The 144179-nt window shown below is 43.6% G+C and overlaps 1 protein-coding gene across 1 annotated transcript; it reads right to left on the reverse strand.

The window, feature by feature from the left end:
* Positions 1-26048: 26048 nt before the first annotated feature.
* LOC147606581 (flavodoxin family protein / radical SAM domain-containing protein) lies at positions 26049-83068 on the reverse strand. Its single transcript, XM_086791863.1, has 8 exons — positions 81784-83068; positions 81539-81654; positions 54258-54433; positions 53994-54184; positions 53745-53831; positions 27401-27558; positions 27107-27317; positions 26049-26939 (listed from the first exon to the last, which is right to left on the reverse strand). The coding sequence occupies exons 1-8, from the start codon at positions 82990-82992 to the stop codon at positions 26778-26780; spliced, it is 2310 nt and encodes a 769-aa protein (XP_086647989.1). The 5' UTR covers positions 82993-83068; the 3' UTR covers positions 26049-26777.
* Between the last annotated feature and the right edge of the window lie 61111 nt (positions 83069-144179).

The raw sequence follows: 144179 nt of genomic DNA on the forward strand, positions 1-144179 counted from the left end.
TCTAGGTGAGTTATTTTTCTACCCTAACTTTATTGTGTTTTGGGTAGTTATAATTAGAAAGGCGCCAATAATTCAATTTCTTTTCTAATGATGTACTCAGAAGGATTTATTTCTTAATGTAGTCTCAAGTATATAGAGACAGGTTTAGTATGTGAAAGTTTGGATAAGGCCATCTTATTCCTTTTATACAGGATTTTATTCATATTTTCCTAGACGGCATACTAGGGAGTTTCAAATTGTTAAGGTATGTATGGGTGGTATCATGGTGGTATGGGTCGCTAGTGATCCCTCACATATCATGGTGGTATGGGACGCTAGTGATCCCTCACATATATTATCTTATGGGATAATTTGGGCTCAAGATTGTTGCTTTGCTTACATCACTTAGCATGTTGACCTCAACATTCAAAGACAATCTTATTTTCTAAATTCACTAGAAGTTATACTATGGGCATTCTCTAGATAAATTTCTTTTATCTATAGCCTACATATTTTGATGAGGGTAATCTCGTCGGCATTTTCACTTGTTGAAATCTCTTTCTTTAGAGTTCAAACAAGTTTATCTTGTTGTGTTCGGATAAGGAAATTTGGATTCTTCCTTTGTTGGCATTTCCTTCTTTAGTTCCGTGCTTTAGGTGATTTACACAATCAACCTGATAGGTTTACGGATGGACATATGTGTCTCATCGAGACGTTGATGACTCTCTATGTTGATATGGGTAACTCGAGACGTCGATTATTCCATATGCAGATGTGGGTATGTCGTGGCACCGATGAATCCCTGGTTTCTGCTGTTATAATGCCATGCTTTCCTACTTTATTCCGAATGGTTTACAACGAGGAAGTTACTTTGAATGTGAATTGCTCTGATCATGCGCAGTAGTCTGATGGGCAAACAGAGTGTATGAATCAGATTATAGTATATATGCTTCGTGCATGTCTCTAGAAAATCATCATATTGGGAAATATCTTCCAATGATGGAATTTGCCTATAACAGTTCTAAATTTACGGCTATTATTTTTTAGTCCGTGCATACTTATGTATGGGTATTAACCTAGGGCACCTATTGATGTCAGTCTTAAAGGACATCGAGCTTGATGCATCGAGGGATTTCTTGCGAGATATGCAGGAAATTCTGACCGAAGCTCAGGATTCTATCAGGAGTGCTCATGATAGGGCACAATTTTATGCTGATAGGGGACGCTCATCTCGGTCTTTTAAACCAGGAGCGTTGGTTTATTTTAATGTTCCTAAAGATTCACAGACTTTGTCAATGGAAAAATGCTCGAATTTATCTCCTAGATATTGTGGTCCATTTCGAGTTATATATCGGATTGGCACGGTTGCGTATGAACTAAAACTACCTCCAATTGTTAGAGTTCATCCAGTCTTTCATATCGATAGATTGAAAGGGAAATTGGGAGGTGAGGATGACACAGTTATTCCTCAAGAACTCGTTGAAGTCGATGAATTATCCTATGTTCCACATGAACCTGATAAGGTACTTGAATTCAGGGAAAGGAAACTTTGTAGTTGACTAATCCCTCAGGTTAAAATAAGGTGGAAAGATAGGGAAATTGAGAATTCGACTTGGGAGTTGGTTGAGATTGTTCAGCGCAGTTCTCCTACTTTTCATTTGCAAGAGTGCAATGTTTTGAGAGAGGGGAAGTATGCTATATGTACATTATGTGTGCTATGTTATATACACATTATGTTTGCATATACTAGGAGGCTAACCCACATTAGGCTTGTGAGCATGGGAGCATGGGAACAAGCTCTAGTGGAGCATGGGTTAGGACTAACCTTAAGGTTTACGGTTAGGGTCAGGCATCCAAGGGTCACACATGAGGAATGGAAAGTCAAGAGTCACTTGAGGGCCCTCCTATATAATAGGGGCATGGGGCACACTCAAGGGGGCTTGGAAGCTTTGGGAGATTGGGCTTATGCTATGGTCTCTTGTGTAGAGGTCCATATCCACTCATCTACCATTTCACACTTTAGCTACATGCTATTCGATTGTAGTTATACCTCTTGATGGTATGGGACATCAAGGTAGAGGTATGATGTATTTCATTTATGATTCATGTGTGCATCCATTGGGCTCGGGGGTGGTTGGGTGGTTGAGTTTATGCCTGATTTATGCATGTTTATGCATAACAATTATCTAGAGAGATCTTAGGATTTTAACACAGTATGCCAACCTTTGTGCCATGTATGAATATCGTCACCAACCACAACAAGTTACAACTCTTACATGAAGTATCAACATGCCATCCTTTGTGCCATCTGTGAATACCATCGCACCTTAACTTAAATTCATTATGTGAGTTCTTATGGGACATTCAGTAATATTATTTTAGGCTAACCAATTACGAGGAGCATTTTTGCTCATTCATGCCATGTGCACCTTGGCTCAATCTCAATAGTGTGAATTCATATGGGATCTTACCAAGGACAAGGTGCATATTTTGATTAACCAACTATAGCAAGCATTTATGTTGCACAACATCCTTCAAGCATATTTTGATGAACCAATTATAGCAAGCATCCTTCAAGCCATGTTTAGATGGCAATCAAAGGCTTTGGTGTTACATTCTAATGGCATGATATTTGGTGCATTGTCGTCTCACACTTAAGTGTGTGGATGATTGATTTTCCAACCAAAATGTAGCATTTACTAATATAAGTAAGGAAAGTAGTAGCATCATGTATTTGACAACCACCTTATAGGTGAAGAAATTGCAATAATGGTTTCTAACAGTGGGCTACACTTGCACACCTAATTTTCACCTTCAACTTGGATGCCTTGCATTTCATCCACAATTAAGTGCAAGATGAACCTATAATTTATGTCTTGCACCCCCTCACGCCCTCCCTTAAACATTTACATGTGATGCATGCATGGTTGCACACATGGCTGATACTATTTAGCTTCTATAAACAAGTAAATTGTCAAATAATTATCTTAGTAGTTTAGCCTATGATCCTAGTTCTAAAATATGGAGATGATATAATGTGCTAGTTTTCATCCAATGAGCTCACAGTTTTGAGGTGTTTATTGCTAAAGTGCAGGAAGCCATGTGTTGCATTTAATTTTTGAAGTGGGCTTTCTTACATAGCTACCATATGTGATCCTTTGAAGTGGCCAATGTCGTAAGAAAATTTTCTTTTCAAGAGGGGATAATTACAAGCGAAATTCTAGATGTGTGTACTAGGTGGTTCTCAATGCTTAAAAATCTCATGAGTGACAACCAAATTGACAAGTTTTTATAATAGTTTACATCCAACAATAAATTCATTTGCTTGCTTTGGGGAGCATACTTTATTTTCAAGATAAGGAATTTTAAATTAAAGAAGTAAAGGTTAGGGTTCCTTGAAGGATGCATTGCACTACATTAGTGCGCGATGTTTTGCAAAGCATCCTTCAAGGCACCCTTGTTAAACTCCACGTTTATTAGTATGTGCCACAAAATCCTTAGCATAACACTCATAAAAATCATTAATAATACAATGGGCATGGTTTTGACAATGTGTGTTGTGCATGAATATTATAAAAAATGTGCATGTACTTGATAGAAGGTCATCATTTTTGAAAATTATGTGTGGACATTTTTTATAAAGTTGCATGCATTGGATAGAAGGTATATCGATATGCCAAGAATTTGAAGGACGACCAAAGTTTCATTTAAAGGGCTAGTACAAACTCTTTATTTCTACATGAAGATTTTGAAAGGGCATAATATTGATTTTTACCTAACATTGCCTTTTTGTTGAAGGGTATAAAAATTCCTAATATTCTCGTGAAGAGTAATCCCCCCATTAAAGGGTATGGAACCCTTCAAATTCTAGCCCTATAATGATGGGCTTTAGATTCTTAATTGGTTTACTTGCAAGAGATCTTATCCATGCGTAAGGTAATATGTCCCATTGTACCTTATAACAAACTTCAACTTTACTTGTGTTCTATCCTACCTTAGAAAGTATACCAAATTTCAACTTGCTATATTCATGTGTACTAAGTCACACATCCTAGCTTAGTAAATACACCAAATACTTCACATTCATATTATTTTAGCTTAGTAAATACACCAAATACTTCACATTCATATGATTTTAAGACAACTTGCCATACCACCATGTGTGTATTTATAAACCAAACATATTATTTTTAGACAACTTGCCACACCATGTGTGTATTTATTGTAAAGTTGTCAAATCCTTGATATTCTTGTCCACCATCCACGTAAAAGAAAAGAAAGTGTACAAAATTCTACTATAAAGAGAACAAAAAGAAGCCACATGGCATGATTCATGTCATTGCTTGGCCTAATTCTTTTTTTAATTCTATTGGATCATCCTTAGGGGTGGTTAAGTGTGTAAGAGTGGATTAAGAAGGAAGAGACCTTAGAAAATAGTATTCTTGAAGTGTTGATATTGTGTAGATGGAGTAACGTAGCTATGAAAGAGTGACTTGGAGGGAAATGTAGGTCAAATGTATTTGTGTTAAATGTATGCTTAGAAAATAGTATGCTTTAAGCATTGATATTGTGTAGTTGGAGTAATGTCAATGTGAAAGAGTGACTTGGAGGGAAATGTGGGTCAAATGTATTTGTATTAAAGATCTTTTAGCATTACTTAACCTTGTGAATCTATATAGTCTTAAGGAAATAGAGAGAAGACACCTGGCATTGATTGGCCTCTCTTCGTGTCCATTCTATTAGTTGTTTTGTTGAGTTGTACAAGGTGCCACGAGGTGAGACCATTTGTTGGATGTCTTGAAATGATTTGAGTAAGGCGTCAAGTGAGATGATTAAGAGTTTTCAATAATGAGAATATTATCTTTGGTTAATGAGGAATCTTAAATTATTAGTGTCATAAATATATTCAAATACTTTGTGTGGGTGAGGAACCTTTGGTTAAGGATGTATAGAGTATAGATGAGTGTGGACATTAACTTCCCCACATTTTTGTTTACCCAAAAGGGATCAAGCCATACTTCTTCCATTTTGTGGGAATCCCCACCTACCCAAAAGAGCTCAAGCCATACTCTTTCCGTTTTGTAGGAACCCCCACCTATGTCATGAGTAGAACATTATCTTTCTTATATTATACCCCCTCCCAAGGGTTGAATTTTTACACTATACTTTTTGCCATGAAGCTTTACACTGTACTTTTTGCCATGGATCCCTAGCTACCATGGAAAATAAAATATACTATCCCCCATGTGTTAAATGTTTACACTATATATTTTTACCTCCACTTGGTCCTTACATACTATGGAGAAGAAAATATGCCATGCTTCAAGCGAATGTGGGGGGGGGAGAGAGAGAGAGAGCTTGAGTTCCTTGCAAGCCAACATACACACACGCACAAGAGAGTGCAAGACACTTGGTCCTTACATACTATGGAGAAGAAAATATGCCATGCTTCAAGCGAATGTGGGGGGGGGAGAGAGAGAGAGAGCTTGAGTTCCTTGCAAGCCAACATACACACACGCACAAGAGAGTGCAAGACACAAGAGAGATGGATTGCTGAATTTTCTTCTATCTTCTTCTCTTCTCTATAACTGTATAACTAAAAGATACAAGTACATACATAAAGGGAAAGTACTCTCCTACAACAACATACAAAATAGTCAGTCTATAGTGTGAACCCGACTATATGAGCTGATGCTATAACTATGCCATAACTCTAGTACTCCAAAGTGGCTATCACACATCCTGTCATCCACTGGTAGCATATCGACTATAATCTCACCAACCATGCCAGTCGCATAATTGCAAAAGTTATCACCCAAGCGGGTCATTAATGTCCACCTTAGCACTAGTTGAGCTGAATATCTCAACACTCCCCCTCGAGCTCAACTCCACACACTGCACTCCAAGTAAGCTCCTAAACTTGTGGAGCTTCTCTGTGCCCAATGCCTTTGTGAAGATGTCAGCCACTTGATCCTCTATGCTGATATATACCAGATCTACATCACCTGCCTAGAACGTTCTCCCTCACAAAGTGATAGTGCACCTTAATGTGCTTCGTTCTAGCATGGCATAATGGGTTACTAGCCAACTATATGCTACTTATGCTGTCACAATAAATGACAATGTGCTATCCACGGCTCACCCATATCACCAAGTACCTTCTAAAACCAAGCTACCTCACAAGCTGCCATAGCAGCACCCCTGTACTCTAACTGTGTACTCGACAAGGCAATTGTTGGCTGCTTCTTACTGCTCCAACTCACAGTAGCACTCCCAAATGAGAACATAAATCCACCTAGTAGATCTCCTATCTGCAACACTACCAGCCCAATCAGCATATGTGTACCCATGTAGATGTATCTCTATACCAACCTCATAGAAAAGTCTATAATCAAGTGTGAAATTTATATACTTGAGAATCCATTTAGCTGCATCCAAGTGTGGCTTCCTTGGGGCATGCATAAACTGACTCACAAGAATCAAGTCATCCACATAGATGACTAATAGCATGATCCCTCTATCTGTCTTTTTCATATAAAGTGAAAAATCTGCATTGGATATTTGAAATCCAATGGTAACAAGATACTCCCGATCTTGTTTGACCATGCTCCGGGTGCCTGCTTTAAGCCATACAAGGATTTACGTAACCTGCACACAAAATCTGGGTGTGCGTCACTCTCATAACCTGGGGGCCGCATCATGTAAACTTCTTAAAAATCACCATGCAAGAAGGCATTCTTTACATCCATCCAATGTAAAGACCAACCCTTTACTGTAGCCATAGCAATGACAGCTCTCACCATTGCCATTCTTTACATCCATCTAATGTAAAGACTAACCCTTTACTGTAGCCATAGCAATGACAGCTCTCACCATTGCCATTCTTGTAACCAGGCTGAATGTCTTATCATAGTCAATGCCATAAGTCTATGCATAGCCTTTGGCCACCAATCTTGCCTTATACCTGCTCACTGAACCCTTAGTGTTATGCTTGACTTTATACACCCACTTACATCCAATTGCCTTTGTTTCCTTAAGCAAAGGCACTAACTCCCATGTTGCATTTGTATCCAATGCTACCATCTCCTCATTCATGGCATCTTTCCATTTCTTATTTCCAAGTGTCTGCTCAAAACAAGTGGGCTCTAATTCCTGTATTGCTTTAACCATTTGCTTTAACCATGTAAGCATAACAATGGGTTGTATATCCATCATATCTCAACCTCTCAACATGGTACCTAACCCTCGTAGACTTGCGTACACTTGGATCACTGCCATCAGGTGTCCTCAACACAACGCTCATTCTTCTTACACTGGGAGTAACCACACATGGAATGCCAAGCTTCTCATCAAGAGTCACCATCCACATATAAGTGACATGCTGTTGTGACAGATCAGGCACAAAAGGTTGATCTACCTTTTCCTTCCCTCTACATGATACATGTGTACCTACATCTGTCCTCAACCTGCCTGACCATGGGCTAACATTGGATCCACTGTTAGAGGACTCTCCAGGTCCACTAAGCATATGTGATTGCTGCTCTACATGTGGTGTAGCATCAACACTTCTTACATCTGCATCTTTGTTGCCTTCACTGGTGGTGCATACCAGCTACTCATCTCGTTATAGACAACATCTGTTCCATATGCAAACATGCCTGCCTTTACTTCAGGCATGTTCACATCCAAAGTAAACATCCTGCCATTTCTGTTACCCTTTGTAACCAAGCAACACTGATTTTTGAAGTCTTCCACAAAACATCCTTGAGGATTAAACCTCACTTGCAGACCTTGCTCAACCATCTATCCAATAGAAACCAGGTTCTTTGTAATATTTGGAACAGTACATCTGCCAAGTACTTCATTTTGCCATCCTACATAGACAATGGCACTTTACCAACATGTGCAATGGGAATCACCTGTTTCTACATAACCTGGTCTTTCCATTTTTTGCATGTCTCTAAACCACTCCGTATAATTGGTCATATGGTTAGAGGCACTAAAATCCACATACCATGTATCTTGAGATCTTGACACATCTCCTGTTATGAAACTGAGCATGTGCTGCATCATAAACAGCTGCTCACTTCTGTCATCATCCCCCTGTTTACTAGATGATGCATAGTTGCATTGCTGCAACTTTCCACTTTTAATGTCATTCTTCTTTTTATAATAGTATTTTGCCATGTGCCCTGGTTTGCCACAATAATAGCACTCTATGCTATTTGCATTCAGATTTCTTTGCCAACCACCTTGGCCTCTTTGGCTCCCCTACCTTTAGATTGGTCTCTTCCACCTATGTATGATTGCTGCTTTGCAAATCATTGGACTGTTGTTGTTCATAATTTTGATTTCCTTGTTGGCCACCTTGGCCTTGACCACGATCTCTACCTCTACCTTTGCCTCTACCTGAAGTAGAGTAAAAGGCATGTTCCGATGTGTTCTTGCTTTGTGAAGAAGAGTCCTCACCTAGTGACTTTTCTTCTATTATCAGCATAGACACCAAGTCTCGAAAGTTGAGAATATTCTCCCCGACTGCAATGGAGATCTTGAATGGCTTGTACTCTTTGCCAAGCCCATTCGAATAAACACTCACCAAATCATCATCTTCCACCGATACATTGATAAATCCATGGGATTCAACAATTTCCTTGATCTTTAAAGCATACTCATTGATAGACACGTTTTTCTTTTCCGTAGTATGCAGCTCTTGCTTTAGCTATAGTTTCCTTGCCTTTATGTTGGTCTGGAACATCTGCACCAGATTCTGCCACACGCAACTACTGGAGTGTTGGCATCTTGTATGTGGACCATCCTATCATCGTGTCTGTGACACTAATTGAAAGCCAATACATGACTTTTCTTGCACCCTGGTTCCAATCCTTGAATGCCTTTATGTCTGCTGGAGTGGCATTCTCTTCAGACAACTCAAGAGGCTTCTCATTATCTCCTTCAACATAGTCCCAAAATCCTTTACCCATAAGGAATTTGGTTATTTTGAACTTCCTAGCATGGAAGTTATTCTTGTCCATCTTCTCACTGATAATCCGATTGATTCTGTCAAACATGTTTTCATAAAAAAATTTAAAAATTACAACAGACAATTGCTGTATGCAACCTGTAACACATCAGTATCTTTTGTCATAACCCGTAGGTCACCGGATCTGACTAAAGTACACATACACCCAATGTCAACAATACATGTGCAAACACTGTCTGAACTCCCAAAATGCACTGCTACAAAGTACTGAGTACCACACAGGCACCTCCAAGCCTGCGAAGACAACTCCTCAATTGGAGATGTGTAGCTCTCGGAGCTATCGAGGGGTGTTGTACCTAAACCAAGAAGGGAAAGAGATGATGATGCTCTTACCCGTGTACCGCTTCCTTGGTTGCTTTTTTTTGCCTCTTGCTTGCCTCCTTAGCTCTCACACGAATCGGAGCTCTGATACCATAAAGAGAATGTAGGGGAGAGAGAGAGAGCTTGAGTTCCTTGTAAGCAAACACACACAAGAGAGTGCAAGACACAAGAGAGAGATGGATGGCTGAATTTTCCTCTATCTTCTTCTCTACAACCATATAACTAAAAGATAAGAGTACATACACAAAGGGAAAGTACTCTCCTACAACAACATACCAAATGGCCAGTCTATAGTGTTAACCCGACTATATGAGCTGGCGCTATAACTATGCCTTAACTCTAGTACTCCAAAGTGGTTGTCACACAGCCTGTCATCACGGCATATCGACCATAATCTCACCAACCATGCCAGTGGCATAAGTGCAGAAGCTGTCACCCAGGCGGGTCATCAATGTCCACCGTACCACTAGTTGAGCTCGATAATGCTTCATGTCCAAAACACCATCACCACACATGTTTAGTAAAATAAAATAATACTCACCACCACAAATGCCTAATTGAGGATAACATGTAGGTGCCTAATTTGACGATAACACATAGCACATAGCCTAATTTTAGGATAGCATATAGCTTAATTGAGGATAGCACATAGCTTAATTTTAGGATAGCATATAGCTTAATTGAGGATAGCACATAGCCTAATTTGAGGATAGCACATAGCTTAATTGAGGATAGCACGTAGCTTCTCTCTCTCTCTCTCTCTCTCTCTCTCTCTCTCCTCTCTCTCTCTCTCTCTGCCGTTGCAAAGAGACATGTGCATAAAGATAGGGGATAGGTAGTTTTTTGGAGGACCACCTTGGATCAAAATTTTACATTGAGAACCATCATTGAGGATTGTTAGTATCAGTGGTAGTATTGTTCATAGTGAAGAGAAATTTTCTTTGAAATACTGTACTTTCTTTGACATTTTTCTTTTGAATAGATAAGGACTACCTCTAACATACTACTTTCCTTGACAGTTCTCCAACTCGGTGTACTTCCTTTGACATTTTTCATGTAATGAAGATTGGTTTCATGGATACCTGCCTCTTAACCATGTAACAAGGTTTTGGGTTACTACCATCATCTCCAGGTTGTGATAGTAGATGGTGTGCACTGTGGTGGATCCAACTCCCATGGAGGTGTTAGGCTATTAGAGATGATTAAATCTATAATACTCCTTAGATCATGTACGTGTGTATTGAAGAATTCTTTAAGCGATTCCTTGCCAACTTGGAAGGTGATAGGCACACTTGGCTTAATGTAGAAACTTTTTCCTCTTGTTGTGTTAGCGTTGAAGTTTATTGATTTTTCCTTATTGTTTGCTTCCCTTTAGTGATCCAAGCTGTGTAGACTTCACTTACTTCACTAAGTCTTGTTCTTCTCACTATGACCCTTCTTGCAAGATAATCTCTTGATTGTGTTGATATTCTTTGTTGCTTTCCTTGGGAACCCAAATTTTGGTGTTGCCTTGATAAAACCCATGGGCTTCTAACAGCCATCGTGGACATAGTCCTACTCTTTGTGGTGTGTACCACTTTGGCTAGCTTTTTTTGCATCATAAATGGAAAACTTTAGTTTTTCATGGTTGTGAAAAACTATTTTTTTGAGATCTACACCGACACTAGCATGAAAAACTAGAGAAAGTCACCATGGAAAAAAGTCATGAAAATCACTTAGTGATTGGAGGGATTGCCTTACCAAGACTAAAAAGTCATCCTTAAAAAGTGAAAATTTTTTGGCATGAAAAAACAAAGTTTTTCACGGTCGTGACTATCTCAAGATATTCACATCATGAAAAACAAGTCTGATTTTTCACATCATAGAGAACTCTTTCAGATTGTTACACAGGCCTAAAGATTACTTGAATGCGTCTACATTTAAAAGAAGGAGACGAGAGAGAGAGAGAGAGAGAGAGAGAGAGAGAGAGTATCATGCTTCATCTCTGATGATATGAAGCATGATACTCTGTTTGTGTAATGTTGTTTTATGCTTCATTATACGTGGTTGGAGAAACAGGGGGTACTATTATGAGAGCACTATGTTTGGTCAGACGGCGCAACATCCCAATTCAAGGCAAAGAGACCATTTTTATTTGTCGGCAGATATCCTAGTTTGATTGGCTTGAAGATGACGTGGAATTTTTTTTGGCTTGGTACATGGTAAGGGTGAGCATGATAGAGCAGGGGCTATTGTGAAGAGAGCCCTCACACATGAACAATTGAAAGCGGATGCTGTGCGACTAGAGTGTGTTACTGACGTGGTCAACTTTCTTTGGTCGTCGAATTTGTCAAATGTAGCTCAAGCTTCCTACCCATCAAAGGAAATAGCTGTGGCTAGATTGTTTTGGGAGGCGAAGGCTACAGAGGTTGACCGATTAGTTTTGTGGGACTGCCAGCCTGTTAATAAAACACGTTCTATACATTGTGTTAATGGGTTTTCAATGACTAACAACACAAGCATTAGAGCACATAATTTATCATGTTTTTGTAGTGATTGCATGCATGGTGTATGGAAAAGATGTTGCAACAAAGCATATGTGCAACAATGGGAATATCATATCATCGAGCTCGTAGCACCAAGTGTGCACACGAATGATGACATCTTTGATGATGCCACCTATGAAGGACACCATGAGATTCTCAGTGACGCTGTGAGCATTGGGGACAATTTTGCTGTTAATGCAGAGGTTGGAAATTCTGAGGGTTTGGAGTTTTACATCATAAAGTGTACTACTGTAAAGTTTAAGGTAGTTAGTACATTACATAAAGTGTCCTACTGTAAAGTTTAAGGCAGTTAGTACATTACATAATGGATGGAAAAGAAGGACTGTTATGCAATCAAGGGTATATACTACAAGCCACTTGATGTTCATACTTATTGCCTTCTTGATGACCGACCTGAAGTTTTGACTTACTCGCACCTTATCAGGGCCATCAAGTTTCCAATGGTTCAGATGGAATCAATCAACGATGAAAGGAAGGTTTTTTCAATTTCACATGAAGTGTACAAATCAATATACAATAACATGCCACTTGACATGTAACAAACCTACATTTTGATTGAGTTTAAGAAACATTCAAGATTCCAATTCTGATTATTATTCTCTCTTCTTGTTTGGCTTCTCTTCTCTACTGTCTCGTATGCAACTACGGGTCTTTTCACCACACACACGTACACTCATGAAGAGTCCATGAGTGTACTCGAATATTACTGTCGTCTAATAAAAATCACTTTACTAGTGTAATTGTCTAATTTATTTACTTATCGTATTCTATTAGACCCTTATAATAGTGTATTAGTAGTATATGTCTATTCTACCCTAATACTGACCTTATGTAATAGACTAGTAGTATCCTACTAGTACCCTATTAGTAGTAGGTCTCTCAATAGTAATCTGTTAGTATCCTATCAATAGTCTAGCAGTAGTATTACCCTAATACTCACCTATTATTACCTTAAGAATAGAATATTAGTAGTCTAATAGTAAAATACCTATTTTTACTAGGTTTTGTCAATTAGTACTCTGTTAGTACCTAGTACTCTATTAGTACCCAATGAATACTAGCCTGTTAGTACCCTATTAGTACTATGTTAGTACTCTGCTAGTACCTAATGAGTGAAGCACACTAGTAATAGCATATTAGTATCCTATTAGTAGTCTGTTAGTATCTTATGAGTAGTCTAATAGTAAAATGCCTATTTTTACTAGGTTTGGTCTATTAGTGCTCTGTTAGTACACTATTAGTACCCAATGAGTACTAGCCTGTTAGTACCCAATGAGTACTAGCCTGTTTAGTACTAGCTGACCAAAAGAAATCTGATTTGCAACTTGACCAATAATACAACTCCAAAGTATATGTTATCATTCACCAAAGCAAACCCAGTGTACAAGCTAAGTAGTGGTCGAATACAAGTCCATTGTACATATTTCCAACTAGCCATATAACTAAGACAAGAGGTGGCTAGCCTCATACTCATGCTACAAGCATCCAAAAAAGTATATTTTATCATTCACCAAAGCAAACCTAGTGTACAAGCTGAGTGGTCTAATACAAGTCCATTGTACATATTTCCAACTAGCCGTACAACTAAGACAAGAGGTGGCCAGCCTCATGCTCATGCTACAAGTATCTGAAAAAAAAGCCATGTTGATAATCATGCATTCCTTTCCCTTTGTCTTTGGTTGCCCATCTCATTGTACTCAATGATCTTCTCCATGACCGCTACCGACTCTTTGTTGCAATACAATGCATGCTATGTACTCTCAACAGTCCTCTGATTGAAGCCATAGAAACAACCAGGGCCGCACAAATTATAATGAGAAACACAACAAATCAAAAAAACAAACACCTTTCTCATATTTTCTTTCTTTCATTTTTGCCATTTTTGAAAAAAAGAAAAGAAAACAGAAACATAACTGAATTTAACCACACACATGCATTCAAAATGTATAGTGGCTATGCTATGGTTCTATTCCTCAGTATAGCGACACCACTTATGGAGGGTCCTTACATCATGAGAAAGGCACAGGGAATAACCAAACTCATGGGACTTTGCCCAATCGCACTTGAGAGCACAAACAACTTAATCGAGAAGCCAATTTACCATGGCCTAACGCACAAAATGCAAACGGTGGTGTGTCACTCATCTCGTTGAATGCTGGTTACTAGGATTCTCGTGGATGCCATCGTCGCAACAAGAGCACCCGAGAGCTCCACTCCACCATCGCACTCCAATGGAAGCTCGACCCTCCTCTCACTCAATCTCTCTCTCACACATACATAATAAGCATATAACAACTCTAATTAGATTAGGTAAGAGATTAGGCAAGAAACACGAGAATGGAGAAGTAGAGCACTCTATTAGTTGCATAAGAGAATGAGTTGTGAGAGTTACATTTTTCCTCTTATGTGTGGCTACTAGGGTTTACACTCTTGGGTGACCAAAGTTAAAATTAGGTTCCAGGGCTCATTCAGCCACTCTAGCTTGTGTAACACCTAATCCACAAATAGTACTCTCTACCTAAAATCATGTGGTGCACCTTTAATAGACAGGTGGCGAGCGAGCACACATGTAAAATATATAATTTATGATTTTCAAGTGAATTCCAAGCATTGTGGTCCAAAGGTGGTGAAAATGATACGGTGGCAGACATCGACGCCATAGAGGGTTAATAGTCTCTTTACTTATGATGACATTACCATGGACACTTTTGGGATATGCACACTCTTGGTAGCCCATACATAGACCAAGAGCTCTTGTGTGTTGATGAGGATATTTGGGAGGATATATTGGCCATGCATGCATTATGTATATATGAAGCTCGAGGTGAAAAAGTGGTTCAAGATACGTTGTTTGAGTGGCTTGTGTTGCAAAGTGAGTTATCGGACGATCCATTGGTTGATAGAAACACACTCATAACACAATGCCTGGGTGATGCTTTTACGTACATGAGAGGGTGGATTTAGCCATGATCTTTATGCCCTCACAATGTGATCAATGCCATAAATAATACAAAGAGGAGCTAGTGGTTGTGGGTTGGTTGGTGTAGCTACAATGGCCTTCTTAATGGTACATTCTGCCACCCGATGATGTCCCTTATAGTCCCTCTATTAGATTGCAGTTTAGCTTTCTATTAGATTGTAGTGTGGCTATGTAGACTGGGTAGACACTATCACCATCTTGAATGCCTTAGGATTTGACTTAGGGGACTTTGAGCCTCTAGCGGTTCTAGGTATATAGTGTTTCCCCCTATTCCCTCTTCCTCCCCTTGATGTATTTTTGTCAGGATTAATTGGTTCATGGGGGTCACCCAAGTAATGGGTGGTTGTTGTGGCAACACTAGAGGTGGTAGAAGTAACTCTGGAGCTTAGTACTCCTTTTTAAGGCACATACTACCCCAATTAAGGTGCATTAGCAATCATGGGCCTTGCCAATGGTGTAAGAAAATCCAGGTGATGAAGGGGTGGAGCTGGTGTGACTAGCACGATTGCTACCTTCCTTTAGGGTTGATTCTTATAGAAATGGTGGGCAATATCGTGGTTTCTTGCCCTCATGAAGTATGTGCACCAAATTCCTCTGTGTTTGGGTCTTAGGTGGGGGTATTCCATGCTTATATGGTAAGTATGGTATATTGAACACTAGACCAACTCACATCTAGGGTATAGATGTGGTTGTCCTATGTTATCTTTTCTTAACCCAACTTTCCATTGCTCAATCATTTGTTACATGAGTGCAGCCACTAGGTCTTCTACAATGCAACCTATGGTTCTTTCCCTTTATGTTGCTGATCTTTGAAGGCACGATACCAAATGATGCTTCTAATGGGGTCCCTTTAGTGGGATTCCTTGAAGTAGTTCCCATGAAGTTATCATCAAAATCTATGGAACTCCTACAACATGGCTCAAATTTCTTATGTTTTTCAGAGTACAAGGCATTGTCTAAGGTTGAGTGAAGGATTCCTTCTAGGAACCTTCTAGTTAGCTGTTCATAAGAGAGAATTTGTTAGTTTCAGCACATCGAGAGTGGAGGTATCTCATTCTATTGATATAAGCTTTGATTGCTTCTTTCTCTAGGTACTTAACATAGTAGAGGTAGTCGACTAGGTTGCACGGGTTTCTTAATAGGAACACCCTATTGCGGATGCGATATTTAAGGTGTCAAAATCAGCCTTGTCTTCTGTTTCAGTGAGATTGGAACCACAATACCACTTTCCCTTCCATGGTGAGGGGGGTTGGTTGGGCCTCACCTCACCCTTCAAGATCCTCAAGTAAAGATGGATGCCGCACACCCGGGTTATTTATTATACCCTGGTGGCCTGGGTTGTTTACTGCAGTCCTGATGGTAAAATTGAACCTGAACCCCCCTCCACTGCTTGTACCAAAGTCTAATGCTGCAAGGCCTGGACATGCAGTGGGTCTCCAAGCTATTCTGAACAATCCAGGATTTGTATTTTGAGAGCTAGCTAAGCTAAAAGTTGTCGATGTAATCGTTATCACTATAGCCAAACTAGTTATGGTGGTTTTAAAGGATTACTCCTCCCCTACAAGGTTGGTGCTAGCTAAGCTAAAAGTTGTCGATGTAATCGTTATCACTACAGCCAAACTAGTTATGGTGGTTTTAAAGGATTACTCCTTCCCTACAAGGTTGGTGCTTCTAGTTCTTGAACTAGACTGGTTAGGGTCCATATCATCGAGAATGGATGGCTTCATGGTTGGTATTTTTAGCCACTGGCTTCTTACTTGCTCGGTGGTTTGGTTATTCTCTAACTCCTACTCGTTAGTTGGACCTCCCATGATAATGTCTCTGATTACATCCACAAAACTCCCTCTTGAGTGGTTTTAGGGGAGTTGGCTACTCTGACTTCTATGAGGCCCTGTAGTAATAGCCCCCAATAATAGGCCTCACTCAAGCTAACGTCTTCACTATTTCTCAAATACTCCATCACTACTAGGGTTGTTTGAGGCCCCATGGACTACAAAGCATGAAATGGTACCTCTTGTGATGGTACTCTCAATTTTGCATCGTTTAAGGAACTCTCCTCTAGTGGGGGATTAAGTTTGAAAATCGTTCTTGATCTTGTATACATGTAAGGGTGATCATCTTTTTGGTCATACAGAAGTCATGTGGTGGCCCTAGAAATTTTGGATTTGGCTAAATTTTTTAAGTTTTTAAGTCTTTTGTGTGACTTGCAAACATGCGTTCATAAGATGAGAACGTGTGTTTCCATTTGGGTACGTGCATGTCCAAATGAGATGGGAATGTGCATGGCGGATCCCCCTATTTGACTTGAGAACATGTGTTCACAAGTCCAAGAATGTGCATGGGGATGTATAAGCATGCCTGGCTAGGAAGATAGGAACTTCTTATGAATGTACATTCTCACTTGGGTATGTGCATACGTTAGGCTGACAGCTCTGCCAACTATAGTGGTGGAATTTTGGGCCACATGATGGTTCAAATTTTAGTAGTTTTTATCATAATTGCCATTTATGGAGGGAATATTTTTTTTACCTTTCCTTATAAATGAGAATACTTTTTTGTTAGAAATAGGAACGTGTATTCCTACTTTCATACATGCGTTCACAAGATTTGTCAAGCATATACGCAGGTAAACTTGAGAGTAGTTTTCACAGTTTTGGCCAAAAAATCTAGAGTTTTCTCCTCTAATTCTTGCTAAATGATGCTTTTTGGGTTTTTGATTTGATAGGATGAGCAATGCACTCCTAATCTACCTAATGGCATGCTCAATATAGCCTAATGATGCATTTTTATTTGATTTGAGGATGATTAACGCACTCCTGATCTACCTAATGATGCTTTTTTAGGTTTTTTGATTTGATAGGATGATTAATGCACTCCTAATCTACCTAATGACATGCTCAATGCAGTAAACTAATGGTATTTCTACAAGGTTTCTTGGTAAGATTAGTACCAAATGAGTAAAAACGTAAAAACTTAACAAATACAAGAAGAAAGAGATTGAATCAAAGGAAATGAATGAGAATACTTACTCGTCCACATGCAACTTGAGCTTGAAAGGTTGCTCCATACTCCATTGCACCAAGGTAATCAATTAAACAACAAACATGAGTTAAACAATACCAATAAGTGGATTCGCATTCCAACCGAGGTATGTGAATACTTTAATTACAAAGTATAACAAGGGAGTCCTAAGCTAGGGTGCTTCCCCAATAGCGGGGGTGACAAAGATGTTCATTAATTCGAGAAAACTTGAGCCTTGCATGATAGAGAGAAGAAGATGAAGAATGCAAGGGTCTTACCAGCTTGCACCTCTAGCCACTCTTAGTAAAGCAACCCTCTCTTGTGGTGAGCTAGGGTTCTCAACCTTATCTTCCCCATTTTCACATGGAAGCCTTATAATGGGTGGAAAGTAAAGAGGGAGAGAGATATGGAAAGCTTAACTTCTACCTCAATGCCTTGGTGACTAATAGCATGGGGGAGAAGGGAAGAGAAAGAGAGAGGGAGAAGAGAACTAGCATCAACACACCATCACTCACCCACACAATCCTCAAGCAAGCATGTAGCAAAGAGAAGAAAGCATACAAGCAAGCAAGAGAGATTCAAACTCAATTGTGAGAATGGAATTATGTCTTTTCTCATTAGTCAAAATGTCATATATAAGACTCATATTTACGATTCTCAAATCTCCCAATTGATGTCCGAGGGCCTAAAAGCTAGTCTAGTCTAGGCTAATTTCCTAGTCTAAGTAAATACTATCGGCATTACATATCATAAGCTCAATTTTGACTAAGCTTAGAGATTTTCATAATCATTTACATGAAGCGCTTTGCATGGTGCAAACAATATAGCTCGAAAATGTTGTCGCACGTTCGGAGTAATGTTTGTAGCCAATGTGAAGACATGTTTGAAATTGCCTTCTAGACATCCTACAAAAAATTCCACCACGCCACCTAGTACATGAAGTCCCACTTTAACTTTTACTGGAAATACAATGGCTTCTACTGTTGACTCCCATTATGCTTCACTGCTAATTCTAAGGACAAAATCGTGATTAGGGAGGGAGCTATGTTAACCATATTGGCCTAACATTACTCCGAATGAGCGGCAACATTTTCGAGCCACACGTTTTTATACTACACAATGTGCTTCATGTAAATTATTATGGAAAATCTCCAAGCGTACAATTTGTGTAATGCTAGAAGATAGTCAAAATCGAGCTTACTTGTGTAATGTAAATAGAATATAATTAGCCTAGGAAATTAGCCTAGAATAGGTTTTGGGCCCCAAGACATTACTTGGGCGATTGAGCATTATAAATATGAGTCTTGTATATAAGACATTTTGACTAATGAGAAAAGATAATCCCATCCTCACAATTGAGTTTGAGTCTTTCTTGCTCTTGTGATTGATGCTTGCTTGTATGCTTTCTTCTTTCGATGCACACTTGCTTGAGGATTGTGTGGGTGAGTGATGGTGTGCTAATGCTAGTTCTCTTCTCCCTCTCTCTTTCTCTTCCTTCCTCCCCCATGCTTTCACTCACCAAGGCACTAAGGTAGAGGTTGAGCTTTTCATAGCTCTCTCCCTCTTTGCTCCCCATTTACTTGCAAGGATTCCTTATAGTGACAACGAGAAAGGTAAGGTTGAGGACCCTAGATCTCCACAAGAGAGGATTACTCTACTAAGAGTGGCTAGATTTGCAAGCCAATAAGACCCTTGCATTCTTTATCTTCTTATCTCTATCATGCAAGGCTCAAGTGTTATAAAATTAGTGAACACCATGTCTAGAAAACCATCCACCATTCGCGGTCTACCAATGTACTGGCCCGATTGGGTGTCCTAAAATTCTTCCACTCTCATGGATAACCCAATCTCATTCACATCTGCCTTATCAGCTTGCCTTGTTACACATCAACCTTCAATTCCCTATCTCAAACTGTGTCTAAGAGTCAGAAAGCAAACAAATAAGAGTCGAGGAAAGTAGAATGTTGGAGTTTCACTAGAAGAAGCTTCTACATGAGCCCACCTTTTGCCCACTACCCATGCATGCCACCTACAATATATACACGGGCTCTGCAAATAATAGACACATAATCCCTCTTCGAGGAGAACCTTGAGATCCTACAATCAAACCTATCTAAGAAAGCATCACCATCAAGAAAGCAAGATTCAATAGAGCGCAAGCAAGGGGATAGGGGGAATAGGGAAGAGGAAGAGGTCACAAGTTTTCTATTGCAAGGAAAAGAATTTAATGTCAAAATGACTAGCCTTCACTCTAGGCTAGAAAAAACTTAAAAATAATCTCGGACCCACTAGTTCTAGCTTAAGCAAGTATATACACAAATTTGGTTACATCCCTATTTGGCATTAAGCTCAGGGTAGGATCGCTTTATCACGTCCAGTGTCGTCTTACAAAATACGGACTTTGGTTATGTGGGTAAGATGGCAAAACGCCTTACGGTGGCGCCACCCCCTGAAAGGGGCCCCGTGAGGGAAAGACACTAGGGTAGGTGAAACCATGTTAACTTGCAAAGTGGTTAAATCATCCTTCTAAATATCAAGTATAGAAAGCAATAAGACAAATAAACTAGCACCAATAAGAGCAAAGGATATTATAGCATCTCACTTGTTGAAAGAAGAGGGATTTTTGGATGAAATCAAGGAATTTAGTTAAGTGCTCTTATGACTGCATGTCGTACTAAAGCATGGTGGAAATCACCAAAACAACTTGCATCATAACCATGCCACTTGGCACACATATGAATAGAAGTTGTTTCAACATGCCCAACTAAACTCCTCCCAACTTGTCACACACTCCTCAATCCACCTTAGCCACCCTCTTGACTACATCCAAAATTAGTATGGCCATGTAAAAACTATGGCCTAGCAGAGCTAAGGACTATGAGGACTCACAAGCTAAGCATATTATTTGTGCTTGTGATACTCTAGCCCTCTTGCTAGTTGATAAGTAGGTTCTGCCATTTTGTTATAATAACACCATTGTTCCAATCCACCACATGACAAGCCCATTAGTATTAGAGTCAAGGAATATGAGTCTATCACTACAAGGAGAGTTAAAGGACTAGGTTGTGAAACTACGGATATCACCACCGTGATTGTGGGAAAATAGTGATGTCTTCTCTCTCCACACCTCTTTGGCCTAGACAGAGATAATATCTCTAACTTTATTGATAGACTTGGCACTAACCTCCCCACTAGCTGACACATTGGTTCACATCATGCCATAGTTAGATACTATCGATATTTAAATTCAATAGAGGAACTACAAATACACCTAATTTCACTCTAGGAATTTTATGAGTGGTAAGACCAAGGCCATGATCTTCAATACCTCACACCAGGTGACATCCGAGTAAAATTTTACAAATAGAAAGGGATCATGTATAGATTGTTACTCCTATGTGTATCTTGGAGTTACTTTCACTTGATCGATCTAAACCATAGGCCCAACAGCCTAAGATCAGTTTTAGCAAGGGGACATGCAATTCCAAGCACATTGTCAAGAGCCTAGAACTAAGGGATGGCTTTTGTCTACACTATTCCGAGCTCAACCATGCACTCGGTAGCCTAGGCTCAGTTGGCAAACGAACATGCTCCTTTAGTTTTCTTGGAGAGGAAATCTTTCTGAGCATATGTCCAGGAGCCTACCACTAAGAGGTGGCTTTCTAATGTGCAAGTGATATCTACAATGATATATGGCCCTCCTAGTTGAGGATGCGACCTAGAGAGAGATGGATGGAGAGATTATAGGTGAATACATTTTCACACGACTTAGAGTTAGTTGCTAGGACCTTATCTCCACCATTCTTGCAAAATTTAGAACCATACCCTTGGTGGCTGATGCATTTTTTCAAATAATGACATACCTGAATTACATTTACAATTTAGGCTTGCATTGGAATTGTTCACATGACTAGCTCGACAAGATTATAATGTACACTTGAATATTTTGGAATCACAAAAAATCTTTTCTAAAAAAAATCAAATGAAGGTTGCACCAATGAGAGGCAATATTATATTTACATCAGAATTGTGGAGAAAAAACCTAAGTTTTTTTTGTTTTGTATCAAAATTATAAAACATTGGCACTAAGCTTTCAAAGAACATGAATAACACAAGTAAGAAATAAATTGATGAACTAGCAACAGAATGCTAACTACAAAGAAAGAACTTAATAAAGATACTCATCACTCTGATCAAGCTTAAAAGAAGACTTATGAAATAATGGAAACAAACCTTACACAAATGCGACACAAAACTTCTCACTAAGTTTTTTCCATTGAAAAATGTTAGAAATTCTATGAAGTTACTATTTGAAGTGACGTTATATTTTGATATTGATGGTTTAAGAGAAAGAGTACATGTATTTTTTTCTCCTGGCTTCGATGTACTAACTCCGTTTCCATACTTGTGAAGCTGGGCGGCGTTTTTAGAAATGCCCGGGATCGACCCATGGTATCCCTCATACCATTGGGAGAATGAGGTTTGCCGATTGAGGCAAGTGATTGTGATGGTGTCTAGTTTTGAGGGCCTAGGCTAGTGCGGTGAATAAGCCTACCCTAGCGCGTAGACATCCCTCTAAGGAGCGAGAGGATCGAGTTGCCATCGAGCCATTCTAGAACTATCCTAGTTCCTCAAAGATTAATTGCCACTTTCCTTTTGGGAATTAACCTTAGACTTCACGTCTCTATATGAACAAACACTAAAGGCAAATACCACAAGCATCACAAAAGTAAATGAATTCTTGATCACCCATTTTTTAACACTTTCTTTTGATCAAGCATTCAACCATGGATTTACACAACTATAATGCCCACTACCTATAAAGAGTCTTATTCTATTGAATCACAAAAAAATTGCAAAACAAGAAAGATTTCACAAAGTAGATGATGAGGCCCCACTGAAATCTCTGTATCGATACACTTGATGCAAGTGTAGACATGATACCACATACACTTGATGCAAGTGTAGACATGATACCAATGAAGATGAGAGACTCACACCCATCTACACACTCTCAAAACAAACCTCACAAAGATGATATATATGGTGTGTGGCCATGTATATTCCTCCTCCCCCATTGCAATTTTCACTAAGGTATTAACTTAGGATATAACCTAAAAAAATACCCACAAAGGTTTTTAACTTTACATTACAAAGGTTTTTGTTAAACCTTATTCCACAAGTGACCCCTTTCTTTTAGCGCACTAGGAGTCTAGGACAGTTTGCTGTCACGATTAACCCATTACAGATAGAAGGGCCACACGCATGTGGCCTACCTGACACAAGCACTGTTTCTGTTTTGGATTGACAGGGAAGGGTGCTGCTGCTTACTGCTACAAATCAAACCTGGCCACTGGTAGATCCCCCACATAGAAGTCGCAATTGCCTTCTTCTCTAAAGACTGTTGTTGTTGTAGTGTTGCTCACAGCTCATTAGATCACATAGAGAACTCTCTCTCTCTCTCTCTCTCTCTCTCTCTCTCTCTCTCACACACACACACACACACACACACACACAAACAACTATCTCACCTTTACACAGAAACGCTCTTCCTTTCCCTCGCTTTCAACTTACATTCAGGTGGCAGCCTTTCTATTTTTCACGACACAAAAACCCCCCTCTTCATTGTGCCACTAAAAAATGAGATGAACTGAAAATCTAAATTCTACAAAGATTGAAAGCTCGCAAAGAAGTATAACTCAATGCAGAAATTCACTCATGCATCTGAAAGAAGATTTATAAGCTATGGTACAATGTTAAAAAAATGGCACTAATCTCTCAAAGAGCATGAATTGAACAGAAGATAAAGTTCTAAGTTTTAATACCACGTTAAAAAATGACACTAAGCTCTCAAAGAGCACAAATCAAACACAAGATAAAAGCACACTCAATGAGCTAGCAACAAAATCGTAATCGCAAGGATAAAAGTTAATCAAGATACTAATCACTCTAATCATGCTAAGAAGACTCAAAGATAAAGCATGGAGACAAGCATGACACAAGTATAAGCTTTCCACTAAGGCCCCTTAATCAAAAAAGTAGAAAGTACATGTATATGTACACTCACAAAGAGCTCTCACGTTACCTAAGCAATAAAGTCTTAAGGCCATTGACACAGAGATCTTGTAGATCTATACTAGGTAGATTCCCTAAAAGCAATTGCCACTTCACTAAGCATCTAATATTAGACTTCATGTCTCTATCAAACACTAAGACCAAATACCACAAGCATCACAAGGATAAATGGATGCTTGATCTTCCATTCTGCAAGAAAACCCCCTTCAAAGATGTTTAAGAGTGAAATCTAAATTAACCATCCAGTACAAGTTTGAAGTTACCTCTGATGGTATAATAAATCATTTAAAATTCTAAAATATGTGAACTTCTTAACTTTCTACCTTGTTTCTTAGAGGGCATTGCTTTGAGTGCATATTTTTCTTGATGGTGGTATGCCAAAATTACACAATGGTTCCTCTCACATGGATTTCAAACGAACCAACCGTCTACCACCCTTCCATCACAACATGGTTTTTACTCCTTGCTAGGCAAGACAATAATCATTTCATGTACAGACTCACATTATCCTCTTTGAAATTTTCCAAAACATTTTTTAGGGATTACAAATGATAGCTTTATCCAAAGTTAGTTCATCTTTACACACGCCCCATACCATTGAAATAGTGATTGAACAAATTTGAGGCTCTTTCAATCGCCTAAGAATAGAGACTAGGAGAGAGAAGGGTGGTGTTGTGTCATTTGATCGTGTGAGAGTAAAGGGCATTGCCAAGGAGGACATGATTTGTAGACTCTGCTCCACTCCAGAGGTCAAGCAGCAGGAGCACTACTCTTTCAAATGCCATGTGTATTATGAGATACGAGGGAGGTTCCATTCGCTCTTCAAAGATGGCTTTGGTCCAATGTTCCAAGTCATTGATTTTCTTGAACAAGGCTGCCTATGACTTTTTGGTGGAGTTGTGATGACATAAACAACACCTATGTAGAGAAGTCCAAACAAGTCCCCGATCACTTCGTGTATGGAAACACTTTTGTTCACATCAACCCTTTGTTGTTTTGCAGACATTGATATCACTCTCTCTCTCTCTCTCTCTCTCTCTCTCTCTCTCTCACACACACACACACACACACAGGTTAGGCAGACACCATATTCATCAGCTTTCATTTTTTAGTCTAATTGGCCATGTACCTTCTTACCCTCAAAGAATTAAGGGACTGAATGCATAAAGCTTGAAAACAATAAATGCATGAGTTGGCATATGGATATCCTTACAGAAAGCAGTCCATATCAAGCTACAAGGTTTACGCCAGCAGTAGTCCATGTCAAGCTACAAGGCTTGCACCAATCATCTTCTTGGGCGACAAATAGTGAGCCACATCCCTTGACTTAGGACAAGGCCCATCAGTTCTAGTCCATGTGAACCTTTAAAGCCTTGCATGAGTGAGCATTCCTCCCTAGCCCTTGATACAGGTCAAGGCCCATATGTTTTGTTCTACTGGTTAAGGCCGATATGTTCTGTTCTATTGGTTTGCTTTGACAAAAATAGCCTAGCCTATCATGAGCTGGTAACTTACCCAAAAAATATAGGTTACTAACATGGATAACCACCCTAGCTTGTTGATGTCAGCTCTAGGTGGGGATGAGCCCTTCGAGTGCACCCTAGTTGTTATTTCAAGACACACTGCAATGCTTGAGGCCAGCGGTTTAAACGCATGATTTTGCACAATTAAAAACTACTTTCAAGGATTATTATTGCATCAAGAATCACCATTTACTGGTGCTGTTAAGATCAATACATAAGCACAATAACACAATGCAAAGCCAATAAACAAGCATAATTATAAGATTTTTTTCTGTGCAACAAAAGGATAACCAGAGTATTAAGGCATCATACAAAGTGTGGAACATAAAGCATTGTAAGACAGAAATATAATAGAGAACGTGCCTTCGCCAAAATCTGCTTTATGCTAAATTGACTTTCCTTAAACTAGTTGCCGTTCATCACATCATGGAACAAGCTGAAAGGGTCACTCCTTACTCATAAATGGACAATCAAAAATTGAAGCATGACTCCACGTAAGCAATTCATTTAATCATGACAACCCAATGCTAAGTAGTAGTGCTTTTGAATGACTGGGCATTTCCTCTGACAAGAAAGACTTCATTAAGGCTATCTAAAATCAAAGGCACACCCAACAATATCAGTCTCTGAAGACCTAGATCTATCACTGAAAATAAGAAACACCTGGAAACAGGACCCAAAAAGGAGCAGAACATAGCACCTGGTAATATATGTAACAAGGAAGAGGGGTTCCTCTCGACAAAAAAGGTTCTCTAACTTCAAATCTCTTCCCTTGGATGAATCCTCACGCGATTCTCCCTTTTGATTGCTTTATTTGCTGGTTTTCACTCATGAGTGCGTTTGCTCCATATTGTGAGAACCTTTACTGAGTGCAGGTATTTTAGCAATCGTGCATATGAATTTGTGCTTTCGATTGCCTCTCTGAGCATGAAAAGGAAGACTTACCACAGTAGCTTTTGTGCAGATGTGAACTGGTAATCCAGGTAACATCTGCATGCTCAGGAAAAAGCTGGAAACAGCTCCTAAAGAAATCCCATCATATCTCCATCCTACTTACTAGTAACCTAAATGCTAGATCTAGATGCTTCATACACTCTTCACCCACAGACCTTACTTTAGCACCAAAAGAGTGATTCCTGAATCCTAAAAAACATCGAGGCCACCTTTATACATCATTCTAGAGAGCTTACTCGATTCATTTGGGATATGCTCTTCAAGAAGGTGCTGCATGAAGCTTTTTCTTACCATCTGTGGAGAAACATCTGTGTGATTGATCCAGTTGATCACATTCTTCAAGTACAGCCCCCAGAATCAGGCTTTGAAACGCCATGCCTGCGCTCCTTCCTCACGCGCACTTCTTTAGGATCAAACCCACCTTCAGTAGACCCATACACAGCCCACTCAGGAGTAGGAGCCATATAATCTTCACTGCTAAAGGGAGTGCCAGCAGCAACCTGCCAAGAATCAAGATAGACAGTATTGTGCATCATTAAATGTAAGATAACAATTATAAGGATCTTAACATAACAATGGCATGTTATTCAAGTTAAACAATAGGTCATTTGGGTGGAGAGACAGAGAGAGAGAGAAGAAAACATTAGAGGTTTAAGGACTACTATACCAAATCATGGAATTTTTCATAGTCTATCCATGTATACCAGAAGCCTCCCAACTTGAACTTTCCTACATTCGCCAAAAGCACACAACAAGAATGTGCATGTTCACAAGCAAGCTCGTATTTTCCATTGCTCCTTGTAGCAAGGGCCTCCGCAAAGGCCTTCACATCTTCATGCCATGGAATATTTTCCATTGTTAAGGTGGACGTATTTGACCTGTGAATCAAGAGCCATACTTTCAAAATTTTATGAAAACACCCATGTTGATATACACACACACAGAGAGGAGAAGCACTTACGAGCCACAATAGGTTACTCCCTTGATCTCCAAAAAGTCCGGTTCACCCACTTTTAAAAGATCTGCATATCCTTCAAGCTCTTCTGTGTTCCATCCTTTCACCAAAGTTAGTCTATATACCGTCCGCTGATGCTTCTTTTGAAGAGCCTTCAGAGAATCCTGTACACATTACCATTAAAAAAGCTCAGAATTTCTTCAATTCTCTCTGCTTTCTACCTCTCTGTCCCCCCCCGCCCCCCAACAACCAACGGGGAGAAAAGCCCCACCGAACCGACAAGGAAAAAACCCCTTTGCTCAGGCCTGAATACTTCCGTTTCTATTTTTTTCTGGGAGAAAAGATCCTTCTATTAGTTACAATCAAACAGCCATAATCTACATGTACTAGATCAGAACCCTCAAATGAGGTGAAGGTGGATAGTCCCCCCATGGCTGACCGCGAGTACCTAATACAACGGTTTGTGGGGGGGGGGGGGGGGGGGGGGGGGGGGGGGGGGGGGGGGGACGGACAAACAGGCGGCCTGTAGTGCTAAATGATCCTACCATCCCGATCAGAAAGAAGGGTCCCTGGTGCCATGTGTGTAAGAAAAACCTCTTGCTGCCTATGCATGCGCTCTGAACCTCCCTGGAGCTTCCCCCATTGGCCGGAGAGGGTGTGAATGACATCAGCCCAAATAGCACTGCTGGACTCAGCTGTTGGGGTGCGGGGGGGGGGGGGGGGTAGGGGGGGATGGCCTTGCTGCAACAGGCCCGCCATATATGCCATGCAGCAATGCTGCTGATGATCTCCCACCTCTTAACATGTGCCTCTGGAGACCAGGCCTTAGACAACAAGTTGGGAGTTGGAACTATGTCAATCCTGCAGCACGATAGTCAGAGAGCCTGCCCTCCTACTGCCTCCTCATAGTGGAGGGCAGGACGGATCACTATCACCCCATGTGATGATACCTGGTCAGGATCTCCCGATCATGTACAGACAAAGAATCCTCTGCCATACCTGTTGTGCTTTGGAGCAATCCCAAAAGCAGTGCCGCTCGACTTGGCTGCACTGCACACAATGTGCCGGCCTACCACCAATAGGTGTCGACGGCGAGACGGTGGTGGGCTAACTGCCATATGAAGAGTGTGATCTGCCTTGGCTACCACAGTTGCTTCCAAAAATTGGGGTGAAATGCCCTGTGAGGCGCAATGGTCGTTGCCACCGGGGTGCCGTCTATTTCATGCATCTCAAGCGTGCGACCCATCCTCACTGTTAAGTGGAAGAAAGGGGTGGTCAGGATCTCCAGGCTGATGGGGTCCTGCCACTCCCATCCGCCTAGGTCCCACTGAACACGCGTAAGCAAATGGTTAGTTTTCCCAAAGACAAAACCGCCAAGAATTATGACGGGCCACCTTGGCCGGATTCATCCTCACCCACTGAAGTGAGCCACCGCTGAAATCCTCTGCCAAGGGGCCCTGAGGACCTATTGGAAATATAACCCTTCGTCCCTCATCTAAGCCAAGGACTGCTAGGGGGATATCATGGCGAGTGAAGGCTCTGAGCCACAAGGGGTAGGATCGTCAAGGGAGGTGTCCCAGTCAGGAGGGATGGCTAAATAGATGTTGAGGGTAATGAGGTCTCTGCCCCTGATCACCGTGAGGCACCTGTCATGTGTCTCTGGCAGGAGCCTCCGAAAACTAGCCCACTCTCCCAAAGACTGAGCTAGACCCGTCCAGAGGGGGCCCCAAGCAATGTGAGATTGAGTACCTAGGGGGTGGCCACTGAGCAACCTGAAGAGGGGGTTCCTTATCATCAAGGAGGAGTGGCAGTGTCTCTCCTCAGCTGTAGGTGGGGCCAACTCACAGAGGGCAGGCTTGAGGTGGCCCCAAGCTCTCATCAAACTCGCTGCAAAACGGTCCTCGAAAAAGGAACTGAGACTACCGAACGGGCCTCCATGAAGATCAATCACACACTAGGGGTTCAAGGGTCACCAATAGAGGGGGTGCAGGCCGAAATCCATGAAAGAAGAAAAGCCTTCCAAGGCTCCCCACTTGGCTGAAGACCTCTCACAACCAGCTTGCCCAACAGGACTCTGCTTTGAATAGCTGGATCAATGATGCCAAGACCGCCCTAATGACGATGCTGGATAATCACCCTCCATTCCACTTTGGCCTGAAGCAGGTCAGCCATCTGTCCCTGCCCATAGAAAGTTTCTGCTTAGACAATGCATCTGTCCAAGGGATGCCCCGGAGAATGACCAACAAGAAGTAATCTACCACATGGTATCCATGAGCACCAGGTTGGATAATCACCCTCCATTCCACTTTGGCCTGAAGCAGGTCAGCAATCTGTCCCTGCCCATAGAAAGTTCCGGCTCATACAATGCACCTGTCCAAGGGATGCCTGTGAAGTCTAGTTGGATTACTTCTCCAAGAGGAACAAACAAGGAAGAACAGATCCAGGGGTGATGCAAGCAAATGAGACCTAGCTTGCTTCTCCAAGGACAAAGGCAAAGTGGACTCCTTCACAGGGTGACACGAAGACAAAGAAAGGAAAGTGACACTATTGCCACAAGCCACGGCACTACATCGAAGAGTGTCGGAAGAGGCTTGCAAAGCTGAAAGCTGATGAAGACTATGCAAACTCTACTTCCTCTACCTCCGACGACAAGACGCAACAGCCAAAAGATACAGTAAACCTAGTCCAAGATGACTGGGCTTTCTAGCCACATTATCACTATGGGATGGAATGTTAAATATTAATAGTGATTAATGTGGGAATAAACAATTGCTAGGTGGTTGAGTAAACTAGCACTGAATGTAAGACTTAAATAAAGCGGTTCCAATGTGTGTGAACAACCGCTAGTATGTACAAGTCTCTTGTGTAGGAATAGTCTCTTAAAAGGCATATGTGGTGGCATCATACTTAGAATATGTTGTGGACTTGTATGTAGCATATGTGGTGGCATCACATCTAGCATATGCTTAGAATATGTAATGAGGTCTCTCCTATAAAAAGGACCTAGCTCTATATTGAATTCATGCTTTCCACTACATCTTGTACTCCCACAATCACCTTAATCTTGTGATGATTATCTTGTCTCTCTCTCTTCTCCCCGCTATTGTGTGGCTGCACTCTAGGCATTAGCTAGCATCCTATAACAATCAGCTTGCCCAACACATCACGGCTCTGAATAGCAGGGTCGATGATGCCAACCCCCCTCTATGTCGTGGCTGAATAATCACCGGATGGAGCTTGGAGGTTCAGCCCATCGAGGCTAGGACGGGGAGATGGTTTTTTCCAGTTTGGAGGTACTGCTTCTTATGCATACTTCTGTTGCGGTACCTCTTCCCTCCCCCCCCTCTTACAGATACCTCTACTATGATCGATGGAGTTCAAATCATACATATGTGTGCGCTCATACCGAGTGGCGTCACATGGAGGACAGGATTAGTGCCCACCTAGCGCCTTTGCCCCCACAGGGATTGTGATTATTCCTTGTCTAAACCCTCGCCCAAGACACTTCGAGTGGAGGGTAGTTCCACTCGTGCCGCATCACACCGAGATTGATATGCGGAATGTTTCATGGAACATTCAGGGTTTAGGGGGACCTCAGTGCTTTCATAGACGAGAAGCCCTACCTGGTGAGCTTCCGAGGGCCGTAGTGGGGGCACCCATAGACATTCTTTTTCTCCAGAAGCATCATCTCTCAGAGGAGCGCACCCGCATCTTCTTCTAGGTAGAAGTCACACTGTCTGGTCCCCATCTTTCGGCCCCTCAGGGACGTAGGGAGGGGTGTGTATATTTGTCAACGAGCAGCTGCTGCCGGCAATGACTGGCTCAGGGGTCATTGTCCTGGGGCGTGCATAGCGGATTACCATTACTATTGGAGAGGATAGCATTGCCTTCCTCAACATTTACGCTCCGAACGCTGCTGCAAGTAGAGCCCTCTTTTGGAGCTCAGTACGACAGCCCCTCCCTCAGGCTAACTTTTGGTGCTTGGGCGGTGACTTTAACATGATAGAGGCAACAGAGGACAGACTTGGAGGTGGCACGGCCACAGTCTCAGGAGCAGAGTACTTAGCTTGGGAGGAGATGATTCTTGCAGTCGGGGGACAGGACCCTTCGCATCTTACAAAGTTTGGGCGTAGCCCTTGGAGCCTTTGCTTCACGAGATCCGACAGGAGGAGCACCGGCCCCAATCTCTCTAGACTTGACAGATTTTATGTTGATGAGTGGGCTTTTAGCCGAGGAGGTATGATTGGTATTTTGGCAAGCACTTCATTTTTTGTCACGTGCACACCAGTCAGGTGTACAGTGACATGGCATCATTATGGTATCATATTAGCATCTCAGATTCATCAGGTATTTTTACCAGCATTTATCAGGCATTTTTAGGCATTTTATGAGGCAGCCGACTGGTATATTGGTATATTGGTATTTTATGGGAGTTATGCACTGGCCGACTGCAGTCCACCTGGCCGACCAGCAGCATGCACCCATATAAATACAGGCGCCTCTCCATTCAGTAGTTGATCAGCCACTCAGTCATCAGGGGCTCATCAGTGAAGCGCATCCTCCTCAGGATCATCTGGCGTTTCAGCATAACATCATCAGCATCAGGTACATCTAACGCATCATCCTCAGCATCATCCACAGTTAACGCATCATCTTCAGCATCATCTACAGTTAACGCATCAGTTCAGCCATCATCTTCAGCAAAACGCAGCAGCATACAGTCCATATTCAGCAGTCAGGTCTGCGTTTTCATTATCCCCTCAGCATTCAGCTTCTGTTCCAAAGTCTCCCTTCAGTGTTTCCTTTCCAGGAGATAAGGGAAAGAGTGGACAGCAGTTCAGCCCGCATTCCCAGCACATAGTCAGCATATTCAGCAGCATAGATCCATTTGGATCTTCATTGTAACCGCATTCATTCATTTAATATAGCTGCACTGCATTGACACATACTTGTCTATCTGTTTGTCTCTTAAACATCATTAAGTGCAGTTAAGTGTAGACTAAGGTTGTGATTACTACGGTCCTCATCCCTCACATGTCACATTGGTATCAGAGCGTCACAGGGTAGCCAGCCTTAGAGCATGTTCATTCCATCAGTCATGCAGTCAGTCATCATTTTTATCGCTTCCGCACAGTTAAACCCAGTTCTGAAAATTTTGCAAGCCACCCTTAGGGATTTTCCCTTAGGTCTGCATCAGTAACCCATTCATCTGCATTCTTGCACAGCATATAGGGTTGCACATGGTTTGCATAGCAGTCATCCTAGCAGTCATCTTAGCAGTCAGTCTTGCATACATGTTACCCATGAACTCTCAGGGAAGAAGGACATCCATCATCAAAGGAGCACATAAGTTTTGGCTTCAACTGGCAGCAGGGAGTTTCTCTTCCACAGAAGACGGAAGTTTGCTCCAACATTCGCCTCAGGAGGTTCAGAGCTTCAGGTACGACGGAGATGGTAGGTGAAAGGTTTCCAGGAACAGGTCAGGGGTGACTCAGGTAGTTGCCATTCAAGTTCCCACAGTACATAGCGTCTTGGCTCAAGGATTTTTACTCCTGCAGACGGCCTCAGTCCCATCAGAAGACAGAAGGGGGCAGTGGTTCGGAGGAGAAGGATCGCAGTAGAGTCGAAGGTTGCCAGGATTATCACCCAGCAACAGTTTAGCAGCGGGGAATGTCACGTGCACACCAGTCAGGTGTACAGTGACATGCCATCATTATGGTATCATATTAGCATCTCAGATTCATCAGGTATTTTTACCAGCATTTATCAGGCATTTTTAGGCATTTTATGAGGCAGCCGACTGGTATATTGGTATATTGGTATTTTATGGGAGTTATGCACTGGCCGACTGCAGTCCACCTGGCCGACCAGCAGCATGCACCCATATAAATACAGGCGCCTCTCCATTCAGTAGTTGATCAGCCACTCAGTCATCAGGGGCTCATCAGTGAAGCGCATCCTCCTCAGGATCATCTGGCGTTTCAGCATAACATCATCAGCATCAGGTACATCTAACGCATCATCCTCAGCATCATCCACAGTTAACGCATCATCTTCAGCATCATCTACAGTTAACGCATCAGTTCAGCCATCATCTTCAGCAAAACGCAGCAGCATACAGTCCATATTCAGCAGTCAGGTCTGCGTTTTCATTATCCCCTCAGCATTCAGCTTCTGTTCCAAAGTCTCCCTTCAGTGTTTCCTTTCCAGGAGATAAGGGAAAGAGTGGACAGCAGTTCAGCCCGCATTCCCAGCACATAGTCAGCATATTCAGCAGCATAGATCCATTTGGATCTTCATTGTAACCGCATTCATTCATTTAATATAGCTGCACTGCATTGACACATACTTGTCTATCTGTTTGTCTCTTAAACATCATTAAGTGCAGTTAAGTGTAGACTAAGGTTGTGATTACTACGGTCCTCATCCCTCACATGTCACATTTTTTTACCATGTCGACACCATTTACTACTGAGGAGTTGGCAGAGGCATTGATGGCACTTCCCAGGGGCAAATGCTCGGGGGCGGACGGGCTCCCAGTCTCCTTTCTTCACCATTGGGACCTCGTGGAAGGTGGCTTTTGTGCTGCCTTCAATGAGATTATGATCACAGGTGCCATGCCAAAGAGGGTCTCAGAGGGCTTGATTCACTTGATTCCCAAGGAGGGTGGTGACAAATTGGAGATCCGACAGTGGAGACCCATCACTCTTTTAGGGACAGCCTATAAGATCTTGGCCAAGGCCATTAGCAAGAGACTTCAGCATTTTCTCCCAGACTTGATCCACAACACTAAGACCGGCTTTGTTCAAGATTGGAGCATTCTGGACAACATCTTTACCTTCTGGGAGGCGACAACTTCGGCCAGGATGCAGCAGCAGGACCTCATTGTGCTACTCCTAGACTTTGAGAAAGCTCATGATAGGGTGGATTGGAGCTTTCTGGAGGGCACTATGAGCCGGATGGGATTCCCCATGGAGTGGATTCGTGGAGTCTCAAGACTTTACTCAGCCTCACACAGCCAAGTTCTCATTCAGGGAGCGCATGGCGACAAATTCCCCCTCTCCCACTCGGTTAGACAAGGCTGTCCTTTAGCACCTTACCTCTTCCTATTCGTCATCGAGGCCATGAGTAGTTTTCTCTCCGCCCAGGAGACCGGGCTTCAGGGATTGCGTCTTCCCCTCTGCATGCAGGAGGAGCTGCTGGACTCAGAGTTTGCAGACGACACAACAACTTTCCTTGCAGCCTGCAGGAGATGTGGGGAGTCTACAGAGATTTGCGGAGGTGATCGAGGTTTTCTACCGCGCATCAAGAGCACAAATCAACTGGCACAAGTTGTGGTTTTTGGGTAGGATCAGCACCCACCCCGACTTGGCGACCAGTTGAGGATTTCCAGTGGATTCTGAGAGGCACTCCAGTTCGATATCTCGGTTGCCAGGTTGGCATTGATATCTCTCCTAAGCAGCAGCTCGCCCTGCTTCTTTTGAGTATTCGGAAGAAGGTTCTATATTGGAGCTCGGTGAGGCTCTCCCTAGCAGGTAGACCACGTATTTCTTTCCACCATGTGGTGCATCGCTTCGTGTTGGGCCTTTTCTCGGGCATGTATTGGCCAGGTACAGCGATTGATCCGGAATTTCTTATGGGCCGGAAGTGATGGGGGGCCAGCCAGAGCCAAGGTGGCATGGAGAGTGATTATTCAGCCTTGTCGCAGAGGGGGGCTAGGCCTCATTGACCCGGCTATTCAAACCCGCACCTGCTGGGCAAGTTGATTGTTAGAGACCTCCTTCTCAGTGGTGAGCCCTGGAAGAATTTCCTGTTGGCCCGGATTTTAGCCCGCATTCCGAGTCTTGGGGGTCCTTGGCTGCAGAGTACTAGATGGATCTTCACAGAGATGCGAGCCCGTGGTTTTAGCCTGGCTTTTGAGGATAGATTTGCAACCAGCTTACTTCGTGCTTGGGAGCACCTTAGGCCCACCCTCAGACAAATAGCTCCAGTTGCATTAGAGGAGCGGCTTCGACAGCCTTTGGTTTGGAACCCCCCTGATCCGTTTACCCAGTGGCCACATGCTAGGGGCCCGACTGCACGTTTCTTGGGGCACCTTGAGCATGGGACCAGCCAGGTCTCTTCGAGATCGGATCGACCACAAGCAGTTACCCCCAAAGGTGCAAGAGAGAGGCATGACAGGGATCCCGGGTAGAGATAGTCTCAGCATCGACATCGACTCAGCTATCCCTGAGGAGTGGCTGACTCCCCCAGACCCGACTCCCCCCAGTGTGGCTAGGCATGTTTACCAAACACGATATCCTAGTGGCGGTTCACAGAGCAGATGAGGACAGTGGTCTGCTCACTTTCTCTATTGGATCCCATGGGAGACTGGAGAGATCTGAGCTTCCCTTGGAGGGTTTTAGTGGTTGCACCTTGTAGAGGGTGAGGATGATTGGACTTCGGGCACGAGAATGGCCCGTAATGAAGCACGAGTCATGTACCTAATGCGGGAGCTAGACAACTTGACCATGAACGAAGGTGATTCCATTTCAAATCATCTTACCAAGGTAGCAGACCTTAAAGAATAGCTGTTGAATATAGATGAGGTAGTTGATAACAGGAAATTGATCACCACCGTTCTTAAACTCCTTACTAGAGTCCTATCAGAGTTTCCATACTTCTCTGAATCTCTCTATGAGAGGAGAAGGCAATCCTATATCCTTGGAAGTGTTGGTTGGATTACTTCTCCAAGAGGAGCAGACAAGGAAGAACAGATCCAGGGGTGATGCAAGCAAAGGAGACCTAGCCTACTTCTCCAAGGACAAAGGCAAAGTGGACTCGTTCGCACAAGATGACACCAAGAAGAAGAAAGGAAAGTGTCACTACTGCCACAAGCCAGGGCAGTACATCGAAGAGTGTTGGAAGAGGCTTGCAAAGCTGAAAGTTGATGAAGACTATGCAAACTCTCTTTCCTCTACCTCCGACGACAAGAAGCAGCAGCCAGAAGATAAAGTAAATCTAGTCCAAGATGACTGGCCTTTCTAACCACATTATCACTATGGGGTGGAATGTTAAATATTAATAGTGATTAATGTGGGAATAAACAATTGCTAGGTTGTTGAGTAAACTAGCACTGAATATAAGCCTTAAATAAAGCGGTTCCAATGTGTGTGAAAACCACTAGTATATACGAGTCTCTTGTGTAGGAATAGTCTCTTAAAAGGCATATGTGGTGACATCATACTTAGAATATGTGGTGAAATCGTATGTAGCATATGTGGTGGCATCACATCTAGCATATGCTTAGAATATGTAAAGAGGTCTCTCCTATAAAAAGGACCTAGTTCTATAATGAATTCATGCTTTCCACTACATCTTGTACTCCCACAATCCCCTTAATCTTGTGCTGATTGTTGATTATCATCTCTCTCTCTTCTCCCCACTATTGTGTGGCTACACTCTAGGCATTAGCTAACATCCTCTAACAATCAGCTTGGGCATAGCTCTGAATCTCCTCTGAATAGCAAGGTCGATGATGCCAAGCCGCCCTATACGAGGTGGCTAAATAATCACCATCCATGCCACCTTAGCCTTGGCAAGCCTCCCGTCACTGTGCTAGGCCATAAGAAGTTCCCGATCAACTACTATACCTGGCCAATACATGCTCGAGAGAAGTCCCAACATTAAGTGATATACCACATGGTGGCAAGAAGAACCTAGTTCACCACCACCACTCTACCTGCTAAGGAGAGCCTCGCGGAACTTCAGTATAAAAGATTCTTTCGAATACTCAGAGGAAGAGGAGCGAGCTGCTGCTCAAGAGAGAGATCAATGTCCGCCTGGAATCCAAGATAACGAACAAGAGTGCCCCTTGGGATCCACTAGAAAGCCTCAACTAGGTGCCTAGTCAGGGCGGGTGCAGAGCCTACCCAAAAACCACATGACTTGTGCCAATTGATCTGTGCTCCTGATGCGCGACAAAAGATCTCGATCGCCTCCATGAATCTCTGGAGATTATTTCCCACATCCCCTAAGAGGTAGGCTGCAGTGTCATCTGCAAACTCTGAATCAAGCAGCTCCTCTTGAGTACGGAGGGGGAGACGCAATCCCTAAAGCCCTATCTCTTGGGCTGAGAGAAAACAACTCATGGCCTGGACGACAAATAGGAAGAGGTAAGGTGCCAGAGGACAGCTCTATCGTACTGAGCAAGAAAGGGGGAATTTGTCGCCACCACAGGCTCCCTAAATGAGAACCTCGCTGTGCGAGGCTAAGTAAAGTCTTGACACCCCACGAATCCGGCTCATCGTGAAAGCTCCAATCCACCCTATCATAGGCTTTCTCAAAGTCTTATTGCCGCATCCTGGCCAAAGAGGTCGCCGCCCAAAAAAGTGAAGATGTTGTCCAGAATGCTCCGATCCTGAACAAAGCCTATCTGAGTGTCATGAATAAAGTCGGGGAGGAACGGCTAAAGTCACCTGCTGATGGCCTTGGCCGAGATCTTATAGGCGGTTCCTAGAAGAGTGATGGGTCTCCACTGTCGGATCTCCAATCTGTCACCACCCTCCTTGGGATTCAAGTGTATCAAGCCCTCTGAGAGCCCCTTTGGCATGGCACCTGTGAGCATAATCTCATTGAAGGCAGCTCGAAGACTGCCTTCCATGAGGTCCCAATGACGAAGAAAGAAAAGGCTGGAAGCCTGTCTGCCCTGGGAAGTGCCGTCATTGCCTTTGCCACCTCCTCAGCAGTAAATAGAGTCAATAAGAAGGACTGAGGAGAGGGGGGCACCACCTCTCTCATGTGCCGCCAAACCTTCTCGCGCACGTCCATCACCTGTGGGGATAATGGGGCACTAATGCGAAGAGATCGGAAAGAATCCGTGGCGATGGCTAAGATGGGGGATCAGAAACAACACCTCCATCCTGGCCACGCATCCTGGAGAAGAGATCGGAAAGAATCCGTGGCGATGGCTCAGATGGGGGGGATCAAAAACAACAGCTCCATCCTGGCCACGCATCCTCCGAATGCCGTCTCTCCTCCTATGGGGGCTGGCTATCTTAAAGAAATCCCCTATGACTCTGTTGCCAGCCTGGGTCCAGAAGAAAGCTCTGGCATGATACCTAAACTCTACCCTCCTCTCCTTTATGGATCTAATCTCCGTGCCGGCGGCGGCTATCTGACTCTCAATCTTGAAGCCGCTGTAAAGAAGCCATACCCCTTCTCAGACTCCTCTCCTGCTCCCGAAATCCCTCCAATTTGCTCCAGGCTGCCTCCTGTAAGAAATTGCTAATTTCCCCAAGCCCACATCCACAGTGCACATAGCAGAACCTTAAACTGTAAAGCTTTTATAGCTTAATTAACATGATTAAAGACTTGATTAATGAACATAAGACAAACGCTGCAAGAAAAGACTGAATGATTGCATTGAGATAGGGGTCTTTCTTAAATAGAGACTGAAAAAGTACAATTGAAGAGGCAAATCCCTGTGAAGGGGTGTTTCTTTAATGAACAAGCATGTCCTTTGATAGTGACTCGTGTGCAAGGGTGTGACCCTTCACAGATGTCTTTACACTTAATGAGGAATTAAGGAGTAATTAGGAAGAGATTAAGAGAGTTAGTCACATTCATGACATTCCCTCCCACTTAAAATAAGACTCCGGCTAAGAAGAGATGGTTGTCGTTGAAAGAATTCCCGAAGAAGTTCTGGATATTCCTGTAAGTCTTCATCACTTTACCAAGTAGAGTCAGAATCATCAAGATCTCTCCATTTAACCAAAAATTCTGTAGTGAGCTTATGTCGTGTTTCTTTCTGTCTGACATCAAGAATTGTCTCTGGAATTAGGAGTATGTGTTCATCTTCGACTTTTGGAACATAATCCAAAACATCTAAAACTGGAAAATCACTGTCCACAAACTTCTTGAGCCAAGAAATATGGAAAGTTGGATGAATTCTACCCCAAGGAGGCGGCAATTCCAAGTTATAACTGAGAGATGAGTTCTTCTTGATAATATGAAAGGGTCCATAATATCTTGGGCAAAGCTTTGGAAAGACTGATTTCATTGTCTTGTATCGATGAGAGGCAATATATAATAATACCAAGTCTCCTCCTTGAAATTCAATGTGACGACGATGCTTATTAGCTGTGCGCTGATATTGCTCTTGTACGCTAACCATCTTATCCTTAATCTGTAACAGAATATCGTGCATCTCTTGAATGAGTTGGTCTGCTAAAGACACTTTATGTTGAAGAACAAAGTTAGCAGGAACAAGGGGAGTATGGCCATAAGCTGCTTGAAAAGGTGTCATTCCAATAGCTGAACGATAAGAATTATTGTAAGCTTATTATAAGCAAATTCCACCAAAGGTAAATATTCTTCCCATGAAGCTAATCGAGACTGAACATAATGACGCAGCATTTCATCCAGAATCTGATTAGCTCGTTCCGTTTGTCCATCTGTCTGTGGTGGATGATAAGCAAAGCTAAAGAGTAAATTCGTACCAAGAGAATTGAATATCGAAGTCCAAAAATGCCCTGTAAACTTTGGATCGCGATCAGAAACTATAGATTTTAGCAACCCATGAAGTTTGAAGATATACTGTATGAACAGTATTGCAATATCCAAAGCTTGGGATGCTTTCTTGCACGGAATGAAATGTGCCGTCTTAGAAGCAGCTATTTCTGAAAATCGATGAACCTTTGTGTGATAGAAGTTGGCAAGTCCCAAGAAAGAACGAACATCATGGATGTTTGTGGGAGTTCGCAAATTGACAATAACCTGTATTTTCTTCGGATCCACAAAAATACCGTCTGCTGAAACATGTCCAAGGTACTCCAAGGATGTCTTAAAGAATTCACTTTTGCCTGGATTAATGTAAAGAGCATTGTCACGAAGCACCTAGAAAACGATCTTAAGATGTGCCTTGTGTTCTTCCATATTACGACTGAACACCACGATGTTGTCAAGATAGATAATAACGAACTTGTCCAAAAAAGGACGAAAAAGATCAGTCATCGGACTCATAAATGTTGCAGGGTTTGTGTTTGGCAACGGTGTTACACAAGGATGTGGAACCATCGACAAGCTCTACTTCATAAATAACAGCACTTTGAGAAGTCCGAATCTTCAATCTCTGGGTTAGGTGGTTCCCACAAAATTATGAGAACACCCACTGTCTATGAGCACATGAATGGGGTGATTGGAAATAGAACCTTAAAGAACCAAAACCTGAGTAGACTGCTGGGGTAACGATGAAGAGGCAAATTGAGCTGTGGCGGTAGAGGTGATCACCTAAGCATGTGCAATAGCATGGTGATTAACCGCAAGCTTTCCTTTATCAACAACTGGAGGTTTCTCCTCGGAAGTGGAGGGTTCAGCATTAGAATTCTGTCGATGGGTTGGTCTTTTGGGGCACTCAAACCAACGATGGGGTCCATTGCAAATTGTGCACAATCATGTCTTTTGTTGATCTCGTACAGAAGGAGTGGTGGAAGGACGAGGATTGCGAGATTGGTCACGTCCTTGGTCCTGTCCACGATACGAATTGCGTGATTGGAAGGACTGTGGACATCGTGATTGAAAAGAGGACGATCCTTTTGGTCGGCGAGGTTGTTGAGAATTATTCCATTGGAGATTAGGCTAGGAGGTAGAAGTGCCAGAAGATTCTCTTCAACTATCTCGGTTCATACAAGACCCATTGGCTTTTTGAAAGGCATTAGCTCGACCGGAAGAGGCCGAATTTCAAGAATTAATGTCTGCAACGCGCTCGGCGTAACGTATGGCATCGACAAGATTATATTTCTGAACATCGGACGCAGTGTGGGTTAAGACCTTTAACGAAGGCATGGAGTTCGTCCGCTGGGGACAAGGAGTCAATCTCCAATATCAAGTTGGTGAACTGGGAGATATAAGAGGCCAAGGAACCATTTTGGTCCAAATGGCATAAGCGAGTACAGGCTTGGAAAGCCGCATTGGCAGGTATGAGCTGCTTATGGAGGACCCGCTTGAATTTTTCCCACGTTGTAACCGATTTTCCGGCGTGCTATCGCCGTTGCCACCACAATAAAGCAGTCTTTGAGGAGGGATACCGCAAACGTCACCTTTTGGGAATCAGAAAGGATTATGGTTTCAAAGTATAGCCGCAGTTTGTAGAGCCATTGGTCTAAGATGGCGCTTATTGCGCTGACTGCCATAAGATTCAAGGGGTTTAATTTCCAATTTCTTTGTTTTACTAGCTTGTAAAAGATGATACAGAGTTTTACGGTCGTCGCCTTTTACCTCCGAAGGAATGACGTCTTCGTTTGCTGGTACTATTGCGGAAGCATCTGTTGCTAGTACTGAACTCGTGTGGGAGTGGCGGTCCATGTGGAGCTGCTAGATCTATGAAGCCAAGGATGCCATGGACTCCTCGAGTTCCTGTTGGAACTGCTGCTGAAGTTGCTACAAAGCTTGCTGCCATTCTAGAGGAGCCGATGTGTCAACAAGTTCTGCCATGAGAGAAGATGTTGATGTAGAGGCTGTAGGGTGACGAGGCTCTGGGGTTTTTGCTGTTGATGACGCCGCTGGGCTCTAGTAAAAACCATCGACTGGAGGGTGCGGCATCTGTAAATCCAGTGAGGAGAGGCTACTGCTGGTGAAGCGGCTATGGACCATCCGGTATAATGAGGGCGATCCTTTGGGACTGGGCTCGCACGAGAGTCTGCTACTAGAGAAGAAGGTATAGAGGTAGGGGCAGCTGCTGGTATCAAAGGTGTATAATCTGGTGTAGAAAGGCGCACCGTGAACGAAGATAAATGAATGTTCTCAGAATAGGTGCAATATTCATGAAAAATGATGCTGCACTCGGGAAGGATAGCGCCTAGATAAGGATGACGCCTGAGTATAAAATAGTATGTGCATGATGCCTCTTTGTGAGCCCTAATCTAGGGACATGTCAAGCTAGTTGCCATTAGGGTAGGCTTGGGTAGGTCTAGGCATTCTTCAGTGCATGAACCCCATAGCATAGTTTTGTAACCCCCTTGGAGTTGAGGCGTGTACAGCTAGCCGTCTTGGAACTTGGAAGTTGGTAGCTTGTTAGGCCAAGTGCTATGCACTGGACAAAGATAGTTACTATTATGCATCCTTGGAATGCTCCACACCCTTCTACAAGGCTGGGGTTCTTAAAGCAGCTGCCATAAGATCTCTCCCATGGAGGTGACCAGAGAAGAATGTCACTGCCTGAGTGGGTGTATGCTACATACAGTCCTGGAAGATTGATGCCAAAGGGAGCTTCTTAGGATCTTTCTTCTTCAAAGCAAACTTGGAAGAGAAGCTCTACATGGTTTGTAGCGAGACTGAGAGCTGGAGCTCCCCTCCACAGCTTGCCTGTCTCCCCCCATGCCTTCACGTTTCCCCAGCCTAAGCCACCCTCCACCTAAGCTCTCAGCTGCACAACACCCCCCCCCCCCCACGCGAGGAGAAATGTGGTGCCATTGAGCAAAGGAGTTGGTAGGCAGTGAGTATGAGTTGTCTAAATGAAGTACAAGTCTAGCAAGTAGCTACATGAGCAAAGGTGGAATTATCCCACATGAGCTAGCAAGGCCAATGTTATACCCACCTATATAAAAAGGGGTTGTTTCAAGCAATGAAACATGAAGCGAGCTCCCAAGCCTCTTTATGAGTGCAAGTCTCAATCTTGTAGCCTAATTGTGCTCGAGTCTAAGCTTAATTAGTTTATTAATCATCATGTTTATGCTTAGGCGTCACCTACCGTAGATTAGCTTAATCACCAGATTAATGTAGATTAGTACTAATCACCATAGCCATGCACATGTCCGGGATACCCATGTTTCTCAACATGGTATCAGAGCCTTCCCTCTCCCCTTAAGCCTCACCATTGTAAGCCTACCTCATATCTCTTAGCTCACATTGCATTAATCTCAGCTCATTAGTCGTCAATAGCTCACTTAACCCTAACCTTATCTGCCACCCAAGAGAGAGGCTGAAATTCAAAGAGTTGGTTCTTTCAACATCCTCAACCATTGCTAAAATAGGGAAGATTCCTTAGCTTATTGCTAAGTACTTCACTAGAATTCGATGGATATGGTCTCCAACCCGCGATTTCTGCCTTGCAACTAGTGTCCACTAGTTATTTCAACGATTTTGTCTCTTTGCTTACAAATAACCAAAACCCTTTTAGGTGTGGGTTAGCAATGCCATGAGCTACTCATAAACCGAATTCGAGCGCATTTCGTCTATCGGTGTGAGCACAGAAAGAAAAAACAAGGGAAAATCGCTTCTCTATGCTGATTTTAGCATAGTTTGAGCTAGTTTCTTGGGTGCATCCAAAGCTATCTATCAAGCTCTTCAAGAGCATGGTAAAAGCCACATCAAAACTCTCACCATTGAGCTCAATTGAAGCCTCCAATATTCAATCTTGTTAATCATTGTGATTAACACCTAATCACTATCATTAAGGATAGATTTACACAAGTTGGGCCAACTCAATGTCAAAATTAGAATATTAGGGTATAATTAGAGTTCTACATCCACTATTGGGCATTGATGATGTTAGTGGGGATGTCGTAGTATCTAGTCCATGCTATGCATAATGGAGTTGATAGTTATATAGTCTTGAGGGTTGACTACCTCGAGTATATAACACACGTTCCTAAAAGGTGAATTTGGGCATGTTATTGGATTCATCTAGGTATATAATTCAGCCGTATTAGCGGACATGCAGATTTCACATTGTGAAGTTTTCGTCCGAGTTGCGGCCAGTTGATATTGTGCTAATTCTTTCTATCTTTAGCGGTGCATTTGTCCTATCAACTACTTATTTGCTGTACTAATTCTTTTTATTTGCTACTTCCCTTAGTGCTAGGCTTCATTATGGTTGAGTCTGCTCTGCATCTCCAGAGGTTTGACAGAAACTCAGTACGAAGGCCTTTGTGTAAATATATGCTCTTATGTGTGTGTGTGTGTGTGTGTGTGTGTGTGTGGAGTGCGTGTGTGAGAGCATATCTTGATACAGAGTTCTACACCCACTATTAGGCACTGATGACGTTAGTGGGGATGTCGTAGTATCTAGTCCATGCTATGCATAATGGAGTTGATAGTTATATAGTCTTGAGGGTTGACTACCTCGAGTATATAACATGCAGTGCCTAAAAGGTGATTTTGGGCATGTTCCTGGATTCATCTAGGTATATAAATCTACTTTTAAGAAGCCCTCTCTTCCATCCAAATCCATCTCATCCATTTGCATTCCTCAATTTAAGTGAGTTTTTCACTGCATTTAGTTCACTTTTAGCACATAGTTTGCATTTTAATCACTTGGATTAGCTTGAAATCATCATTGCAAAAATCTAGAGCACATTACCAATCTTGTATGAGAGAAGACATTGCTAGTGAAGCAAAACACAAGCTCATTGGTAAGACCTTCTCAAATGGCAAGCATTTTGCACCTCAAAGCATCATTTGGGGAAGGGTTAAATCCTTGGGAAACCAAACATGGGAAAGCACATGTGCATTAGCATCAAAAGTAAAGAAAAGGTAATACTATCCTAAGCATATGAAAAGCATACACGCATGAGGTGACCACGTGCATGGCACTCACACATGAAAGTATATGCAATGAAGCAAAAATGACACTTAAGGAAGAAGAATCAAAGCACCAAGCACAAGCATCAAGTGGCAACAAGAAGAACGAGGTCCACATCGAGTTGTGTTCAGCCAAGAGTAAAGCCAAAGAGCAAAGACCAAGAGCCAAGAATCATCCAACAATGCGAAGACGAAGAACAAGGACAAGACATCGACATGAAGCATGAAGTCAGTAACAAGGAATCCTTACCAATAAAGAGCAAGAAGATCTCAAGCAAGCAACACCACTAAGCAACAAAGGAGCCATTGACCACTATCCTAACCTAAGCAATTCATATGTTGTAAGACACTAAATAAGTAGGCAAATCTATGTGTTTGTAAGCATGCTTCACCACCTAAGAGTAGCCAAAGAGCACCTAGGGGAAGTGATGCAAATGTAAATACTCCTGACCACCTGAGTAGCTAAACAAGTACCTGTTAGATTAGGGTTAGACATGGATAGGGATTATGGGGCAACAAGAGAAGATCTACACATACGCAAGATTAAAATAAACCCTAAGCTAAACACGAGATCCACAAGGGCTATATCTTGCTCAATGTTATGTTCATATACACATAGGGGTGGCTATTATATAGCCCAAAGTACATGATAAGTTAAGGATGCCAAGTCACACTCAATGACATCCTTGCTTACATAATCCATACAAGGGGTGGTTCACATGCCCCTACTCACATACACTCTTTCACATTGAATTTTCCCAACAAACCCTGCCTCAATGGAAAGGAGTCATGAGTTACAAAAATGGCCTGCATGGGTCCACCAGAAACTCATGCTTGATGACGGAAATGATGGCAGCTTCAGGATGTCATGCCACACGCACAAACACCAACAGGATGGTCTTCTTCAAAGCCGAGTTGAGGATGAATGAACGGAACCCTCCCATGAACTGAAACTCGAAGCCGAGAGGTGAGGGATGGAAACCCAAAATGTGTGTCTAAATCCAAGTGTGAATGACTGATTGCTCCATCACAGACATGTAAATGGGAAACACCAACTAGAAGTGTAGATAGCACCCCACTGGATGTAGCATAAACACAAAAACATAAAAGCCCCAAATACAAAACAGAAATCCGTGATTGGACATAAGAACCCCACAGAAAACAGAAAACCCCCAAATTTGATGAAAACCCTAATTGCTAGAAGTCCCCAATTAATGAAGAGCTTCAATTGGCTGACTCTGTTCATAGGATGCCAAAAATCTGATTATAAAGCCCCAAAAGATGAGAAAAGCCCCAAAATTCTGTTAACTGGCTTTAATTCCCCAACATTAGGATGCCCAATTAACACCCAATGGAATAAAGAAAGCCCCAATTTGACAAAAATATCCCCAATTTCGAAAAGCCCCGAATTTGGATGGAAACCTCTAAATTTGCCCTAAAATTCAGCTGACAGGAAAAGCCCCAAATTTCACAGAAAGGCTTCTAAATGGCTGAATATGCAGACAATGGCAAAAGCTCCAAAATTGATCACCTAGTTGGCTACCAATTTTGCAAAAAATGAGAAAAGCCCCAAAATGTTTTGACTGAATGGCTTTAACTCTCACTAATGCCATTGACAGAATGTCCATTCGACACAGAATACACAGAATGCCCTAATTTCAGAAAAGCCCCAAAATTTTGCTCACAGAAAATTCAAATTCCTGAAACACAGTAAGAAAAGCCCCAAATTGAAGTGTTTGAATGGCTTTGACTCTTATCAGTAGGTGGGAAATTGTGATTGGTCTTTATTTTGTAGGATTGCAGCCGAACGAACGAGGCACGCCACGAAAAGGCAGGGAGTCCAAACGAAGCGGCGCCAAGGGCTGGATCCGGCCAAACGGGCAACACCTCCTCGACTCTTGCCCCCCTCGAGTGGCCGGGTGGAGCTGGCCTTGTGGCGCGTCGGCAGAGACGGGCAGGGTGAGTGCTGAGGCAAAAGCTCAGCTGCGTAAGAAGCCGACGCCCGGCAAGGCCTGATGGAGTTTGAGCATCGTACGTTGCCCGCGAGAGCGGCTACGGGGACATGGGGCCCGAAGGGACTTGTGCCGAGATGTGGAGCTGAAGGCAAAGGCGTTACAGATCTTGGAGGCACAGAAGAAGTCAGCACGCAGACAGTTGTAGGATGACGTGCGCCCGAGACCAATGCTCTGACAGACATGTGATGCCCTCTGACGGACGTGGACATGATGCGACAGCAAACAGAGATGGCGTAGGATAGGACTCTGATCGAAAGGCACGCTAGGAGGGTGCGCACAAGAGGGCCTCCTAGCTCTGATACCACTGTTGGATTAGGGTTAGACAAGGATAGGGGTTATGGGACAACAAGAGAAGATCAACACATACGCGAGATTCAAATAAACCCTAAGCTACACACAAGATCCACAAGGGCTACATCTTGCTCAATGTTATGTCCATATACACATAGAGGTGGCTATTATAACTTTCATAGAATCCACAACACGGGAGCGACTGAAGTAGCGCCCCCCCCCCTCCCCCCCTTCTCTGCAATTTCTGCCTGTCTACGCCCCAACCCCCCTCTGCCCTTTGCACTGCCCGCCCATTTTGCCCCGCCTTCGCGTGTCCCCCCTAGCTCCCCTTCTCCACCGTCTGTGCCCCTCTCTCTTCGCGAGCCCCTCTGCCTGTCCCCCTCCCGCCTCTCTGCCTGAACCTCTCCCCCCCTCTCCTCGCTCTGCCCCTTTGCTGCCTTTTTTTTCTCCTCCGCCTCCCCGTCGCGTTTTCTTCCCCCCTCCCCCCTTCTCTCCGTTGCCATCCCCCCCCCCAGCTCCCCTTCTCCACCGTTTGTGCACCTCTCGCGAGCCCCTCCGCCCTCCTGCCTCTCCGCCTGAACCTCCCCCCCCCCCCTCTCCTCACTCCGCCCCTTTGCCGCCTTTTTCTTCTCCTCCGCCTGCGTTTCCCCCCTCCCCCTCCTTGTCACGTTTTCTTCCCCCCTCCCCCCTTCTCTCCGCCATTGCGCCCCCCCCCCCCCCGCCCCCCCCCCCCCGTACCGTTCCGTTGCTCTCCCCCGCCTTCCGCTCTCCCTTCCCCTTGTAGCCTCTCCTCCATCCCCTCATCCCCTCCTTCACCTACAGGCAATTCTCTCAGCCTCTTCTTCGGCAAGTCTTGGCTTCATTCTGGTCTTCACCCTTAGGAGGACTCCATGGCAGCCGCTCCGTCATCGCCAACCGGGGCCGCCGTTACTTGCTTATCTTTTTCAGAAGTGGATCTCTAGCTTCTCGCTACGATAGTTGCATCATTGGAGGCATCCATTATGTTATGCAAGATTGTTGCTAGCCGCCCAACATGCGGACAGCTCAGGGATCTTTTGTAGACCAGCCTCATCAGTGGGCTTGCAAAGATTACAGATGTTCATCCTTTGGGACGTGACTACTATCAGGTTGAGTTCGACTCGACAACAGCGCTAGACCGAGTCATGCAGCTGAGCCTCGTTGCACTGCGTACGGCCCAAGCTTTCTTTGCACGGTGGCAGCACGGCTTCGACCCTGCATCTGCATCTGATCCACTTGCTGGCGTGTCGGGCTTCCCAGTGATAGTTTGCTCCCCAGGCCTAAGGAAGGAATACCTTCCTCTTCTCCCGGTGATCGGTGGTGCCATCAGGAGAGTGATGGGATCCCCCCCCCCCCCCAATTGCTGCCTCGACTCTTGCACGGGCAGCCGGGATTCCATCTCTTTGCATCTGTCTTGCCTCACCGGATCGTGCCTCATGTTATATCTATTCCATGCCTACGGGGTGAACCTATCCTTCAGTGAGTGGAGTACTCTGGCCTTCCAGGCCATGTTTCATTTGTAGATAGATGGGACATCTAGCCCGAGCTTGCCCTCGGCGTCAGTCCAGGAGACCGCCTGCCGTGGTCCCCCCCCCCACCCCGCTTCCCGATTAGATCCACACCAAGGGGTAGAGAGAGAGGCACGTTCTCAGGCAGCGGGCAACAGGTCTCGACGGCCGATGACCCAACGCCCGGAGAGTGGCGGACTGTCAGCCAGCGCTCGGGCCGTCAGCTGACCACCAGAGCTTAGCACCGCCACTGCGCTCGCCAGTCTAACACATTATAGGAAGATTCGGTTCTGTCAGGAAACTGTTTTGAGCATTTATTAGAGCCTCCACCCGACGCCCCCCCCCGCGGTTGGCGGCCGATTTCTCACCGTGATTCCTCCCCGACTCTCAGTGCCTAGAGCCGCCGGTAGACCCTTCTGAGCCGCCGGCAAGCCTCTCCCAGCAGCAGCCTTCTCCGGTGGATCACTCCCAGCCGCACCCCTCCCTTGCCCCTCCACCCCCCTCCCCCTTCATCCTTGCCTACAACTCTTCCCACACTAGGTTCTTCGGCCTCGTCATCCTTATTAGAGCTCGCCCTCTACCCTCCCTCTGCCTCTCCAGAGCATTCCCATCGACCCCCGGCCCCCGACCCGGAGCAGAGACTGCCGGCGAGTTTCCTTTGCTGCTTGGTTCACCGTTTTTCTAAGCCGGTTGAGATGACCATTGCCGCTTCCCCGATGAGGGCTCTCCTGCCAAAGTCCCCAAGATCTTGGGACAGCCTGTGGATTATAGTTTCTTCCGATGTCTTCTAGCGGAAGGGACATATATGTTTGAGGAGATAGTAGCCCCTATCCGGATATGTGTGGTTTTCCACCACTCCAGACCCTCTACACTAGAAAATGCCACGATGATCTTCTCTTTTCCCTTGAGTGCAGCAACGGAGTGGGACTCGGAGTCGATGACTCCCGCCATCCAAGGACATGTAGTTGAGCTCTCTCACCATCTTCATGACCTTCGCATCACTGACGTACTCACCCACCTATGGCGACTGCCTAGGATGGGGCTTGGAGGGTTAGGCCACAGAGACAAGGATGTGGAGATGGTGGCCTCTAGCCTAGAGGGGCTGCTTTTTGTGTTCGTGCATATTTCAGTCGAAGTACCTCTCCCCCCTTCTTACAAGTACCTCCATTGTGATAGATGGAGTTCGGAGTATGCATATTCTCAAGCTCGAACAGATTAGCGACACATGGAGGACAGGATCCGCGTCCACTTGGCGCGCCTTCATCCCAAGACGAATTGCGACTATTCCCCGTCTAAACCCTTGCCCTTTGAGTGGAGGGCAGGTCCACTAGCTCTGCCTCCCACAGAGATTGATATGCAGATAGTCTCATGGAACATTCAGGGTTTAGGGGGGCTTCAATGTTTTCAGAGACGAGGCATCCTCAGAGGAGAGCTTCAGAGAGCTATAGCTGGGGGACCTATCGACATTCTTTTCCTCCAGGAGCATCACCTTTCCGAGCTGCAGAAGATTTTACTAGGCAGGAGTTACACTTTTTGGTCTCCATCCTTCGGCCCGTTAGGGATGCAGGGACGAGTATGTATTTCTATCAGTGAGCAGTTTTTGCCTGTAGTGATAGTCTTAGGAGTCATAGTTTCGAGGCAACCACAATGGGTTACTATTTTGATTGGTGAGGATTGTGTTGGCTTCCTCAATGTTTATGCCCTGAATGTCGCTACAAGTAGAGCCCTCTTTTGGAGCACAGTCCAGCAAGCCCTTCCCTAGGCAAACATTTGGTGCATGTGTGGAGACTTTAACAGCAGAGGACAGACCTTGAGGAGGCATGGCCACAGTCTCAGGAGCAGAGTACTCTACCTGGGAGGAGTCGATACTGGCACTTAGGGGACAAGACCCTTGGCATCTTTGAGAGTTCGGGCGCAGCCCTAGGAGTCTTAGGTTCTCGCGATCGGATAGGAGGAGCACCAGCCCCAACCTTCCTAGACTAGACAAGTTTTATGTTGATGAGTGGGCTTGTGGCCGTGGAGGCATGATCGATATCTTGGCAGACACCACTTTTTGAGATCACGTATTTTGTCCTTGGAGGATCCTTGGAGGCAAGACATGCATGCGAGCTCTAGGACTCCGGATAACCTCATTTAGGACCTTGAGATTTGCAGCAAGGTAGAGTAGATATGGGTGGGACTGGACTTTGTTTATGTCACGATTGTGACTAACTCTCTTAATCTCTCCCTAATTACTCCTTAATTCCTCATTAACTGTAAAGACACATGTGAAGGGTCACACCCTTGCACACGGGTCACTATCAAAGGACATGCCTATTCATTAAAGACACACCCCTTCACAGGGATGTGCCTCTTCAATTGTACCTTTTTGGCCTCTATTTAAGAAAGGTCCTTGTCTCAATGCAATCATTCAGTCTTTTCTTGCAGCGTTTGTCTTATGTTCATTAATCAAGTTAATTAAGCTATAAAAGCTTTACAATGGTATCAGAGCGAACTTTTTTTTTTGCCTTGTGACATGCCCAAACCCTAACCCTAACCCTAAAATCAGTCAGCCCAAACCCTAAAATTGGGTGTAGCAGGTATTGAATGGAAGAGCAGGAGAGAATGCCCCATCAAATTCAGCCTCAAACTCCCAATTTTTACTGATTAATGCCGGGCTAGCCATATGCAGAAAATTCTTGAACAGAGGCAAGACAACATGCAACCTACCAATAAGGGAGCTTACCTCTTCATCCGGTACCCCTTCGTGGAAAGGCATCCCTCCTACCTCTCCATCGAGTAGACACACCCCTTCGTGGGTTCGCTCCAGCCGGCAACCCGTTTGAGAGTCGCACGACGAGTAGATGTTTTTTTTATTTAAAAAAAACACAACACAAACAAAAAACGCTAAGGGCCTAAGGTGTAAACTACCACGCATACAAAAAAAAAACCATCTGTGAGCCACAACAAATGGGCGCCACCTGTTCATGCATCTTTCTGCGTGCGCCAGCCTGCAGCCGCCTCCTCCTTGACAGATCCACCCTGCCTCAGCCCTTCGCCTCGAGTGTGCTTCTTGTTGTCCACTGTCTCTACTTGGACAAGCCGCTCCCCTTTGAAGACTTTCGTATGTTGGACGACAACCTTCTCCCTCGTGCTTCTCCGACAGGAATAGCATCATTTATGGCGACATTTTCCAGGTGTGATTTTTCCATCTTTTTGGGCATTAAAATCTCACATAATGTGGCGCATTAGAGTATCGAAAACCCGTCACTTCATTCTTTTGCGTGCTCTCCACTCATCAAGGGCCAATATCACTTTTTACGGGTTTAAGAGCACCTCCCAGATCACGTGGACTCACATTACCCTCTTCTCTGACGGCTTATGGCAGAGGAAACCTATGAATTCAGTTATTTACAGGATACACCCTCATAGTCCATAGTGCCCTCTCCTACCCGTGTTTCTCCACCAGTCTCTACCCCTGTTCCAGTGAGTGTGCCCCCCTCTTTACAGCCCACCCATTACTGTGTTCAGATAGCCACACCGACTTCTCACCTCCGAGAGTTCGATGTGTGGGTGATCCGTGTTCGTACTTTCGCACAAGATCTAGATCATACATTCACACAAAACTTGCCCAAATTGGTGATTAGTATACCACATGGCATCCAAGTGCGGGGTGCACGTAACAGTTGCACCTTCAAAGTGGCATTTTTGGATCTACTGGATGTTATTCTAGGCCATCCTTGGTTGTTTGATCGTCAGGGGGTCTAACACAATGAACACCGGCTACATCCTAGAATGCTTCCAGCCGCTGTGTTTATGGTTAGCTTAGTATTCTGGTAGCATCCAAAGTCTCAAATCAACTATCTTCAGTCCGAACACTTGTATCTACAGAAGATACGGTGTCACCAACCTACATGAGGGAGTGCACACACTGCACATGAAGACTTACCACAAGAGGATGAGTTTTTGGAACTATAAGAAATAAATCAAATTGTATCCATTCCATTGGCTGGGACGTAACATAGACCTTCATCCAGACGCACACCAAACAGTTTTTATGGACCATATTTTGGCAAGTCAAGAAACGAGTTCTCTAGAAATAGAACCAAAACCCAAGTCCAATCACAATAGCAATTGCAATTCAGTATCCCATTCGATACCCTCTAGTTGTTGCGATAGCAATGATTCCAATTGATTCAGGTTCAGATCGAGGTGGAGCACTGTGATTGATCACCCTTGGATGTCAGATGTGTCATCCTAACTCATTGAATCCATGTGTCATGCTAGGCTACTAATTAGGGCTAGCGTTAGGATTAGGGTACAAAATAAGTGTTGGGTTTCACACAAGAATCAAGCCATGTTGTAGACCTTAATCTATAGAGGGACAAAAGAGGCTATTTGAATGCAATTTATGCAAAACACAATTACACAACTAACACTAATAAACTCAAAGTTAGCCGAGTAGTTGGCCTACTTCTATAAAATGGACCCCTCTCTCCCCATTCTACACATATTCTACTAGTATTTTGGAGCAATCAAACGAAGGAGAAAAAATCAAGTCATGAAGAGAAGAAGATTCAGCCCAAATAGCAGCCATTAACGCACATCAGTCCAAAGCTTCCTATTGCTGCAGATTTCAGCAATTCGAAGAGAACATAAGGGTTTCTTGCTTTGTTCATAGTTAGCTTATTTTCCCAGCACATCTAGCAAGATTCCTTGAAATTTGAGTAGTATACAATAGCTTAGGTTACGCTTCCAAATCGTTTTGTTTCCTCTCTTCTCTGAATATTTGAGTTTTGCATTTCAAAGTAGTACAAAGAATCACGCTTCCCTTGGTGCAACCCTAAGACAGATGAAGGTGCAAGAGATGCCTAAAGAAGGCAGCCCAAAAAATTGGCAACCTTTGTGACGCTTCAAAACTTATCCCTGAAAACTTTGGAACTTGCGACCCTCAAAAAGAAATCAGCCTAAAGTTCTTACAATGAAACGCTCCCAAAAATCTGCAAAAAGTGGTCGATCTATCGCCTTTAGTCGCTCCTTGGTGGCTGCATCAACACTCACGTACAGCTGAAAGTGGCATTTGTAAGTTGCATTACTGATTTGAATATAATATAACAAAAGTAAACCCAATTGACATAGACAAACGTGGTATCCCCCACTCGCTCGTAATCAGCTACAAGAATGTATCTCTCAGTAGATGCTGTGGTGGACAAATTTGGACTTCCATACCTGTGTAACTGGGTCCAGATTTTCAATCCGGTCTGGAAACTGCGCATTCGTGACAAGAAACGTCGAAATTATACGTTTATGCAGCTCTGCTACCAATTTATTGATCTCAGGATACATGATAGGCTCCCCTACTAGTGACAGAGCACAATGTCTAGGATTCATCCCTTCAATTAAGCGCTCTTGCTTAACTCCTGCCAAAAAAAGCAGAGAGTGAGTCTTACAAGTATTCCACCAAACCCAGAAAAATCCACTAAGGCAACCTACCCGGAACGCCTTTCATTTGCTTGATCATCTTGGTGTGCTGGTCTAATGCAGCCTCCACAATCTCGATTGGGTCATCCATTTTCCACTTCCAAGTCTTTCCAACAGGATTAGTGTGATGTCTCCAACAGAAAACACATTTGTTGGCACATGCCAAGCTTGGCGTTGTCTCCATACACCTACATTTACAACCATTTAGATGCCAAGTTCCAAATAAAGAGGAATGGAAGGGAATACAGCTGCAGCATGTGTCGTGGCTCTATCAAAGTCACTTCTTACACTCCCCCTCATTCACTAGTCTGATCTCTCTCTCTCTCTCTCTCTCTCTGTCTCAGCACGCTGCGGACCTCCGAGCCAGACGGAGACCGAGAGCACCAGGCTACCAGACTCCCAGACTACATCAGAGGGAGATCACAGAGATACGGGCTCGACATCAGCCCCATATCTAGGAGCGGCTAGCTCACTTACACTCACACCCGGAGATCACGCTCCGAGGTATTTTTGCCTCGCCATCGCCTATGTATCACATATTACACCCCCATTATGGTACTGGTTGGAGCTAGACAGATCTGCATTGCATTCTTGTATACCCTACGCATATAGGTTGCATATTGAGCCTCTAGCAGTAGTGCTCCATCCATCACACCCCCCCACTAGCTCAGTACTTTCATACTTTATTTCATGTTCATTTTGTCCTTTTTTGTTCTGGACATCCAGAAGACATTGACAGTTGTACACTGATTTGTCTCATAGGTCGAGTTCGGCCTCTAGTAGACATTAATACAGCTTTCTTTCTTTCTTTCTCTCTCTCCTCGCTTACCGCCCTTTGCTTAGGGCCCCAAGGCAGCACATGATTTTCTCTCTCTCTCTCTCCTGTTGGCCACTCCAAGCCCTCCCAGCCATGGACAAAGAGAAGAAGTCCCCAATGCCAAAGCTGACAGAGATGAAAGAGGTGATTGAAACAGTCCGGACCGAACTCTGCAAGGAGTTCCAGGAACTAAAGAAACAAGGAGACACAGGTCTGAATAAGATCTCACAGGTCTGAATAAGATCTCACAAGATCTCAACAAGAAGATAAATGCCTTCAGGAAAAGATAGCCACACAAGAGAGCAGGCTGGAATCTCAAGAAGCCCAACTTACTGCTTATGAGGAGACAATCGCATGCCAAGAAAAGGAGTTTGAGGCATTGGATGCTATAGTGACCAAGCAGGAGAATGAGATCAAGGCTCTCAAAACAGCCCAGGTGGCTATGGAAGAAGGGGAAATAATGCAACCATCCCTGTATGATGAGCTGAACACATTTCCAGAGCAATTGAGGACCCTCCAAGAGGAGGAGGAGAAAATTGCCAATGAGGCAACCAGATGGGCCGAAGAGATCAAAAGAACACAGAAGCAGGTGGAGGATGCAGGCAATTGGATCAAGGTCGCCAAGAAACAACGGAAGCCACCCTCAACCCCGGACATCATTAATGACTCACATGCTACCCCCTCGCACATGGGTGCCAGTACAATGGACTACCTGGGGCTCTCTCTCCTTGATACCACTCATCCCGGACTTCACCATCTCGCCTCGCCCTATCGAAGTCTCAGCCAACCACACATATCTAGCCTTCTCCCTCACATGCCGGTACACCACCCAGCCCCCTGTTCTACCGCACCACTGCCACCCAAGATAACACTTCACCAGAGAGACCTCTCCCATCTACTCCGACCACATTTACCGCACCCTCTCCGACCTGAGAGTATTTCCAAGCCCACTTCCAAGAGCCTTGCACACCAAGTGTTGGTTGTTCACCACTTTGGGACGCCCTGCAACAATGTACTGTGCGGACCATATCTCGGAGTTAATGCTTGCCGGAGAACAAAGAGATTGTAGGTGACGATGTTTTCACATATGATCGTGAGTACGCCATCAGTGTCCCGTGCGATCATCCTGGAGCCGAGTTTGGAGCATCCTCTTTCGTTATAGATGCGCTCTTTCAGACCATCACTTACATACATGTATATACACCGGCCGCAGATCATCTCGCACACTTGGTTCTTGAGTCCTTCATGCAGCTTACAAGAGAGGGGCAGAGCAAGTCTCGATATTCATAGGTGGTCAGCTGGTTTGATAGACATGGCCTTTCGAGTACAACCTTGATTCACCAGTTCTTAATCTTTCCCGGTAGGAGATCAACTACTTTATCTTCCTCGATCTGACAGGGCTACACATGAGCTGTACCCATTAGAGCTCACTTCGAAACTCCGGTTCTATAGAGAGCATTTCTTACAAGTTTCAGAGGATGGATTTATTATGAGCCCTAGCTATACCTTCAAAGGCACATGTCACATAACATGCAAACTGCCATTGTCCAATTAAAAATACCATCCCACTATCTGTGGATTGAGTCTAGTAGAGCAAATCGCACCTTTCGGGAGGCACGGATACTGTGAAGTCCTTCCCAAAATATGCCCTTAACACAGCCAAAAACCAAGGTTAACCCACATACCCGCCATGTGTGTGGCATGAGCATGTGTACTCTCTTGCTCCAAGCCTGACCTTCAATGGTGCATCTGCACAACTATGTATCATAATACCAAGCTCTCACTTATATAGTGATACCTACGCCATAAATAGCTAATTTGCTATAATAGCCCATTAAGCTTGTTTTATCAATCCAAGAACCCTAGCCAAGTATTTGCCCGCTAATCCCTAATCTTGGGGCCTCCTAACCCTGCTAGATTAGATCCTTAATCTATAGATTAGCATTCACGTACATAATAAATATACAAAGTATGCACGACAAGGGAGGTTGAGATAGAGGAGCATTACATGTTCAAATGTAACTATTTGGTCCTCCTAGCTCTATTTCACATGATGAAACCCATGCCCGGACACCAAACAGGTGGAAGAAGACATGGGGACAGGGTCTATAAGGTTTGATTAAGAAAAAGCACCATTCTTGGTCAAAAAGCAAGAAAAAGCAAAAGTCAAACAAGGTTGACCCACGAGCCAAGGACACTGTTGGAAAGAGGAGACTGAGCCGGACCAAAAAGCTAAAAGGCGCTTTCTCAAAAAGTAGCTCTAAGGCCAAAAAAGCAAGGCCTTAAAGCCAGAAAAGAAAAGCACCAAAAGTTGAGTAATATTTTATAATAAAAGTAAAAAGAGCAAAAGCAAAGGCAAAAAGGGAAAAGCAAAAGCATGATGGCTTTTTGGCAAAAAGCAAGGCCCTCTCCAAGTATAAAAGAAGCTAGAAAAGAAAGAAAGAAAGATTTTATTAACGTCTTCTAAAGGCCAAAAAAACAGCATAAACGGCCTATGAGACAAAACCTGTGTACATCATCATCATGTCTCAATGGACATCAAATGGATACAAAAGAAAAAAAACATACAAAGTACTCTATAATGTGGAGATAAATCACATACAAGGCTCTGGTTAACTATTGTGGGGTGGGTGGGAGGGAGGGGGGATAAATACATCCAATAAAGCATCTAGCTCCAAACAGTGCCAAGCTTTGTTTTGGGCATCAAGCTTGTGGAGAGCAAGGAGACCCTCATCTTCATCCACTCGCCGCTACCGCCGCCGCCACTCAGCTCAGCCAGCGTAGAGCCGCCGCCGCCCAGCTCAGCCACCCCAAAGCCGCTGCCACCCATCACAGCCACCCCAGAGCCACCACCCAGCTTTGGAAGCTTAAACTTGGGCATGAAGCTTGGACATGAACATGGAACTTGGGTATATAGCTTGGGCATGAAGCATGGAACTTGGATACATAGCTTGGGCATAAAACTTGGGCATCAAGTATGGAACTTACACATGGAACTTGGATATATAGCTTGGGCATGAAGTTTGGGTATGAAACATCGAACTTAGACATACAACTTGGTTTTGGACTTAGACCTAAACTTGAATCTGGACTTGGACTTGGATTTAGACTTGGACTTGGACTTCGATCTCGACTTAGACTTGGACTTGGATCTGGACTTGGACTTTGACTTTGACTTGGACTTGGATTTGGATTGGGATTTGGATTCATTTAACTTGGATTTGGATATTAGATTTGGTACTAGGCCGGTGAGAGATACTTGTGGATCATTCCCATGGTGTGCTTGGCATCAGAGATCTCGTCCCTTGACATCGACATCGACTTGGATATCCTACATCGGCATATCTGTTTGTCTTGTATTCATTGATTGTATTGATCCTGGCTAGAGTGCCCGTGGATTGTTCCTGAATAAATTCCTGAAAGGGAGCAAGGCATGTTCCCCGCTCAGTGTGGTGTATTGTTCAAGATCCCTATTCCCTTCTCTCTCCCCCCTCTCTCTCCATATCTTTATCTCTTGGACACATGGTTGAGTCTGTCACTGCACGCCCCGTTGGGCTTACAGTGGTATCAGAGCAGGATTTCTCTTGAAGAAACTTCTTGGGGTGACAGAGCCATGTCAAGAGCAGAGGGAGACCAAGGGCCTCATGAAGGAAACAACCATGAGGTTGATGCAGAAATTCTTGATGGGAACCAAGGTCATCAAAAGAGTACCATGACTTTCAGCAGTTCATATGATTTTTCAAAAAATTCCTTGCTTGGAGAACCAAGAGGAAACAAGACCAAAGAAGGGCTCAGTTATTTGAAGACTTATCAAAGAACAAGTCACTAGGGCCGAAGGAGTGGAAGCTGCCAAAGCTTATCTACGAGCCAAAGGAGTTACCATTGTAGAAGGATCTAGAGCTACCCAGTCTATTTCTCGTGGAGAAAACAGGAAGGCTATTCCCAAACCAACTTTTTTTTTTCAGATGCAGCTTCTTCGGGAGAGGTGAGGGAAAGGAAGGCAAAAGAAATTCCATCAGCCGGCAAGATGGACTTCAAGCCGGGAAAGAAGAGCGCCAAGTTTGATGCTTTTCATGGAAAGTAGGATACCCAGAAAGCTTTATCCTTTGTCAAGCAATTTGATGCTGCTTTGGGTGGTGATGACTACTCCGAATAGTTAAAGCTTCGCATGGTTCGTATGCATTTGAAGGATGATGCCTTGAATAGGTGCTAAAAGTAATGCAAGAAGGGACTGAGCCGAAGATGTGGAGCGACTTCAAGACTTTGTTCAACAAGAGGAGATTATGAAGCAAATGACCGAGCCATTGGAAAAGGGTTTGATTAGACCTAGCTCATCATCTTTTTGCTCCCCAGTCTTATTGGTTCAGAAAAAGGATGGTTCTTGGCGTATGTGTATTGATTTCAGGACTCTTAACAAGATTACTGTGAAGAATAGGTTTCCTATTCCTAGGATTGACGATATCCTGGATAGATTGGATTGAGCCACTATCTTTAGCAGGATTGACTTGAAGAGTGGTTACCATCAAGTCGGGATTATTCCAAAGGACATTCACAAGACCGCATTCAGGACTACCTTTGGACTCTGAGTATTTGGTGATGCCTTTTGGTCTTACTAATGCCTTGGCTACTTTCAACCGAATGATGGAAAGAATATTTCGAGCACGTAGAAAGTTTGCAGCTACTTTCTTTGATGACATTATTGTGCATTCAAAGAACGAAGAAGAGCGTCGACAGAACTTGGATATGGTATTTCAAGAATTGCGGAAGCATAGTTTGTATGTGAATAGCAAGAACAGTGAGTTCTTTTTGTCAGAAATTCACTACTTGGGCCACATAGTATCCAAGGAAGGGGTCAGGATGGATCCAAACAAGGTCAAGGCTATTATGGAATGGTCGGAGTTGACTAGTGTGCATGTAGTTCAAAGTTTCCTTGGCTTATGCTCTTATTACAAGAAGTTCATCAAGTGCTTTGCCGTGGTAACAAGTCCACTACATGATTTGACAAAGAAAGCCGTGGGATTTCGGTGGGCCAAAGATGAGAAAGAATCCTTTGAAGTACTAAAGTTTTATGCTAGCAAAGGACCATTATTGATTATTCCAAATTTATCAAAACCACTTATGGTAGTGCGTGATGCCTCAAGAGATTGCATTGGAGCAGTCGTGAACCAAGAAGGCCATGCCGTGGCCTATGAGAGTCCAAGACTTCAAGGAGCTGAAAAGACCGCACCCACTTACGAGAAAGAATTGATTGCTATCATTCATGCTTTAAAGATTTGGAAGCACTATCTTATGGGTGTTGAGTTTGTTATCAAGACGGATCATCAAAGTCTAAGGTATATTATGTCTCAACCTAAGATATCAGAAAAGCATATAAGATGGGCTAGTTATTTGGCCCAATTTCATTTTCAGATTATGCATACCCATGGTAAAGACAACAAAGTAGCAGATGCTCTATCTCAACCTTGAGCCATGAGGTTTATATGGGTTACCATATGGATTTCACTTTGATGAAGGATCCTTATGCTACCAAAGAGGATTTTAAAGATGTTTTGGAATAGATTGCAGAATCGAGATTTGGTGACTTTTTATGTCATCAAGTAAGGTTTTCTTATGATGCAAACCCAACTTATGTGTGACACAAGGAATTGAGGCCAAGGTAATGGAAGAGTGTCATGCTCCTTCTTACATGGGACATAGACACATTGACTACACTTCAAGCTTTGGAGAACTATTTCTATTGGCCTACTATGAGGAAGGACATTGAACTTTATGATTCGAGAATGTTTGGTTTGTTAGCAGGTCACATTTGATCGACAAACACCAGCAAGATTATTGCACCCATTGAATGTTCTATGGGAGAATATTGCTATGGATTTCATCTTTGGATTGCCAAAGTCAAGGAATGATGGTATATGAACCTTTCTCCGGATACCAAGAAGATCAACGATGTTTTTTTATCAGTTAGACCTTTTAGATAATTGGAGGACACATAATGCCTTCCATGACAGTTTATTGAAACCATGTACAAGTTACCCTCAAAGGAGCTTGTTTTGGAGAATCCACCAGTGGTGGAAGAGCCAAAAGAGATTGTGTTTCATTCTATGAGAAAAAGAGGAAAGACAGTGGTCAAAAATTTCCTCTTGGAATTCAAGAATTATTCGCTATTGAATGCGAAATGGATACTAGAGAAGTACTTCAAGGACTATCCAAATATACTTCAAGCTTATGAGGAAGTGGTTGGTCCATATGTATTTGAAGCATAGTCACAAGGAAACTCCCATTCGGGGCCTATCAGATCGGAAACTCTGTTTCCAATGTCACCCGTTTCTCGTTTCCTTTGTGCCGTTTCTTGATGAAACTCTTAAGGTTGCATACAAAATATAACTATGTTGTTTCCAAGAAGCCATTTCTTATCCGTTCCCATTTCCAAGATTAAGTCGGCCTTGTCATTCTTGTTCCGTTTCCCGTTTCATATGACTATGATTTGAAGTACGGATATGGACGTCTTGCGATCAAGACAGATTCAAGAGGGAGGAATTGTGACTCTAGCCCTCTTCATTGTATATATATTGGACTAGAATTGATCATTATTCTTCTTGGACATGCTCTAGTTGGGTGGCAACAATGCCAGATAGTCCAAGGAGCAAGATTTGTATATAGGTGGCAACGATGCCAAATGACCCATTGGACGGCAACGATGCCAGATGACTGTATTGCATTTCGTAGTCGGGTGATCATTGCGACCAGATGGCCGAGATGACTGTATTGGATTTCCCAATCGGGCGGTCATTGCGACCAGATGGCCCAGATGATTGTATTGGATTTCGCAGTCGGGGGGTCATGCGACCAAATGGCCCAGATGACTGTATTGGATTTCATAGTCAGGCGGTCAATGTGACCAAATGGCCCAAATGACTATTGATGAAGTCTCGGGCGGTCCTAGCGACCAAATGGCCTTGAGGATAGTCTAAGCGGTCCTAGTGGCCAGATGGCTCAGCACAGTTTCAATGAAACCAGACAGGACAATCCATGAATAGGAGGATCATTACTTGTGCATTGCATACTGATGTATGTTTGAATTTCTTTGACTTTGTGTGCTGTTTTTTTATTTCTTTGACTTTGTGTGCGGTTTTTAATGTATGGACAATGCTTGGATTTATGGCATGTGATAGTCCACTAGACTCCAGACTACCTAGCCAGTACCTAGAATACCCAATAGACGTGAATGATGCATACTTGTTTGTTGACTAGCTTGTGTCTAGTTTTTGTAGGAGGTACGTACGCATTTATTATACCTACACATATGACAGGCTATGAAGATGTACCATGAAGAACAAGGATATTGGTCAAAGAAAAGGCATTGAGATGTTGCCAGATGAGCAGATGACACCACCGATATGGGGAAAGACCAGATGCACAAGCTCACCAGATGCAACTAGTACCTTGAAACATATGGATGTACTTGATGTACCATGAACATATGGATGTACTTGGAAGATATCGACATGCTTGGAACACTTGCGGTCCGTAGTTGAGGACAATTGCGATATATAAGAGGGAGGGAATGTAACTATTTGGTCCTCCTAGCTCTATTTCACATGATAAAACCCATGCCCGGACACCAAACAGGTGGAAGAAGACATAGAGAGAGGGTCCATAAGGTTTGATTAAGGAAAAGCACCATTCTTGGTCAAAAAGCAAGAAAAAGCAAAAAGTCAAACAAGGTTGACCGCAAGCCAAGGACACCATTGGAAAGAGGAGACTGAGCTGGACCAAAAAGCTAAAAGGCGCTTTCTCAAAAAGCATCTCTAAGGCCAAAAAAGCAAGGCCTTAAAGCCAGAAAAGCAAAGCACCAATAGTTGAGTAATATTTTATTAATACAAGTAAAAAGAGCAAAAGCGAAGGCAAAAAGGGAAAAGCAAAGCATAAAAAGGCAAAGCAAGAAGCTACACAATGCGATCTGGAAGCGCGTAGCCTGCTGCCCCCTGCATCTCCCCCATCGCTGTCGCCGCCAGCCTTCCCAGCCCCCCGCCTGTCCCCGCAGCCCCTCCCCTCCCCCGCTTTCTTCCCGCCTGCCCCCCTCAGCCCCCCGCCTGCGCCGCCAGCCTTCTCAGCCCCCCGCCTCCCTCTTCTGCGCCGCCCTCGTCTTCCCCCCCCTTCGCCTTCCTTGCGCAGCCCCCCCTCGCCCTCCTGCCTCCGCCTCCCCCCCCGGTTTTTTGTTTTCCGCCTCCTTCCTTTCTTCCCCTCCTCGCCTGCCCCCCGTCCCTGCTTCTCCCCTTCTCCCCGCCTCAGCCCCCCGTTCCCCTTTTTTTCGGCGATTTCCGCGTAGTGGAGAGGTTTTTTCTTGGTTTCGTCTCTTCGATTCAGCCAGTACCTGGTCTTTTCCCTTAGGAGGACTCCATGGCAGCCTCTCCGTCAGCCCCGACCGATACAGGTCTTCGATTAGACTTCTCAGATGCAGTGCAGCAGCTTCTCGCGTCCTCCGTTTCTTCCTTGGAGGCCTCTTCCTTGGTTTGCAAGGTGGTGGGTAGCCGCCCAATGCGGAGAGAGCTACGCGACCTACTGCAGGGTAGCCTCATTGGCGAGACTGCAAGAATCGTCAGCGTGGATTTTTTAGGCCGCGGCTACTACCAGGTGGAGTTCGAGTCCCCTCCAGCAGCTCAGAGGGTGCTGGCTCGGAGCCCCATTGCCCTACGCTCCTCTCGGGCGTTCTTTGCACGGTGGACCCACGGTTTCGACCCATCGTCTGATCCACTGGCAGGCGCGACTGGATTCCCCATCACCGTCTGCTTTCCAGGTCTCCGAAGGGAGTACTTGCCCCTCTTGCCGTCCATAGGCAGGGCTTTCGGGCAAGTGGTGGAGGTGCCACAGACCGCGGCCTCAGTGGTTGCTCGGGCAACAGGACTCCCGGCCATTCGGGTTGTGGTTCCGTCACCAGAGTCCCTCCCGAAGACGATCCTCCTCCCTTGTCTTTCTGGAGGACATCTGATACAGCGCGTGGAGTATTCGGGCCTCCCCGGCCAGTGTTTCATATGTCGGGAGATGGGCCATCTCGCACGCGCATGCCCCCGCAAGGGGGTTCATCCTTCACGCTATGCGGCCTCTGGACCCACTGCAGGAGACCCGAGAGGTGGCCAGCCACCTCCGAGACCGGACATCCCTGGCTCGCCACAGCAGGCACCACCATCGGACGAGCAGGCTCCAGCGGAGAACGCCGCGCAGACCCAGGAGACTGGCGGCTGGCAGGAGGTTTGCCGGCGGAAACGCCCGGCCCGCAGGGACCGTCGCAGACGCCAGCAGGCAACACAGGCTGGCGGACAGGCTGGTGGACAGGCGACTCCGGCTGGCGTACAGGCACCTACCCGCAGTTATGCTCCAGTCAGGGATAGGCGGCCTGCAGGTCCCACCCCGATGGACGAGGATTCAGACTCAGTGCCCGTTGTTGAGGCCGATGGTGGAGCCTCTCACGTGGAGACACCACTCCCGCCTCCCCCCCCGGGGGGCCCCGCCCCCTCCTTGGAGCAGTTTCCTGAGGATCCCCGGCCGCTCTCTGCGACCCCCGGTTCCCCTCCCCCCCACCCGGAGAGCACTCTTTCCTCCCCCCCCTCTCCCCCCCCCCCGCCCCCCCCCTCCCTCCTCCCCCTGCGGCCCCCCCTGACTCCTATCCTCTGGCAGATGTCTTTCCATCCTCCACTCGCTCTCCCCCCTCCTCGCCGCGAGCCCCCATCCCCCCTTCGGCCTCTCCAGGATATTTCGCCAGACCACCCGCTGCCCCGGGGCAGCGCAGCGGGGTAGGCCAGAGTTCAGTCCAGCGGCTGTTTCACCGCCTCTCCGGGCCGGTGGAGATGGCGATCCTAGCTTCGCCCGCCACAGAGTTCTCTCCAGCCTCCCCGGGGGGGCCCCCACGAGTGATGGGGTTACCAGTGGATTACAGTTTTTTCAGGTGCCTCCAGCTGGATGCTGGCCCATTCGAGACACTGGTCGCGCCCTTGCGAGTTTGCGTGGTGTGCCATCCCTCTCGTTCTCCTTCAGTGGTGAGCAGCATGGTGGCCTTCTCCTTTCCTCTCAGCGTTGCCCTAGACACAGCATGGGACTGCAACTCTGTAGAGGAAGTTCTTCGTGACCAGATACTGGAGTTTTCTCACCACTTCAGTGACTTGGGGCTCACGGACTTATTGCAGACCCGACTACACTCAGCCCGCATGAGCCTGTTTGGTATAGGAGATTGGCGGGTGGATCCGGTCCACACATCAGTTGAGGCGGTGCTATTGATTCTCCTCCATGCCGCCCCGAGGGTGCAGCCTACCTTTCGATATTTATATGCAGAGGAGTGGTCTCACGCCTATGCTCTGGACAGGGCGAAGGCGGAGTGGAGCTGGACACAGACTCAGGTCACCCTCTTTCTGGAGAGACTCCGCACCCGGACAGACAGTGACTACTCTCCTTCCAAGCCGGCGCCCAAGACTCACAGAGTGGAGGGCAGATCATCCGGACCGGCTGAGAGGGGTGAGCCAGTGGTGGCTGCTTCACTTGCCGCAGCTCATCCATGAGGATCCTCTCATGGAACATCCAGGGTCTCGGTGGACGTCGCTGCTACATTGGTCGGGGCAGACTTCGCCAGGAGATCCAGAGGGCTCTCGTTGGAGGACCCATAGATATCCTCTTCATCCAGGAGCACCACCTTTCTGCCGGGCGTACCCGCACCTGCGGGAAGATCTTGCCAGGCAGGAGTCACACTTTTTGGTCCCCGGCATATGGCCCCCAGGGGAATCAGGGCGGAGTATGCATTTCAGTCAGCGAGCAGCTTCTTTCCGAGGTTGTGGACTCTGGCACCCTGGTTCAGGGTCGCGCGCAGTGGATCATCCTTCGGGTTGGGGAAGATCGCATTGGCTTCCTCAACTTCTACGCCCCTAACGGGGCATCCGGGAGAGCTGAGTTCTGGAGCACCATTAGGCAGTCCCTCCCCTTGGCGGACCACTGGTGTCTAGGAGGGGATTGCAACATGCTAGAGGATGCAGAGGACAGGCTGGGGGGCAGCCAGGAGACCATTCATGGGCCAGAGCTCGCTGCCTGGGAGGAGCTTGTGCTACAGGTGAGAGGCCAGGATCCGTGGACTCTCCCGGAGTTTGGCAGGTTGCAGGGGAGTCTCTCTTTCTCGCGCTCGGATAGACGGGCCACAGGAGTTAACCTCTCTCGCATCGATAGGTTCTACATTGATGAGTGGGCTTGTGATAGAGGTGGCACCGTGGGCATACTTGCAGGCTCCTCGCTTTCAGACCACTTCCCAGTGCTTCTCCAGATTGAGGACCCTACGAGAGGAGAGCGGGGCCAGAGCGTCCGGATTCCAGATTGCCTCATAGAGGAGCCTGAGATCGCGATCAGAGTTGAGCAGGTCTGGCAGGAGCTGCAGTTCAGGAGAGGCTCGGCAGCTAGTGGTCTTGCCAGTGGCTTGCAGGAGATCAGTCGGATGCTCAGACTGGCTGCCTTGGACCGTCTGGAGGCCTTCAGAGAGCAGGAGAGGAGCCTACGGAGGAGTCTAGCGTCCCTTCAGAGACTCCAGGAGAGAGATCCTCTGAGCCCCTGGATCTCAGAGCAGATGGAGACAGCCCGCACTGAGATCAGATCCATCGAGGAGAGGCGGGTGGAGTTTCGATTCCATGCTCGGGCTTCGTTTTGGACTCAGGCTGGAGACAGAGTGACTCGGGATTTCTTTGAGGCGAATGGGCCTCGATTCAGACGAGAGGGTCTCAGGCGGCTTCGCCAGGCTGATGGCCAGGTTGTGGTGGATCCCCCCAGGGTTCGGGCGATAGCCACAGAGTTTTACAGGGATCTTCTCTCTGCTGAGCCAGCAGACGACAGGGTGAGAGAGGCTAGGGAGGCGGTCTGGAGCTTCACGAGACCGGTTGTGCCGGTCCATTTGCAGCACTCCCTTCTCTCCCCTTTCTCGGATACGGAACTGGAGGAGGCTCTGCAGGCATTACCTCGGGGCAAATGCCCAGGAGAGGACGGTCTCTCAGTGGCTTTCTTCCAGAGATACTGGGGCCTCCTTCATAGGGGCTTCAGATTGGCACTCCATGAGATTATGGAGACGGGAGTCATGCCGGACAGCATGGCAGAGGGGTTGATCCACTTGATCCCCAAAGAGGGAGGAGACAGACTGGAGATTAGACAGTGGAGACCGATCACCTTGCTAGGCACGGCCTACAAGGTCCTAGCTAAGGCGATCAGCAGGCGGCTTCAGCCTCACCTTCCGGACATCATCCACACCACGCAGACAGGCTTCATCCAGGATAGGAGCATTCTGGATAACATTTTCTCTTTCTGGGAGGCTACGGCTTTGGCTAGATTTCGACAGGAGGATCTGGCGATGCTCCTTCTCGACTTTGAGAAGGCATATGATCGGGTGGACTGGGCCTTTCTGGAAGGCACTATGGAGAGGATGGGCTTCCCCCCTCAGTGGATTCGTGGGGTCTCTGCACTCTACACTTCGGCTCATAGCCAGGTGCTGATACAGGGCGTGTGCGGAGAGAGGTTCCAGCTCTCGCGCTCGGTGCGGCAGGGGTGCCCCTTGGCGCCCTTTCTTTTTCTTTTTGTGGCGGAGGCCATGAGCACCTTCTTGACGGCACAGGATACAGGTTTGAGGGGCCTCCAGCTTCCCATCCGCACCTCGGAGGAGCTCCTAGACTCGGAGTTTGCGGACGACACTGCTGTCTATCTTCAGGGAGGTGAGGAGAACCTCCGCCGCTTCGCCTCAGCCATGGACAGGTTTTGCAGAGCTTCGGGCGCTTTGATCAACTGGCACAAGTCGTGTGGGTTGTGGGTCAGTTCTATGCCCCCCCCCCGACTTGGAGGCCAGTTGATGGTTTTCAGTGGCTGCCCCCCGGCACTACAGTGCGTTATTTGGGATGCTATGTGGGCATTGATATATCTCCGGAGCAGCAGATAGCCCCCCTTCTTCTGAGTATTCGGAAGAAGCTTCTGTATTGGAGTACCGCTCGTTTATCTCTGGCTGGCCGAGTAGTTGTGGCCAACCAGGTTCTGCTCGCTACCATGTGGTACATCACTTCTTGCTGGGCCTTCTCTCGGGCGTGCATTGGGTGGTGATGACTACTCCGAATAGTTAAAGCTTCGCATGGTTCGTATGCATTTGAAGGATGATGCCTTGAATAGGTGCTAAAAGTAATGCAAGAAGGGACTGAGCCGAAGATGCGGAGCGACTTCAAGACTTTGTTCAACGAGAGGAGATTATGAAGCAAATGACCGAGCCATTGGAAAAGGGTTTGATTAGACCTAGCTCATCATCTTTTTGCTCCCCAGTCTTATTGGTTCAGAAAAAGGATGGTTCTTGGCGTATGTGTATTGATTTCAGGACTCTTAACAAGATTACTGTGAAGAATAGGTTTCCTATTCCTAGGATTGACGATATCCTGGATAGATTGGATTGAGCCACTATCTTTAGCAGGATTGACTTGAAGAGTGGTTACCATCAAGTCGGGATTATTCCAAAGGACATTCACAAGACCGCATTCAGGACTACCTTTGGACTCTGAGTATTTGGTGATGCCTTTTGGTCTTACTAATGCCTTGGCTACTTTCAACCGAATGATGGAAAGAATATTTCGAGCACGTAGAAAGTTTGCAGCTACTTTCTTTGATGACATTATTGTGCATTCAAAGAACGAAGAAGAGCGTCGACAGAACTTGGATATGGTATTTCAAGAATTGCGGAAGCATAGTTTGTATGTGAATAGCAAGAACAGTGAGTTCTTTTTGTCAGAAATTCACTACTTGGGCCACATAGTATCCAAGGAAGGGGTCAGGATGGATCCAAACAAGGTCAAGGCTATTATGGAATGGTCGGAGTTGACTAGTGTGCATGTAGTTCAAAGTTTCCTTGGCTTATGCTCTTATTACAAGAAGTTCATCAAGTGCTTTGCCGTGGTAACAAGTCCACTACATGATTTGACAAAGAAAGCCGTGGGATTTCGGTGGGCCAAAGATGAGAAAGAATCCTTTGAAGTACTAAAGTTTTATGCTAGCAAAGGACCATTATTGATTATTCCAAATTTATCAAAACCACTTATGGTAGTGCGTGATGCCTCAAGAGATTGCATTGGAGCAGTCGTGAACCAAGAAGGCCATGCCGTGGCCTATGAGAGTCCAAGACTTCAAGGAGCTGAAAAGACCGCACCCACTTACGAGAAAGAATTGATTGCTATCATTCATGCTTTAAAGATTTGGAAGCACTATCTTATGGGTGTTGAGTTTGTTATCAAGACGGATCATCAAAGTCTAAGGTATATTATGTCTCAACCTAAGATATCAGAAAAGCATATAAGATGGGCTAGTTATTTGGCCCAATTTCATTTTCAGATTATGCATACCCATGGTAAAGACAACAAAGTAGCAGATGCTCTATCTCAACCTTGAGCCATGAGGTTTATATGGGTTACCATATGGATTTCACTTTGATGAAGGATCCTTATGCTACCAAAGAGGATTTTAAAGATGTTTTGGAATAGATTGCAGAATCGAGATTTGGTGACTTTTTATGTCATCAAGTAAGGTTTTCTTATGATGCAAACCCAACTTATGTGTGACACAAGGAATTGAGGCCAAGGTAATGGAAGAGTGTCATGCTCCTTCTTACATGGGACATAGACACATTGACTACACTTCAAGCTTTGGAGAACTATTTCTATTGGCCTACTATGAGGAAGGACATTGAACTTTATGATTCGAGAATGTTTGGTTTGTTAGCAGGTCACATTTGATCGACAAACACCAGCAAGATTATTGCACCCATTGAATGTTCTATGGGAGAATATTGCTATGGATTTCATCTTTGGATTGCCAAAGTCAAGGAATGATGGTATATGAACCTTTCTCCGGATACCAAGAAGATCAACGATGTTTTTTTATCAGTTAGACCTTTTAGATAATTGGAGGACACATAATGCCTTCCATGACAGTTTATTGAAACCATGTACAAGTTACCCTCAAAGGAGCTTGTTTTGGAGAATCCACCAGTGGTGGAAGAGCCAAAAGAGATTGTGTTTCATTCTATGAGAAAAAGAGGAAAGACAGTGGTCAAAAATTTCCTCTTGGAATTCAAGAATTATTCGCTATTGAATGCGAAATGGATACTAGAGAAGTACTTCAAGGACTATCCAAATATACTTCAAGCTTATGAGGAAGTGGTTGGTCCATATGTATTTGAAGCATAGTCACAAGGAAACTCCCATTCGGGGCCTATCAGATCGGAAACTCTGTTTCCAATGTCACCCGTTTCTCGTTTCCTTTGTGCCGTTTCTTGATGAAACTCTTAAGGTTGCATACAAAATATAACTATGTTGTTTCCAAGAAGCCATTTCTTATCCGTTCCCATTTCCAAGATTAAGTCGGCCTTGTCATTCTTGTTCCGTTTCCCGTTTCATATGACTATGATTTGAAGTACGGATATGGACGTCTTGCGATCAAGACAGATTCAAGAGGGAGGAATTGTGACTCTAGCCCTCTTCATTGTATATATATTGGACTAGAATTGATCATTATTCTTCTTGGACATGCTCTAGTTGGGTGGCAACAATGCCAGATAGTCCAAGGAGCAAGATTTGTATATAGGTGGCAACGATGCCAAATGACCCATTGGACGGCAACGATGCCAGATGACTGTATTGCATTTCGTAGTCGGGTGATCATTGCGACCAGATGGCCGAGATGACTGTATTGGATTTCCCAATCGGGCGGTCATTGCGACCAGATGGCCCAGATGATTGTATTGGATTTCGCAGTCGGGGGGTCATGCGACCAAATGGCCCAGATGACTGTATTGGATTTCATAGTCAGGCGGTCAATGTGACCAAATGGCCCAAATGACTATTGATGAAGTCTCGGGCGGTCCTAGCGACCAAATGGCCTTGAGGATAGTCTAAGCGGTCCTAGTGGCCAGATGGCTCAGCACAGTTTCAATGAAACCAGACAGGACAATCCATGAATAGGAGGATCATTACTTGTGCATTGCATACTGATGTATGTTTGAATTTCTTTGACTTTGTGTGCTGTTTTTTTATTTCTTTGACTTTGTGTGCGGTTTTTAATGTATGGACAATGCTTGGATTTATGGCATGTGATAGTCCACTAGACTCCAGACTACCTAGCCAGTACCTAGAATACCCAATAGACGTGAATGATGCATACTTGTTTGTTGACTAGCTTGTGTCTAGTTTTTGTAGGAGGTACGTACGCATTTATTATACCTACACATATGACAGGCTATGAAGATGTACCATGAAGAACAAGGATATTGGTCAAAGAAAAGGCATTGAGATGTTGCCAGATGAGCAGATGACACCACCGATATGGGGAAAGACCAGATGCACAAGCTCACCAGATGCAACTAGTACCTTGAAACATATGGATGTACTTGATGTACCATGAACATATGGATGTACTTGGAAGATATCGACATGCTTGGAACACTTGCGGTCCGTAGTTGAGGACAATTGCGATATATAAGAGGGAGGGAATGTAACTATTTGGTCCTCCTAGCTCTATTTCACATGATAAAACCCATGCCCGGACACCAAACAGGTGGAAGAAGACATAGAGAGAGGGTCCATAAGGTTTGATTAAGGAAAAGCACCATTCTTGGTCAAAAAGCAAGAAAAAGCAAAAAGTCAAACAAGGTTGACCGCAAGCCAAGGACACCATTGGAAAGAGGAGACTGAGCTGGACCAAAAAGCTAAAAGGCGCTTTCTCAAAAAGCATCTCTAAGGCCAAAAAAGCAAGGCCTTAAAGCCAGAAAAGCAAAGCACCAATAGTTGAGTAATATTTTATTAATACAAGTAAAAAGAGCAAAAGCGAAGGCAAAAAGGGAAAAGCAAAGCATAAAAAGGCAAAGCAAAAGAATGATGGCTTTTTGGCAAAAAAAAGGCCCTCCCCAAGTATAAAAGAAGGTAGAGCCCTCTTGTTTTGAGCATCAAGCTTGTGGAGAGCAAGGAGACCCTCATCTTCATCCACTCGCCGCCGCCGCTCAGCTCAACCCGGCCACCGCCTTGCTCAGCCACCCTAGAGCCGCCACCGCTCAGCTCAGCTTGGCCGCCGCCCAGCTCAGCCGCCCCAAAGGAGCCGCCGCCGCTCAACTCAGCCCAACCGCCACCCAGCTCTTCCCAGCCGCCGCCCAACTCAGCCACCTCAGAGCTGCCTCTGCCAACCACCGCCCGGTCGCCGCCCAACTTTGGAAGCTTGAACTTGGGCATGAAGCTTGGACATGAACATGGAACTTGGGTATATAGCTTAGGCATGAAGCATGAAGCATGGAACTTACACATGGAACTTGGATATATAGCTTGGGCCTAAAGTATGGAACTTACACATGGAGCTTGGATATATAGCTTGGGCATGAAGTTTGGGTATGGAACTGTAGGTATATGCTCACTTATGGTAGTGCTATGTGTGAACAGGGCTTAACCAAGGGCACTTTTTCCCATGTGGTTTTTCCCCTTGGATATCAAGTGTGAAAGGACACTCCATCCATATAATATTTTGTACTTCTATATTATATGGATGTGACACACGTACAAGGGTTGACTTGCATTTTGTGGCTACCACACTTTTGGCTCTCTCTCTCTCTCTCTCTCTCTCTCTCTCTCTCTCTCTCATTTCTGTGTGAGCTTCTTCTTCCTACACCTAACCCTAATTTGCAGGTTTCAGCATTCTCATTCATTTAGAGCATTATATGGATGTGACACACGTGCAAGGGTTGACTTGCATTTTGTGGCTACCACACTTTTGGCTCTCTCTCTCTCTCTCTCTCTCTCTCTCTCTCTCTCTCATTTCTGTGTGAGCTTCTTCTTCCTACACCTAACCCTAATTTGCAGGTTTCAGCATTCTCATTCATTTAGAGCATTCATATACAATCTAGAACAGTCCCAAACAGCCCCTCTCTCAGCCCTAGCTTTGCATCCCTCCCTCGTACCATTGGGAAGAGTGCATAGGCTCGAGATTGGACATCTGTGGTACTCCTACAGCAGTGCACAGTTCAGCCCAACACTTGGTCTTCAGAGGTCTTGCGTTTGGCTTATCGTCAGTCACACCGTCAGTCTCTTTAAAGATAATAAAGCAAATACTATCTCGGTAACGGGATAGGAGGCCCTTCAGTGGGTAATTCAGGACCCCATACGGTGTACAGTTCTCATATCTCTTTAAAGTTTGAAGTATTAAAGTGGATTGCTAAACTCGCGAAACTCAGGATACAGAAGACGGTGTGAGCATTTGTGTACAGGATCCTTCAATACAAAGACTTCCGCTGCATGTTACAACTGTAGCCTGTGAAGATCATCCTCTTGGACTTTGGGGCGAGTGTGGTCCTTTTCTTATCTAGGACATGCACATAAGCAACACAGCCGAAAACACGAAGATGAGATGCAAAAGGGTTGTGTCTTGTAAAGGCCTCCTCCGGAGTCATCCCCTCAACCGCTTTTGTGAGAGAGCAGTTAATGAGATAAACTGAGATAGCCACAACTTCACCCCAGAAGACAGGAGACGGCATGATGCAACAAAGCACGAGCCATCTCTTTAACGGTCCGGTTCTTTTGTTCCACAACTCCATTCTACTGAGGAGTGTAAGGAACTGAAGTCTGTCGGTGAATGCCCTTCGAAGCAAGGAAGTCATCAAATGGTACAAACTCGCCACCATTATCAGTCCGGATGAATGAAACTCTACCCCTAGACTGATTATCCACCATCGCGATCCAAGTCCTGAAACTAGCAAAAGCATATGACTTGCGAGCCAGAAAACATACCCAAACTTTACGAGTGAAATCATCCACAAGAAGAAGAAAATATCGAGCCCCCCAAGAGACTCAACCTCCATAGATCCTGCAAGATCTGCATGTATAAGCTCCAATCTTCGGGTTGCTCGATGAGTGGCCTCCTCTAGAAATGCATCTCGATGATGCTTGCCCATCATGCAGGATGAGCAGATGTGAGAGAGACCTGAGTTGAGGTAGTCCGTTGACAACCTGCTTAGAATGGAACTTCTGTAAGGCAGCAATGGGTATATGACCGAAGCGAGAATGCCACAAAGAAGTATCTGCCTTAGAAACCAAAGCCAACACGGGTGAGAAAAGCTGATGAATATAGGAATCAGTGTGAGGGATCTGGGAAGAAAAATTGGTGATCTTGTAGAGACCCCCATCATGGACTCCATTGGCAACAACTGAGAGAGTCTTCCTGTCGATTACTTTGATGACCTCATCATCAAAGTACACACCAAGTCCCTTCTAAGAAGCTTTGTATACTGAAAACAGATTTTTGAAAATTCGTGGTACATGCAGAACATCATGTAAGGTGGCAGAGGAACCCAAAGAAACATTACCAACACCGGTGACAGAAAGTGAAGAGTTGTCGTGGATACGAACTGAAGAAGAGATAGTCTGGTAGTCCTCCAAGATATGGGCCTGATTGGTCATGTGGACAGAAGCACCATCACCAACCCATTCCACCACTTCAGGTGTGACACTAACCTCTTCAGGAGAAGTCATATCTGCGATCATGAGGAATGAATCCTTTCAAGAAGTGGATGAATCTATGGCTGCCATGTATGCAAGTTTGGCAGATCCCTCCTCTGAAACTTTGCCTTCATCTTTGGTGTTGTCCTTGTCAGATGCTTTAGAAGCATCCTGGGCTTTATACTTGGCTTTTGCTGCTAGAGAATCATTATGACGAGCAAAGCAACGAGCCTCAGTATGACCTGTCCTGCCACAATAATCACATTCATTGCTTTTGTCCTTGGATTCCTTAGAATCTTGTTTACCCTTGCCTTTTCCGCAAAGCATACACTTGCCGTGGAGATTACTCACAACTTCCTCAAAGGGGGGGAGAGGATCACGGAAATAAATATTATCCTTGAAAGAATCAAAGGAAGCAGGCAACTTACCAAGAAGTTTATGGATAGGATTGTTGATGGTGCTCCCGTACTCCTCAAGTTGCAGCTTGATACGGGAAAACTCTCCAATCTTCTCAATCACGTTATCTGACTTAGTGATGATAAGCTTCTCCAGATCTGACTCCAATTTGGCGATCTTCACTGTCGAAACTCTCCCAAACCTCCTCTGGATCTTTGTCCACATCTAATGAGCATTACTCCGAGAGGAGACAAACTGTGCCTGTATGGATGGAGTCATGCAGTGGATGATGATAAGATGAGCCCGAGCATCCAATATGCTTCTCAAAGCAGGGTCCACCAAGTGAGGTGTGGAGATAGCCATCCACACACCGGCTCCTTCCAACAACAATTGAGTGTAGAAAGACCAAGTATGATAGTTGGTTGCGGAAAGCTTCATGGAGTCACTGACTTAGGGAGGATTGTAGGATGGTATGCGGGTAGGGGTGGGAGTAAGACCAGGATGAGAAACTCAGAGAGAAAAGATTGGGAATAGGAACCACATGTGGAGCAGCGGGAGCAGGGGATCCAGGCTGTGATGGTGCTGGAGAATCAACAGGAGAAGGAGCAAGAGTAGAGAAATCTCGTGAAGCCATGTCCTCTGACAAGAAACCTTCTTTGAAGAAAAGGGGTTGAAAAAAAAAATCAGCAAGTCCTCTCACGCTGTGCACAACAAGAAGAAAGGGAGGGAGGGAGGGTGGGAAACTGAAAGGAGAGGAAGAAGATCTCTCCAAGATGTAGTTCCATGTCCTCAGCACCTAGAAGAGGGCTTCAGCAATCAGAAAAATCAGCAATCTTTGCTGAAAATTCAGAAATACAACAGTCCCAAGTGTCAGATGAAGAAAACGCAGCACTCTTGAGGAAGCCTCTGCTCCCGGAAGAAAACACAGCACCTTCTACGCGGAAAATCTGTAGAAAATGCAGCAAACTGTCGAAACCTCTGCTCCAAAACAGAAAACGCAGCTTTCTTCTGCTCACAAGTCAGCATTTTTCTCTGATACCATGAAAGAAAGTGAAGCAAATATAAAACACAGACGTAGGCATAGACTGGGCTTTCTAACCCATTCTTATCTCTTTGTGTTTGAGTCGGGTCCTCTGCCCGAGTCGTCCCTCGAAATTTGATTTGTAATAAATGTTCATGTGTGTCAATGTTTTCCTATCTATGTTTGTACCGCCTTGTGCTATAAAAGACTTCATAATTTTCTTCATTACCCTGTTTTGAGTCAAGGGGGGTAGTCTAGAAGGGCTGAGAAATCTTATGTGTGGTCAAGCTCCATTTGCAAGCTTGACTGTGATATGTTGTATCACGTCAAGTATGGCCAGTACTATGATCTTTTGCATCCTGTGGTGCCAATGACCCCAAATCACCATAAGTATGAAGGCCACTTCATAAGATATCACCTTCACCTCGTATACCTATTAGTATGTTTCCACCTATTGTTGGGTATTTCGGAGTCTCTTGTGTCTTGTATGTTCACCTCGTATACCTATTAGTATGTGTGTATCCATCTACATGTGGTTGTATAGGTGTGAGCACCCCATGTTTGTGTAAGTGTACCTATATGTGTGTGAACACCCTCTTCTCTGGATAAGATAAGTGTGCGCCATGTGTCATGTCCCCATATGTGAGTGTGATTTGTGTGAGTCACAAGATAAGGTTTGCAACCTATAAAAGCATGCACTTGGTGTACTTCAAATCATATATATATATATATATATATATATATATATATATATATATATATATATATATATATATATACCTAGATGAATCCAAGAACATGCCCAAATTCACCTTTTAGGAACGTGCATGTTATATACTCATGGTAGTCAACCCACAAGATTATATAGCTATCAACTCCATTATGCATAGTATGGACTAGATACTATGACATCCCCACTAACGTCATCAGTGCCCAATAGTGGTGTAGAACTCTGTATCAAGATATGCTCACACACACACACACTCCACACACATACACACATAAGAGCATATATTCACACAAAGCCCTTCGTACTGAGTTTCTATCAAACCTCCAGAGATGCAAGGCATACTCAACCATAATGAAGCCTAGCACTAAGGGAAGTAGCAAATAGAAAGAATTAGTACAGCAAATAAGTAGTTGATAGGGCAAATGCACCATTAAAGATAGAAAGAATAAGCACAATATCAACTGACCGCAACTCGGACGAAAACTTCACAATGTGAAATCTGCATGTCCGCTAATACGGCTCAATTATATAACTAGATGAATCCAGGAACATGCCCAAATTCACCTTTTAGGAACATGCATGTTATATACTCATGGTAGTCAACCCACAAGACTATATAACTATCAACTCCATTATGCATAGTATGGACTAGATACTACGACATCCCCACTAACATCATCAGTGCCCAATAGTGGGTGTAGAACTCTGTATCAAGATATGCTCACACACGCACTCCACACACACACACATCATATCAATCAAATCGATCTTCATTGAGTGGTGCAAACACTTGAGCATTGTCTTTTTCTTCTTTTCCTCTCTCCAAACTCCAACATGGAGCTTTACCCTCCTTAGGGTAGTAGCACCAAACCTTCATTATGGGCATAGGAGCAGGGCGGCCAGGCTTGACCCCAATCGGCCAATCCTTTATAGGGTGTTTTCACACCCATGGAGGGGCGGGCAGAGAAACGCAAGGCAGGGCAGCCCAGAGGCGCCCATGATCAGGTCACCTTTTCAGCATATATGTGTGTGTGTGTTGGGGGGGGGGGGGGGGGGAGGGGGGGATTTGTCCTCAAACAGGCCAACCGCTTTATGCCAGCCAACCAGCCCCTTTTGGCCCTGTATTAGGGGCAGCCCTCATTCAGTAATTGCTACCTCATTATTCACAAAGTGCTGAAGTACTCTACGGGCCAGGACGGCCAAGGGGAGTCGGAAGCAAGGTGAACTTTAAGGTCAAGAAATAGGTCATCTTCAGACTGCAGATTTACAGCCAAGGAAGATATCAAGAAAGTCAGTCTTTTCATCATTCAATGAAGCAAATACACTAGTCCTTGGTGAGGGCCCTTCGGAGGGTATTTGGGACCCAATTGAGCGTACTTGTCTTTGTTCCTCTTCTCTCTTACTCTCTCTCTTCTTCTCTCTTACTCGCCAGCCAACCATCACCATCTTCTTCCAGACCCAAGAGGTAGAGGACACCCATACAGTGGATCCTGTGGACCCACCTCAGGCTGCTCTAGAGCCACCTCGCCGCCGGAGAGGAGTTACCTCGGACTAGGCCTCCACAACCCAACATGCCCGACCCCGGCCCCCCGGACGTCCCCTCAGCAACTCCAGATCTAGGACATGCTCCACCGCCATCGAGCTACCTTTCCACGTGACGTAGCTGAGGGAGACCTCTCGGCCATACTCATTAGACCTATGCTTGTTATTTTGGAGAGTATCTATTGGGGGTTGATGCTCCTCTCATGTTCCATGTTCCTAGTATTCCATGATGAGATTCCATGGGCAGTTTTGTATCACGCCAAGTGAGATAGCTTTGTTTTGTTTCTATTTTATTTTCCATTCCATGATGAGATATGCCATGGACATTATTGTATCACTTTGGTTTCATAGGCCCATTGGGTCTTTAGTAGACGCTTAATATATTTTTCTTCTCTCTCTCTCTTTCACTCTTATCTCTGCTACATTGTGCAATCGTCAAGAACCAAGGTGCTGAATATTCCTTATCAAAGCATAATCATGTCTGTAAGCTTCCACATGTTATAGTGGTATCAAAGTTTTGCCTTTTGGTGAAGAGATTTAGCCAAGAAAAAGAAGGAAAAATAAAAATGAAAATCGTTGTGTGGTTGGTTTTCAGACACCGGTTGCACTCCCATTCCGATGTGACTCCTATCCTCCGGTTGGTTTATAGCCCCAGAGAAGCGACCGGAAACGTCTCACACACACATGGTGGATGGTTTTATCACGGTCAGAAAAAAACTTGACCACTACCTCTATGGCGAATTCTGATGATGAGAGAGAACACCAGACCTCTGAAGATATTGTTTCTTTGACAGCGACGACTGCATCAAGAAGCCGAGTTACCAGTAGTGATACAAACGCCATGTTCCATGAATTTATGAGCATCACAGCGCAGCAAGGGGAACAGATGTGAGCATGCACAGCTTGTCATGTGCATGAATATGCCATGGACATTCTCAGAGATTCTCCAGCAGAGGTAACTAGAAAAAGACCATTTGAGTTAGGGATTTAGAGCACAGAGTGGAGATGGGCCAGTGTTGTACTTGGAGATAGGTGGAAGGATGCACTGACAGTTGCGTTGGATTCAAGGCAAGACCAGGACAGTCGGCTGCAAGTTTGGTTGTCGGCTGTACCAGAATCTAAGGCAACGGCTGCACTTCAGGAGGCGGCTGTACGTTAGTCGGCTACAGGCGCATGATGGCACCAGCCCAGTCGGTTTGGGCATTTATGGGATTGTTGACTGGCCGACCAGCAGTCGGGGCCAGTTTCCCATGTCTAGTGGAAGGCCTATAAATAGGCACAAGGGTTCCTCATTGTCAAATCCCCACGGATCTCCTCGTGATCGTTCTCGGTTCGAGACTCGAATCCTGCAAACAAACAAGGGGGTGCAGGCAAACAAACAAGGGGGTGCAGGCCTGACTCACCTCCCAACCATGACAGCCATGGGCAAGCCCACAGACTTGGCTGTCCCCACCGAGCCACGAGCTGAGCTAACTAGGTTGACGTACCGACCAATGTCCTCCCCGCGACGTCCCATACCGCCACGAAGCTGCCCTCGCGGGCCTCGAGACTGCTGCCGGCCTCGGCTGCATAAAGCAAGTGCACGTCTACACTAGATCCAGGCTCCAAGACCATAGAGCTCTCACAAACTTGCGAGACTCTCTATATCTCAATAACTAACCTTGGCCACCCTTTTATAGGCTCTTGGGGGGTCATCGGGCGTCCACACTTGGGCGCCCACCCGTCCATACTTGGGTGCCCGCCCGTTAGTTTATCCCTAACTCAGCTCGTCAATCAGCCTGCCTAGTTTCAAGCTTCCCCAAGCCTCGAAACTAGTCTTGCGTGCGTGTAGCACACGGTAGACACACTGTGCACATGACATACTCCCCTTCCTCTAAGAGCTCACTCCTGAGCTCACTAAAAGCCAGGGTAATCTCTCTGAAGAGTAGTCAATGTCTCCCATGTAGCGTCCTCCTCAACACGATCCTTCCACTTGATCTTGTATTCCGTAATAAGCGTGTTACGCAATCTTCTTTCACGAAATCCAAGAATCTTTTCAGGTTCGTAGGAAACAAATGTCATGTCCTCGACATCTATAATTTCTTGAGGAGTAACTCACTGATCTGCTCCACCCAGTACTTCCTTAAGTCTACTGATATAAAATACAGGATGAACTTTCACATGAGAAGGCAAATCCAATTCATATGCAACTGAATCAATCCGTCGTGTAACACGAAATGGTCCACAGTATCTAGGGGATAATTTCGGAGATCTACCTGTTTGTAAAGTCTCGGAATCTTTCGGAACTCGCAAATACACCATCGTTCCTTCAGAGAACTCTCTGGGTGAACGATGTCCATTAGAATAAAACCTGTCTCGGTCTTGAGCACTTCTAATAGATTCCTTCGCAACTTGTAACATCTCCTGCATATCTTGAAAAAAATTACGTGCTGCATCATGCTGAAGTCCTGAGAATCCTACTGTAACAGGTGATCTAGGTTGAAAACCATACATAAGCATGAAAGCACTAAACCCTGTACTCGTATGCTTAGTACTGTTATATGCAAATTCTAACATAGGAAGATAATCCTCCCATGAACTCTGTCTTTTGGATACATATGCTCCTCGAAACTAGTTACAGTTGCAAAAATCAAACGAGGACGAAAGAGGTCAATTCCTGTACGGTTTAGACACGCAAATCCAATGGGATGTGCGTATGTTTAAGCCACTGACTTTTTGTGCTCCGAGGTATTTTTGCCTCGCATGTATCACATATTACACCCCCATTATGGTACTGGTTGGAGCTAGACAGATCTGCATTGCATTCTTGTATACCCTACGCATATAGGTTGCATACTGAGCCTCTAGCAGTAGTGCTCCACCCATCACACCCCCCCACTAGCTCAGTACTTTCATACTTTATTTCATGTTCATTTATCTATACTGCCGGCAAGACATCTTTGGCAGATCCAGGATGCTCTCCAACACCATGGCGGCAGACTCACCTCACAGAGGCCAGAAATCCTTTCAGCCATCAGATCTGTACTTGCTTTTTTCAGCTCAAACAGCGTAGGGCATGCTATATCAAATAAAAGCTCATAGCCATTATGAAACCAAGTCCTTGAAATTTATTTACACCTAATGGGGCCAACACATTTTGAAGCAGTGGGGGGGGCGAGGTAAATAGAGCTTATCAGAAACTAAGTTTTTGCTACTAGAATAGATTAAGACCACAGGCTGATCAGTTAAAAAGCTGGCCAGGACAGGAGACTAAAAAAACAGGTATGATCCTACCTGTGGCTCTCAATGCCATAAAAAGAATGTTTATAACATCCACCCCGTCCTCGTAGCTGTGATTTTGTCCAGCGACATAACTTCACACCACTATGTGAACCAATAATTTTGTATCCCTGCAAAACCAGCATTTTAAACCATAGACCTTGAAAACTCTATTTATTTACATATATACATGTACAGTTAAGTAGGTCAGTAGGTAGCCTTCAAAGTTCACCCACATAAGCAACAAAAATAGGGTCTACCTGCTTCTCTAGATTTGAGCGAATGGTTGGTGTGACCATTTCCTTAATATCAGCTCCTTGTTTTTCTTCCTCGCCATTGACAGGCTCATTATTTGGGTTTTTCCTCCTAAAGACTTGCCTCTTACCGCTTTTTGCAGGCAAATTATCATGCCTCTGTGAGGCATCAGGCCTACCCGCAACATCCTCTACATCAACCAAGCCTTCTCCTAAGTTTTCTTTATCTTCCTCCAGGTCGTCATCTGTGTAGAATTCATCAGATGCCTCTGAATAATCTGCATCTTCTTTCTCCATGGAAACTTCTTGTACCGGTGATGCATTGAAAGACTTGAGCTTTTGTATAAGCTTCACTGTCCACTCTTTAAACATTTGTTCCACAGACCCCTCGTCTTCATCCGCTTCTCCCCTGTCAAGAATGCACACTGCCCCAAGATCCGCCATGTGCTGATCCCATGATCTTGCAACCATATTGTAAGTAGAGCCGTAAGCCCTGCTACCGAGTCCAAAAACTGCATACTTGCAGCCACTCAGAAGCCATGAGCCAACCCTGAAATCTGCTGCACTCTCTTCCAGCCAGCGTCCTAGGAAAGACGCATGGTGCGGGGCCAAGCCGTTGTCCCATGTGGATGCAACAAAGATGACAAGCTTTTCCTGGGCAAGGTCTTCAGGTTCATAGGCCAAAGGATCAACAAGCTGAACTGATATATTCTCATCCAAGAGGTGGCGAACTAGCTGTTCTGCTAGGGTTTTGGCATTGCCAGTCTGAGAGGCATACATGACTTTACCTTCTATCATGGTGAGATCCATGGGGGCATGCTCCATGTGTGTTTTCTGCACATGATTCATGGTGTTTGCAAGGTGGGCATGCTCTGCAGAACCTGCCTTTCTGCGGCGGGAGGTTTTGGGCATGCAGCTACCACAGTTTTTTCCTTTGTGTGTGCCATTACTGCAATGGCGGGTAGCGTTAGCAGGTACTCCATCTTCTTCCTCTTGACCGACTGCAGAAAACCCTGCTTTTTCTTCATCTTCGCATTCCAAGCCTGCCTCCTCCAGACCTTCCAACTCTCTTCGCCAGTTCAGAAGATCCCAATCGCGTCGAGCAGCAGCTTTCTGCAGGTTTCTGCGCCGCGTTCTGTAGAGATACCAGAGCGAGACGGAGAGCAGGGCAATGGAGGCGCACTGCACAGCAAGGTGCGTGCGAGAGCGATCCATGAATCAGCTTAACGGAGAATCTAGTGTCCTCGTACATATATATACATACATAGACATCATTATGCGCGCACATAATGATAATATTATTATTCATGTTTTTTTATATTGCTAGGGTTATTTTAGAGACGGAATTGACGGAGAGTATTATTATTATTATTATTCATGTTAAGTGTACTATACTTCATAGGTCTATGGTTAAAAATTTGTGTGTGAATATATATATGCATACTTTAGTACTCAACAAATGTTTGGAGAAAATGATTTAAAAAAATTTCAAACACCAAGAATTCAATAACTTTTTGTATAAATCTTTTACCAAAAAAATTTTTACAAAAATATTGAATTTAAAATATACAGTCCATTACATAAAAAAACTACATATTACAACCCTTCAAAAAAACTACAAAAATATTAAATTTTTGATATACATTAGGGCCCTTTGCATCAAGAAAAAACAATTAGATAGAGAATAATTTTACAATGGACAAACTCGAGCACGATTTCTTGGGGGGCTCCCTTTGAATGACAAAAAAACCTACAGATGACATCGATTTCCCTCCACAACACATCTAGTTCCGTCCAACTCACAGACTGAGATTAAGAGAGACATAAAACCTACATAAAGGCTTGGTTGGTATCTACCGATCGAGAGAGAGGCAGCTTACCTCTTAGGCATCACTCTGTCGCCCTCCCCGCCTGGCTGCCCTCTATGGGCCACACTATGCCCTCCCGCCTCTACAAACGGAGCCGAGAGAAATTCTAGAGAGGTCTCATGCAAAGACCCAGAGAGAGAGAGAGAGAGAGAGAGAGAGAGAGAGAGAGAGAGAGATTAAGCGTCTACTAAAGACCCACAGAGAGAGAGAGAGAGAGAGAGAGAGAGAGAGATTAAGCATCTACTAAAGACCCAATGGGCCTATGAGACCAAAGTGATACAATAATGTCCATGGCATATCTCATCATGGAAATACTAAGAACATAGAAACATGAGAGCAGCATCAGCTCCGAGTAGATGGTATACCACTCTCCAAAATATCAAGCATGGGGTTAGTGAGTATGGCCGAGAGGTCTCCCTCAGCTATGTCACGTGGAAAGGTAGCTCGAATGGCGGCGGTGAAGCATGTCCTCGATCTAGAACTGATGAGGTGATCGTGGCCGATTGGCCGGGGGGCCGAGGGTGTCAGGCACGCTGGAGTGCGTAGGCTCGATCCGAGGTAACTCCTCTCGGACGAGGTAGGTTCAGAGCAGCTTTCTGCAGGTTTTTGCTCGTGGAGGGTCCACAAGATCCACTATATCGGTGTCCTCCACCTCCTGGGTCTGGAAGAAACTGGTGATGGTTGGCTGGCGAGGGAGGGGGCGGGGTGGCTGAGGTCGAAGCTCTCTCAAGAAGGTGTCCCTGTGTCTGCGGAGCTCAAGCTGGAAGAAGCCTAGGCAATGCTAGTCCTGGAAGTCAATGATCTTAGTGAATGGACCAAATCCCTCACGAAATAGACAGTGAAACCTCCCATGGATCTCATAGTATACTGGGTAGCGGCATATGTAATGCTCCTCCGTCACAACCTCTGTGGCACATAATCGGTAGATCCTCTCCTCTCTAGGTCTCCGTATGAGCTTCCCAGCTCTGAAGATGCGCTCAACTCTACCTGTCTCCACTCTCAGGCGGTGGGATGAAACCCATATTTGGCCAATAGCAATCTGCATGGCATGGGACATGTGAACACTCAACTCTACCTGTCTCCACTCTGAGGCGGTGGGATGAGACCCATATCTGGCCAATCGCAATCCGCATGGCATGGGACATGTGAACACTCAAGTAGCCCGGCTCTGCTGGATGAATCCATTCTCAGTTAGTGTGAGGAAGTGATAGAGAGAGAGAGAGAGAGAGAGAGAGAGGTCACCATGCACAGAGTCCTTCTACCTAATGTACATCAACACCATCACTCACCCACACAATCCCTAACTATGCATGCAACAAGAAGAAGAGAAAGCTACTTCAATCACAAGAGCAACAAGACTCAAACTCAATTGTGAGAATGGGATTATGTGCTTTCTCGTTAGTCAAAATGTCTTATATACAAGACTCATTTGTACAATGCCTGACCCCCTAACTAATATTTGGGGGCCCAATAAGCTAGTCTAAGCTAATTTCCTAGTCTAAATGTACATTACAAACATTCAGGTCATAAGCTCAGTGTTTGACTACCTGTTAAGGCTCACCCTAACCCTCCTTGAAACACATCCAATAAGAGATTACATAGTGAACCGCAACTGTCGTGAGGATCTTTCCAATGGCTGAGCTCATAACACTTGAGGTCTCCAAACTCTACAACTCCTTGAGAAGCAATTCCACCGCACCTCCCATGAGCATTATCACATCGTCGCGTTGCACTATAGGTATGTCCCTCCTCTCACCTCACTTCACTTACACACACTCACTAGCATGCATTAGGGGGAGAGATTAGCAAGAGGATTAGCAAGAGCAAGACTCAATTGCACAATGGAAGAGTATGTTGTATTATGAGAGAAATTCACTTATATACATGGCCATAAGTATTCACACTCACTTAAACTATGGCCAGTTGGGCACTTTAGGCTCATAAGAATGCTATTACAATGACTACTCTCATAATATATCCATGAAGTACATCACTTAGGACTTCATCCTTACTTGCTACCAAACGCACTTGAAGCGGGAATCGCCATAAATACTCTGTCACACCATTACGGGCGCTCGTCCAAGTTGTAGCTTTGGATATTATTGCTTTATATCTTGAATGCATGACCCTTTGGTGTATCCAAGTTATAGCTTTGGATACTATTGCTTCATATCTTGAATGTATGACTCCTTTGGTGTATCTATCATGACTCCTTGATATAAGATAATGGCGGTAGATCTTGTTAACCCTAGAATTGGGTTAACATCCCCCCTTTCCTGATCGTGATCACGTCCTCGTGATTGTGTTGAAGACCTTTGTGTGGGGAGAATGGACAAGCTTTGTCGATGGCTTTGATATTGATTGATGTTCAATGGTCTTTGTCCCTCCAGAAGAAAAGCTAGTTAGTGAATGAAAAGATTAGCGGTTTATTGGGAATTCCTAATGGGGTGGGGGGTGGGGTTTTTTTGTGAATGATTGCATATTTGTGTGAGCATGTTTTTTTTTTGCTCACTTTGTTTTTGGCAATCATAAGCAAGGTTACAGGTGATTTGTGTTAGTGGAGATACTAAGAGATGTTAATAATGGGAGAGAAGGAAGGATCCAGAGAAACGTAGACTTAATCATCAGAATGAGATGGTGATTTTCATGTCCTCATTTGATTCATTAAAGCGACATTCATCATTTGAAGTAATTGGCCTTCAATGATGTCCCTTTGTGTGTCAGGATTGTCAAATGTTGTTGAGTAGGACCTATTCCTGTCTTCTTCTGCCCATGTGCTTTTTATGTTTTTATGTATATTTAAGTGCTCTTATGAAGCAGATATACATGAAGTACAAGAATTGAGTCATATAGACTCTTATTGAATTGCTTTGTGTGTTGAAGTAGCCATTGTTGGTGAGGATTGAAAAGTTCCAGGCAATGGATTGTACCATTGACCAGGCTTTCGCCCACCATGGCCCCCCCATCCAGAGATGTACCTAGAAGTTGTCGATGGCGAGGATTTGGTGCAGAGGTTCTCAAGTGCATGAGTATGGATATGTACTTATGGAGCAGCTGCTACATTAATTTAGCCAAACGAATAGTAATCTCAATAAGCTTAACAAATATATAATGGCTATTGAAGAGCATTGGAAAATGAAAAGATGTAGGGGGGAAGAGAGCTTGAGCTCTTACAAGCACATACACACACTCACAAAACCCTAATAGAGAACACACAAGGTGAGAGGCTGAAAATCTTCTTCTTCTCTACTCAACACTCAACACACCATATACAAGATAAGAGTACACACAATATGAAAGGTACTCAACCAAATACATACACGGGTTCTCTATAGTGTGAACCCGACTAAATGAGCTGGCGCTATAACTATGCCAGTCTCTAGAATGGCTGTCACACAGCCTGTCATCCCACTGGCCGCATATCTCCCATGATCTCACCAACCATGCCAGTGGTGTAAGTGTGGGGCCTATCCCCCAGGCGGGTCAGTGGCCACCGCCTCACTAGACGAGCTCGATATCTCAACACTCCCCCTCGAGCTCAACTCCATCTCATGTACACCAAGCGAAGCCCTGAATCTGCGGAGCTTCTCTGTACCCAATGCTTTGGTGAAGATGTCAGCTACCTGATCCTCTGTGCTGACATAAACAAGGTCAAGATCTCCTGCCAAGACCTTCTCTCTGACAAAGTGGTAGTGGACCTCTATGTGCTTCGTACGAGCATGAAAGACTGGGTTCCTGGCCAACTGTATACTGCTAATGTTGTCACAGAAAATGACAACTTGTCTATCCACTGATAGACCCAAATCTGCAAGTAGCTTTCTCAACCAAGCTACCTCACATGCTGCCATAGCAGCTCCTCTGTACTCGGCCTCTGTACTGGATAGAGCAACCGTAGGCTGCTTCTTGCTGCTCCAAGTCACAGCAGCACTCCCCAACGAAAACATAAATCCACTGGTAGATCTTCTATCTGAGATACTACCAGCCCAATCAGCATCTGTGTACCCATGTACACGTATCTCTGTCCCAGTCTCATAGAACAGTCCACAATGCAAAGTAGACTTCACATACCTCAGTATGCGTCTCACTGCATCCAGATGCGGTTTCTGTGGAACCTGCATAAACTGACTCACCAACCCAACAGCATAGCTCAAATCTGGTCTGGTGATCGTCATGTAGATCAAACTTCCTACTATGCGTCTGTACATAGTAGGATCCTCCAAGATCTCTCCTGAATCTGCACTCAACTTGCCATTCTGATCCAATGGCACAGAAATAGGCTTACAGCCTGTCATACCATACTTGGACAACATGTCCAAGCCATACTGTCTCTGCAGTAATCCAATACCATGTGGTGACCTAATCACCTCAATGCCCAAGAAATATCTGAGCTCCCCCAGATCCTTCATCTCGAACTTCTGTCTAAGCAAGATCTTTACATCGAAGATCTCTGCATCATGGTCCCCCGTAATGATCAAGTCATCTACATAGATGACAACAAGCACAACTCCTCTATCACCATGTCTCACATACAGCGAGAAATCTGCATTGGCTACATGAAAGCCAATAGTGACAAGATATTCAGAAATCTTGTCAGACCATGCTCTTGGTGCTTGCTTTAAGCCATACAAGGCTTTCTTCAACCTGCAAACATGCTCGGGGTGACCCACATCCTCATAACCAGGTGGCTGCAACATATACACCTCTTCTTGCAAATCCCCATGCAAGAATGCATTCTGTGCAACCACACTTCCACTCACATCAGCCCCAACAGCTTCTTTTTCAGCAGCATACCAGCTGCTCATCTCATCAAAGACAACATCCCTGCTTACCTTCAACTCACGTGTAGTAGGGTTATAACACCTGTATCCCTTTTGCTCAAGGGAATATCCAATAAACACACATTTTTCAGCTTTCGGATCCAGCTTAGTTCTCAGCTCATCTGGCACATGCACATATGCAATGCATCCAAAAACTTTCAGATGAGACAAATCTGGTTTTCTGCCAGTAAACCTCTCCTCTGGAGTTACATCATGTATGGCTGCAGTTGGAGTCCTGTTCATGATGTATACTGCTGTAGAAACAGCCTCAGCCCAATAGCAATGCGGCATATTCTTCTCTTCCATCAATGCTCTCAGCGCATAGTCATTCACAGACATGCTCTTTGTCTCCACAGTATGAAGTTCATTCTTCAACTGTATCTTACGTGCCTTGGTATTTGTTTCATAGAGCTTTACCAAGGTGTCCCACGCCTCCTTGGGGGACTTGGCATCCTGAATGTGCCCAATCATGGTGTCCTGTATACTAATGGATAGCCAATACATAACCTTCCTTGCTCCTTGGTTCCAGTCTTTAAACTCTTTCACATCTGCAGCAGTCGGATTTATATCCGGTATCTCCGGTGCCTCTTCATGCTCACCTTCTATGTAGTCCCAATAGCCTTTTCCCATCAGGAAATTCGTTAACCTGAACCTCCAAGCATGGAAGTTATTCTTATCCAGCTTCTCAGCCACAATCTGTGTTATGCCATCATTAGACATCTTGCCAAACACACAATTCTACCAGAAACTGCACTCTGGTTTTTCCTGCACAACTGCTTTATTTTCTGCACAGCGGTACTGCAGTCCACTCAAATGTCACAACCAGTGACCTCAATGCACATACATACACCCAATGGCAACTGTAGACCTCTTTGCAGCACCCACAGTGTCTGCACAGTCAATCTGTCTTCCTGCAGTACTTAAAACAGAGTTCTGCAAAGAATCGATGACTTACCCGCAGTGCTCGAAATCGCCTGCTTTCTGAAAAACGGAGGTCCAGACGCGCCCGAAACGCGTTTTCGGCCCGAAAATTTCAGTCCGAAAGTCTATATAGTTGCCCTATAGCTTTACTCCCGCGAAGAAAGCTCCTCAATCAGAGATCGTTTGCCGGTGCCTCCCGTAGAGCTCCCGACAAGGGTGTAGTCACCAACACAATAGGGAAGAGTAGTTGAAGCTCTTACCCTCGTACCGCTTCCTGTGGTTCTCTTGCTTGCAGCTCAGCCCTTAGCACGAACCAGGCTCTGATACCATGAAAAGATGCAGGGGGGAAGAGAGCTTGAGCTCTTGCAAGCACATACACACACTCACAAAACCCTAATAGAGAACACACAAGGTGAGAGGCTGAAAATCTTCTTCTTCTCTACTCAACACTCAACACACCATATACAAGATAAGAGTACACACAATATGAAAGGTACTCAACCAAATACATACACGGGTTCTCTATAGTGTGAACCCGACTAAATGAGCTGGCGCTATAACTATGCCAGTCTCTAGAATGGTTGTCACACAGCCTGTCATCCCACTAGCCACATATCTCCCATGATCTCACCAACCATGCCAGTGGTGTAAGTGTGGGGCCTATCCCCCAGGCGGGTCATCAGTGGCCACCGCCTCACTAGACGAGCTCGATATCTCAACAGAAAAGTGTTAATGCGCGTGAGATGGCTTAATCCGTGATGTGGCTTAAATCGTGAAACTGTTAACTCGTGCGAGACCTGAACTCGTGAGATTGCAGGTTTTTTTAGCCGTAAAACGGGATATTCCGTGAAATGACCTAATCCTGTGAGATTGCAGGTTTTTTGGTCGTGAAAGGATATTCCGTGAAATGGTCTAATCCCGTGAAATGGTGTTTCCGTGAAATTGCAGGCTGTGAATTGGAATTTCGTGAGATGGAATTCTATGAAGTGTAGTTCTATGAGAAAGAATTCCGTGAAGTGTAATTGCATGAGATGGAATTCCGTGAAGTGTAATTACGTGAGATGGAATTCCGTGAGATGTAATTGCGTGAGATGGAATTCTGTGAAGTGTAATTGCGTGAGATGGAATTCCGTGAGATGGGATTCCGTGAAGTTGTAGGTTTTGACCTCGATGGTTTTTTATTTTAATTGATTTTATGGGTCAGCCACCAGGACATGACTTGCGAGCAATAGGTTCTTGTGCACTTATTTTTCACATCTAGAGGTGAAACAAGAGCTTTGTTATTTTGTCCTTGATGCGCTCATAAGTCTCCGTGTGTAGACGTGGGTATTGATTCTTGAATTTGTTGCTCAAATGTTGTCGAGGTAGTAAGTAGGACTGCTGGTTGTTTGCTTGAATACACAAGCTCTTATGTAGGTGCTAAATGCATGAGAGTGGTTCAGTGATTTGCTTGTTGTTACTTGGGCCTCCATTCTTGTCGAACTTTAAGTGAAGTTATTGGGGTTGAAGTCGGTGGTGAGGCTTTCACATTGTTCGATTTTGGCAACCATATGATGGGATTACCATCATAGTATCCTTGTTGTTGAAGAAAATGCACATGCACCCATCTTTGATAAACATTATAAACTAGTGGCTAATGTGCTTGGTGCTGAGGCTTCCTTCTTTGTGCAAGCTTAGTGGACTTTGTGATGCGCTTGGGGATCCAAGCTTTGGTATTTCTTTGATAGTACCCTTGTGCTCGCAGTAGTGTTTTTGGTACCCACACTTGTTGACTTAGTGGAGTTCTTTGAGGAACTTGCATAGGCTACTGTGGACATTGTTGTGGAGTACTTTTCTTTTTCTTTGGCCTCTGAGTGTTGCGTTGAGGAAGAGGCTTTGATTGTCGAGGCACCCAAATTTGATTGGCACCTTCATAGTAGCCTTGGGCTACAAGTAGTTGCTTTTCCACCCACATTTTGATACCATTAAGATACCTTGATCTTGGCTGTCTTGGTGGAGTTTTCTTTTGGGTTGATGTGAAAGGTTTGGGGCTCTCCTTGACTTTGGTTGGTGCGGAGGCTACATGCTTGAGACTCACGGGCATTGTTGACGATGATGAGGCTAGATACTGTTGATGATGACGATGCCTTCGAGCATGTGGTTGTCTCCTTAGGTGAGGTTTGTCGATGAAGAGGCATAGGCTCTGGGGGCTTTTCCCTTGATTTCCTTGTTAGTAGAGATAGATGGTTGCGTGGGGGGAACTTCTTTAGACTGAGACCGGATGTCTAGTGCACCAAGTGCAATAACCAGGGTTACAAGGAAGAAGAATGCCAGATGAAAACCACCCAGCAACTATGTGCCATTTGCAATAAGAGCAACCACACCATGGATACATGCTTTTACAACACTTAGAACAGGAACCCAAGGGTAGTAAAAAGACAGAATTGTCAGCAATAGTAGATTTCATCCGTCAATCAAATTGCCACTCGGCCTCAAAATAACAGATCTTATCGAAGAGGAGGAGGTGAAAGAGTCGGACAAAGAGGAGCTAGGCTGATATAGTATTATTGTAGTGTCCTTGGACATAGGCAAAGTGACTGTCCTATATGTGACAACATCATTAGCAGGAACTAGAAGAAGCGAAGTGAAAAGACATTGTAGCAGGCAAAAAGCCTTTAGGTAGTGTGAAGATGACTCAAGAAGGGGTGCAACAGTGCCAACTGGTGTGCCTACCAACAACTCAACATAGAAAAATTACCTTGTAAAAGGAAGAACTGACAAGGGAAGGTCAGGGAAGAGAATAAGGAAGAAGGAAAGACGAACAAAATCCAAATTATGCCAAGTCAGGAAGTAAAGAGCAACACTGAAGAAGAATATGACCTATGGGAGAATCTCAGCAAAATGAAGCTGAATATAACACTAGATCAAATGCTGAATCTGGTACGCAACAAAGGCAAAAGTTACTCCAAGGTATAGTGTTAAGCAAAAAGTTGGTGCAAGTGTCTGTTCAAGAAATGGAGAATTCGGCTGCGGAGTGTAGGAATATAGAAACTGGGACACAGGCGTTCCTGAAGTGACTATAAAAATAAGAGAGTAAACGGTGTCAAAAGTCATCCTAGATGGGGGATTTGGAGTCAACATAATATCATATAGTCTAGTGAAGCAGCTAGGAATCAAAGAAATGCAACCTACTCTGTTCTTGATCAAGATGGCTGATCAAAGCACGGTTCGGCCAGTCGAAATTATTAGAGGAGAGCATATTGAAGTGGCAAGATGTATGTTCACTGCTGTTTTCATAGTTCTGAAGATGACTGAGATCTTAGGAGCATATCCCATGTAGTTGGGAAGATCGTGGCTCAAGAGTGGAAAAATCAAACATAATTGGGAAACTAACACGATTACAATCCGAAAAGGAAAGAAGAAGGTATGCATCTCAGTTGTAGGAAAGGATAAAATAAGACTGGCTAGCCAACCATTGCATGTAGAAGGACTAAACTACTTGGAAGGAGTAGAAGATGATGAAGAAGAGCAGATCTTGAGAGAGAATCCACACCTACTATCACAAGTGGACATAGAATGGATTGTTCAAAGGTATAACCCAGAAGTCCTGGTCACTCAATTTGAGGTGCTAATGAATGAAGGAAATCAAAATGAACAAATGGGGAAGAAGTTAAAGATGGTCAAGACACTCAAGATACAGAGGTACATGCAGAGTAGGAAAAGGCCATGTTTATTCTCAAGTAGGAAGAAGAGAAAATGAAGAGACACAACATCAGAGTACAAGAAGATGAACTTGAAGAAATAAACCTAGGAGATGAAAAAGAGCCCAGGACAGTCAAATTTAGTCCAAAATTGAGCCAAGAATTAACTTTTGAAGCTATTGAAATTCTATAAAGATGTATTTGCTTGGAACTACGCTGACATGAAGGGAGTTGATCCCAACTTCTATCAACACAAAATCAATTTGAAGGAGGATGCAATCCCAATAAGGTAGAGTAGGTATAGGATAAATCTGGACTATGCCAAGCAAGTCAAGGAAGAGATAGACAAGCTCTTAAGGGTGGGATTCATCTATCCAATAGACAGAGTAGAATGGCTGTTACCCATAGTCATTGTCTCCAAGAAAAATGGGAAGCTCAGAGTCTACATAGACTATAGGAGGCTCAATGCCTCTATAATATCAGATCCTTTCCCTCTACCATTCATAGACTCACTATTGGATGTTGTAACAGGACATGAGATATATTCATTTCTAAATGGATTCATTGGTTACATCAAGTCCGCATGGCTCCAAAAGATAAAGAAAAATCAGCATTTGTGATCGAATAGGGTGCATTCGCCTCTAATGTGATAACCTTCGGACTAAAGAATGCTCCAGCTACATCTAAGAGAATGTTTTAAGAAATATTATGTGAATATTTGACCACCTTCATGAGGGTATTTGTGGATGACTTCAGTGTGTTTGGAAAAAAAGAAGACCACATAAAAAACTTAATAATGTGTCTTAAAAAATGCAAAATAGCTGGATTGAGTCTTAATCCAGCCAAGTGCGCCTTTGCAGTCACAAGTGGATCCTTGTTGGGACACATAACAAGGACTAACAGTGGACCCGTTTTGAAAGTCAAAATCATAGTGAGGCTACAACCACCTAAGAATAACATAGTGTCCGCAAACAAGGACTAGCAGTGGATCGGGTGAAAGTCAAGTGGACTAGTGTCCGCAAACAAGGACTAGCAGTGGACCCAATGAAAGTCAAAATCATAGTGAGGTTGCAAAAACCTAAGAATAACAAGGAATTAGCCAGATTCTTGGGATTAATCAAGTGGCAGAGTAGGTTCATGAGATTTTTGGCAAATGTAGCAATACCTCTATACAGTCTACTGTGAAGGATGCAGACTATGTCTAGTCAGTAGCATGTCAGGATGCACTCCATAATCTGAAATGAATGCTATCTTTATCACCAATTCACCAACAACCAAACTTTTAGCTAGTGTTCCACATTTAGATGCCTCCAACTTGGGCAGATGAAGTGCTTTAATGTAGGAATCACATGAAATAAATGAAGTGATCAAGAGGCTGACAGAGTAGCACATGATAATACATAAAAAATCAATAGTCTATTACCTTTAGGCCAATGGACAAGAAGAATCCACAAACAGGATCCTAAAAGGAATTCTGATCAAGACAATGAATGAGAATAGGGTAGATTGGGACACCAAACTGCACTCTACATTGTGGGCATTTAGGATAGCCTATAAGAATGCAACAGAACTTACACCATTTAGCATGGTGTATGGGCTGGAAGTAATGGTGCCTATGGAATTCCTAACACAAAGTTTAAGATTAGCCATGGCAGAAAGGTTAACCCCGGAAGAATATGAAATTCACAGGATTGAGCAACTCTTGAAATTAGATGAACAACTGAAATTGTGCAGAAGGAAGCTCCAAGTGGAGAGGAATAGAAAATTCAAAATCTTTGAGAAAGGATATATAGTTTTGTTATACTTCTCAAGAATGGGACCTTGCCCAAGAAAACTCAAAATGAGATGGATAGGTCCATAGAAAATCATCAAGAAAATGGAAACATGAACTTTTGAACTAGCAAGCCTGGATGGAGAGAAGTTAAAGAGGTTGGTGAATGGATACAGGATAAAGATGTGTCATGGAAGGGTGTCAGACCCCGAAAAGGACACAAGCGGTACAAGCACATCAGGAATCAGAATTGGGATCGGGATAGGACACAAGCGAGACAAGCACATCAAGAATCAGAATTGGGATCGGGATAGGATTCTAGAAAGAGCAAAATCAAAATTTAGAAACCATTGATGTAAATGTAATTTCATCATGTACAGAAAGGGAAGAGCCAGCTATTAATCATATAGAGGTGAAAAGAAAATCAATGGTGGTGCCCTGTAAAAGAGTGCATGGATGGAAAGGAAAAGGTGTCAAATCAATCTTGCCCCACCACTACCTGATCATAATCAACCTCATGACCTATGCAATAGGCACTAAGAGGCCATATCTGAAAAGTATGTTGAAAAATCATGAAAACATCAAGCAATTATGGTTGTACCAAGGGGATGGGTGCGCCATGACAACGATTGAGGTGCACTATAATTTCTCATTCAAACACATGCCTTGCTTGGTTTTATCTGCTGTGTGCAACACCTGTGTTCCCTGGTCTCTCTTCACTAAGCTTCATTGTGTTCCCTGCTCTCAAGACTATCCAATTTTTTGGAAACCATATGGGTATAGGGAGCATTAAACTGCCTGTAGAGATGCATGATAGATGGCCTCAAGGAAATGACCAAAACTACAAACAATCATCAGGGAGAAGGATGTGTCATGAGCTCAGAGCACAAACAAGAATTGAGAAGCCAGAGCAAGAGCCACTGCAAGAAGAACTGTGCAAGAGGAGAGCAGAAGCCAACTAAGTATAGAGCCTACAAAGGCAACTAATGAAGCTCCAAGAGGCCAACAGAGGTCTAGGGCAAGAGGTGGAAGAATTACTAGCGGTGCTGGAGGCCAAAGAGTATCCAGAGGTCTACCAGATGGAGGCTGAGAGAATGGAATAGTGGGAAACACATGCACAGGAGGACCTAAAGGAGGTGTGGTAGGCATATTTGGAAAAATTAAAATCAATGATGGAAGCACCATACCGCCTTACACAAATAGATAACTCCACATCAGGGAGGAAATAGGAATCCGGATGGAGGGTCAGGGCAACTGGATCTAGCTATGGCATTAAGACCAAATTTCGGAAAGGCTTTGGATACAGTGACCTCGAGTGGAGTTGAAAAGGAAGTAGGAGGTAGTAGTAGAGGCAAACATTCTAGAGAACTACAAAAAGAAAATGCAGAGCTTTGGTAAGAACTGGAGGGATGGAAAAAGAAGTTTGCAGTCCTGAAAGGAGAAGGAAAGAAACCAGCTAGCAATAGAAGCAGAAGGAAAGGGCAAGGAAATAGCGATGTGGACCGACTCAACAATAGACCAAATCCCCACAAAATGAGCTAAAAGAACATGCATGGGCAACCACAAAGAAATCTGAAGAGAAAATGAATGATGAAGCACCACTATGAGTCCAGGTAGAAGAGCTGGAGGCACTTATTGAGGCGTACAAAGAACAACATAAAAAGATGGCCAGACCATCAAAAATTTAATGAAGGAGGTAGAGGCAGCCACTCCCACAAGAGTGACAAGGGGAAAAGCTGGAAAAATGAGTATCAATGAGCTTAATGTAGCATTGACAACTACCAATGCAGAAATCCAAGAAGAAAACGGAACAAATGGATGCCGTGAGAAAAGCTCATGCTGAGGAATTACAATCCAAGGACAAGATGATTTGGGATTTCCAAGGTTTGGCCAACCGGGAAAAAAATGCTAGAGAAGAGTGGCAACTAAAGCTATAAGAAGAATTGGGGCATAAAAACCTAAGTGCTTGGAAGGAAACATCACTATAATGTATGCAGTAACAATTGGTGAACACTGCATAGCTAGAAGGAGCCCTGAGGCCTTTCAACTGGAACGAAATAGCTAATTCCATGACTAAGTTGGAAGCACCCGTGGAGGCTAGATCAGGCTGCAAGGACATGAGCCCATTCCCTGGTTCAAACCGCAAGGTTCAAACCGCAAAGCTGGATCCATAACCATGTGGGGGAGTCAGGGAAAATTATGACTAGTGGATCCGGGTGAGGAGGCAATAGCTCAAGCAAAGAGTAACATTGTCCGTGCCCCTTACCAATGGAGTAAGCTGACAGAAACATCAAAGGGGGCCAAAATTGAACTGACCCAGAATACCACCCTATGGGTGGAAATGGAACCAGGGTAGCAGAAGGGACACAAGAGAACCAGAACAGATGATTTTTGAAGATGATGCCATCTTTTTGGAGCACACGGAACCCCATGCCCTGTTGCTATAGCAAGCAGCAGGGCATGTGGCTGCTATGGCAAGAGCAAAGTCCAAGTACTTGAATGCATGGCCTATTGAGATGCAGTTTAGGAGGGCTGATGAGAGGATTGGGCTAGGACATGGTTCAGTGGAGCAGTCAAAAAAGAGCATAAAATCCAAGGCACATCCAACAAAGGACCATTCAGTTTGTATATGGAGGCAGTACTGCTCATCCTGACCTGGTGGAAGCAGGGTGGGACCGACCATGAAGCATCTGGACAACACAATTTGGAGACGGAGACATAGTCTGGAGATTGAGACATAGTCTGGAACCGAAAACTTTTCAAACTACAAGCAAGAAGAAGTGGGTTTTGTTGCTAATGTGCAGTGTCCACCATGATCGCTAGTGTTGGCATCGATAAGCCCATATGGTCGTCACCAAGGTTCCTCCTTTAGTAAATAGACTCATCATGTGTCGGGTCTTCTTGTTTTGTAACAATTTTGGAACATTTTCTTGAAAAACGGGTAGTACCCATATGGATGTAAGGAGAAAAAGGGGATACTTCACGGGAGATGGTGTATGCAGGGGGGTGTGAGCTAATGTTGGAAAGGGAATGTCTTCAGTGCTGGCCATCTCTCTTGTTACTACTTTGTGTTGTATAGTTCCATCTCCCTTGTTACTACTATATGTTGCATGAATGTCCATCTTTTTGTTAACCATCATAAAGAGGAATGAATGAATGGGAAACTAACCTGCACATAATCTTAGTTAACTCCTCTATGCATGGGCAGATTGGGAGCTCAATGCTTGGCGTTAACTTATTGCATATAGTAGAGATAGTTGTTGCTCTTCAGGATCTGACTAGGTGGTCCAGAATCACTGAAGTGTTGGGTCTTGACTAGATGGTGACATGGTGAGACGACCATATCACGTTCAGGCACTACATTGTAATATTGGATAAAGATGACCACAAGATAGGGCTCCAAGAATGGTTGCTCCCCCATGAGGTCATGCATTATTGGAGCCCTATCTTGTGGCATTTGTATCCCTTATGGTCCCTATCTTGTGGCATTTGTATCCCATTATTGGAGCCCTATCTTGTGGCATTTGTATCCCTTATGGTTGCTCCCCCATGAGGTCATGCATTATTGGAGCCCTATCTTGTGGCATTTGTATCCCTTATGGTCCCTCGTGTGATAAGATTTAGACCACTGATTGAACTTTTGTTTAAGATAAAACTTGATAAGGAAAAGGTGGTGCATTGTTGGAGTTACCATAGCTTGTGGTCATTTGTATTCCCCACAGTCCCTCGTGTGATGAGATGTGGACAACTGATTGAACTTTTGTTTTAGACAAAACTTGATAAGGCATATGTCGAGGCAATCAGTGATATCTTGGTAGTGTCAGGGGTAGGGTTAGAGCATTACCCATTGGTCCAGTATTCTAAGGCCCCTATCAATACCAATCCTATCAAGAGGATCATGCCAGTTGAATGGGTGGTTAGGGGGTGCATTTGCCTACTACTCTCTAGCACGGGGTTTTGGGATCTCACCTTCTTTGAAGACCTGTGATGGGAGAGAGTGGTGATCGGATTTTGAGGTTTTGGTGAGTCCATTGAGGATGTCTTCTCAGAGAGAGGTCAGTGGGTGGTGGGGGCGGCTTGGTACATCAGAGCGGTGATATTGGTGTTGGAGATGCAGATGGGGAATTCCAAGGAGGAGTGGTAGGTGGTGAGGTGAAGGCAAGGAGAGGGGGAGTTGATGAAGAGGTGTGGTCCAAGGGAAAGGGTATCAAGGCATGTCTTTCTCTTTGCCTTTGGCAGCAGTGCTTGAAGCATGTGTAGCTTAAGAGGGGCCTCTCAATGTTGAAGGGCCTTTGGAACCTTCATTGGGAGCCACATGTTGTTTGTTGATCCTCTTGGGGGGCCTTCATCAGACATGTCTTTGCTTGTTTTGGACGCATAATCTTTGTCCTTTGTAGTGTTCTTCGAAGATGTCTTAGGTTTAGGCCACATGCATCGTGTCACAAAGAGGTGTCGCTTGCTTATGTGCATAAATTGCAGTTGTTTCCAAATTCTATGGTATAAGAGAAGGATGCCAATGGGTGCATAGACACTAATAGCCTTTGCAGTGAGATGGTGATAAGAGAAGGATGCCAATGGGTGCATAGACACTAATAGCCTTTGCAGTGAGATGGTGATAAGTCTCATTCATGGCATGCCAGCTATGCATGTGCATCCACTAAATGGACCTGCTGATGTCCATGGAAGTGGGGTATGGGCATAACTTAGTGGGAAAAAAACATTTGATAAAGTGGGAGAAGGCGAGGATGCAGCATCAGGACTAAAGGTTGAGGTAGAGGACGTGGTGAGGGAATCGAAAGATGGTGGAGGACTCGGTAAGGGAGATGGCATTTTTTGAAGAGCACGGTGAGGGTGGTGTGGGAGGCATAAGGGATTTTGGAGAGGATTGTGGAAAAGGCCGTGGGATTCTCCTCATTGATGAAGATGTTATCTTGGAAGAGGTTGAGTTGGAGTGTTTGGTGCTACAAGTCAAGGAGGCTAGAGGGTCATTGGCGAGGGATTATGAGGGTTGGTAGCTATATCCATCAGGATGTCCATCTTCCTCTCGGTTGCAGTGTCGAGAAATGTAATGCGTGAGGATGCAACATGTGTAGAATAAGCAAAGGAGCATGCACATTAGAAAGAGAAATAGGCCTTAAGGGTCCAATGCCACAGGTTAATTGTGTTTGTAAAAGGTGAAGTCAAAGGTAAAAAAACACAAAGCATGTATTGGGCTTCATGAAGAGCTATATAATGATGTACTTGGATCATTCTAATGTATTTATGCAGGTTTTTAGTTAGTTGTCATCATTAATTTTTATTAATTTCATTTGATCTTGTGTATTATCTTAATCACTATGCTTAATCATGTCTCTCATTTGCTTTCATTCACCACCATGAGCTCAATTATGCTAAAATTTCCAACATGGTATCGGAGCCATGCCCCTTCACTCATACTATCTCAAGCTAGTACTTAAAATAAGTATCACTAATCTTGTACTAATTACTCACTAATCCCTCTTCTCCACTCTATTAATTGAGTGAGATAGCTCATCAAATCAGGGCATTTGAAGCACATTGGAGCTACGTGGATCTAAGGCAACATCAAAGGAGAGCTGATCATCATCAAAAGGCTTACTGTATGCATCTTACAATGCCTAAAATCTCAACAACAGAGCAGGCACGAAAACTACAATAGTAGGAGGAAGTATTTTTTGAAAACCCCATCACCATTGGTAACAATTGAGCATTCCATTGTTTAATTTAGTATATGTGGAGTATGCCTAGCAAGTCTCATGCCATTTGGTGAGCTAATCAAGCTATAAATTCAATTTCAAACTAGCTCTGCTCATCACAAACCATCTCTGTAATTCACTCATTTCTTGATGTTTTTGGGCAAGAAAGAGCTCAAATCATAGGTTTGGGAGCTCTACAAGTCTATATCATCATGCTGAATTTCCCCTTTGATTTGAGGAGTCAATTGTTCACTTGAACATTGGCAATTTTGTCAATAAAAATAGAGAGCTTGTTTTTGGATTTTCATTTGTTAATTACTTGTATTAGCACTAATCATTCCATTTAAATCACTCTTGTATTGAGATTACACATTAACCTTTAGTGATACTCAAGTGTTAAGACCTTCTTAAAATCCTAAATGGCCACTTCATTTGTGATTGAGAAGTTTAATGGGGAGAGCGCTTCCACACATGGCAAGTTAAGATCAATGTTAATGAAGGATTCACTATAGAAAGTTAAGATCAAATTTATGTTAAATGAAGGATTCACTATGGGGAATTCTAAATGGAAGGGAAAAGTGTCAGAGCATAAAGGGGATGAAAAGAAAAAGTGGTTAAGTTGGAATGAAAAAGGATTAACCATCATTGCATTAGGGTTAGTAGATGGAGTTATTTATCATATTGCATCACAAGATACATCTTAGGGTGCTTGGGATGAGGTAGAGAAATTGTTTGGGGGAAAACAAAATAATTTGAAAATAAGCTTAAAAATACAATTCTTTGGCTTGGATATTATAGATAGTGACTCTCTTTAAGCACACCTTAATAGCATAAAGAGTATAACACAACAATTGGCTAGAATTGGGACACCACTAGAAGAAGAGGATGCCATAGCCATATTATTGAAAAGCATGACACTTGAGGACTATAGCCCCTTGGTAGCTACATTGAAAAACCTCCCAGATCCAACTGTTGTAGGATAGGAAGTAGCATTCATAGAAGAAGAGAAGTGGATTCGAGGGAAGGCAACCCAAGCTACATCAAGTGAGGAAAAAGCAATCTTCTCGAGAGGACTAGGACCAAGAACTAGAGAAGGACCAAGGACAAACATGACCTACCACTATTGTGGAAAAAATGGTCACATGGCAAAGGACTACTGGCATAAGTAGAGAGCTGATGAAGCCAACGTAATGATAAAGAAGGAAGACAATAATAAGGCCTCCTAGGATGGAGGCAACACCGAGCATCTTTTCTAGATGATATAAGGAGCATGGCTCCTAACCCCTAGTTGTAACCCCGCTCTCACGGTGTGTAAAGTGTCAAGACAAAGCTAACATTGTAGCTCATTGAGCATCCTAGATGGACCACTCCAACCATAAGAGTATGTAGTGTAGGTCAAGACAATACATGTTAGGTATATCCTCATCAAATTGAGGAGAGGTGTTGAGAAATGCAATGTGTGAGGGTACAGGTGTAGAGCAAGGGCAAGAGCATGCACATTAGAAAGAGAAATAAGCTAAGGATCCAATGTCAAAGGTTGATATATATGGTCATTTGTAAAAGGTGAAATCAAGGGTCAAAAAGGTAGCAAATGGAAAGTGCAAGAAGGCACATGTAAGCATGGATTGGGACTCCATGAAGGGCTATATAATGATGTACTTGGATCATTATAATGCAAGACATTTATGTGGATTTTTAGTTAATTGTCATCATTATCTTTCTATAGTTTAATCTCATCTTGTGTATTATCTTAATCACTATGCTTAATCATGTCTTTCATTTGCTGTGATCCAACATGATCTCAACCATGCTCTTGTTGGGTCCTATTTTTCACCTCTATAATGTGTTGCTCGAGTTGAATAATGGTCAAGACTTTTGCATCGATGGATCTCCAAAAATTCTTGTTTTGCGGTGTTTCGATATTTGGTTATGGACCTCATCCAAGAGCTATTACCATTTGTATGCCATTCTCAACTCTTTGGAGTGCTATGGTAGCCAAGGTAAGTTCCTCCTGTGTATGTGCTTTGGTTGCACTACCCCCCTCTACTTCCATGTGTAGGACCTCTAGCTCACGCTGAAGATGAGTGATCTTGGAGTGGGCCTTAAGGGACTTGTTGTTGAGGGTGATGGCAGTTCTCTTCTGAGTCTTTAGCTTAGCAAAGTTGGCATGCACCAGGAGGAGTGCTTGTTGGGCCACATCCATCTACTCCTTTTATCTAGCCATGTACGCGGTTATGTTCCTGGTGGCAAGGTTCTAGAATAGCGAGGAAAATGTAGCAAGAAAGTCCAAAAGGAATCCTTGAGAGTGGAAGACATCCTGCGAGAAGATTTTGGCAAAGGAGAGGTGTTCTTCCTGTATCCATTGGTGGGTAAGAGTCTTGCTCTCCACCTTCTTATTGGATTGGTGGATGTGGGCTGTGAATTGTCGACTTCTCAGAGTAGCTCCACTCCTGGTGGGGAGAAGTTAGTGGTAGCTACTTGGTATTCCAAGAGCTTGGCAACCTTGGTGGCCTTCCTCTTCTTGGTGGGTGTGAGGAGCACAATATCTGAAGAGGTCTCTTAGAGGCCTCGGTTGCAGTCACCACATGATGATAGTGGAGGAGACATAAGGCTAGGAGGCAAGGTGGATTTTGGTTAAATTTGGCAATAGTTTGGCTAGCTAGAGAGTTAATAGTAGAAAATGAGAGGAGGGCCTTCTATATTTATTGCTTGTGCTTAGGAACGTACGTACACAGTGGTGGGTATATACATGCGTAGACCATTCTTGGGAATGTACATACATAATGGTGGGTATATACATTTGTATACCATTCTTGGGAACATACACAATGGTTGGTATATACATTCATAGATGCCAGTTCTCAAAGCAAAAAAACAGTCACCCTCCTATCATCGCCTCTCTCTCTCTTCGAGGTGGCCACCTATACAGCAAACTCCTCTTGCTTTTGCATGTAGGCGTGCTTGCAGGCAGCCCACTTCACCACTCGACCACCACACTCTTTCATACCTCTCTGCCTGCGTGCTACAAGGGACTGGCAGCCCTGCTCTTCTCCCTGTTCGCACCAGCCCACCGCAGCAGCAAAACCCAACGCACAACCCAACACAACACCACCTCTCTATCGTCTACCCAACAGCCAGCCCAAAACAACCCTTACCCAAGGCTTCCTCTTTTTAGCTACCAGCCGCCATCGGCCACCCAAAAGAACCTGCTCGCGTGCTACCAGCTCCCGTCAGCACCGGCACCACTCTGTGCCTCACACCAGTCGACGTGCTACCTTGCTTCCAAGGAGTCGACACCAGCCACCCTACTGCATCTACGGCTACCAAGCCTTCCTCTCTTTCTCTTTGTAGTCCCCAGCCTGTCAGCGTCTCTCTGTCACCACCAGCAGCCACTGCGATCTCCTGGCGCCTTGCTTCCCCAGGCGGCTCCCTCACAAGTCGGCACCAACCTCTTCTCTCCCTGTTGCAGACGACCCTCCTCCCTGTAGAGCCGCCCACGTCTCTCTCCTCTTCACGGCTACTAAGACCAGAAGACCAAGGTCCAAGAAAATAGGACAAGGGGAAGACGAGTGATAGTTCAAGAGGGATCATGTGAGGATACAGTTTCCAACATCTCTTCATCCTCTTCAAAGGAGGAATTGAATCTCCAGCCCCCACCAGAGACCTGGAAGAACTAGTCATAGACCCTAGCAACTTGCTGTTTGGGGCATCATAGCATAGCGGAGGCTACACTCCAACCCACACACTTGTCTATCCGTGAATGCAACCCGGTTAGCGCATAGAGGCTATCCCGAATGGGAGAAGATGAGTTAACCACATACTAATGACTTCTAGTCCTACTCAATCCTTCTCAACACTCAAGCAATCAATCTAACACAATCAACACATCAATCTAGCATTATCAAAGCATCAAGATTAGGCTACACTTAAGCACAAAGATACAACTTATGCAAAGAACCTAACATGCAAAGAGCTATCACACAAGCCTCAACTACACATCAATTCATGCACAAGCTTCATCACATGCACAACTCACAAATCAAAACATCATTAAGAAATCTAGATTAGCAAGTGTGTAGACCAAAACCTCATATCATTGAAAATGTAGAGAGTAGAGAGTACAAGATTAAAGCATGAATGGAGATGGAGAGCCTTGGGAGAGCACATGAGAAGGAGCTATGGGCAAGCTCTCTCTATGAGCCTCTCAACCAAATGACCAAAGAGTACTCTAGCTCTCAAATGGGCCACCTTTTATACAAAAATTCTAGAACTCCCAAAAGTTCCCATGTGGGATTTTCAAGAGCCCTAAGTATCTTTTTTGTTGCATCCTTGTATTGATCTTCATTTGTCATGCAACACTCCCCCCTTCCTATTTTGCGCACGTCCTCGAGCGCGGTAGTAACAAGAGCTGCAACAAAAAAAGAATGGATACATTAAAGTCTTTTATTGAAAAGAAAGAAAAGAAAAGAAAAAACAGCAATGATAATTTCACACGTGAGCATACAAGTGCAAGGCTGATTAAAGTTTTAATGAGTACTAAAATAGGTGAGTAAAGACTAGTCAAAGTGAGACTTAAGTGGTAGATAGTGCTATGCAAAGGCAAGTGTGCTTTGTACACCGCCGGTTATGACCGCAGTCTCAATGTCCTACAAGTATGTAAGTTATTCCTAAGTGGCAAACCTACTCCTAAATATGAGCAAAGGTGATTGGAATTCTCTTGTTTTTTCTTTTCTTTTCTTTTCTTTTTTTTTATATTTTTTATATTTTTTTTGGATGTGTGTGTAGAAGGTGATAAAGATTAAGGTTCCATCCCAAAGAGACCCAAGCAATGGCCAAGAGACCTCCGCCAAGAGAATCTAAAGACCGCTAAGTATCTCAAGGGCGACAGACCCTTTTTCTTTCTTTTATGACCTAAGGAGTACCCCATGAAGATGAGGGCATCGGTCTCGAGGGCCCATAGTGTACCCCAGAGTCCTACCAACATCCATCAAGGCGATAGATTCCTCAAAGGTTTTTTTCTAAAGCTTTTAGACATCAGTGTTCACCCCATGGAAACCAAGGCATCGGCCCCAAGGTGCTAAGACAACCCCAGGTCCTACCAAGCATTTCTCATGGCTGTAGACACATCATGTCTCAATTTACTTTGGATATATATATATTTTTAGGGTACATTTTCGTAAATTTTTATTACTCCTAGCACCTAGCTCATATCTAAGAGGTAGCTACCAGTAGGGATAACTAATATACCTTGAAAGCATAAGAACTTGGCATATTCCCTTGGTATATATCCTACACTGTCTTTAGATAGAAATATCTTTTACTAAGTCTTCTAAGACTCTAGAATTCACTCACCATATTTTAACAACTAATCAAAAACTTCAAGCAGCCAACATTGTGTGAACATGCAAACCATGTATTCGAAAGATAAGAGCACATAAAGAAATAAAGATTAAGATTTGAATACACCTGTTGTAGTGCCCTGTTGATGTTGTTCGTTCGCATTGATGCATTGCTGATTTTGTGCAGATTGCTCCTCCTTGATCTTTGTAGGCGTAGCATGTCTCCCCCCTTCCTAATTTGTGTGCATGATAGGTGGACTAGTGGGGCGTGTTTGATGCTCTTGTTTTAGCGAAGATCTCTGCAAAATTTTTATTAACAAACAAGAAAAGAAAAGAAAGAAAATAAAATTTACCATTGGTGCCAAACACCGAATATAGCCGAGGAGAAAAACCCAGTGGGAGAAAAGTGCCCTGGCTTGTCGATCTTATTATGGAGTCACTGAACTTACCTTTGCGCTGGTAGTGGAGATCATCTCAAAAAGAACATAATTCCCTAAAGGCATAAGGAACCACACTATTTAAACATTGATCTACCAAAGAGCTTCAATTGTAGTGTTAATGCCTTATCTTTGGTTTTAGATATGTCCTTCTTGGGTGGGAATTTTATCAATTGTTTTGGAATTTGAGCAAGATAAGAGGATTTAGGCTTTGAAATGCTAGAATCTATGCTCAAATGAGACTCCTTTGGAGTTGGATGTGTCTTAGGTACACCAGTTGATGGTGGAATTGTGTAACAAGGAGAAATCGGGACAACCGGTGTTTCAATACATGTTTTAGGAAGATCAACACAAGTAGTTTTGTAGGTGCTATCATAGCCACCTTTCCTTTCTTGAAGATTTTGTGTTGACTTCTTTTGCACCCACTGATATGGACAATCAATTGTGGCTTTTGGAATCTTTCTGAAACACTCTTTTACCCCTGCCAAAGCATGGCATTTTGGAAGCCAAATTGCTTTTGCACCCTCATAATAGCCTTGTGCTTTAAGAACATGTTTTGGGACCCATCGAGTAACAATCCGAGGTTTAGGCGTGGAAATGATGTGCTTCTTAGGAGGCTTAGCAACTGGACTAGATGGTACAAGTTTGTACGCATCTTTGGGTAGCCACATTGATAATTCCTTCTTACCTGGCCTTCTTTGAGCAGCAACTAGAGTAGTTGGAACATGCCAGCCACCATGGCCCTCACTTGAGTACTCATCAATTATCCACATCATTTGTTTTGGAGCTTCAAGAGCAGATTTTGATTGTGGGTTGGGTAAGGTAGAAACATTACCCCTTTGACACGATAAAGCTCGTGGTGTAGCAGAGACTTCCTTAACATGCAATGCTGTTGTGGATGCATTCCTATAGTACAAATCATCTAAAAGGGCACGTGGTTGTACCATTCGTATAGGGATAATATCATATCCATCTGAGTCACAAAATTGAATTGGCTTCGGTAAAGCACATGTCGATAATGTTGCAAGGACATGACTCCATTCTAATGGATCAATTAAATGCTCAGGGAAGGGTTGTGGAATGTATGCCTCGTCTGATACACTTCGATTACCCTTAAGTCTCTCAGTGTTGAAATCCCTACATGAGGCTCCACACATCCATAGATCTTCTCGCCCATCTGACAATGTAACTCTGGAGCCCTCAGATGAAGCAGAATCAAACTCATCTATTGGAGACCTTGTTACATCACAATATGAGTGATTCCTTAGGTTGACCCTTGTGATAACAGAATCATGTCGGAGGTACAAATAATTGTATCCCCAATCTTGAATCATTTTAAATTGTCGCATGAATGGTCTACCCAATATTACTTCGTAGTTTGGATGTTTTCCAAAATCCACTACTCCAAAGGTGTGCTCATATTCAATCCCACGTGTGGTGACCAATATGTTCTCAAGCAGCCCAAGGGGATGTTCTAAGCTTCCATCTGCTAGCTGCAAGCGCATCCTGGTACTCCTAATAGCTGGTTTGCCCCATTTTTCCCAAATGGACCTTGTCACAATGCCCACTCCTGCGCCACTATCAAGTATTGCAGTTGAAGATACTTTTCGCACTTCTAATGGGAGGGTAGCATTTCCCTGATCGTCTTCACAAAATTTTCCTACTTTGTTGATAGGAACTGGCATAACATGTTTTGTCTCAGGGTGTATAGTACACTCATGGTGACCCTTTTGTAGCAATACCTGCTGTGACAAACATGTGGCAATATCATTCCACAACTCAGGTCGAATTTTTATCAAATCAAGCAAAGGTAAGGTACAAGCCACTGGTGCTGACAAAATAGCTTGCACCATACTCATATCTTTCTCCTTTGTCAACCTTTTATTCATGGAGGGTATCCTCAAGGTTTGAGAACAGTTCTCATATTCTCCCAGATATGATGGTAAGGTTTTCATTGTATGCTTACTTCTAGGAGAAACATTTGTTTGAACTTCCTCCTGGATGCTTGGGTGTCCAAAGTTGTTTTCCGTGCCCCTGGTAAAATCCACCTCAGAGAATGGAGGCGAACTAATAGAAGACATGTTCTCATGAACTTTCTCATGAACTGCAGCCCACATCTCATTTGCCATGTCCTCATTAGCATCAATAACTTCATCATTGCATGGGAAGACAAGGCTAGGTGGTGGCAGATTACCCCCTGTCAATTGGGTGTCAATTGGTGCAGACCTTTCGCTATGAGCTTGTGAAATGAGTTCACTTTTCATTTCCCGACTTGATGACACTTCTGGTATAGTTTCTAATGTTGGCTTAAGAGAGGTTGGGCCCCGAGGAATAGGTGGTGGTGGTCCCTCAAGTATTGACTGAGCTTCCCTAATGAGTTGCTGATGTATAGCTAGATTGATCTTCTCCTCACGAGGGTTTGGGTATTCTTGAAGCTTCTTGGGTAGCTCAGATAAAGCTGCAATGCGACTTCTATGAGCATCAATGATGGCCTCTAGAGTCTCATTCACTTTATCCACAAAAACAGAACCCCCAGAACTATCCTCATTCGTACTAGCCTCATCTTGTTTAACACTAGGCTCAGGTTGAGGTTGATGTTCCTCATGCACTTCCTGGGATGTAAAAGTTTTATCCCTCATGTTTTGTTTAGAGGCTTCTTGAGAACTAGTGGATGCACTTTTAGTTTGCTTGTTTCGGTTCTTCTTCCTCCTAGTGGTCTTTTTTCTATTGGACTGTAGGGTCTTGTCCACTAGATTTGTCTTTGCATCCCTAGTTCGAGGTGTCTCATCAGTCTGTATTTCAGCATTTTGTGTCTGTGATCTAGTCATGACTCTAAGTGGCACGACATCCTCATTCTCAGATGAAGGTGGCGATGGAACTGCCCCTACAAGGTTGAGTGAGACCTTTGGTTGAGAGGAGCCTTCCTCATGTGGTTTCAGCAGACAGTCTTTTGGGAAGTGTTCTACACAACACCCTAGACAATATCTTTCAATCGGTGGAAACTGTTGTACTGTTGTATTGGACCGAGATGCTTGCCTAGAGCGATGTGGACAATCACGAGCCCAATGGGGTTCTCCGCACTCATAACAGGGGCCCATTGGTTTGGCCTCTACTTTCCTTGGCTGCCATTGACCTGAGGGGCCTGGAGTCCTAGGTTGGTAGCCGCCTAGCAACATTAAAGAGTTTTGTTCCCCTGGTTGAACGTCCAGTGCTGGGCTTGGGTATGCGGGACTTTCAAAGATATTTTCTTTGGATGAATATGATGCGTATTCCTCCTCCACATAGCCCGGGTTTATTAAGTCTCTACACATATTTGAATTGTCGTAGTCGACAACCCTCACAGGAGCAGTCCCTGGAGCAGGAGGTTGAGCACCAAGAACAGGTCGTGCTTGCTCTTGTGCCATCGGTGGCTTACGTTCAAAATTAGTATACTGTTGATACATTTGTGGAGCCACTCCACCCCTTGGCTGCTCACGTTCCTGTCTCATTCTCGCAATGCGAGTGCATTCCTGTGTGGTGTGGGTAAAGTTCCAAGCACAGGCTTGGCACCATTTTTTTGTGGGTTGGTTTGTGACTAGAGGAGAAAAGGTATTACAGTCCTCTGTTTTATGGTCACCGCCACATGCTCCACAAAGATGAGGACCTGTAGGAAGTACACTCCTCATTCTCTGCTGCTGTTGTTGTGACTGCATGGGTGGACGATAGGTCTGTCCCAATCTCCGTAGTACAAGGTTAGCTATCTGGTCGGGATTTACTAGCGCGCTAGACCCTGAACTTTGGTCGTCTCCCCACTGATCTCTAGGTTTCACCTCTGGGCCAGAACCATCTTGGAACTTGAAGTTATCGGTGAAATCCATAGCATCATGGCAACACTCATTGAAATTTGTATGCTTCTTCGCATAGAGATGTGTATGCAGTGTTGAATTTTTGAGTCCTTTTAAGAAGAGAGAAATTAATCGACTTTGGGCGGGCTTCTCATCTTTTGGGCAATGATTAATGTACTGCTTCATTCTATTTACACAGTCTCTAACACTCTCATTCTCGCCTTGCTTGAAAGAGTAGATGTGTGCTACCGTGTCATGTTGAATTCCCATCAAGGAAAAAGCAGCAATGAATCTCTCTTCCAAAACTCGTAAAGAAGATTTGTCTGAAGCCTCTAATGCCTGAAACCAAGCCAGGGCTTTTCCCTCAAGAGTGAGTCCAAATCCTTCAATTTGAGTATGCTTATCAGCCACTTGCTCAGCTCGAACTGCTTGCCTAAATGCTGCTACATGATCGTATGGATCTCCCGACCCTTCATACTTCTTTACCAGTTTCTGAAGAGTTGATGGCCTTACTTATCTTGAATACTCATCATAGGGCCTACGGCCTCTTACTCTCAGTGGGAATTGTTCATCTCTTTGGAAAGATGGTCCACATGTTTCCAAAATTGGTGTGGGTACCCTATTACCAGCCTCACCAAATCCCTCCAAAGATCTTGTCACCCGCATTTCAGGAGGTGCATTAATGGGAGGCCGAGTTGACTCCCCTACCCTCCGATTGTTATAGTGAGAAAGATGTTGGTGTCGTGTGACTTGTGGTCGCACATTTGGTGTAGGACGATATCTTGGTACTAGAGTTGGGCTACTAGCAGTGGTCCACTTGGATGTTGAGGGTCCCTCTCTAGTGAACTCTCGTAGGGGAGGAGCAACAGTTTCTCCAAGAAAGGCTGTCTCTCCTGGTTTGGCTGTATTTGTTGAGAACACTTCCATGAATAATGGTTGTCCTTTCCACGTGAGCTCCCGAATCTCTTTCCAATCTAAGGTTCGGTATTCATTGGCCCATTTATCAATTATTCTGTTCATGTGTCCTGCAAGCTTCTCAACTACCACCACATGAGCTAGAGGAAGATCCAGCTGTGGCAATCTAGTTGTGGCATAATATCCCTCTAACGAGTCCTTATAGACCTCTTGAAGTGGGTCATCCTGTAAGACCTTTGTCACAGGAATTTGTCGTACAAACTCCCATTGGCTTTCAGCCCCCTGATCCATTTTGCTCTTGCCTTTCCTATCCCTTTCCAAATTTAGATCTACAAGAAGTAAATCATCTATGGATGGTTTTGAGGACTGGGCATTGGAGGGTCGAGGCATGTCCGGCTCAATGAGCCAGTCATCTCTAGACTCCCTTGCTCTGGAAAGTTCTGATAAGTCTAAGAACTCGGTTTTAGAGAGCTCCCCTAATTTGTCTACCTTTTCTGGATGGTAGGTGACTTCGTAGCGAACACCATCTCCACCCATGTACATGTTACCCTGGTCATTGACTAGAGGTGCTCTATCAAGTTCTGAGAAAATGTCTGCGATCTTAACAAGATACCGTTGTTGTGGGTCCCTAAAGATCTCAGCTCCTTGAGCATTTGTGTAGACATATTGGAGTCTCACATTGAGTGTTAACCCCATGGTGTCGGCTTCAAATGGATTAAAGGATCTTGAGGGTGTCCTATTTGGAGCTACGGGATGACTATTTGTCGGCCCTAGATTGTCCATGGACAATGAACTAGTTGTTCTAGAGGAAAGGGTATCGGATTGGGATTCAGAAAGGGTTTCAGAAATATCTGCCAAATTTTCTACCGATTGGGTCCCACTTTCCTGCGTAGGTACTCCAGAAGGTGCCCTAGGCCCTATGGCAGAATCTACAAGACGTCCCGACCGCAAGTGCATAAGGTCAATTTTTTTTTTGGTTTTTTATGTGTTTTTGTTTTGTTTTGTTTTTTCTTTTAAATAATATATATATATATATATATGTGTATATATATATATATATTTTAACCTACCTAATCACTAAATGCAACTAGAATTAGTATGTGGGCGTAACTATCTATCCTATCTTTTTATTTAATTATGATTTTTTTTAAAAATGATTTTATGTTTTTTATGTTTTTATTTTTTTAAAAAATTAATTACAAAAATTATGAATCACACTAAAAAAGATACTACTTATGCACAAAGTTACAAAAAACTAAAAAATGCAAGAAAATACTAATTATGCAAAAAATTTAAATGAAGAATTACAAAATATGCACAAAGGTAGACTCCTAAAAACACATAATTTATAATTTTTTTATTTTTTTTATTTTTTTTAAATTTTCTTTTGTTTTCTTTTGTTTTTTTCTCCTTTTGTTGTTTTTGTTGTTTTTTTTTTTGGGGTTTGTTTGTTTGTTTTTTTTAACTAATAAATTTCGTGCCAAATATAAAAATATGAATTTACTAATTATGCATCAATTACAAAAATTCTAAAAAAAATAAAAATAAAAATAAAAAATGCAAGCTACTTTAATTATGCAAAAATTTACATAATGAACAATGGATTCAAAAAAATAAAAATTGTTTTTTTAAAAATTTAATTGTTTTATGGGTTTTGTTTTTTTCTTTCTTTTTTCTTTTTTCTTTTTTTTTAAATTTTTCTCCTTTTTTTTCTTCTTTTTTTTAAAAAAAATAAAAAAAATAAATTATTATTTTATGGTTTTTTTTATTTTTATTTTTTTAAAAAAATTACAATTACAAGGAAATTTAAAAAAATAAAAAATAAATTAAAAAAAATAATAATTAAAAAAAATAAAAAAAAAGCAAGAAAATCACTGACCTTATCGCGTCCGCGCCGTTCGCCTTCTTCACGTGACTTCTGCAACGCGGCCCCCACGCGCCTTCACCTTTGTTTGCTTCTGCCAGCCGTCAGTCAACTTACCTCACTTCCACGCGCAGCCTCCACCATCATCACTTCGACGGCCTCAGCTGCACTACACACCTCCCACAGCCCTTCGTCGCCGGCTATTGCTGTGCCTCCACCTTCTCGACGCTACAGCCTCCGACCGCTGCTCCACGCCACCACACACCACTCGGCCGCCTCGATTGCTTTTTGCTTGCGCCTGCCTTCCTCTGAGTCGCCAGCCGCCTCAACTGCTGCTCCACGCCACCACCTTCTACACGCCTTCCACAGGAGCTTCGCCTACTACGGCCTCACTCCACGCTGCAGGCTTTCACCTTCTCCCTCCCACAGCCCGCGTTCACCCTGCTGCTGCGCCTCCTCAGCTCCAGCCGCCTACGTCTACTCCTTCGCTTCCCACTTCTACTCCAACGCCTTTGCTTCAGTTTGCAGACGACGCCAGACGACGCCTTCCACGTTAATGTATAATATATATATATATATATATATATTAAAGCTGCCTTCGCCTGCGTCCACTCCTTCACTTCCAGCCGCCTACGTCTGCAGGCTGCGCCCACTGCAGGCGCCCCCCAGTGCAGCACACGATGCAGACGTAAAAAATTATATAATTTTTTTTTTGTTTTTTTTTTAAAAAAAAGCCGCCTTGGTCTCCTTTCAACCGGCCGCCCACTCCAACTGCAGACTGCTCTGCATTTTCAACTGGCCGCCCACAGCCTCTCCAATGTATATATATAAATAAATAAATATATATATATATTTAAAGCCGCCTCCACAAGTGCTACCTCCTCGCTATAAGCCGGCCGCCCAACCGCTACAAGGTATGTGAATTTTCTTTGTTGCGCCTCCAACGACACACCTCCTACAGCCCCTACGTCGAAAAATACAAAAACAGAAATCACTTGAACCTACTTAATGGCGGGATTACTCTACCGCAATGGGGTTTTAAATTTTTTTTTTTGCTTCTAATAAAAAAACAGAAAACACACAAGGCGCCCTTGAGATCACACACTCAATGCCCTTGCAACTCTACTCTAATCTACTCTAATCCACGATTTTGCAATCAATGGAGCACTTAGTAAGAAGTAATGGTTAACACCCTTCACTAACTTAGGTGTGCGTTCCCCGGCAGCGGCGCCATTGTTTGGGGCATCATAGCATAGCGGAGGCTACACTCCAACCCACACACTTGTCAATCCGTGAATGCAACCCGGTTAGCGCATAGAGGCTATCCCGAATGGGAGAAGATGAGTTAACCACATACTAATGACTTCTAGTCCTACTCAATCCTTCTCAACACTCAAGCAATCAATCTAACACAATCAACACATCAATCTAGCATTATCAAAGCATCAAGGTTAGGCTACACTTAAGCACAAAGATACAACTTATGCAAAGAACCTAACATGCAAAGAGCTATCACACAAGCCTCAACTACACATCAATTCATGCACAAGCTTCATCACATGCACAACTCACAAATCAAAACATCATTAAGAAATCTAGATTAGCAAGTGTGTAGACCAAAACCTCATATCATTGAAAATGTAGAGAGTAGAGAGTACAAGATTAAAGCATGAATGGAGATGGAGAGCCTTGGGAGAGCACATGAGAAGGAGCTATGGGCAAGCTCTCTCTATGAGCCTCTCAACCAAATGACCAAAGAGTACTCTAGCTCTCAAATGGGCCACCTTTTATACAAAAATTCTAGAACTCCCAAAAGTTCCCATGTGGGATTTTCAAGAGCCCTAAGTATCTTTTTTGTTGCATCCTTGTATTGATCTTCATTTGTCATGCAACACTTGCCAAAGAAGATAGAATCCTATTGAAATGCCAGAAGTAGCCCAAGAACTGGCAAGGGCATGCCAAGTACAAATGGATGATGAACCTTTAGTAGTCCCCACACAATTTCGAAGGATACCATTGCAAAGACCAATTTCAAAGGATACCATTGCAAAGCCCAGTTTCACCTTGCTCAAGGTAAGACCGAGCAAGGAACTAATCTATTTCACAACCCAAAAAAAAAACTATAGTAGGGATTAGGGGATGAGGACAAAAGCTTTAAGGCCATGGACTTAAGCTCTTGGGTGACGACCGAAGAGTGCCACACTCAAAGGGGCTTATACACATTCCATACACCATTAGTAGCCCTGAAAACTATGTTAACCCTGATAATGAACAAACACCCAGAAACATAGCTGAACGCATCGCCTTCCCCCAAGTGTAGATTTATGTTGACTTGTTAATTCAAGGAATTCCAAGCCTATGGAAGGACTTAAAGGATTGGATGGATAGATAGTTAAGAGCAGGGATGGAAGAAAATCCAATTCAAGATGCTTCAAATGAGTCAGATAAGGATGAAACAACTATGAAAGAGATAGTTCACCATGCCTTTCCAAAGATATCGATGAATAAGTTAGGCCACTACTTTGAAAGTGATGCCATGAATGTTGTCCTCCCTGTAAAATACGAGGATAGCCAAGTCACCTCCATCCTAGATGGAGGGGCTGGAGTCAACATTATTACCACAAGCAGCAATGCTGGGAAAAGTGGGGGTAACCATCACTTGACACACCCAACCCGATAGTCAAGCTTGTTGATCGAGCCATAGCAAAACCGATGGGGCTATTACAAAATATGAGAATCAAGACTTTTGGTCTAAGCTTCTATCACTCTTTTTAGGTGATGAACCTTTCATAACATCCTATATGACTGCATCCTTGGCCAACCCAAGAGGAAGGTCCAGCATATGCTAGTCATAGCCATGCCAACGAGTGGGACCATGTAGTAATACATTGAACCCTAACCCCAAACCAGAAACATGGTTGGGAGTTGTAGGAAGCCCAAGGGTACGATGCCAAACAACAACAACAGCTCTGGTTACCCATCACACAAGACTACCCAAATTAGCACAATCAAAGCCAACCCATCACACAAGACTATCCAAAGTAGCACAGTCGAAGCTAACCCATCACACACAAGACAACACCGACAAAAATGCACTACCCAAAGATGGTGGGTTCCTGACATGGTCTTAGTGGCCCAAGGGTATTATGAAGATAAGATAATAATTTAGGTCCCTAAGGTCACACCATCGCGTATTATGAACCTCTTCGATCACAACAAAAAGCACCAAGGAGAGATGGAAATGGCAACTCTAGGCTACCAACAACACAGAAACCCAGGAATAACCCTAGCAAAGGGTAAGGCAAAAATGGACCAATTCATGAAGCCCCATCTCCAAACATACCATGCACATGATATTCCTTCCACCTCAAACTCACAAGCCTATGATGCAGTAGATGGCCTTGAACCACCCATTTCCCTACCATAACCGACATCCTTCTTAATCCTTGCTAAGTGGGCCAAAAACTAATACCTCACCCTTATCAACGAGATGATGAAGAATACCAATCAGAAAAGCTTATGAAAAATGTAAAAGAAATCCAAAAAAAAAGAGCCAAGGAAAGCAGTGAGAAGGAGCAAAGAAGATAGCAAAAAACAAAAAAAAGGAAAACGGAAGGAGACTTATAAAGGAGAGCATGCTGCTGCAAGGATGCCAACAAGTTATTTATTTAAAATGGTTCTCTAATCACTATCCTTCTAGGTACATCTCAGTATGGGGCCATGGTAGAAGCTGAAAACGTAGTCCATGGTACGGCCCATAACCTTAATTGATAGTGATCAGAACACCACTAAGGCACAATATCATTCAAAAAAAACTATAGAAGATGTGTTTCATGTTTTTGTGCATGCACTTATGCCATTCTGCTTATGCACATTCCCAAGAATGGTTTGCAAAAGTATGTACCCACTACATGCATAAGTTCCCAAGCACAAGTTACAAATATAGAGGGCCCTCCTCTCATTTTCTACTATTCACTCTCCATCTATTCAAACTATTACCAAATTTAACCAAAATCCTCCCTAACTCCTAGCCTTTTGCCTCCTCCACTATCCTCATGGCAATTGCACCCATGGCCTCTGTTAAGACCTCTTTAGATACTGTGCTCCTCACGCTCACCAAGAAGAGGAACACCACCATCAAGGTCGCCGAGCTCTTTGAATACCAAGTAGCTACCATACCAAATTCTCCCCCACTGGGAGTGGAGCTCCTCTGATAAGTTAGTAGGCCACATGATTCACAACGGCATCCAGGTGAAGCACAAGCTCACCTACCACATAGGAGTGCTACCAGATTGCCAAGAGACCCAAAATCGTGGAGCACTTACACAGACTCAGACTCGATGGGCTGGAAGCTCTTTGCGCTTAGGGCCTCGACCTATTTTATATTCATCTCTTCTTATGATACCACCTCAGCACTGGCACGGTCTGTGTGATGCTACAAGTGCTGACTTAACCTTAAGATACCGTGAATTGCTCTAATGATCAGAACACCACTAATTAAGGCACTTCATCATTTAAAAAAAACATGGACAAAGTGTGTTTTCAATTTTTTCACACACATGTATGCCATTTACATATGCACGTTCCCAAGAATGGTCTACGAATGTATATACCCACCACTGTGTATGTTCCCAAGAATGGTCTACAAATGTATATACCCACCATTGTGTACGTTCCCACAAAAGTATATACCCACCACTATGTACGTTGTGTGAAGTTTTTTGGGAACCTCAAACTCAACTTGTACATGTGTACATGAGTGATGTTCGTGTTGTGGTAAAGTCATGGGAGTACCCACCATTGACTCAGTGTGGGCGTCATGGATACGGCAATCAGGCTTTTGGTTTTGATGGAAGTGTATGTGCAGGAAAAATGATGAAATCTTGAAAGCACAGGCTTGTCCGGAGCGTGGTCTGCTGGAGGTGGTATCCGCCATTCGGTCACTCCATATGTGTGCGCGTCTCAAAAAATGGAAATGGGCTGCAGCAGCATGGCGAGCACGTGATTTCCAAATACAGCGAGCGCCAACCGGAAGGTGGTCGCCTGGATGTGGATGGAGGATTTTTAGAGGGGGGGCAAGAAGACGGGGGAAGCTACAGGGGGAGCCGCCTTGGTGAAGAGCTGTGGGCTGGGTACGTCACCGAAGGAGGGGGCCCTCCTAGCGCCAACTACAGCGGAGAGAGAGAGCTGGTGGAAAAGCTAGCAGTGAAGCAGTGAATGGACACGTCGACAGCAGAGAGGAGCGAAGGTGATGGTGTCGATGGCAGCAGAGCCGTGAAGAGGAGAGAGACATGGGCGGCTCTGCAGGGAGGAGGGTCGTCTGCAAACAGGGAGAGAAGAGGCTGGTGCCGACTTGTGAGGGAGCCGCCTGGGGAAGCAAGGCGCCAAGAGATCGCAGTGGCTGTTGGCGGTGTGATAGAGAGACACTGATAGGCTGGGGACTACAAAGAGAAAGAGAGGAAGGCTTGGTAGCCATAGCTGTAGTAGGGTGGCTGGTGGTGTCGACTCCTTGGAAGCAGAGGAAGCAAGGTAGCACGTCGACTAGTGTGAGGCGCAGAGTGGTGCCGGCGCTGACGGGAGCTGGTAGCACGCGAGCAGGTTCTCTTGGGTGGCCGATAGCTAAAAAGAGGAAGCCTTGGGTAAGGGTTGTTTTGGGCTAGCTGTTGGGTAGATGACAGAGAGGTGGTGTTGTGTTGGGTTGTGCATTGGGTTTTGCTGCTGCGGTGGCTGGTGCGAACAGGGAGAAGAGCAGGGCCGCCAGCCCCCTGTAGCACGCAGGCAGCAGAGAGGTATGAAAGAGTGTGGTGCCGAGTGGTGAAGTGGGCCGCCTGCAGGCAAAAGCAAGAGGAGTTTGCTGTATAGGTGGCCACCTCTGAAGAGAGAGAGAGGCGATGATAGAAGGGTGACTGTTTTTTTGCTTTGAGAACTGGCAGTGTACTGGTGGTGACGTAGGAGAAAGTGGCCTTCAGCTGAGGTGCAGAGCAGAGAACGAAGAGGTCAGCTCTGCAGAGAAGCAAGAGTGAACGGATTGGGAGCGACCAGGAGCTGGAGTGGGCTGATTGCGAGTGGGTGTTAGATAAAGCTGATTCTGAGGATATCTTGGATATCTAACTCTGTAGAGATGAAGGTCTGTTCCGAAATATAAGTCTTGTTCATGCTCTTTGGTCTGGTGTTCTGGGTGTGTTTGTATGCGTGTATGGAAGTGTGACACTCTATAAAGGTGTAAACAGCTTTACGCTTCCGTGTCATCACTTTTTGGTGCCTCCACAGAGGAAGAAATTTCCTTCGGTTTGTGAAAAAAGACAGGGGCTTGTGTGAAAAAGATTTGGAAAATGGCTCAGGATTTTCTGGAGTATTGGGGATTGCCACAGGAGGATGCAACTAGGTTTTTGGAGAAGATGGAGTTTACAGCTTTGATGAAAGACAGGGCAACCCCGGAGATCCTTTCTCAGATTTTGACTTATTGCTTTGCAGGGTGATGCAAAAGCATGGCTACAGATGTTTGTGACTACACACAGGAATGTTCATCAATAGGATCCTGAGTACCGTGTAGTCAGAGCTGCATTTTTGGCACAGTTTGTCCATGTGAAGAGTCCAAATGAAGTGTGGAAGGAGTTGTGTAACATTCAGCAGAAGGATAGTCAGGATGTGGATCAGTATCTGATAGAGTTTGGTAGATTGTGGAGTCTATGTGGTGTGAGGCTTTGATTCCTGAAGTACCCCCGCAGATGATTAAGAGAGAGTGATTTGTGGCTGGTCTAGAGCCAACCCTCCGTCTGAAGGTGGAGCTGAAGAACCTGGATAGCTTTGAGGAGGCTGTCAGAGTTGCTCATGAGGAGTGGAAGGTGAAGCGTTTGAGACAGTTGGGAATACAGGAAGAGCCAAAGAGGTTTGTGAAGATACCAGGGATTGAGAGTATGCATCCTGGAAGAGAAGCTGCTATTGTTCTTAAACAGGAGGATTCTTTGAAGAAAGAGGTTCATGAAGCAGTGGAGCTCATGAAGTCTGTAAGCTTGAATTGGATGGAGTCTGCAGGAAGAGGAAGAGGCATGGGTATTATGGAAAGGAAGACTGATGCATCATCTGGTTCTGGAGGAAATTCAGCAGATATTGGAAGAGGGAGGGGGTATCTAAGTGATGTGCAATGTCGGAATTGTGGTGAGTGGGGTCATATCAGTCCGCAATGTGAGAAACCAGCCAAAGCTAATGGTGGTATATATCAATTGTCTATGGGAATGAATGATAGGGTGATTGGCCCTAGTATGCAATTCAGCCCAATGTTCATGAAGTCTGTAAGGTCACATTTGCAGAGCAAGATATGGGACAGATTAACCTGTTGGAAATGGAGAAGGGTGAGGTTTCTGGAATCAACCCTGAAGAGTTTTCAGAAGATGAGGAGGAGGATGGGAGTATTGATGATATTGTGGATTGTGAAAGTGATGCTAATGCTGAGGAGCCTGATGTGTTTGAGTATGGATATGACTTGGATGATCTCTTTGATTTAGAAATGAGTAATGACTTGCATGTGTCCGTACTTCAGCCAGTCAAGGTGGAGTGTGATGATCAAAATGTCACTAATGAAGATGCTATGGATGTAGTACAAGTTGATGATCCGGGTGATGAGTTGGATATTGCAGATTGTGAGAATGAGGATTATGAGCTGAACTGTGTTCTTGATAATGCATTGGATGATCTGTTGGAATTGGTTTCCTTGGAGAAGGTAACAAATGCTTGCATGCCAGTTGTGCAGGAAAGGAGTGATAGTGTGACTGATGATGAGTTAGATGCTACTTTGGATGATGATGTGATAGATTTTGGATGTGTGGTTGTTGATCATAAGGTGTGTGTTCCTTGTCATGCCCAAGAGAATGAGTCGGTTGTCAGTTGGTGAGGATGCACGTGAGGCTATTGTTGTTGGTCAGGGAGACCAAGATGCTTTGCTTGGGAGTTTGGGGAGCTTAGACTTGGTAGGGATGCCTGTGCAAGATGTAGAGAATCTTGAAGGATCACCAATGGTCTTGAAGCTGGAGAAACTATAGGGAAGTGACAATGATGAGTCTACAGTGCATGAAGTTGCTGTGTTTGATGTTGATGGGCTGAAGAGAAATGGGTTTATGGTGGACACACCACATGTTGATGCTCAGCATATGGAAGAGTGGTTTGTTGGCTATAGTCTTGGTCTGGCAGTTTGTCCAGAGGGAGAGTTGGAAGACAATGATGCAGGTTGCAAATTGGATGATCATGAGATGGAAGTTGATGATCAGTAAATCAGTATATGATTATGAGTGGGACTCAGATGTGTCAAAGGGAAGTAGAGGTGAGGAATGGATGTTTCCATCACAAGATTATGTGAGCTGGTGTGGAGGAGGAAATGCAACAATATATATTGATGAGGCCATATATGAAGAACCCAGGGGGTTGCTGAAAGCGGAAGATCATGACAGGGTGTATCAATGGTTATTTGACAGAGGAAAATGCTTGAAGGATTGGAAGGTAGATGCACCGAGGTTTCTGTTTGATCCAGGAGGATAAGTGGTTTCTGTTTGTGCAGCTGTGCTGGACATAAATGTCTCAGCAGAAAAAAGGGGGTTGCTAAATATGTGTGAAGTTTTTTGGGAACCTCAAACTCAACTTGTACATGTGTACATGAGTGATGTTCGTGTTGTGGTAAAGTCATGGGACCCATTGACTCAGTGTGGGTGTCATGAATACGGCAATCAGGCTTTTGGTTTTGATGGAAGTGTATGTGCAGGAAAAATGATGAAATCTTGAAAGCACAGGCTTGTCCGGAACGTGGTTTGCTGGAGGTGGTATCAGCCATTCGGTCACTCCGTATGTGTGCACGTCTCAAAAAATGGAAATGGGCTGCAGCATGGCGAGCACGTGATTTCCAAATACGACCGGAAGGTGGTCGCCTGGATGTGGATGGAGGATTTTTAGAGGGGAGGCAAGAAGATGGGGGAAGCTGCAGGGGGAGCCACCTTGGTGAAGAGCTGTGTGGCTGGGTACGTCACCGAAGGAGGGGCCCCTCTATATTGCAACAGATGGTGACCAAACTTTGAAAGAGTGAGGGTGTGTTTCAAATAAATGCTCTTGTAAAGTTTAGTCACCATCGGAGCATGTTTGGTTGCACATGCCATTTGCTCGGTTTTTAATGTGTCATGGCCTTAGAGAGTCCCTCAAAATTGGGCCCGTGGCTTGCACATTGTAATCAAGTGATGGTGACCAAACTTTGCAAGAGTGAGCTATGGTTCACATATACACTCTTGCACAATTTTCTCTCACCACCATGGAAGAACATTTGGTTATAATGTGTGTACCATTTGTCCAATTTTCAATGTGTTGTGACCTTAGAGTTCCCCTTCGAAATTGGGCTCGTGACTCGCACATTGCAACCAAATGTGTAATGGTGACTAAAATTTTCAAGAGTAAAGGTGCTGGTGGGGACCACATATAGACTCTTGAAAAGTTTGGCCATCGTTGAAGCACATTTGGTTGTAACATGCATGCCACTTACTCGATTTTCAATGTGTCACGTGGCCTTAGAGAGCCCCCTCAAAATTGGGCTTGCAGCTCGCATATTGCAACCAAATGTGCTCCGATGGTAAGACCAAACTTTGCAAGAGTAAGGGTGGGTCCACATATACACTCTTACAAAGTTTGGTCACGTTATCGGAGCACATTTTGTTATAACGTGCATGCCATTTTCCTGATTTTCAAAGTGTCATGGCCTTAGAGCGCCCCCTTGAAATTGGGCTTTGGCAAACTTTGTAGCCAATGTGATCCGATGGTGACAAAACTTTGCAAGAGTGAGGGTGGGATCCACTTATGAGTGAGGATGGGGTCCATATATACACTCTTGCAAAGTTTGGTCACCCATTGAAGCACATTTAGTTACAATGTGCGAGTCGTAGGTCCAATGTTGAGGGGGATCTCTAAGGGTATAACACATTAAAAACCAAGAAAGTGGCACACACATTACAACCAAATGTTCTCAAATGTGTGACCAAACTTTGCAAGAGTGTATATGTGGATCCCATCCTCACTCCTACAAAGTTTAGTCACCATCAGAGCATATTTAGTTACAATGTGCGAGCCACAGGAGGCCCAATTTTGAGGGGGCTCTCTAAGGCCATGACACATTGAAAAAACTAGGCAAATGGCATGAACATTGTAGCCAAATGCGCTCTACTAGTGACCAAACTTTGCAAGAGTGTATATGTGGACTCCACCCTCACTCTTATAAAGTTTGGTCACCATTGGAGCGCATTTGGACACCAAACAAGTAGAAACCAAAAGCTGCAAAATAGAGAAGACAAATTACAATAAAAAAAAGTGAGACATCGATAATATAATAATAAAAATCCAAAGTACAATTCTTGACAATACCAAACTAATTATCAATACACTCTTTAGCTCTCAAAACATCTAATATTCTCTCATGCTCATCTACATGAAGCATCAGAGGGGTCGAGTGTAGCACCGATTTTGTAGCTCTCTGAACTCGATCAATCAATCATAATCACAAGATGAGAGAAGATGTAGGCCTCGCGATCCACCTTATACTATTGAATCTGAATGTATTTCCCATGCCTATAGACTTGTTGAAAATAGTAGCCTACCATGACCATACTATGTGCATCAAACTAAACCCCATGTCCATGGCATCCTTATTGAGAGTGCTCTTCGACATAGAGCATCTCAACAAATAGTAGTCCACTTTCTCCTCATTGCCATGAGGGACAATGATAGCAAAGACATTGTCCATGGTAAATAAATATGTAAGCTTGTCGCTTGGTCAACTGTAAACATGGCACCACCATCATGTGCCATAGGTACAACATGCATTAGATACTCAACTATTATCAGTCGCTCACTCACTAAAAAGAAAAAAAAAACATGTGCTTGCTCATTAAGGAGCTATTGTCAACGTTAAGATATGATAATGATAGAGGGATTACCATGGCTCACACCCGGACTGAACCCAATGATGACTGATATCTTCGAGCCATTGAGGTCCATGCCCCAAATGCATCTCCCAATACCATTTACCATGCCTACAACAAGCGTATCATTGGGTTTTACACCCCTTGTCACATCAATCCCTCTAGGATTTGGCCCCTTGCCTAGCACTATCACAAGTCCTAAGCCTTTAGAAATGCTAGGTACTAACCCTTTACAAACCATAGATACCCGTGATACCTTGGACGTATTGACTAATCTAGGAAGGGGGGTTGCCTAAGGACTAAGTGAGTCCCTACCCACATTAGCACTCACACACGGCCTCAGTGACTCATACAAAAAAACGATCGTACAAATTTCCAAAATCATGGGCAAATACGATGGAACGAGTGATCTTGTTCAATTCATACAAATGTTTGAACAACAATGTGAAGCCTTTGGAAATCCAAACTTCCCACCAAGGTACATGTGTTGAGCCTATGCTTAGTGGGAAAGGCTAGTCGATGGTTCATCACATTGATGCTAGTGCGATTAAAACAAATTTCAAGACCTTGAGAACAGCCTTTATCCATGGCTTTTTAAGACAAGGTGATCGGTGGAGTGCAGTGAAAGAACTCTATTCAATTGAGTGAAAAAAAAATGAAACCATCATAGATTTTATCCTTCGGATAAAAATCTTGTACTTATACGATGTGAGCCATGGGAGAAACTAAATGATGCTCAATTGAAGAGATGTTTCATGATCGGCATAAAGAATAACAGCTTACACAGCTTGATCATTGTATCCAATTTAGAAACATTCGATTAATGTTGTAAAAGAAGTAATACATTTAGATGACAACATGATGGAGGATGATCATATTATGAGATGTCTCTCATCTAAACTAAGTGAAGCAATGGGTAAAGACAAATTGATTTCGAAATAGTCATTCTTGAATTCTACACAGCTTTGCTTAAATGTTTTGAACTAGAATCTCCAAGAGAGAATGAGCCCCCTCTAAACCAATCATCCTTGATGCCTCTCCAAGTGTTGGGCGAAATGCCTCTCCAAGTGTTGGGTGAAATGCCTTGTGTTCTTTGTAATTACTATGTACATCCCAATCCCCATTGTGCATACAAGGTGCCTATCTTTTTGTACTACATATATTGCAAAACCTTTGGTCATGACACACCGCAATGTCACAATTCATCTATAATTAACTCAAAACCTCCATCTCCCGTGCCCCAACCAAACACACTTCAAAGGGTCAAAATTTCTCAAGAAGTGGTTGAGTAAACACTTTAGTGTTTTTATTATCGGTTGTGGGACTGTACAAAGTAGTAGACTACACAATTTGGAATACTTCCATGCCATAGTTATGGACACCCTACAATCCATATGTGAACGATGTGGCATCGATCACATATTCCAAGATTGCCCAGGCGAGTTGCTTTACTGCAACCTGTCTCACAGAATACAACTGTTTTTACGAGAAATTATCCACGGTACCTTTGAATGTGCTTACACGCTTACAAGCCAAGGCATGAGATACATGCAAAAAGAATGTAAAAATAAAATACTTTGAAATGGCTAAAAGAGTATGTTTAAAAACAGAAGCCAAAAACAGAAGCAAAACCTTCTAAACCCAAGAAAAATAAGGGACAACAAACTATCAACACCAAAGTTGAAATAAAGAACAGGGGAGAAGAGCCTATGGAGGACATAACCCCAAAAGACATAAAGCTACACATGATGTAGAAGCATCCACCTCAAAGGCTACCACTCAAACCACAAAACCCATGGGTAAGATACATAATAAAAAAATAAAAAAGAAAGTTCATTCTCGTCACATGGGTAAACCTAATGAAAACTTGATGATCCAAGGAAAGTCAGAAGATGATACAAGTTCTAGTACGTCAGTGTGGATGAACCAAGTTCTAATTCATCACTAGGTGCACCTCATAGACCAATTAAGAAACTAGAACTCGCCTAACCACCCCAAATTGAAAATCATGATCACATGACATATGCGGAACATAAAAAGCAAGCTTAGGAGAGCATGCTTAGCATTGTGGAGTGTCATACAAGATCATCGGTTGTGATTGAACCTCATAATCTCAACCCTACAAAAGCAACCAAAATACAAGAACCAGAGGAGTATCACTTCCCCTATCAAGAGGAAGACGTACTCTCTAAAGAAGTCATTAGAGGGAAGATTGCATGAATGTTGTGCTTGAAAAAGCACGTGAGGAATTTGATGAATCCCTTACAAAATTAAAGCAATCTCTCAGATCCTCATTTGGAGCAAAGCTCTTCTCTCGTGGTGGTGAAGCCAGCATAACATCAACACTTGCACCATTAAAGGCTAAACATGAGTTATACCACGACATAAAGAGCTACATAGAACAATACTGTAAGGATTTGTAAGTTTCCAAATAGATCTCATTTAAAATTGTAAGAGGATCGAGTGTGCCATTATACACATTGGGTACTATTGAAAAAGCTGAAAGCCAAGTAGAGGATGAAAGTGAATGAGAATATGAGACCAAAATGGGATTTGAAACTATAGAAACTGAAACATCCATGGTTCCTCTTGAAGATTCTATCATGGTATGGTGGGATTTCCCTACGGGCCATGTTGTTAAGTGCAAACACACATTGATTAGCCCTCAAGCTAGTCATAACATCATGACAATAGACACTTGGGTGTCATTGGGACAACCTAAAATTATTCCTAAAGACAACGGTCTTGCAAGAGGTGCCAATGGACAAAACATTGAAGTTCCAGGTTACTTTAGCTATGCTACTCAAACAATCGGTGGAAATGTGGAATTTAGATTCTATGTCACCCCAGACCCCCTTTAGTATAATGTCGTCTTTGGTGAAAATTGGATACGTGACTCGTTGTATTCAATTGATGAATCCATGTAGACAGTCACCTTGAACACTCCTGTAGGCATTGTGAAATTGCTATTTACAGGAGAACGAGACCTTAGAGGAGCTGGAACTTCCAACATATCTTACTAAGAATATCCCAAGAAGTATGGTTAGATTAGAACTTTCCACTAAACTCATCACAATTCAAGCACAACTTTATCCACAACGAGTGCACAATCTCATGACCCTTGAGTTATGGGATTTTTAAGGTCAACCAACACTCATGGCTCATCGTGATAGAATTCCATTCACACAAGACTTGAACATGCCATGTTTAGGGTGCTTTGAACATATAATGTATATTGAAACTAACCCCCTTACTTGTAAGTTTTTTGTGGTTGAGTATGTGTTGGAAGCAGATTTGATCTTGGGACATAAATGGTCTATTGCTACCCAAGCACCACTGTGCTTTACTAGCGATAGGGTCATCATGATGGTTAACGACACAAAGTTGATAATACCATATTGATAGGAAGAGGATCCAACCTTAATGTATTTCTATGATGTTGAACACAAAAAGTTACAAGCCTCTTCCTTGAAAGCTCCTTTACATGAAGACCTTCCATCGGCGTCACTGAGCAACTTGGACAATGCATCTACCCCTTCCACTCCATTCTCACCAACGGAGTTCAATGCCAAAATCTCACAATCAACAACTATTTCTGAAAAAGTTTCCCAAGGGCAACTATTTACCTCTAAACAATGGCTGAAGGGAAAAGCTCCAGAGCCAACGCCTCTTCATCGTAAAAAAACTCCAACATCTCAACAAGTGTGGGTACCAAAAAGATTACCCGCAAGCACAAGGGTACTACCAAGGAAATACCAAAGCTTGGATTCCCAAGTGCATCAAAAGTCCCCTAAGCCTGCACAAAGAAAAAAACCTCAGTACCAAAAGCATCAGCCACCAATTTATAATGTTCATCAAAGATGGGTGCCTGTGCATGTGCTTTAATAACAAGGATACTATGATGGTAATCCCATCATATGGTTGCCAAGATCGAACAAAGGAAGGAATACTTCACCAACACCTTCAACCCCAATAGCTTCACCTATTGTTCTCGACAAGAATGTAAACCCAAGCAACACCAAGCAAGCCACTTAATAAATACACAAGAGCTTGTGTGTTCATTCAAGCCCAATGGCAACTAACCAGAATCTATACCTACTGCCTTGACAACACTTGAGCCAAAAATTCAAGATTCAATTCCCATGTCTGCAACAACAGAGACTTATGAGTGCATCAAAGACAAACTTACAATGCTCTTGTCACCCCTATCGATGAGAAGCATGAGTGCAAAAGCTACGTGGCAGACATAAGAACCTATTCTCTCAAAAAGGAGAGTAGATACATGAACCTCACGACAGTTTTGCGGTTCACCAGGTAATCTCTTGTTGGATGTGTTTCAAGGGGGTTAGGGTGAGCCATAACACCTTCATGATTTTTGGGAAATTAAATACACTTGTTACCCACACCAACCCTATCATAGGCCCAGTTCCTAGATTCTTGTGCCCCAGGTATGCTTGTCTCATACAAGGGAAGAAGTATGTGAGTTGAGTTCATATAAGGGAAGCATAGAGTCAAGTTCATAAAAATAGACATGAGCTTGCAGATGTGAGTCTAGATGCGTGAACTTGCATACATAAACTTGAACACGTGAGCCTTCATATGGGAGCCTAAAGGCATGAATCGAGAGACATGAGCTTAGATACTCAATAGAGTGCTTCCCTGTTAAGAAGGTTAGACTCCTTAGGATCTGCCGCCTCAAGAGCGAGGAGCTTTGGGATGAAATGAGCCACCAACAAAACATAGATATGAGTGGAGGAACAATGGAACCGTTGGAAATAGAAGTTGCCACACGAGCCTTCGAGCTTCGGATTCATTAATTGGTTCAAGACCACCATTAAGACTAGCGCTATATGCCTCAACCACCTTGCATAGCCTGCCAACTGCCTTTGTTTGGCCACGACCACTGTGTTCTCTTCCTTAGAATTGACATGTCACCAACCCATGTAGCCACCTACATGAGGGTTGACCTTTGTCCACAACCCTAGAGACAAGGTTATTAAGTTGCAAAGGGAACCTCATAAGAGCTTGTTCACATGGCTAGAGTGTGTTTCACATGTGTACAACAATCTCATGGGCATCATCAGTAGTTGCGTTGTATTCTTGATCAGCATGGACTTCACCAATCTCATGGGCATCATCAGTAGTTGCGTTGCATTCTCTATCAGCATGGACTTCACCAATCTCCTTTTCACATGGTTGGAGTGTTTCACAACCATGATGTTCTTTGCCTTAGAATCAATGCGTTGCCAGCTCATCCAGCCGCCTACATGAGGGTTCCTGCTACTTCTCTAGCAACTCGGGATGACCTTTTTCCAGAACATTAGAGATAAGGTTATTAAGGTGCAAAAAGAGAACCTCATAAGAGCTTCTTCACATGGCTAGAGTGTTTGACATGTGCACCGATTTCAAGGGAATCATCAACATTAGTCCTGCATTCTCCATTAGCATGGAATTCTGTAGCCAAATCTCCATCGACTTGCACCGACATGAGCTCCATTGGTATCTCGTCATTGTGTGTTTCCAAGCAATGATTGCTTGGAAATGCCACCGAAGGGCACTCCTTGTAGGTTACATACGTGGACTTGCATACTCTGTTCTTGCTGCAATAGGGGTGCGTGTAAACTAGTTATAGGTCTGCACAAGTTAGCACCTAACTAGCTACGCTTCGCCTCCCTACGTGTAAGCTTAAGTGCATTATTGCTTCATCTGCTTGCTGAGACCTGCTATGCATAGAGCTTGTGGCTTTTCTTGAAATTAGCACCTCACTCCATGCTTCCAACCTCCTGCTTCACCAACAACACCTCCTTGTCTTGCACTCATGAGCTCCCTTGATAGGCTTTTACCTTGGACCTCCTGCTCTGGCTTTAGATACCATGTTGTGAACTCCAAAAAGAGGCAGCAGAAGGAGGCAAACCCTAAAGCTTGGTGTATGCATTGAGCAGCAATTCTTAGATGAGAGAGAGAGAGAGAGAGAGAGAGAGAGAGAGAGAGAGAGAGAGAGAGAGCACCTTATCCAACTCCACTTGTTAGATTTTCATTAAGGGTTCACACTAGAATGTGTGACTCAATATTTTATACATAGACATTAGGAAAAATTTGGACTCATAATTTATGCATTGTCCCAACACTCGGCATTGGCAAGCAGTGAAGTGTGTCTCTCGCTCTACCTTCAAGGCACTCACTATGCGTTGTTTTATAGTAGTGCGTCTACTTTATGCTTGTCTACCTACACAGATAGTGATTGGGCAAGATGTTCTGACATAAGAGTATCAACCAGTGAATATTGTTCCTTCTTAGCAACTCATGCATCTCATGGCTTAGAAAGAAGCAGCTGATAGTAGCCACCTCTAGTTTTGAAGTTGAATACAGGGCAGCATTCACAGCTACTGTGGAGTGTGTCTAGCTCTGTCGTCTTTTGGCTGATCTTGGTATCGCATAGCAGTTCTTCTACCACTCTTTACATTGATAGTCAGAGCGCATTAGCAGTTACGTAGAATCTAGTTTTCCATGTGCGGATGAAGCACATTGAGTTGCATTAGCTGGAGAGATAGCCTTGACCTACATGCCAGGCCAATGTGGCACATGGATTTACCAAGCCCCTTTCCTGGGAGAAGCTTGAAACTTTCCAACAAGCTCTAAACTTATTACCTCTACCAGGGTAGTCTGCTACACCCTGTATCCATTCATGCCATTCACTTAAGGTGGGTTTGTTAGCATTCTACCTTCGAGAAGTTCAGGTGTGAATAGAGCTGATCACGGGCACTTTTTACCCTATGCTAGTAGGGGTTTTTTCCCCATGAGAACACACCCTTAGTCTGTTAGTAGCCACGTCAACCTTAATGCTAGGGCTACTAGAGTTGTACTCCACTCACTCATTATCTCATTCGAGTACATTCCATCTATCACTATCATCTCTATCGCTCTGTGAGTTCGTGTGCATGTTTCATTTGTGAGTCTATGAAGAGCATCTTCTTTCACATCCAATAGTTAATATCTGACTTTGTAACTCGGCACTCAATTGTATCATCATGATTGAATATCTTGATTTGTACTTTGTATTTCATAATTTCTTTTTACAAGTACGTAGATCCCTAATTTATCTACATTGCTTTTATGGTTTTTTATAGAGATTTGAAGAGAATAGACATTTTTTTTAAGATTTTAAGAATGTGTAGATTTATTATTTTAAAGAATAGTGCATTACGAATTTTCCTTTTTTTGTGATAGAGCTTCTTCTTCTCTTTAGGTCATTTTTTCTTTCCATAGCTCATTTCTTCTTCTACTTTCAAATTTGCATCTCCAAATAGTTTTTATTTCCCTCCATCTCCAAACAGTTTGTATTTCCCTCCATCTCCAAACAATTTGTATTTCCCTCCTGTTTTATTGCACTTGTTCAGTACAAAGCTAGAGAATGAAGAGTGATTTGATTTTTTGGTGCCATTTTCTTAGAGCCAAAAAACCATTTCCCTCTTCATTAATCTTGCTATCAAGGAAAGAAGCAACAAAGAGACAAGACCAAAAAGCAACAGAGAACAAAAATGGAGGTTAGCAATGTTTTGATGTTGGTTATGTTCAATTGAGTTCTATAAGTTATGTTTTCCTGTTGGTTATGTTTAATAGTGAGATATATTTTACTATTGGTTAATAATAATAATATGTGAATTACTATTGTGGTTAATAATAATAATATGTGTTAAAGTTGGTGTTAAGTTACACATATGTGTTAATAATCATGAGATAGTGATGTATCTAAGTGTTTCTAGTTTTTTGATGTTTTAGGAAGCAAGAAGCTCTAAGAAGAGAAGTATACACTTCCAGATAGATGAAGAGTATGCCCCATTGTACAAGAGAATTGAGGTTTCAATGTGATGAATCCATCGGTGATGTAATTACACAGAATAGTAGGGAAAAAACATATAGATCTTTAGGTTGATGGATCTATATATCCACCTGATCCTATTCCACAACAATCTCCCCAATTCTCAGGATTAACATCATTTGTCAAGTATATTTGTGAGGGTAATATAGGGTTACAGGGTTATACTTGGAGACTTGCAACCCAAGCCCATGTTTCTGTACAATAGATCATGAAACTTAATAGATCATTGCTGGCAAAACAAGAAGAGAACAATGTTTTGCAAGATGCTATGCATGACATGGTAATGCAAAATGCCAGTTTGATAAACCAAGTTAATGATTTACAAGCTAGCAATAAGAAGATGAAGATAATGCTATAGAAGACTGTCACTTATGGGCCCACAATGACATAGGAGTTATGTGAATGCCAAAGGTCATATAAACCTATGCACATGTTGGCAAAGACAGGTGGACAATACAGGCGAAGGATCTATGCACAACGTGATAACATGCAAAAGATGTTTAGCAATCTAGAAAATGAAGTGAATCAAGGAATTGAAAAGGTACTCACTAAAGATATGGTGAAGTCCGCACTTCAATGCCCAAAGTTTAAGTTAGTTGTGGTGATGAAGTTATCATACAATGCTTACAAGAGGTAAGTGATTCCTTCACATCAAATGATATGCCGAGAATATGTAATAAGGTAGGAATAAGTTCTCAGTCTTATGGCATGATATACAAACATTTAGATACAAGGTTTAAAAAAGTGTTGCAAAAGAAAAGGGTATTGCCTCTTCCTAAACCATTTCATGTGGTGCAAGCACAACAATAATTAAACAGTAAGGTGGAATAATTAATTGGTGAGCCAATGCACTTATGTCACAGACATGTATGCAAGTATGGGTCAAAGGAAGTGCCATTTGTCTTGCACACAAATAACAATTTTGTATTGGGTGGATGTGTGCAAGTTACAATCTCTAATGGTAAAATTTTACAGTATATATGTTGTAGAATGTGGAGGCAAGCTAAAATTTGTTTTGAAGCTTGATGAAAGTGAGGTTATCAAAGGTCAAAAGTTAGAACGTGTTAGTCTAACTCTCATGAATAGATCACTGGATCCTAACGTCTTGCTTGGTCATCCTGATTACTTTAGTGTACAGTCTGAGAATGAAATTTGGTGGCTTGTTGCATTTGAAGTACCAAAGGAAGATCATGAGATTTTGAAGATTTTCTTTAACTTGACAGAGATACCTAATACAATGCAACATCAAAATCATGGTGAAAGTTTGCATGTGGGAAGGTTATGGTGAGTATCAAGTGGAATGGCACCTTGCTGGAGATCTCAAAACTTTGAAGTGCATGTTTGGTGTGTCAAATGTAGCAAATGTAGAGTTTCCTTGCATATATTGTATGCGGTCTAGAAAGAAAGTTGACAATGGGAAGAAAGAGGTAGAGAAGGGTGTCCTACACGTGATCAATTTGTTTGCCGTGGGGGCCCAATGGTACGAGTAGATCCTAAGTGGGATCCTATTCTTGACATCCCCTTAACAAGAGTACACTTTTTCACTTTGCGTGCACTAGTGGTTTATGAATATGTATGTTTTGCTTATAAAATGCAGCCAGCTTCTGATACCCAAGAAACATGTAAAAGGATGGAAGAAGTATTATTTGGGATGGGTTTACATCGAGGCCAGGTAAAAATAAAGAAGGATGAAAAAAAGTATGGAGAGCAAGCGGCAATGTACCATGCAAGCCTTGCTTTGGCGGCTCAAAAGCAAGGAAATTCCTCTCTGCACCACGAAATGAAAATGGAGAACTACTAGTACAACAACCAGAGAAATATGAAGCATGGAAAAAGTTACATATGGCTGTTCCTAATCGAAGCAATGGAGGAAAGACTAGAGTAGCAAAAGCAAAAGTGTAGATTGATCTTGACAAATTGGCAGTGCTTTTGTAGAAGATGACATTTGGACCAGATGATTCCAAGGCGTTTAAGGAGGTGATTGGTATATTCTATGCATCAGTTGTTGAAGCCTGGACTTCAAGTAGTATAACACATTACATGGTAAGTGTGACATTACAATAAGTGTAACATTACAATTAATTTATATGGTTTTAGAGACTAACTATGATTACATTGTTTATTGATGTAGCATATATTACATGCTCATGGTCCTTAATTTGCAAACGAAGGAAGTTTAGCGATATGGTCTACACAGGGCATGGAGCGATCTCATTGGCATGGAGCGATCTCATTGGCAAGCATGATGTGCTTTGCAAAAGACAACTGCTCATGGAGGTGGAATCTATGATGTCAATCCAATGAAACAATTACTTCTATGGTGGTATAGAAAGATAGTAATAAGATTAGAGGAGAAGAAACCTATGTCCAATGGATCACAGGCAATACACAGAGTCATATGTGAGATTAGAAAGGCACGATTTGAAAATTCATCAGGTAGAGAGAAATATGCTGAATGGTTGAGAACTCAAGAAAGAGAGGGAAGCAAGTGGAAAACCCGAGAGTCAAGTGTTTCAAATAAGCAAATGCAAGTTGAAACTCTGTAATTTTTTGTTGATGCAAGTATTACTCTACTAAACCAAAATGGCTTTCACATAGAGCTTGTAAACCAATGTGATATATCACCCATAATCTCACTAACTATAACCATAATATTAAATGATTTTATGTGTGAGAGTATATGCATACTTGTGTGTGAATAGTTGTGTTATTTTTAAAGTTGACTAAACTATTACTTATAAGTGGTGAGACATTTACATTTTATAGTCTTCTAGCTTTCAAGGCATGGAACTTACCAAGCAAAGTGCTAAGAGGAACCCTACTAAGACTCGCCCAACATAGCCCCAGGTCAATATACCAACAACGGAGACTGAAGTGAGCACACTCAATGTGACAATCTAGGAGGCACTACTACAGGTACAACACATCCACATATGCCACATCACAAGAAGTGTAGATGGAGACCAGGCACTGCTGCTCTTTGAGAAATAAGGAAGTATCAAAAAAGTACAAACTTAATCATACCAAGGGTACCATTTGCAAGACTAGTGAGAGAGATATTGCAAGATCTCCAGCGAATGTCTCGTAATAGGTTCTATGCGCAAGACTTAGTTCTATAGTCAACAATGTGCAGCGATGGTCAGCCCAAGTGTTGCTAGCTCTTCAAGAAGCATCTGAGGCATATTCGGTGGACCTCATGCATGATGGTCAGTTGTTGGGCAGCTATTCATTCGAAGCCAATCACTCTTATGGACAAGGATTTGAGACTTGTACGAAGGATTCGTAATAATGACGATGCCTTAAGTTTGAACATGGATAATATGATTTGATTAAATCATATGATGCGTTGTAAACCTGTGTTTCAATATACTTGTAATCTATGAGAAGTGTTTTTAACACAAGTACAATTTGATGTTTTTTTCTCAATATCCTGGGTGTTATTATCTTTTTCTCTCGTATAGTTTTTCAAGTTTATCGAAAGTATTATTATTTTTTGTTCACATGCCTCATATATGGATTTAGGATTTTTCACACATGTATGCATGAAAGTCTATAAGTGTATAAAATTTCAATGAATTTAGAAATTTTAAAAATTATCTTTACTAAAAAATATAATAAAAATTACTCTAAAAATTAGATTACTTTAAACATGGAATGAAGTTCTAGAAACCCTAGGGAATTAGTGAGATGTTGCATTAGAGGGGCTCTTATAAATAAGAAAATAACTAAATATAATAAAAATTACTAAAATTTTTAAGAGTTATTTATTTTCATTCTATAAAAATATAAATATAAGTTATATTTTTTAGTTTTTGAAGTTTTAAATATAAGTTTAGAGTCTTTAATTTTCATTCTATTCTTGTTTTATCTTCTTCAAGAACATGGCTCGCACCAAGCAGACTACCAGGAGGATTGATCTCGTGAAGGTCAGGCCCCCAGCACCACCCACACATCGCAAACATTGGTGGAGACCTGGCACCGTCGCTCTTCAAGAAATAAGAAAGTGTCAGAAGACGATAGACGTTCTGATCTCAAGGAGACCTTTTCATTGCCTCGTTAGGGAGATCATGGTTGGATGGTTTGAACGCGAGCCGGATATCTCGATGGTATCGTCGGGTCGGCAATAGTGAGGCTCCCACACGATGGACAACAGTAGCTTTGGAAGCTCTTTAAGAGGCTGCTAAAGCTTTTTTGGTGGACATGTATGGTGACACAGTGTATGCAGCAGTCCATGCCAAGAGAGTTACCATCACTGAGACAAAGATATGCAGCTAGTTCTACGCGTGCTTGATGAGCCGCAGATTTAGGGAGATCTTGTAATCGCATGTATATGCCACAATGTAATCTCATGTGATCATGATGTAAATGCTTTACTTAATGAAAATATTTTTTTTAAATCCTTGCCAAGTGTCTACTTGATTATATCTGGCAATCATAATTGTATTATGATTAATGATTAAATATTATTTGTTGATCATATGAATATAACAAAACTTTAAAAATATATTTTTATTAATATAGAAACTGTTACATCATGACATAGAAGCAAGTACAAAAACCCTAAACTCTATGCCTCTTAGTACTAGGCTCAGCAGAGTCAGTAGGAGCTTTAAGCGAAGGAATTACAACAAAATTTCCATCGAGCTCGAGTTGGATAGCATGAAGATCAATCTTCCCAGTAGCAAGGCCTAGGCCAACAAGTGAACGAATATTCCCTCCACACTGAGCTTCGAACAAATATAGGAACTTAGAGCGCTTCACAAGCACCACCTTCTCTAAGCTTGATTTCACATGCATGGACTTGAATGCAACACCCTTTGTTAAAGCCTTGATCTTCATGAGAGAGACTTGTCCATCAGGGGAGCATACTTTGTGAAAGATAGTGATGTCTTGGAAGATCTTGCCAATATACTCCTTCAAAGCTACATCCTGGACTCTTCCTCTGCCACCCCTTGTTCCACCAGCTCTTGATGCAAACTCATACATAGACAATTTCATGAAGAAAATATTTGCATGCAAAAATAAAATATCAAAAATTATTCCAAAATACAATTGCATGAAAAAAATATATTTTCAAATGAGTTAAAATTGTCTGTGTGGGGCCTTAGGGGCCTGGGGACCCCACACATGTAATCTGGCATGCATTGGGGCCCTCCAGGCATGCCAACTGAAGGTTGGCAAGGATGGCCCCGATTTTGCAAATGAGTTGAAATTGTCTGTGTGGGGCCTCAGGGGCCTGGCGACCCCACACATGTAATCTGGCATGCATTGGTGGGGCCCTCCAGGCATGCCAACATAAGGCTGGCAAGGATGGCCCCGATTCTGCACGAAGGCTGGCGAGGATGGCCCCGATTCTATAGAATCAGGGCCATCCTCACCAGCCTTCGGCTGGCATGCCTGGAGGGCCCCGATGCATGCCAAATTACACGTGTGGGGTCCCCAGGCCCCCTGAGGCCCTGCACCAAAATTTTCAGGAATATTAATTTTTTTTAAATGTACCCTCTCAGCCTCATCATTCTGTTTCTCGACCATTGCATCTAGGTCTGCCCCAGTGATCACTCTATCACCATGTAGAGGGGGTCCGAGAGGTCAATGCGTGGTCGAGGTCCAAAGAGCTCCTCTTGCAACCTCTCAAATTCTACATCTGAGATATCATAGTCAAGAGCAGCTTCTACAGCACTTCTTCGGATGTGGATGATTGTAGAGACATCATCCATGCTCGTGCCATTGTATCGGCGGCCAATCTCAATTACTTGTGGAGGGACATCCACAGTATCAAAGTCAATGAGGTCTTCATTAACATCCCGGACAAGCTCTTCCTCCCTCAAATCCAAGACCTCAAGGACATCCTGCATGAGCAAGTACTCAACACCATCTATAGTGATGGCACTCAATGATGCAAGTTTTGCATTCTCAGTAGGATGGGCTGCCTCCTGGTGGATAGTCGACAAGTCCAAAGACAAGCTACATGCCACCTCCTCTTGCTTGTCCAGGATTGTCTCCTCTGGCTCCTCATCATTCTCCTCTTCAAAATCAGAGCATAATATACGAATAGCAAAGCAATATTCCGCTCGATGAGATCGATCGGGTCTGCCTCCTCAAAAGTGAGGGGCACAAAGGTAGATCGGAAGGGGGGGGGAACATGTGCAAGTGCTCTTTGCACAACCTTTCTATGGTTGTCACCACTCTTTATGGAGAAGAGGAACTCTAGGGGTATCCACCGAGCAGTGGAGTCAGGGATAAAAAATGTGATATCATCACATCCCGCGTAAAAATATGCAAGCACTGAGCTATCGTGCTCTAGAGTCCTAAATATATTCTCTAGCTCAACACTATAACAAAATCTAGGGTAGATTTGGTCCCACATCTGACTGTAACGGGTTTCACTCATCCATTGTGTGAACACATCATGATGAGAAGCCATGGTGAAGGCGTAAAGGGAGCAACAAACAAGGTGGATAGAAGTGAATGAAAATAACCCCTACTTATACTTATAAATATAAATTTATATATTATTTCATTAAAACTTTAATGAAGTAATATATATTTTATTAAAATTTTAATAAAGTAATATTTACTTCATTAAAACTCCAAGAGCTCCAACACATCCTACATGAGGAGGTACTTCACCCCTTCAATGGTGATGGCACTCAATGAAGCTAGTGGTGCGTCTCATGACTTTGGGTTTCTGAGGCTGGATGGATGCAATTTATACTTATGTTTATTATTATACTTAAAATATCTATAAACTTATATTTATTTTAATACCTTATGTTTATACTATAGTAAATAAAGGACGGTTCAATAAAATATAATAAATAATAAATCATACTTCTATTTCTTGTTACATATTATTATTATTATTATTATTATTATATTTACAAGGTTACTAATATTATTATTTGCACTTAAATATGTACTTAAAGTTATATTTATTTTAATACTTATATCCATAGACTTAAAATTAAATGACACTTTATTAAAATAAAAGAAATCATAAATCATATTTATATTTCTAGGATAATTAATTATATTATTATTTACACTTAAATATATATTTATACTTATATTTATAATTATACTTACTTATACTTATCTTTATTTTCTTACATATTAATGGGTTCGAAACACAGTAGACTTAAAAAAACCACTATAATTTATGAGAATGAAATAAAATTAAATTTACAACACTTTTAGAGAAACAATTTTTAATATTCACTTGGAAGAATAAGAATTACATAGACTATTCACTTGGAAGAATAAGAATTACATGGACTCCACAACACATTGCTTGCATGTTTTGCAATGTTCACTTCGACTCCCAACCTTCCTACCATCCAACTTGAAATAAAAATTACAAGGGGGATCATTGGACATGAGTTGGATTTCCTGGCTTAGAAAACTAAGGGGCCAATGACTTTCTACATTAACGCTAAAAGGTTCATGACCCTCCCAAAGAATATTCACATCAATGAGTGCTGAATGCGTGCCATCTCGCATGTCTTGGTCCAAGCTGAGCCACTTCCCTTCTTGTAGAAGTCGCCACCTCCTATACTTTAAGCGAATGTACAAAGTTTGTCTTGCAATGAAGTACCTATCATAAAAAACAAACAACCAACATAAAAACATAAAAACAACAATCAACAACAAACATAAAAACAACAACAACAATCAACAACGATCGGTGTCTTATAATGAAGTACTTATGAATAAAAACTATAAACAATCAACATCAGTGTAATCTTACCTAAAGGTAACATCTGACACAATGATTCTACACTCAATGATATCATCATGGTGAGTTTTCTTGAGATGCCATGACTCAAAGATGTAGGGGGGAAGAGAGCTTGAGCTCTTGCAAGCACACACACACACTCACAAAACCCAATAGAGAACACACAAGGTGAGAGGCTGAAAATCTTCTTCTTCTTTTCTCAACACTCAAGACACCATATACACAATAAGAGTACTCACAATATGAAAGGTACTCAACCAATTACATACACGGGTTCTCTATAGTGTGAACCCAACTAAATGAGCCGGTGCTATAACTATGCCAGTCTCTAGAATGACTGTCACACAGCCTGTCATCCCACTGGCCGCATATCACCCATGATCTCACCAACCATGCCAGTGGTGTAAGTGTGGGGCCTATCCCCCAGGCGGGTCATCAGTGTCCACCACCTCACTAGACAAGCTCGATATCTCAACACTCCCCCTCTCGAGCTCAACTCCATCTCATGTACACCAAGCGAAGCCCTGAATCTGCGGAGCTTCTCTGTACCCAATGTTTTGGTGAAGATGTCAGCTACCTGATCCTCTGTGCTGACATAAACAAGGTCAAGGTCTCCTGCCAAGACTTTCTCTTTGACGAAATGGTAGTGGACCTCTATATGCTTCGTGCGAGCATGAAAAACTGGGTTCCTAGCCAACTGTATACTGCTAATGTTGTCACAAAAAATGACAACTTGTCTATCCACTGATAGACCCAAATCTGCAAGTAGCTTCTCAACTAAGCTACCTCACATGCTGCCATAGCAGCTTTTCTGTACTTGGCCTTTGTACTAGATAGAGCAACCGTAGGCTGCTTCTTGCTGCTCCAAGTCACAGCAGTACTCCCCAAAGGAAACATGAATCCACTGGTAGATCTTCTATCTGAGATACTACTAGCCCAATCAGCATCTGTGTACCCATGTACACATATCTCTGTCCCAGTCTCATAGAATAGTCCAAAATGCAAAGTAGACCTCACATACCTCAGTATGCGTCTGAATGCATCCAAATGCGATTTTCGTGGAACCTGCATAAACTGACTCACCAACCCAACAACATAGCTCAAATCTGGTCTGGTGATCGTCATATAGATCAAACTTCCTACTATGCACCTATACATAGTAGGTCCCCTCCAAGATCTCTCCTGAATCTGCACTCAACTTGCCATTCTGATCCAATGGCATGGAAATAGGCTTACAGCCTGTCATACCATACTTGGACAACATGTCCAAGCTATACTATCTCTGCACAGTAATCCAATACCATGTTGTGACCTAATCACCTCAATGCCCAAGAAATATCTGAGCTCCTCCAGATCCTTCATCTCAAACTTCTATCTAAGCAAGATCTTTACATCAAAGATCTCTGCATCATGGTCCCCCGTAATAATGATCAAGTCATCTACATAGATGACAACAAGCACAACCCCTCTATCACCATGTCTCACATACAGCGAGAAATCTGCATTGGCTACATGAAAGCCAATAGTGACAAGATATTCATAAATCTTGTCAGACCATGCTCTTGGTGCTTGCTTTAAGCCATACAAGGCTTTCTTCAACCTGCAAACATGCTCGGGGTGACTCACATCCTCATAACCAGGTGGCTGCAACATATACACCTCTTCTTGCAAATTAACATTTTGCCTGCACATGTCTAGGCTTACCACAATAATAGCATTCACATGCATCATTATACTGCCTTTGCCAATTTCCACGGCCTCTTTGACTCTCCCTGCCTCTGAATTTGCCTCTTCCACCTACGTGTTGTTGTTGTTGTTGTGTATTCTCGGACTGTTGTTGTTGCTGTTGTTGGCCATAATTCTGATTACCTGTTCGGCCACTCCTTGACCGCGTCCACGGCCTCCTCTATCTCATCCTCTTCCTGAACTTGTGTAGAAGGCCTGTTGCTCTAAACTGTTTTTGTTTTGTGAAGACTGTTGGTCTTCACCCAAGCTCTTCTCTTCTATAATCAGCATAGACACCAAATCTGTAAAGTTAGGAATGTTTTCTCAGGTCTGAATAGACGTCTTGAATGCCTTGTATTGTGGCCCGAGACCACGTAGACAGACTTCCACCTTATCATCATCATCTACTGACACACCAATAGATGCAAGGGATTCCACAATACCCTTTATCTTAAATGCATAGTCATTCACAGACATGCTCTTTTTCTCCACAGTATGAAGTTCGTTCTTCAACTGTATCTTGCGTGCCTTGGTATTTGTTTCATAAAGTTTAACCAAGGTGTCCCACGCCTCCTTGGGGGACTTGGCATCCTGAATGTGCCCAATCATGGTGTCCTGTATACTAACGGAGAGCCAATACATAACTTTCCTAGCTCCTTGGTTCTAGTCTTTAAACTCTTTCACATCTGCAGCAGCAGTCGGATGTATGTCCCGGTATCTCCGATGCCTCTTCATGCTCACCTTCTATGTAGTCCCAATAGCCCTTTCCCACCATCAGGAAATTCGTCAACCTGAACCTCCAAGCATGGAAGTTATTCTTATCAAGCTTCTCAGCCACAATCTGGGTTATGCCATCATTTGACATCTTGCCGGACACACAATTTTACCAGAAATGGCACTCTGGTTTGTCCTGCACAAACTGCTGTATTTTCTGCAGCGGTACTGTAGTACTCTCAAATGTCACAACCAGTGACTTCAATGTGCATACATACACCCAATGGCAACTGTTGATCTCTTTGCAGCACCCATTGTGTCTCAGTGTGTCTGCACAGCCAATCTGTCTTCCTGCAGTTCTTAAAAACAGAATTCTGCAGAGAATCGATGACTTACCTGCAGTGCTCGAAATTGCCTGCTTTCTGAAAAACGGAGGTCCAGACGCGCCCGAAATGCATTTTCGGCCTAGAAAAGGAAGTCCGATAGGATAGTATAGTTGCCCTATAGCTTTACTCCCACACGAAGAAAGCTCCTCAATCAGAGATCGTTTGCCGGTGCCTCCCGTAGAGCTCCTGACAAGGGTGTAGTCACCAACACAAATAGGGAAGAGTAGTTGAAGCTCTTACCCTCGTACCGCTTCCTGTGGTTCTCTTGCTTGTTGCAGCTCAGCCCTTAGCACGAACCAGGCTCTGATACCATGAAAAGATGTAGGGGGAAAGAGAGCTTGAGCTCTTGCAAGCACACACACACACTCACAAAACCCTAATAGAGAACACACAAGGTGAGAGACTGAAAATCTTCTTCTTCTTTTCTCAACACTCAACACCCTCAACACACACCATATACACAATAAGAGTACTCACAATATGAAAGGTACTCAACCAAATACATACACACGGGTTCTCTATAGTGTGAACCCAACTAAATGAGCTGGCGCTATAACTATGCCAGTCTCTAGAATGGCTATCACACAGCCTGTCATCCCACTGGCCGCATATCACCCATGATCTCACCAACCATACCAGTGGTGTAAGGGTGGGGCCTATCCCCCAGGCGGGTCATCAGTGTCCACCCGCCTCACTAGACGAGCTTGATATCTCAACATCACCTAGTAACTGAGTCATCCAATCCTCAGATGGACACTTGCACTGATACATAATCTTAGTTTTCTTTACTACTTCACAGGATCCAAACAAATGTGCAAACAAACTAACTGGAACAAACCAACTTAGATGCACATCTCTAGAGCCTATGGGAGGGTTTCATGGGAGCATGAACATCAGTTTTTATCTTTACCCTACATGCTTCTGACATATCTAAGCTAGGATTATACCATTCCTAGCTAGACAATGGTGGTAGTGGAATGTACTCCAAACTATGTCTCTCCACAACATATGTGGAATCATAAAAGTAAACATTCTGAGATGACAATTCACTTGCACTCTTGTTGTCATAGATCAAGGCACCTATCTCTGCATATAAAACATTTAGCTTTCTAGTTAAGCACTCTACATTTTGTAATTCATGTAGAGTTGATGGATATAAAGTTGCAAGCAACAAACATGCTTGTATTAAAACTCTATGTAATAACCATGGACTCAAAGCACAAGAATACAAAGCACAGAGATATAAACTTACTGTTAGGTTTATGTCTCAAACTCAAGTTGTCATGATGCACTCGAATCTCTTTGTGCATATAAACATGCTGAATGAAAGCCTCTATTATTGTACCATTGGTGCGTCTCCTGAACTCTATGATTCTACCTTTCCATTGTTTGTTGGGGTCTGTTACATCTTTGAGCTTGACCTTGAAACTTCCATGAGTACTTTTTAAAATCCAATTTAACTTAATGTATTGATCAGGGATCCAATTACCTTCATCATCTCTCCTATTAAACACCTCCACTGTGTGAATATTACTGATATTCCTCCTCCTTGAAGACATCTACAATAAAAAACAAGGCACCAAATTAACAAAGTTAGACTGCACGATTAATAAATATCTATGTTAAGATTGTAAGCAACAAATAAACATTATAACAACAAGAAATAAACAGCAACCTATTGCTTTGATTCACACAACCTTGTTGCTTACAACCTATGAAAATGAACATAAACACATCAAGACAAAACATAAACAAACCCTAAACCTATGATCATTACTCACAAGTATTTTATGCCACTTAAAATCAATGCAAAAGGAGGGAAAGTAAAAAGTTAAACATAAAAAAAGAGAAAAAATGAAATTCGGTT

The sequence above is a fragment of the Cibotium barometz genome, chromosome 57 (assembly GCF_041138505.1).
Source record: "Cibotium barometz isolate CiBa-2024 chromosome 57, ASM4113850v1, whole genome shotgun sequence".
NCBI classification, from domain to species: domain Eukaryota; kingdom Viridiplantae; phylum Streptophyta; class Polypodiopsida; order Cyatheales; family Cibotiaceae; genus Cibotium; species Cibotium barometz.

What these genes read in the sequence shown, in the direction of transcription:
- LOC147606581 (XM_086791863.1), bottom strand. Translation starts at nt 82,992, where the DNA reads ATGGATCGCTCTCGCACGCACCTTGCTGTGCAGTGCGCCTCCATTGCC. An exon ending in ATCTGGACCCAGTTACACAG is followed by an intron (nt 53,832 to 53,993) that starts GTATGGAAGTCC and finishes TGCCACTTTCAG; the next exon opens with CTGTACGTGAGTGTTGATGC. An exon ending in ATTTTTGGGAGCGTTTCATT is followed by an intron (nt 27,559 to 53,744) that starts GTAAGAACTTTA and finishes TAATGTGTACAG; the next exon opens with GATTCTCTGAAGGCTCTTCA.